This window comes from Pogoniulus pusillus, chromosome 24 (genome assembly GCF_015220805.1).
Source record: "Pogoniulus pusillus isolate bPogPus1 chromosome 24, bPogPus1.pri, whole genome shotgun sequence".
NCBI lineage: Eukaryota > Metazoa > Chordata > Aves > Piciformes > Lybiidae > Pogoniulus > Pogoniulus pusillus.
This window is the reverse complement of record NC_087287.1, coordinates 3744961-3882377: the sequence shown is the minus strand read 5'-3', so window position 1 is coordinate 3882377 and position 137417 is coordinate 3744961. Positions and strand designations below refer to the sequence as shown.

Sequence of the window (137417 nt, the reverse complement as noted above, 5' to 3'; positions counted from 1 at the left end):
GCAGGGGCTGGGTTTGTTCGCAGGGTGATCTTGATTCATTCAGCCTAGCAGATGCCAGCCTGCAAACTATGCAAAGAGCAAATCTCTTCCTCCCAGGGTAAATATTTACTGCTCAGATTCTCTGGTATTTATTGCTCTGCAAACATATTGTCACCACTTCCATCCAACTTGCCTAATTGCAAGCCTGAGAGCTGGCAGAGGGATGTCCTCTGTGGAAAGATGGTGAGGGAAAGAAAGCAGAGCAGGCTAGAGCTGGGCTTGGCTTCCTGAGCCTGGCGTCACACCAGAGGTGAGTCTGGATCACTCCACGTTCCAGGAGCTTGTCCCTGCCACACACAGAGCTGCAGGGATAATGCTTTGATGGGGACAGCTTAGCCAAGCAGGTTGGGAACCTCTCTTGGCTCTGGGTGAAAAACACAGAGTGCTCTGCATCAGAAGGGAGCTCCAAAGCTCACCCAGCCCAGCCCCCTGCACTCAGCAGGGACATCCTCCACTAGAGCAGGCTGCCCACAGCCCTCTCCAGCCTCACCTGGAGTATCTCCAGGCATGGAGCCTCAACCACCTCCCTGGGCAACCTGTTGCAGTGTTGCAGCAGCCTCCTGCTGCAGAACTTGTTCCTCACATCCAATCTCAATCTGCTCTGCTCTAGTTTGAAGCCTTTGCCCTCATCCTGTCCCTGCAGGGCACTGGGAACAGTCCCTCTGCAGCCTGCTTGTAGCCTCTTCAGCTACTGCCAGGCAGCTCAAAGGTCACCCTGGAGCCTTCTCCAGGCTGCACACCCCCAGCTCCCACAGCCTGGCCCCGTAGCAGAGCTGCTCCAATGCCCTGATCATCTTTGTGGCCTCCTCTGGACCCTCTCCATCAGGTCCAGGTCTCTCTTGCAGTGAGGGTCCCACAGCTGCCCCCAGCCCTGCAGGTGAGGCCTCCCCAGAGCAGAGCAGAGGGGCAGGGTCTCCTCTCTCCAGCTCTGCCCACACTGAACGAGGGCACATCCTTGGCACCCTGATCCCTTTGGCTTTTGTTCAGTGCTTGTGTTTTCCCCTTCCATGTCTGGGCTTTTCCATGCTTGTTTTTTGTCCCCTCCCAAGAGTGTTCTTCCCTAGTGGGGCCCCACAGGGATCAGCACTGGGATCAGTTCAGTTCAATAGATTCATCAATGACCTGGCTGAGGGCACAGAGGGCACTGGCACAAGCTGGGTGGAGTGGCTGCCACAGCAGGAGGCTGCTCTGCCATTCAGCCAGACCTGGACAGGCTGAGAGCTGGGCAGGGAGAAATGGAATGGATTCAACAAGGGCAGGGGGAGAGTCTGGCACCTGGGCAAGAGCTACCCCAGGGAGCAGCAGAGGTTGGGGACTGAGCTGCTGGAAGGCAGCCAAGGGGAAAGGCCCTGGGGGTCCTGGTGGGTGGGAGGGTGACCATGAGCCAGCAATGAGCTCTGGGCCAGGAGGGGCAGTGCCATTCTGGGCTGGATTAGAAGGGCTGTGGTTGGTAGGTTGAGAGAGGTTTTGCTGCCCCTCTGCTCTGCCCTGCTGAGGCCACATCTGCAGCACTGTGCCCAGTTCTGGGCCCCCAGTTCAAGAGGGACACAGAACTGCTTGAGAGAGTCCAGCACAGAGCCACAAAGATGCTGAAGGGAATGGAACAGCTCTGTTAGGAGCAGAGCCTGAGGGAGCTGGGGCTGGGAGCTTGGAGAGCAGGAGCTGAGAGGTGACCTCAGCAGTGGTTATCAAGATGTGCAGGTGAGTGCCAGGAGGCTGCAGCCAGGCTCTGCTGGGGGATGCCCAATGCCAGCACAAGGGGCAGTGGTGGAAGCTGAGGCATAGGAAGCTGCATGGAAACATGAGGAGGATTTTTTCCCTGTGAGGGTGCCAGAAGCCTGGCACAGGCTGCCCAGGGGGGTTGTGGAGTCTCCCTCTCTGGAGAGATTCAAGCCCTGCCTGGATGTGTTCCTGTGTGATCTGCTCTGGGTGCTCCTGCTCTGCAGGGGGTTGGACTGGAGGAGTTTTCAACCCTCTGACATTCTGTGATTCCACAGACCCTAAGGGCCATGTGCTTTGCTCAACAGCTTCACATCGTTTCCTCCTTTGTTCTGCTTGGTCCTGCAGGATAATCCGTGCACAGCAGACAGGCTCCCCCCCCCCTCGACTGTCTCTTCTAATTCTCTTAAATTGCAGAGCTCGCTCCTCTTGAGGAGGAGGGGAGGGAGCATTTCAGCAGCAGCCTCCCTGAGTGCTGGAATGATGTTACCTAGAGATGATTGGATGTTATCTAGACATCATGGAATGATGTCCAGCCTAGCCCCCAGCCCTGGCCAGTCAACCAGACCATGGCACTAAGTGCCCCAGCCAGGCTTGGCTTCAACACCTCCAGCCACGGCCACTCCACCACCTCCCTGGGCAGCCCATTCCAATGCCAATCACTCTCTCTGCCAGCAACTTCCTAACAACATCCAGCCTAGAGCTGCCCTGGCACAGCTTCAGGCTGTGTCCCCTTCTGCTGCTGCTGGCTGCCTGGCAGCAGAGCCCAACCCCACCTGGCTACAGCCTCCCTGCAGGCAGCTGCAGACAGCAATGAGCTCTGCCCTGAGCCTCCTCTGCTGCAGGCTGCACACCCCCAGCTCCCTCAGCCTCTCCTCACAGGGCTCTGCTCCAGGCCCCTCCCCAGCCTTGCTGCCCTTCTCCGGACACCTTCCAGCACCTCAGCAGCTCTCTTCTCCGGACTGACCAGCCCCAGCTCTGTCTGTCCCCAGCGCAGCGCTGGACACTGGAGCTCGCACCACGGGCGTTCAGGAGAGTGAAAATCAATCTGACCCTTGCTACTGCCCGGAGCATCCCAGGCCTAACTTTCCATCGGAGCTGCACACCTAAGGCAGCTGAACAGCGACCGGAGCCTTTGCCCCTCGGTGCAGAACCACAGCACGGGCAGCGCTGCCGCCCGCAGTCCCGCAGGGGGACGAGCAGAGCTCTCCCTCCCTGCCGAGCCGGGGCAGTTGGTGCCACGCAGGCCGGGGCGCCTGATGCTGAGCTCTCAGGCTCGCAGGGCGGAGGTCAGCGCAGCAGCACCGCCACCAGCACCGCCACCAGCACCAGCACCGCCACCAGCACCAGCACCGCCACCAGCACCAGCACCGCCGCAGCCGCCCCCCCGCCGCAGGCAGCCGCTTCCGCCTCCAGCCCCGCCCCCTAGCGTCACTTCCGCGGACAGGCAGCCACGCCCCCACCCTGCCCTCGCGCCACGGTGCTTCCGGGGTGACCGGCGCCGCCTGCGGGCGCGGAGGGGGCGGGGCGTGCGGGCAGGAGGAGGGGCCGGGGCGGGAGGGGGCGGGGCGAGGGGCGGGCGAACCAATGGGAGCAGGAGGGGTCGGACCAATAGGAGGAGGAGGGGGCGGGCCCAGGCCGTGGCATGTGGCGAGCTGCGGGCGGCCGTGCTCCGCTCGTTCCCGCGGGGGCTGCGCAGCGCCGGTGTGCGGCCGCCTCCGCCGGGACAGGCACCGCTGCCGCTTCCGCCCCGCCAACCGCCTCTGCCGCCACCGCCCTGCCGCCGGGGCCTCCGCGCCTGTCGCCACGTCGTAAGTACAGGCAGGCGGGCGGGCGAGTGAGTGGTGCCTCTTTCCGGGGCTGGCATACCGGGGCTGGCAGGGCGGGGGGGACGGCGTGGTGTGCCGTGCCGTGCCGGGCGAGCGGCGGTGCTGGGAATGCCTGGAGCGTGGAAGGATGCCGAGCGAGTGTCGATTTAAAACGCTGCGAGTCGTAAAGCGGGACGGGGACGAGCGGACGCGGCCTGGGGGGGAGCAAAGCCCGGCGGCTGTTCCCCTAAACTCCCCGGGAAGCCGCAGTTCCGTTTGCCGGTGAGTTAGTCCCCTCGGTCCCGCACGGCCTCTGGCAGCCATGGCGGTGAGCCCTCTCCGTCCTCCGCTACAGGGCCGCGGGGGTGTGCTCCTGGGGGATCGTTCCTGGGGAGGTGGCAGCGACGAAACTGGGTGTCGGTGGCGGGAGCGCAGCTGATTGCCTTAGCGAGCAGCTCCCTGCCGGAGCGGTAACGTTGTCAGGCCCTACGGAGAGCCTCAACAACGCAGTGTGTGTAGCAGGTCGCCCTTGTGCGTGGCATTGCAGATAGGTGCCAGAGGCTGGTGGCTGGGTAAATAACGTCGAGTACGGACAGTTGAGCTTCCCTCGGTGAACGGGAGCCCTCTTCCCCGTGTGCCGACGTCTTCGTCGTAGCTTCAGTAAGGGTTTTCGGTGGGTTTGGCTGTACCTGGGCAGTGTGAGCGAGGTGGCAGCTGGCATCCAGGCAGTGGTAGGAAGGATAACGGCTGCTCGTTGAGCAGGCTCTCCGACACAGCATCCTCCGTGGGCAGCCCCTCGTGGTGGATCACTGAATCCCTTAACTTTCCCCTCTGCTGTCTCCCAAACTTTGTCTGCTAGGATCTTGTCTGTGGATCCTGTCAGGTGAGGTGCCTCGATGTCCTAGCCGTTGGCTGGCTGAATCCCTGCCAGGCTGGCTCATGCCACGGCACACCTGTGTCCTGATCAGGTGAGTTAACCGACTGCTTACTGGAGCAACCCAACCCTGCCTGCCTCCAGCCAAGCTGCAGCCTTGCTCAGAGAGGTCAGCTGGCTGGTAGGGAGTGTTTGGTGCCCTTTAGAGTCATAAAATCAACCAGGTTGGAAGAGAGCTCCAACCTAGCACCCAGCCCAACCTAGCGCCCTGCCCAACCAACCAGACCATGGCACTAAGTGCCCCAGCCAGCCTTGGCTTCAACACCTCCAGGCATGGCCACTCCACCACCTCCCTGGGCAGCCCATTCCAATGCCAATCACTCTCTCTGACAACAACTTCCTCCTAACATCCAGCCTGAACCTGCCCTGGCACAACTTGAGGCTGTGTCCCCTTGTTCTGCTTATAAGTATCTGAGGGCTGCCAGGAGGAGGGGACAGGCTCTGCTCACTGCTCCCTGGGATTGGGCAAGGAGCAATGGGTGTAAGCTGCAGCAAAAGAGGTTCTGCCTCAACACAAGGGGGAACTTCTTTACTGTAAGGGTCCCAGAGCACTGGCACAGGCTGCTCAGAGAGGTTGTGGAGTCTCCTGCTCTGAAGCCTTTCAAGGCCTGTCTGGATGTGTTCCTGTGTGACCTGAGCTAGATTGTATGGTCCTGCTCTGGCAGGGGGGTTGGACTGGATGATCTCTTTGGGTCCCTTCCAACCTCTGACGTCCTGTGAGCCTGTGATCCTATGGCTGCCTGCACTTCTGCTGCTCACAGGGTCACAGAGTGGGAGGGGTGGGAAGGGACCCCTGGAGATGTTTTGTACAGCAGCAGTGTGATGTTAAGTTGGTGATTTTCTTCCCTTTTATTTCTTTTTGACAGGTCTATTGCAGTAGATCTGAAAGTGATGACAAAAAGGATTGCTCCTGGCCAGAGAATCCTCCCTACCAAGCCATCCCCGAAGATGTGGACTGCCATCGTGTTCTTGCCTCTGCTCTCCTTCTGCCTGTGTGAGCAGAGCTTTGCTGCCCTGAGAGGGAGAGGAGGAGTGCAGGTGGTGCATGTCAGCAGGCTGTCCTCTGAGCAGCAGTGCAGGCAGGCTTGCCAGAGCCCAGCTGCTTCAGGTGAGCCTCTTGGCCCTCAGCTGCAATCCCACCTGGCTTTCTGTGCCTTAAAGGTCTCTCCTGCTCCCCTGACATCTACCTTTATTAGCTCCACTTGTTCACAGCCACTCACAGCTGTGGCTTCTCTCTGCACTCCTCTGCTGCTAAATAACTTCTGACAGCTCTGGATTAATTGAATCCAGAGAGCAGCCTTTTCCCAGGGCCCTGCTGACTCTGTGAGGAGCAGCCTGCATGTGTGCTTGGTGTGCACTGGTGGCCTGCAGACGCTCTGCTGAGCTCACTTGGCTTGGAGGGTGATGGTTCCAAGCTGCCAGAGCTGCTGCAGACAGCTGCACTGGAGCGAGCAGGATTTGTGTCCAGCAGCCAAGCACAGGGTTAAACAGGGCTGGGGAGATGAGGACTTTTTGCTGTCTGCCTCTGAAATGTCTTTAAAAAGCACATAATGACCTCCAAAGCTCATCCAGCCCAACCCCCTGCACTCAGCACCTGCTCTAGTGGAGGATGTCTCTGCTCCACGTTCCAGGAGCTTGTCCCTGCCACACACAGAGCTGCAGGGATGATGCTTTGATGGGGACAGCTCAGCCAAGCAGGTTGGGAACCTCTCTTGGCACTGGGTGAAAAACACAGAGTGCTCTGCATCAGAAGGGAGCTCCAAAGCTCACCCAGCCCAACCCCCTGCACTCAGCAGAGACATCCTGCACTAGATCAGGTTGCCCACAGCCCTCTCCAACCTCACCTGCAATATCTCCAGGCATGGAGCCTCAACCACCTCCCTGGGCAACCTGTTGCAGTGTTCCAGCAGCCTCCTGCTGCAGAACTTGTTCCTCACATCCAATCTCAATCTGCTCTGCTCTGATTTGCAGCCATTGCCCTCATCCTGTCCTTGCAGGCTTTTGGGCACAGTCCCTCTGCAGCCTGCTTGTAGCCCCTTCAGCTACAGCTGCAGCTCCTGCAGCCTGCACACCCCCAGCTCCCTCAGCCCCTCCTCACCCCCAGCTGCTCCAGGCCCTTCTCCAGCCTCGCTGCCCTGCTCTGCACAGGCTGCAGCCCCTCAGTGTCCTCCTGCAGTGAGGGCCCAGAGCTGAGCACAGCACTCGAGCTGTGGCCTGCCCAGTGCTGAGCACAGGGGGATGGGCACCTCCTGGACCTGCTGCCCACCTGCTTCTCACCCAAGCCAGGCTGCCATTGGCTTTCTTGCCCTCATGGGCACTGACTGCCAACCAACCAACATCCCCAGCTCCCTCTCCAGGCTGCAGCTCTCCAACCACACACCCCAGGTCTGGAGCTCCCCATGGGCTTGTTGTGACCCAGGGGCAGGCTCTGGCCCTTGGCCTTGTTGAACTCCATCCAATGAGACTTGCCCATGGCTCTCACCTGTCCAGCCCCCACTGCAGAGCTCCCCTGCCCTCTAGCAGCTGGGCACAGCCACCCAGCTTGGTGCCACCTGCAGACTCACTGAGGGTGCCTCAATGCCCTCACCCTCATTGATGAGGACATTAAAGAGGACAGTGGAGACACCACTGGTGTCTGGGAGCCCTGGGGGGCACCAGTGATGACTGGGACCTCTGGGGTGCACCAGTGGTGGCTGAGCCCCAGCCAGATTCAGCTCCATTCCCACCACTGCCTGGGCCTGGCCATCAGGCAGGTTCTGCTCAGGGCAGAAGGCACTGAGCCATGCCCCAGCAGGGTGCACTCACCAATTCCTCTGCTGTGTCCAGGTACCCACCCCTGCAACTGGTCTGTGCCCTACCAGAATCACTGCATCCTCTTGCAGTGTCACCAGCTGAGTGTGTGCCAGAATGCTGGAGAAGAGGACCTCAAAGACCTGCTTGCAGGTAACACTGTCCCTCAGGCTCCTGCTCCTTGTGCTTCCAACGCCTGCCTTCAGCCCTCAGCTGCCTTCCAGCCACAGAGTGGGGAGTGGCTGGGTGGGGTGTGCCAGCACTGTGGGTCTGTAGGTCAGGCTTGCTGACTGGAAGACCTCTTTGAGTGGCCTTCTGAGGGTTGAGGTGGCTGTGAACGCTGGGGTGAGCCTGCTGCAGCTTCTCTCCACGTTGAGGACATCACTGACTGGAGCCATCTGCACTCTGGCACAGCTGGAAGCTTGTGGCTTGGACAGATCCACCCTGGTATGGGTCAAGAACTGGCTGCAGGGCTGGGCCCAGAGAGTGATGGTGAATGGTGCCACATCCAGCTGGCAGCTGGCACTGGTGCTGTGCCCCAGGGATCAGTGCTGGGCACAGTCCTGTTCAATGTCTTTATTGGTGATCTGGAGCAGGGGATTGAGTCCAGCAGCAGTGAGTTTGCAGATGGCACCAAGCTAGGAGCAGCTGTGGAGCTGTTGGAGGGTAGCAGAGCCCTGCAGAGGGACCTGGCCAGGCAGGTCCAAGGGGATGCGATTGAACAAGACCAAGTGCAGGGTTCTGCACTTTGGCCACAACAACCCCAAGCAGCACTGCAGGCTGGGGCCAGAGTGGCTGAGAGCAGGCAGGCAGAGAGGGAGCTGGGGGTGCTGGGAGAGAGGAGCTGCAGAGGAGGCAGCAGTGCCCAGGTGGGCAGCAGAGCCAATGGCATCCTGGGCTGGCTCAGGAGCAGTGTGGGCAGCAGGACAAGGGAGGTTCTTGTGCCCCTGTGCTCAGCACTGCTCAGGCCACCCCTGCAGTGCTGTGTCCAGTTCTGGGCTCCTCCATTCCAGTGCGGTGTTGCGATACTGGAGCGTGTCCACAGGAGGGCGCCAAAGCTGTGAGGGGCCTGGAGCAGAGCCCTGTGAGGAGAGGCTGAGGGAGCTGGGGGGGTGCAGCCTGCAGCAGAGGAGGCTCAGGGCAGAGCTCATTGCTGTCTGCAGCTGCCTGCAGGGAGGCTGTAGCCAGGTGGGGTTGGGCTCTGCTGCCAGGCAACCAGCAGCAGAAGAAGGGGACAGAGCCTCAAGCTGTGCCAGGGCAGGTCTAGGCTGGATGTTGTTAGGAAGTTGCTGGCAGAGAGAGTGATTGGCATTGGAATGGGCTGCCCAGGGAGGTGGTGGAGTGGCCGTGGCTGGAGGTGTTGCAGCCAAGCCTGGCTGGGGCACTTAGTGCCATGGTCTGGTTGGTTGGGCAGGGCTGGGTGCTAGGTTGGGCTGGCTGAGCTTGGAGCTCTCTTCCAGCCTGCTTGGTTCTCTGATTCTGTGCAGAGTGAAGGCAGAACAGAGGCTTTGAAGAGAAGGGGAAATATCCTGGCCTTGTTTTAGCTGAGATGGGCAGGATTTTTTGGTGCCAGAAGCAGCAGACTGCTTCTATAATCAGAGCAGCCTTAGAATCAGTTACTCCTGGTGACTTTCCAGAGTCTTCCCTTTGCATCCAGCAACACAGAATCATAGAAATCAGGCAGGTTGTAAGAGACCTCCAAGGTCATATCAGCAAACTGAAGCTTGCTGGTACCTGGGGAGCAGCCCTCTAAGGAGACTGCTTCAGGAGTTCACTGTACCCAGGTCTGTACATTTCTTCATGGCTTTTCCAGGTTGGCAAAGGTTCCTCTGCCATGCAGCAAGCAGCTGGGCTTTGTGCCACTATAAATCTAGGTCACTCAGAGGGAATTCTCTGGGAGTCTGAAGGTGAAAGTGGAGATTTCTACCCAGCTTTGAGGTGAACAAGCATCAGCTTCTGCACAAAGGCTTTGCTGGTGCTGCCTGCCTTGAGCTGTAGAATGGGTTAGGTTGGAAGGGACCTCAAGGAAGGGACACCTCTCACTGGAACAGGTTGCTCAAGGCTTCATCCAGCCTGCCCTTGAAGATCTCCAGTGAGGATGTGGAGCACAGAATCTTTGATCACATTGGGTGATTCTGTGCTCCACAACCTCCCTGGGCAACCTGTGCCAGGGTCTCACTGCCCTCCCTGCCAAGATCTTCTTCCTCACATCCAGTTTCAATCTCCCCCTCTGCCACTTCAAACCCATTCCTCCTCATCCTCTCATCACCAGACTTTGTAGATTTTAATGCCAGTCTGGATGTGGCTCTGAGCAACCCAAGCTAGTGTGAGGTGTCCCTGCCCATGGCAGAAGGCTTGGGACTGGATGATCTTTGAGGTCCTTTCCAACCCTGACAGTTAGTTCTGCCGTGGATCTCAGCAGCTGGCATTTGTAATGCTGCTTCTGTTGGCAGCAGGCTGCTGAGTGGAGCTTGGGACTTGGAATGGATTCCCCTGGTGGGCCAATGCCAGAGATGTGTGGCCAGGAGGAAAAGAAAGCCAAAGCAACCACCAAACAGAAGCCCCCAAAGGGACTCTGTGCAGCAAAGGCAGGAGGCTGAGCTCTCATCCTCCTGCTGTCCTCAGCTACCTCAGAGGTCCTGCTCTGCTTTGAATGCTGGGGGGGCTGAGGCTAGGTTTGAGCTTGGGGGTTTTGTTCTTAGCCAACCCATTGGTTTTGTCTTTGTTTTGAAGGAGTTGTCCGTGGCAGAAGGGACACAGCTTTGTTCCACCACCAGCACTGGGAAGGGGCAGGGGATGCAGAGGGAGACCCACGCCAGGTGTTCAGCCTGGCTGCCTCCCCTGCCTGGGCTCCCAAGGGCCACCTGAGGCATTTGCTGGAGACTGAGAGCAAAGATGGAACAACAAATGCAAGCAGAACGATTGCAACCACTGCTGCAGCCTCCTCCACCACTGCTGCAGCCTCCTCCACCACTGCTGCAGCCTCCTCCACCACTGCTGCAGCCTCCTCCACCACTGCTGCAGCCTCCTCCACCACTGCTGCAGCCTCCTCCACCACTGCTGCAGCCTCCTCCACCACTGCTGCAGCCTCCTCCACCACTGCTGCAGCCTCCTCCACCACCAGCACCACTGCAGCCAGCACCACTGCAGCCAGCACCACCACAGCCACGGTTACAAATGCATCTGTCTTCTCTACAACTTATGGAACAACTGCCAAAGCCCCCAGTACCTCTGGAGGGTCTCATCCTGCTGAAGCCACAACAGTTGCTGCCTCTTCTTCCACTTCTGCCAACAATTCCAACCAGTCTGCCTCCAGTTCCAGCCATGCCACCGAGCCTGGGCTCACTGTGGAAAACTCAGGACATACCAGCCCTGCCTCAGCATCATCCTCCAGTTCTGCTGCCCCCCCTGTGCCCTCTGAAGCACCAGCGGGCATCCTGCACCCCACTGCTGCTGCAGCTGCCCCCAGCACAATGGTGACCACCCTCAGCTCAGAGGGTGCAAGGATACCTCCCACTGCTCCCATGGCATTGGGCCCTCAGGGCAGGACACAGCCTGCAAATCCACTGCCTGGCACCACAGTGCTGAGTCCAGAGGCAGCTGCAGCCACCACGTCCTCAGGTAAGGCAGCAGCTCCTCTGGGCTGGACAGGGGTTGCTGAGTCTTCACCTCCTGCCTCTCCAGCAGGAGCAACGACTGCACATGGGCTGGAGTCAGCATCTCTGCCTGCTTCCCCAGCAGATGCATCCAAAACAACAGCTTCTGGCCTTGCAGACACTCAGGACACAGACAGTGATTACCTGCTGGTTGCTGCTGAGCCACTCACTCAGTACCTAGTGGACAGGAGCTCCCTCCTGGCAGTGCTTTTAGTTGGTACAGGCTTCTTCATCACTGTTCTGGGTCTCTTCCTCATGCAGGCCTACGAGAGCTACAAGAAGAAGGATTACACCCAGGTGGATTACCTGATCAATGGCATGTATGTGGACTCAGAGATGTGACAGGCTGGGGAGGAAAGAGTGGGCAGAGAGCTGGGCAGCAGCTGGCAAGCCTGCCGGACTCGGTCTGCTTCCCTCTTTGCCTGCAACCCAAACTGAAAGTGCTTCCAAACTTCCTTCTAGTGCAATTGTGAGGAGCAGTGCCATGGACTGGAGTAAGGGGTGGGAGTGGGGAGGAGAAGAGACTATTTTTTATCAGCCATGCAGCAGGTTGCTGTGAATAAACCAAGCCCCAAAGCAGGCAGCCAAACCCTGGCAGAGGCTTCCGTCGCGCACCGCAGCTTCGGCTTTGATTGCCAAGCGAGCCCAGCCAGGGGGGCAGCTTGGCAGCCGTGGGGGGCAGCAGCCTCAGGAAAGGCTGCCGTTGGCAGAGCAGGGCCCTGGCTTTTCCCTTGCCCTCCTGAGCACACAGCAGGGGCTGCTGAGCTCGGGGCTGGGGCTGGAGCAGTGCTGCAGCAGGCAGCTGCCAGCCCACCCAGCCCCGCTTCAGTGCGCTGCTGCCTTGTAAAGAGGGCTGGGTAGGAGGCATTGCAGACTGGTTGCTGCTAACCCCAGGAGCTAACCTCCTCACCCTGGAGCAGGTTCCTGTGCCTCTGCACTCAAATGATCTTATTTTTGTATTCACTCAATAAAGGGAGCCCTGCCAGGGCACATCTTGGTGCAGATGTTGGAGAGAGCCTTTGGCCTGGAAGAGGCTACTTTCAGCAAGACCTTACCTGGTGTCCAGTTCTGGGGGCCCCAGCATGAGAAGGACCTGGAGCTACTGTGGCAGGGCCAGGAGAGACCATGAAGATGATCAGAGGCTGCAGAAGCTCTGCTGTGGGGCCAGGCTGGCAGAGTTGAGGCTGGAGAAGAGAAGGCTGCAGGCAGAGCTCAGAGCTGCACTTGAGTACCTGCAGGGGAGCTGCAGGCAGGCTGGGGAGGGACTGTTCAGAAGGGGCTGTGGGGACAGGCTGAGGGCAATGGCGTGGAAGTGGAGCAGGGCAGAGTTAGGTTGGAGCTGAGGAGGAAGCTGTGCAGAGTGAGGGTGGGCAGAGGCTGGCCCAGGCTGCCCAGGGCTGTGCTTGAGGCCCCATCCCTGGAGCCATTGGAGCTGAGCCTTGCTGTGTGCCTGTGCAGCCTGCTCTGGCTGGAGGTGTCCCTGCTGCCTGCAGGGCAGTTGGGCAGGATGCCCTCGGGGGGGTCCCTTCCCAGCCATGCAAGCTGTGACTGTGATCATCTGACTGGAATTGCTCTGGGCAGAGCAGCAGTGCAGCAGCAGAGGCAAGCAGCAGTGTGCCAGCTGCATGTCTGGCTGGGAGATGATTTCCTGCATCCTACTCATTTTGAGGACAAGATTCAGGAAGCAGAGGCTGCTGAGGAAAGCTAAGTGCAGTGAGTTGGCTCTCAGCCTCAGGCTGCATTTTGCTCTGCCTTTGCATGGACCTCGTCTGTGTCTCAGGAGGGTAAAGCATCTCTTGGGCTAAAAGGATAATGTGGGCTTGGGAATCTTCCCTTCTGGGAAGGCTTGAATCATAGATTCTCATAATCGGGGCTGGAAGGGACCACAAGGACCATCCAGTTCCAACCCCCCTGCCATGGGCAGGGACACCCTACCCTAGAGCAGGCTGCACACAGCCTGAAGGAGAAGCCACAGAGTTCACATGAGATTTCCTGGAGGTGGGGGAAAGGTTTGAGAGTCAGAAGTGGATGTTAAGGTTCTTTTGAATTGATTTCTCCTCAGCAGAAGGGAACTGGACCCTGCTTTGTGACCTCTTCCAGGAGCACCCCAGATGCAGGATCCATCCCAAAGGGAACATCCTCCAGCACAGCTGGGGCGTTGGCCCTTGTTGAGATGCTTGGGACTGTTTGCCTCATGGCACAACTGCCCTGAGCTCTTAGCAGATGCTGCTCTACAACCACAAAGCTCAGAGACTTCTCTTTGAGTAAGGATCTCAGCTTTCACTGCAGGTGAGTCACCAACCACACAGCTGAGCATATTCTCTGCTTCCACATGCTGGGGTAAGAGCTGTCTGCTCAGCTCCCAGCTAGGGCATGGGAAGAGGGTAGGGATCTGTCTCCTCAGCTCCCTGCTGTCTCCAGCTAGGGAATGGGTAGGGGGTAGGGATCTGCCTCCTCAGCTCCCTGCTGCCTCCTCAGCTCCCTGCTGCCTCCTCAGCTCCCTGCTGCCAGGGGATGGGTGTGACCTCAGACCCACTCCCTTCATCTTCCCTTGTTTCAGCATCTTGCTTGCATTTCTCTAGGGTGAATCCAGGCAGGAGTGCTCTGCCTTGCCTCTGTGAGTTGAGTTGCTACCTGCAGGCAGTGCCTTGCCTGTGTAAGTGAAGGGTCCATGCTGCAGCTCTTCCCCCAGTGCTCTGTGGGAGCCATCTCACAGGAGTTGGCACAAGCTGCCCTTTCATAGAATCATGGGGTCAGGCAGGCTGGAAGAGAGCTCCAAGCTCAGCCAGCCCAACCTAGCACCCAGCCCTGCCCAACCAACCAGACCATGGCACTAAGTGCCCCAGCCAGCCTTGGCTTCAACACCTCCAGGCATGGCCACTCCACCACCTCCCTGGGCAGCCCATTCCAATGCCAATCACTCTCTCTGCCAGGAACTTCCTAACAACATCCAGCCTAGACCTGCCCTGGCACAGCTTCAGGCTGTGTCCCCTTCTGCTGCTGCTGGCTGCCTGGCAGCAGAGCCCAACCCCACCTGGCTACAGCCTCCCTGCAGGCAGCTGCAGGCAGCAATGAGCTCTGCCCTGAGCCTCCTCTGCTGCAGGCTGCACCCCCCCAGCTCCCTCAGCCTCTCCTCACAGGGCTCTGCTCCAGGCCCCTCCCCAGCCTTGCTGCCCTTCTCTCAACACCTTCCAGCACCTCAACATCTCTCTTCAATTCAGCAGCCCAGAACTGGACACAGCACTCAAGGTCCCTTTGGAGCCAGTGCAGTCTGGGACCCTCCACACAGGCAAAGCTGTGACCATCATACCTGCAACTGCTGAGCCTAGAAGTGAGGGCAGTTTGGGACCAACCTTCCACTAACTTTGCCTTTGTTTCTTTGGTTCCCCATGGATCCCTTTGCGGACCCCAAGGCAGATCCTGTGAAGTGGAAGCCTGTGATGATGTGCTGGGGTTTTTCTTTTGCTCTCTTCCTTGAAGAGATCAGAGGATCACAGGATGTTAGGGGTTGGAAGGGACCCAAAGAGATCATCCAGTCCAACCCCCTGCCAGAGCAGGACAATTCTATCTGACACAGATCACGGAGGAACACATCCAGACAGGCCTTGAAAGGCTCCAGAGAAGGAGGATCCACAACCTCCCTGGGGATCCTGTGCCAGTGCTCTGTGACCCTTGATTCCAGATTCCACTGCTGCTTGCTTGGAGGGAGCATTGCACAGAGCTCTGAAGGAGTCCTCTGCAAACAGACACTTTCTAAGAGTGGTTTATTACAAACAAATCAAACCCCCAAGGGATAACTTCAGTGGGAGAATGCCAGGAGCTGGAGCTGGCTTACAACTCTATTTACAAAGAGTTTCTCATGAAGGCAGTGAAACTATTAACAGCTACACCGTGTCTAAAGGAAACCTCCCCCCAGAGAAAGCTCTGTGGCCTCTGAACAGGTTCTTACAGGCAGCTGAGTGCTCATCAGGGGCTCCTCGCAGTTCCCACAGCCCTGCTCTGTTTCCAGCCAGCTCTCCTCCTCAGACACTGGCACAACCTGCCTGTGTTTCTCCCTGGGCTGCTGCCCTGCTCAGCAGAAGCAGCTTTTGAGGTGTGAGGCTGAGCCTTGGCTCGGTGCAGCTCTGCATGCCAGGTAGAGACCTTCATGCTTAGCATGATGTGGTTGGGGTTGGAAGGGACCTTTCAAGCTCCCCTACTGCAACCTCCTGCACTGGGTCTGCAGCCAGAGCAGGCTGCTCACAGCCCCAAACACCCTGACCTGCAGTGGTGCCAGCCATCACCATCCCTGGAGGTGTTCAAGCAAAGCCTGGATGAGGCACTTGGTGGCATGGTCTGGTTGACTGGATAGGGCTGGGTGCTAGGCTGGGCTGGATGAGCTTGGAGGTCTCTTCCAACCTGCCTGATTCTCTGATTCTCTGGGCAGTCTGGGCCAGACTCTCCCCAGCCTCAGGGTCAAACATTTCTCCCTTCTCTCCACTCTCAATCTCCCTCTTGCTGTTCAAACCGTCCCCCCTTGGCCTGGCACAGCAGGTTGGAAGAGAGCTCCAAGCTTGCCCAGCCTAGCACCCAGCCCTGGCCAGTCAATCAGACCATGGCACTAAGTGCCCCAGCCAGCCTTGGCTGCAACACCTCCAGCCACAGCCACTCCACCACCTCCCTGGGCAGCCCATTCCAATGCCAATCACTCTCTCTGCCAGCAACTTCCTTAACAACATCCAGCCTAGACCTGCCCTGGCACAGCTTCAGGCTGTGTCCCCTTGCTCTGATGCTGGCTGCCTGGCAGCAGAGCCCAACCCCACCTGGCTACAGCCTCCCTGCAGGCAGTTGTAGACTTCAGGCATTTTGCAGCCTCCTTTCCCAAAGCAGGGTCTGAAATGCCCCTGCAGCCTCGGCCACTGCCCTGAGAAGGGGGCTCTGGAGGGGCCGGGCAGGTGGAGGGCGGGTGGCAGTGCCAGCTGAGCGGGGCAGGTGTGAGCAGCTGCTGGTGGGGCAGAAGCTGAGCCCTGCCTGCAGTCGCTGCTGGCTGGAGCTGGAGGCTAGGGCAGGGCTTTCTGGAGCTTGTCCTGCTGAGTCCCGGAGCAAAGCAGATCAGGGCCGGGGCTCTGCTTTGCCTCTGCCTGTCCTGCTGAGCAGGGCATTGCTGCGGGCACAGCTGCTCTTTGCTCCGCAGCGTTCTGGGCTGCCTGCCTCGTAGCTTCCCGTCCCTGCAGCTTGTCTCGCTGCGCTCCTGCCGGGCTGGCTGCTGCTCAGAGCACTGCTGCCTTGGCCGAGGGATGCCAGCAGGCTGTGCTGCGAGCCAGCTCTTGTGCAGCATCCCTCTGCCAGGGGAACCCCAAAGCGCCTGAGCAAACGGAAGAGTCTCCACCTCAGCTGGAGCTTCCCTCTTAAACCCGGGCCGTGCTTGTGTCCTGCCAGGAGCTGTGCTTGCATCCCGGAGCCCGTTCGGAGGAGAGGACCTCTGCCAGCACCGAGAAGTTGGAATCACAGAGTCATAGAATCAAGCAGGTTGAAAGAGACCTCCAAGCTCATCCAGTCCAAGCTAGCACCCAGGCCCCACAGCTGCCCCCAGCCCTGCAGGTGAGGTGTGCCCAGAGCAGAGGGGCAGGATCCTCTCTCTCCAGCTCTGCCCACACTGCTTTGGATGCAGCCCAGGCTGCCCTTGGCCTTCTGGGCTGCCAGTGCCCACTGCTGCCTCCTGCCCAGCTCCTCCCCCACCAGCACCCCCAAGGCTTTCTCTGCAGGGCTGCTCTCCACCTCCTCACCCCCAGCCTGCACTGATACCCAGCCTTGCCCTGCCCTAGGTGCAGGACCTTGCACTTTGCCTTCTTGAGCCTCCTGAGCTTCTCCTCAGCCACCTCTGCAGCCTGCCCAGGTCCCTCTGGATGGCACTGAGAGCCTCATCTCTGCTTTCCTTTGTGGATCTGAAGCAGTGGGTTCCTGGTTGGCTCAGGAGGCACTGCTGGGATTCAGCTCATGTGAGATGTGTTTTCACTGGAAAACTGACAAGCTCCTGTCTGAGCCAACATTCCCAACTCTCTTGCCTTGGCAAAGTGTGGGATTGCTCCAGACAAAGTGACAGGATATTTATTTTCACTTCTTAATCATGGCACCAGTTGTATTTTTCCTTTGCCTACTCCCTGCCTTAAAACTAAAAAGCAGCTGCACCAAACTTGCCAAACCCATTGGGCAGGGAGCAGAAGGGCAAAATTCCATCTGAGAAGGGGGAAGCTTGATGGAGTTGCTTGCAGCTGGAAAAAGCCATCTGAGAATAGAATCATAGACTCATAGACTCGAGCACGTTGGAAGAGACCTCAAGGCATGGGGCAGCCCCTGCAGCCAGGGAGGTTTCATTCCCTTTGTCCCTTTACATGCTTTAGTATTCCCAGATTCATAGAATGAAGCAGGCTGGAAGAGAGCTCCAGGCTCAGCCAGCCCAACCTAGCACCCAGCCCTGCCCAACCAACCAGACCATGGCACTAAGTGCCCCAGCCAGGCTTGGCTGCAACACCTCCAGCCACAGCCACTCCACCACCTCCCTGGGCAGCCCATTCCAATGCCAATCACTCTCTCTGACAACAACTTCCTAACAACATCCAGCCTAGACCTGCCCTGGCACAGCTTCAGGCTGTGTCCCCTTGTCCTGTTGCTGGCTGCCTGGCAGCAGAGCCCAACCCCACCTGGCTACAGCCTCCCTGCAGGCAGCTGCAGGCAGCAATGAGCTCTGCCCTGAGCCTCCTCTGCTGCAGGCTGCACACCCCCAGCTCCCTCAGCCTCTCCTCACAGGGCTCTGCTCCAGGCCCATACCTGCTTCTCCTCTGCAGCAAGAGGAGTGCCAGACAGCCAAGGAAGGCTTTATGGCTTCTGCAGACACCTGGGAAGGTGCCAGAAGTCTGTCACCTCAACAGGTCCTGGCAGCAGTGCACAGCAGCCCCGCACAGGCAGAGAAAAGGAGTTCCAGGTGAAAAGTGAAGCCCAGGGAACTGCAACCACCTCAGCAGGAGCGTGGCCTGGCCAGAGAGACCTCTGACCTCATTGGCCAGCTGAGAGCTGTGTCCAGAGCTGGGCCTGGCAGGAGAAGCAGGCAGTGAGATTCCAGTGGCACTGCTGGCAGCAGGAGCTGCTTCTTGGCAGCTCTTCATTCAGGGGTTGACTCAGCCTGGCATTGGAGACCTGTCAAGACTGGGAGCCCTGGAGGGCTATGGCCAAGGGCATTCATAAAGCAATCTCGTTAAGAGGTAATTAAGTCCCATTTATTAAATTCCTAATTAAGAAGTCGACTGTAAGGCTGTTAGGTAAGGAATGCTCCCTGGGATTGTTCCCTTTCCACACCCTGGCAAGAAGTGAAGGTGGAGGGGAGCAAACTCCCCAGCCTGCTGCAATATGGTTCCTGTTTCAGGTGTGGTGCCTGTGGAGGAAGCAAGAGTTGAAGGCTGTGCCCTGCTGAGGTGGAGGGAGAGCTCTCCCAGGGGGTCAGCTTCCCTCTCCTGGCAGTGGCTGCAGGCTGGGGATGGGTAGTGCTATAGCAGGCCCCTAGCAGAGGGGCTGCTCCTTGGCAGCAAGAGAAATCATAGAGTCATAGAATGAAGCAGGTTGGAAGAGAGCTCCAAGCTCATCCAGATGTGTACAACATCTGTGTACCACAGCCATAGGTAAGGGCACAGCTCCTGAGGAGTAGTCTGAAGTTATCTCAGCAAGGGATGGTTTTCATGGAGTCATAGAATCAGAGAATGAAGCAGGTTGGAAGAGAGCTCCAAGCTCAGCCAGCCCAACCTAGCACCCAGCCCTGCCCAACCAACCAGACCATGGCACTAAGTGCCCCAGCCAGGCTTGGCTGCAACACCTCCAGCCACGGCCACTCCACCACCTCCCTGGGCAGCCCATTCCAATGCCAATCACTCTCTCTGCCAGCAACTTCCTAACAACATCCAGCCTAGACCTGCCCTGCCACAGCTTCAGGCTGTGTCCCCTTCTGCTGCTGGCTGCCTGGCAGCAGAGCCCAACCCCACCTGGCCACAGCCTCCCTGCAGGCAGCTGCAGGCAGCAATGAGCTCTGCCCTGAGCCTCCTCTGCTGCAGGCTGCACACCCCCAGCTCCCTCAGCCTCTCCTCACAGGGCTCTGCTCCAGGCCCCTCCCCAGCCTTGCTGCCCTTCTCCAAGCACCTTCCAGCACCTCAACATCACTCTTGAATTGAGGGGCCCAGAACTGGACACAGCACTCCAGGGGTGGCCTGAGCAGGGCTGAGCACAGGGGCACAAGAACCTCCCTTGTCCTGCTGCCCACACTGCTCCTGAGCCAGCCCAGGATGCCATTGGCTCTGCTGCCCACCTGGGCACTGCTGCCTCCTCTGCAGCTCCTCTCTCCCAGCACCCCCAGCTCCCTCTCTGCCTGCCTGCTCTCAGCCACTCTGGCCCCAGCCTGCAGTGCTGCTTGGGGTTGCTGTGGCCAAAGTGTAGAACCCTGCACTTAGGTCTGCTCACCTCCCTTGCTGTCTGAAGCAGCTCTGCTGTGGACCCAGAGCCTGAGGTCTTCACCAGGAGCATGGGAAGAGCTGAACTGCAGGCTGGAGGGTGTGGGCAGGCAAAAGGCACACGGAGAGGTGAGCTCTTGTGCCAGCCTTGTTCCACGGGTGGGAAGGCAGCTCAGAGGAGCTGGAGGCATAGCTAAGGGAGAGCATCACTGGAAACTGAACTGGAGGCTTCTGAGCAGCCCCTCTGAAACAGCCCAGCCTCCCCCTGTGCTTTCAAGGCTGGCTCAGCCTCTCTGTGGGGCACTTCGGGCTCCTCAAAACAGTTTTCTGCCCTCACTTCTTTCAGGTCTTCCTTGCAGAATCCCAGACAGGTCCTGGTTTCTCCACCTGAAATCACCAGAGGCATCAGCCCTCAGAAGTGAGTTTTGCTGGCTCGGGGAGGGGAGAATCCAGAGGGAAAATGTGCCAGTGCTAATCCTGGGGCTTGAGTGGAGCTCTTGGAGGATGCAGAGAGGAGAAGAAGGATGGGAGAGGGCTCCACCAGTGCCCATGACCCTTGCACAGAGCTGGCGAGGCTGTGACAGGAGGGGAGGGTTTGGCCACACCTTGGGGAGTGGATGGCAGGCAGCAGCCTTTGGCCTGGGGCTGTGGGGCAGGCTTGGAGGTGGAGCACAAACCAACCTTCCCCACTGCAGCCCTGGCAGTGTGCTAGGGCTGCCTGCTCCTTCCCTGAGAGCTCTTGTGGAGCCTGCCTCCAGCACCAGTGTTCTCCTTCCCTCTCTGCCGCGGAGGGGACATTGTCCCAGCTGCTGGCACTCAGCTCCTCTTGCTGCTCAGCCTGCCCCAAGCTCCTCTGCTGCTGCTGGAGTCGGTGCAAGAGTTAAGAGTTTGGGGCACTGGCTGAAGCCCAGGGCTGTGGCTCAGGGCAGTGAATCCCAGGCCAAGCTATTTAAACACCTGGCCTGGCTAGGAGAGGTTGCTCCTCTGAGCAGCCCCAGAGCAGCAGCTCCAAGATGAACTTTCCAGACCAGAGGAGGATTGTTTCCCTTTCACATCCCCCACCCCTGGCTGGAGACAGATCAAAAGTGTGACCAAGGGATCCAAGTGCCAGGCACGGATGTGCAGGGCAAGCAGCAGTTTGTTAGCTCTGTGTTCTCCTGGGCTGTGCCCTCAGCCTTTCCTGGAGCCTCTCGCTCTGCCCCCGGACCCGAGGCGTTGATGACATTCTCAGCTGCAGCCCTGGCTGCTCCTTGCTGTCCTGAGTCCAGGAGCAGCTCTCTCCTCAGATTTCAGGCTTTCCCTGGGCTCTGCAAGTTTGAGAGGCCCCTTGCTGCTCCCAGGCTGGGGTTAAGGCTGGCAGTGAGCTTGAGGTGCTGCAGGGCTCCCCAAAGGAGCTGGGGGGGGTATATGTGTGTGTGCATGGGCGTGCATAGAGCAGGTGAGAGGCCAGCAGTGAGGAGCAGGTCTGCTCGGGTGGGCTGGGGGAGGAGGAGGATGGGAGAGGGATGGGATTCGAGGAGGAGACTCTGCACTACTCTTTCTGAGAGGCTTTGGTCGGGAGTGGCTGCAGCTGGAGCCAGGTGGTGCCAGATGCCACCTCCTTACGTTGGCAGAGCTTGCAAGAGCTGGGCTGGTCCTTAAGGCTGTTTCCTACAGGTCAAGTCAGTGCTACCAACACTGCAGGGGGGTCAAAGAGTCACAGAGTCATAGAATCAAGCAGGTTGGAAGAGATCTCCAAGCTCATCCAGGCCAACCTAGCACCCAGCCCTAGCCAATCAACCAGACCATGGCACTAAGTTCCATGTTTCCTTTCTCCCTCTTTCCCATTCAAGAGACATCACTCAGAGAACATTGCCTCAGCTGTACTGTCCCTGGGTCACAGCAGCAGCCCTAGGACCTGTTTTCATTTCAGCCAGGCAGGAAAGCAGCTGATGCAGAGGTGACCTCTCAGGTAGCATTGGTCTCTTGTCTGACAGCTGCTCAGGGCCAGCAGCTATTGTGAGGAGTGCCTGCAAAACTGATCAGCACTGCTCAGGCCACCCCTGGAGTGCTGTGTCCAGGTCTGGGCTGCTCAAGTCGAGAGAGATGTTGAGGAGCTGGAAGGTGTTTGGAGAAGGGCAGCAAGGCTGGGGAGGGGCCTGGAGCACAGCCCTGTGAGGAGAGGCTGAGGGAGCTGGGGGTGTGCAGCCTGCAGCAGAGGAGGCTCAGGGCAGAGCTCATTGCTGCCTGCAGCTGCCTGCAGGGAGGCTGTAGCCAGGTGGGGTTGGGCTCTGCTGCCAGGCAGCCAGCAGCAGAAGAAGGGGACACAGTCTCAAGCTGTGCCAGGGCAGGTTCAGGCTGGATGTGAGTAGGAAGTTGTTGTCAGAGAGAGTGATTGGCACTGGAATGGGCTGCCCAGGGAGGTGGTGGAGTGGCTGTGCCTGGAGGTGTTGCAGCCAAGCCTGGCTGGGGCACTTAGTGCCATGGTGTGGTTGGTTGGGCAGGGCTGGGTGCTAGGTTGGGCTGGCTGAGCTTGGAGCTCTCTGCCAACCTGCCTGAATCTGTGATTCTATGATACTAATGGACACAGGGGCTTTGGATAAGGGTTGGGAGAGACAGGATGAGGGAGAAGGGCTTTGAGCTGGGAGAGGGCAGAGTGAGAGTGGTGATGAGGAAGAAATTGTTGGCAGTGAGGGTGGGGAGAGACTGGCACAAGTTGCCACATTCTGTGCTTCTGTGCTCCACAATCACTGGAAGTGTTCTAGGCCAGGCTGGATGAGGCTTTGAGCAACTTGTGCTGGTGGGAGGAGTCCCTAACCCAAGGCAGGAGGTCGGAGCTGGATGGTAGCATCACAGAAGGGGAAGGGATCTGCAGAGCTCATCCAGGGCAACCCACTGACAGAGCAGGGGCACCCAGGGCAGGGCACCCAGGAACACATCCAAGGGGGCTTGTTTCTGGCACAGGTTTCTGCACCCTGTTTGGTAGCCATGGTGCTTGTAGCTGACAATAAGTTAGCCTTGGGAAGCAGACTGGAACCTGCTGGACTAAGAGGATGAAAACCTCATCTGAGTCAGACAATGCAGAGACCAAGGGTTACAGGACAGCAGCTGACATTATGGGATGGTCTCCAGTAGGTGCAATAACACAACTGGCTTCAGTTCCAGGGCTTGGTCCAGGGTGCAAAACACTGAATTCAATCTAAATTACCTTCAGCAGCACTGACCTAAACCAAAGGCATTTGCTGGCCTCACCAAAATCAGGGTTGGCACTGCCTGAGCCATGGCAGGTGGCAGAGGTTAGCTGAAGGGTGGGTGGCAAGCAGCAGGGGCCAGGCTCTGCTCAGTGCTGTCCTGGGACAGGACAAGAGGCAATGGACACAAAGTGGAGCCCAGGAGGTTGCAGCTGAGCATGAGGAGAAGCTTGTTTGGTGTGAGGGTGCTGGAGGCTGGAGCAGGCTGCCCAGAGAGGCTGTGGAGCCTCCTGCTCTGGAGCCTTTCCAAACCAGCTGGATGTGCTCTGTGTGCCCTGCCCTGGGTGCCCCTGCTCTGGCAGGGGGTTGGCCTGGATGATCTCTGGAGGTCCCTTCCAGCCCTCTACCATTCCATGCTTCAGCAGATGGATGAAGTCCCTCCAAACTGCAGACAGGACAGGCAAAGCACTGGGGTAAACCAGGCAAACCAGCAAGGAGGAAACCTTGCTGTGGCCCTTCTACAGTCTGCCTGCTCCTCTGGAGATCCTTCTCACTCAGGAGAGAAGGTCTCAAAAGCTGCCAACATGCAGCTTAGGCAGTGCTGCTCCAAGCCCCCAGAACAAAGGGCAGCTGCAGGCAGCAGCAGCAGCTGTGAGCAGAGCTCCTCTCCCCAGGGCTGTGCTCGCCTCTCAGCACTGTCACCCTCTGCCTCCTCCCCGAGCAGGGGAAGGATGTGGTTCACCAAGAACCATTTCCCAAATTGATCCCAATTGCCCAATTAATTACCCTGCAGCTTCAGCATGAGGAACCAGTTTCTACCTTCTGCAGCAGGTCTATTTTTAGTCACACATCAGTTTCCTGTGTGTTGCTATCCCTCCCTCGCTGCCACTCCTGCCCACACAACAAATCTGGCACTGATCACTTGTGGCAGACAAATACTTTTGGCTATGAAAGAGGCAAGAGGAAGGGTGCAGGGAATAGGATTCTTCAGAACCAGAAAGAGCATCACTGCCACTCAGAACACACATAGAGAAGGCAAGCTTGGCAGAAAGAAGCAGAAGGGGAAATGTCTTAGCAGTGTGGGTTTGTTTAGAGGCATCCCTCAGCTTCTGCTCCAGGTCCCTCTGAAGGGAGGCTTCAGTTTTGGCTGCCATTGCTGCTGGGCCAAGCCCATCCCTTGCTGCCAGTCCTGCTGCATAACCCTGGGGGAGCCAACACTGAGAGAGCATTTTCATAGAACCATAGAACCAGGCAGGCTGGAAGAGAGCTCCAAGCTCAGCCAGCCCTGCCCAACCAACCAGACCATGGCACTAAGTGCCCCAGCCAGGCTTGGCTTCAACACCTCCAGCCACGGCCACTCCACCACCTCCCTGGGCAGCCCATTCCAATGCCAATCACTCTCTCTGACAGGAACTTCCTAACAACATCCAGCCTAGACCTGCCCTGCCACAGCTTCAGGCTGGGTCCCCTTCTTCTGCTGCTGTCTGCCTGGCAGCAGAGCCCAACCCCACCTGGCTACAGCCTCCCTGCAGGCAGCTGCAGGCAGCAATGAGCTCTGCCCTGAGCCTCCTCTGCTGCAGGCTGCACACCCCCAGCTCCCTCAGCCTCTCCTCACAGGGCTGTGCTCCAGGACCCTCCCCAGCCTTGCTGCCCTTCTCTCAACACCTTCCAGCACCTCAACATCTCTCTTCAGTTCAGCAGCCCAGACCTGGACACAGCACTCCAGGGGTGGCCTGAGCAGTGCTGAGCACAGGGGCACAAGAACCTCCCTTGTCCTGCTGCCCACACTGCTCCTGAGCCAGCCCAGGATGCCATTGGCTCTGCTGCCCACCTGGGCACTGCTGCCTCCTCTGCAGCTCCTCTCTCCCAGCACTCCCAGCTCCCTCTCTGCCTGCCTGCTCTCAGACACTCAGTCCCCAGCCTGTAGTGCTGCTTGGGGTTGTTGTGACCAAAGTGCAGAACCCTGCACTTGGTCTTGTTAAAGCAGGGAAGCACCAAAGGTGGCTGTGCTCATTCTCCCAGGCACTCTCAGCTTTCAGCAATCAGTGGTCTAGAGACTTCCTGAGCTGAAGCTTGCATCTCCCTCACCACATTGAATGCAGCCTGATGGGCTCAGCTGATTGGCTGGAAAAGATGTTGGTGAATCTTCAAAGCCTCTGGGGACACTGAGCCCCTCCAGTCTCTGCTACCCACACCACCAACACACTCCTCACAGCTTGCCTCAGAAGGGTCTGCCTGGAGCTTAACCCCTGCTCCCCCAAAGCTTTGCACTGGGAGGAACCTCAGGTGCTCTCCAGACAATGATGGTCAGGACCACAAAGGTGCTGAGAGGGCTGCAGCAGCTCTGCTGTGAGCACAGGCTGGGAGAGTTGGGGCTGTGCAGCCTGGAGAAGAGAAGGCTTGGAGGAGACCTTGGAGTGGCCCTGCAGGATCTGAAAGGGGCTGCAGGAGGGCTGGGGAGGGACTATTGAGAAGGTCTGGTGATGAGAGGAGGAGGAGGAATGGGTTTGAAGTGGCAGAGGGGAGATTGAAACTGAATGTTAGGAAGAGGGTAGTGAGAGACTGGCACAGGTTGCCCAGGGAGGTTGTGGAGCACAGAATCAAAGATCAAAGATCACATTGGGTGATTCTGTGCTCCACAACCTCCCTGGAGGTGTTCAGGACCAGGCTGGATGATGCTTTGAGCAGCCTGTTCTAGTGGGAGGTGTCCCTGCCTATGGGAGGAGGTTGGAACTGGCTGATCCTTGAGGTCCCTTCCAACCTGAACCATTCTATGAGTCTATGAGGAGGATTTTTTTCCCTGTGAAGGCTGCCCAGGGGGATCGTTGAGTCTCCCTTTCAGGAGATATCCCAAACCTGCCCGGATATGTTCCTGAGTGATCTGGTCCAGGTGATCCTGCTCTGGCAGGGCAGGATGGACTGGATGAGCTTTGGAGGTCCCTTCTAACCCCTGTGAACTGGCCAAGCACCCCAGGAGGAGATGAAGGCTGAGGTGCTTGTGGCTGAGCCTGTGACTGCCTTACTTAAAAACAGAGAATCACAGAAAGGATTGGAAAGGACCTGAAAGATCATCCAGTGCCAACCTCCTGCTAGACCCAGCTTGTTCAAGGCCTCAGCCAAGCTGCCTTGGAGCCTCCACAACTTCACTGGACAACCTGCTCCAGTGCCTCAGCACCCCTGAGGTGAAGAATTGCTTCCTGGTGGGGCTGCCTCCTCCCACCTTCCATGGAGAGCAGGGTAACATTCCTATCTCTACTCCAGGCCAGGCTCTGTGGTCTCTTCCAGAGGAGGAAGAATGTTCTGCTCTGCCCCACAGCAGCTCCTTCCAGCAGTGCCTCTGGTGCTGCCAGCTCTGCTGCTCGGTGGGGCAGAGGATTGCAGATAAGAATAGCAAGTGGAAGCTGACACTGGCCCAGGGTTTGCCAGGCAGCAAATTACAGCTTGGAGGAGGAAAAGTGGTTGTGCTGTGACTTTTCTGCAGTAAATATAAAGTCTGGGGGTTTTGGCAGTGAGGAGGCAGCCCCACCAGGAATGTGCAAGGCTTTGTTTGGGACCTTGCCTGCCGCAGCTGGTTTGCATTACAAGAGAGCAAGAGGAGGACTCGGTGACAAGGCAGCCTTGTGTGCTGCTGGGGAAGATGTAGGGAAGGCAGGCAGGGGTGAGTGTGGAGGGAGAGGGATAGAGGCTGGGGGACACCACAGATCACTGCGACAGCCCAGGTGGGACCTGCAGGGATCCTTTGCTCTCCAGGCAGCTGCTTGCTGACCTCACCTGGCAGTGGGGGCAGTACTGCTGCCAGCTGTGGCAGGGGCTGGGAGCTTGGCTCTCCAGCTCTGTGTCTAAGGAGATGTTGCTTTTCATAGAACCAAGCAAGTTGGAAGGAGCCTCCAGGCTCATCCAGATGTGTACAACATCTTTGTACCACAGCCATAGGTAAGGGCACAGCTCCTGGGGAGAAATCCAAAGTTACCACAGCAAGGGATGGTGTTCATGGAATCAGAGAATTACAGAACCAAGCAGGTTGGAAGAGAGCTCCAAGCTCAGCCAGCCCAACCTAGCACCCAGCTCTGCCCAACCAACCAGACCATGGCACTAAGTGCCCCAGCCAGGCTTGGCTGCAACACCTCCAGCCACGGCCACTCCACCACCTCCCTGGGCAGCCCATTCCAATGCCAATCACTCTCTCTGACAACAACTTCCTAACAACATCCAGCCTAGACCTGCCCTGCCACAGCTTGAGACTGTGTCCCCTTCTTCTGCTGCTGTCTGCCTGGCAGCAGAGCCCAACCCCACCTGGCTACAGCCTCCCTGCAGGAGGGTGCAGAGGGATTGTTCCCAAAGGCCTGCAGGGACAGGGTGAGGGCAGTGGTTGCAAACTGGAGGAAAGCAGATTGAGATTGGATGTGAGGAACAAGTTCTGCAGCAGGAGGCTGCTGCAACACTGCAACAGGTTGCCCAGGGAGGTGGTTGAGGCTCCATGCCTGGAGATATTGCAGGTGAGGCTGGAGAGGGCTGTGGGCAGCCTGCTCTAGTGGAGGATGTCCCTGCTGAGTGCAGGGGGTTGGGCTGGGAGGGCTTTGGAGCTCCCTTCCAAGCAGACCCATTCAGTGAGTGACGAAGCGCTGCCGAGCGCCGGCGCTGCCCGGGCGGAGCTGCCGCAGCGGTGCGGGGCGCTGCGTGTGCCGCTGTGCCGCCGTGCTGCTGTGCTGCCCTGCTGCCGTGCCGCCGTGCCGCCGTGCTGCTGTGCTGCCCTGCTGCCGTGCCGCCGTGCCGCCGTGCTGCCGTGCTGCTCTGCCGCCGTGCCGCCGTGCCGCCGTGCCGCCGTGCCGCCGTGCCGCCGTGCCGCCGTGCCGCCGTGCTGCTGTGCTGCTCTGCCGCTGTGCCGCTGTGCCGCGGTGCTGCCCTGCTGCCGTGCCGCCGTGCCGCCGTGCCGCCGTGCCGCCGTGCTGCTGTGCTGCTCTGCCGCTGTGCCGCAGCCAGCGCCGCGCTCCCGGCGCCGCTCCCCAGTGCTGCCACCTGCAGGCTCCGGGCCCTGCTCCGCACCTTCGGCCACCACCGCAGCAGCCACCTCTGCTGCCTGCACCTGACTGCTCCTAGCAAAGCTGCCCCCATCTGCCACCCAGCCCCGAGCAAGCACCGCTCCAGAGGCTGCCCAGCAGCTGGGTGCTGCTGCCTTGGCATCCAGGCACCTCCAGCCAGAGTGCAGGGGTGGGAAGGGACCCCCCCGAGGGCATCCTGCCCAAGCCCCTGCAGGCAGCAGGGACACCTCCAGCCAGAGCAGGCTGCACAGGCACACAGCAAGGCTCAGCTTCAATGGCTCCAGGGATGAGGCCTCAAGCACAGCCCTGGGCAGCCTGGGCCAGCCTCTGCCCACCCTCACTCTGCACAGCTTCCTCCTGCTGTCCAACCTAACTCTGCCCTGCTCCACTTCCAAACCATTGCCCTCAGCCTGTGCCCACAGCCCCTTCTGAACAGTCCCTCCCCAGCCTGCCTGCAGCTCCCCTGCAGGTACTGAAGTGCAGCTCTGAGCTCTGCCTGCAGCCTTCTCTTCTCCAGGCTGCACAGCCCCAACTCTGCCAGCCTGGCCCCACAGCAGAGCTTCTGCAGCCTCTGAGCATCTTCATGGTCTCTCCTGGCCCTGCCACAGTAGCTCCAGGTCCCTCTTGTGCTGGGGGCCCATAGCTGGCCCCAGCCCTGTGGGTGAGATCTCCCCAGAGCAGTTTCTTGTAGAAGGCTTTTTCAGGGCTGGGCTTTTTCCTCATTTTTCTTGCCCTCACTTACGGCTCTCTGCAGCTTTGCCCCACAGGTCACCTTCCTTTCTTGCTCCCTGGGCTTCCTTCTCCTGCCTCTGGCAGCCAGCAGCTGCCTGCTGTGCAGTCCCAGCAGGACCCAGGGCCAGGCTGCCAGCCAGCAGATGGCAGGTAGGGTTCACAGCCTGCACCTAGGGCCAGTCTCAGCGTTTTCCACTTCCCTGTCTGCATGGTTGTGGCCCCGAGCCACCTCAGCAGGCCCTTCCCACTGGTGCTGGGATGGAGCAAGTCCTGCCTGGCATCTTACCCACCCACAACACTTAGTCAGCTGGTAAGGAGCCCAGCATGGCTGCAGCCCTGCTGACATCATTCACATCTTGGGCACCTTCCAGAGGCAAAGAAACTTCTGCAGTGCTGCAAATGTCCAAGGATGAATGACCTCAGCCTGTGACTGTGCATGCTGAGGGAGCTCCTTACCACCAGCTCCTTCTGATGGCATTTCTGCAGCTTCACAGGAACATCACAGACTGGTTTGGGCTGAAAGGGCCTTCAAGGTCATCCAGTTCTAACCTCTGCCAACCTGGCCTTGAACACATCATTCTTGTGCTGGGGGCTCACAAGAGCAGAGCAGAGGGTCAGAATCACCTCCCGTGACCTGCTTCCCACACATCTGATGCAGCCCAGGATCCAGCTGGCTTGGTGGCATCACTGTGACCTTCCTAGGCTCTTCCTCAGTTCTTACCTCACTCCTCAAGTACACTCAGTGCTGTTGCTACCTTGCAGGGATTGAGAGAAGAGGGGTTTGTTATCCAGAACCTGATGCTCCCTCACATAGAGCAGCTCTTGTAAGAGGCCAGCAGAAAGCTGGGGGAGGTCAGATCTGGGTGACTGATGTGTTTTGGGCTCTAATGAAAGGTGCAGGAAGGTGACAGTAATGAGAGCTCTGCTCTTCCCTGCACACTGCACTTCAAGATGGGTTCCCTTGGGGTGCCTCTGAGCACTGTGAGTTATGCCAAGGTGATTCTGTGCTCCACAGCCTCCCTGGGCAACTTGTGCCAGTGTCTCACCACCCTCACTCTAAAGAACTTCTTCCTAACATCCAGTTTCAGTCTCCCCTCTGCCACTTCAAACCCATTCCTCCTCCTCCTCCTCTCATCACCAGACCTTCTCAATAGTCCCTCCCCAGCCTTCCTGCAGCCCCTTTCAGATCCTGCAAGGCCACTCCAAGGTCTCCTCCAAGCCTTCTCTTCTCCAGCCTGCACAGCCCCAACTCTCTCAGCTTGTCCTCAGAGCAGAGCTGCTGCAGCCCTCTCAGCATCTTGGTGGCATCCTCTGCACTGGCTCCAACACTTCCATGTCCTGCTTGTGCTGGGGGCTCCAGAACTGCAGCCAGGACTGCAGGTGGGGTGTGAGGAGAGCAGAGCCAAGGGGCACAATCCCCTCCCTTGCCCTGCTGCCCACACTGCTCTTGCTGCAGCCCAGCACAGGGTTTCAGAGTCTAAGAGCCACCACCAACCCCCCAGGGCAATACTGCTATGCTCGCAGAGCTTTCCCTGGTGCTGTTCCTCAAGCAGTGTCAGCTCCTCTGTTTGAAAGCTGCTGGCCAGCAGGAGGCTGGGGAATAGGCTCCTGACCCCCTCTCTGCCACAGAAACCCCTCCAGTGGCGTTTCAGATGACAGCAGTGGGACATCTGCCACGCTTCTTGCAGCATCAGCTTCCTCTCACAAAGCTTTGTGAGCCTTCAACTCCCTCCTGCCAGGAAGTTCCTGTCCTGTAGCACTCTGACCCCTTTGGCTTGCAGCATCCACAGATTTCCCTGGGCTGGAGTTCCTGGCACATGTGTCCTGTTTGTCCCTGCTGGAGCAGAAACTCTTGGCAGAGGGAGCCTGGGAATTGTGGATAAAGTCAAGCCCTGGCAAAAGCTGCAGGGTTGCTGATCCCTGCCTTAACCCAGCTGCAGCCCACCGAGCTCACTTGCAGCACCTCCAGCCTGCACAGGTTTGACACGAGTGGGGCTGCTTGTGACTGCCACAGCCAGGCTGGCTGAGCCCTGCAGATGGCTGCATGCTGGCACTGCAGCTCCAGATGTGGCACTGCAGCTCATATAGAATAGGCTGCAGCAAATGAATGTACTGCCAGAGCATCACAGCATGCCTTGGGTTGGGACCCACCTTAAAGATCATTTAGTTTCAGGGACAACTCCTGGGTGTAGGCTGCTCAAGGCCTTGTCCAGCCTGGCCTCTGGGCACCCTGAGCTGTCCTCTAGGATGACCCAGCCAGTCCAGCTGCCTCTGGGCACCCTGAGCTGTCCTCCAGCATAACCCAGACAGCTCAGCTGCCTCTGGGCACCCTGAGCTGTCCTCCAGCATAACCCAGCCAGTCCAGCCTGGCCTCTGGGCACCCTGAGCTGTCCTCCAGGATGACCCAGCCAGTCCAGCTGCCTCTGGGCACCCTGAGCTGTCCTCCAGCATAACCCAGCCAGTCCAGCTGCCTCTGGGCACCCTGAGCTGTCCTCCAGGATGACCCAGCCAGTCCAGCTGCCTCTGGGCACCCTGAGCTGTCCTCCAGCATAACCCAGCCAGTCCAGCTGCCTCTGGGCACCCTGAGCTGTCCTCCAGGATGACCCAGCCAGTCCAGCTGCCTCTGGGCACCCTGAGCTGTCCTCCAGCATAACCCAGCCAGTCCAGCCTGGCCTCTGGGCACCCTGAGCTGTCCTCCAGCATAACCCAGCCAGTCCAGCCTGGCCTCTGGGCACCCTGAGCTGTCCTCCAGCATAACCCAGCCAGCTCAGCAGGGCTGTGACCCTGGGCATGACTGAACTGCTCCAAATGCTTCCTGTATGTTTACTCCTGCTGGATTTCTCCCCACTACAGCATCCTCTGCCAGCTGCCAGAGCTGTCTGAGCTGCTGTGGAGCTGACATTTAATGACAACTGCAGAAGCCCCTGAGGTGAATTTACTGCCTAGAAATGACACTGAAAGAATCATAGAACGATAGGGGTCAGGAGGGACCTCTGGAGATCATCTTCTCCAAACCCCCCACCAGAGCAGGATCACCTGGAGCAGGTTGCACAGGACGGTGCCCAGGTGGATTTGAATGACTCCAGAGACTTCACCACCTCTCTGGGCAGCCTGTTCCAGTGGTGCACCACCCTCAAGGTGAAGTTGTTCCTCCTCATGTTTAGATGGAACTTCCTATGGCCAAGTTTGTGCCCTTTATCCATTGTTCTGGCACTGGGCACCACTGGACAAAGCCTGGTGCCATCCTCCTGACACCACCCTTAGATCAGCACTGATGAGATCCCCCTCAGGCTGCTCTTCCCCAGGCTATAAAGCCCCAAGCCCCTCAGCCTTTCTTCATCACAGAGGGGTTCCAGTGCCCTGCTCATCTTTGCAGCCCTTTGTTGTCTCCTCTCCAGCAGTTCCCTGTCCCTCATGAACCGGGGAGCCCAGAACTGGGCACAATGCCCCAGATGTGGCCTTACCAGGGCAGAGTGGAAGGGAAGGAGAACAAAGCTTCTCTCCAGCAGCTCAGCCTCAACTTGTTGTGATCCATGGGGTTGGTTGCTCCTGCCCAGGTGCAGTGCCCTACACTTACCCTCCTTGAGCTTTCTGAGGTTCCTGTGTGCCCAGCTCTCCCCGGATGGCAGCACAGCCTGAGGGGGGGCAGCCACTCCTCCCACTTTGGTACCATCAGTGAACTTGCTGAGGGCACACTCTGTGCCTTCACCCAGGTCCTCCATAAGTGCTGAGGAGGTTGCTTTGCTGAGATGAGGTCTCTAGAGGTGGATGGGCTGAGGGTGTGCCTTGGTGGCTTTCAGAGGGAAGGGAAAGCAAACAGGGGGAAAGAAAACCAGCAGCAAAACATTTTTCTTCTCTAGTTAACCATTTTCCTCTCCCCACATCCCATACATGCTTCTTCACCCTTCCTCCTCCAGCTTGGAGCTAGGAAGCAGCCTCAAACGAAACACGCTTAGGGACCCCTCTTCTTCATCACCTTGCATCACAAGAGCTGATCTAACTACAGCTAATCCAGAACAAGACACAAGTTACAGAGGAAGGCATCATCTGGATACAGGTTCCCTCATCACCTCCAAAGATGCACAGGGTAAGGAAAACATCTGTGTGCAACATCTGTGTACAGCAGCCATAGGTGAGGGCACAGCTCCTGAGGAGAAGTCCAAAGTTACATCAGCAAGGGATGGTTTTCATGGAATCATAGAATCAGGCAGGTTGGAGGAGAGCTCCAAGCTCGAGCACACTTCAGATCCTGGAAGGCCACAAGAAGGTCACCTGGGAACCTCCTCCAGCCCCAACTCTTTCAGTCTGTGCTCACAGCAGAGCTGTTGCAGCCCTCTGAGCATCCTCCTGGCCCTGCTCTGGACACTCTCCAGCATCTCCACAGCCCTCTTGTCCCAGAGGCTCCAGAACTGGATGCAGTGCTCCAGATGGGGTCTCAGCAGAGCACAGCAGAGGGGGAGAAGTCAACTAAACCATGGCACCAAGTGCCCCATCCAGCCTTTTCCTGAACACCTCCAGGGACATGCAGCTGGCAGACCTGGATCTTGCTCATCTCTGAAACGGAACCAAACTCCCACACTTGACAGCTCTCTGCTAAGTGCTTGCTGTGATTCAGAGCTCCTGCTCTGCAAGCTGCAGGAAGGGCTGCAGGTGCTGCCAGCCAGACCTCTGTCCCATCTGTGCCCACTGAGCACCTCTGCTGTGAGCACAGCCTGAAAGAGTTGGGGCTGTGCAGGATGGAGCAGAGGAGGCTCCCAGGTGACCCTCTTGTGGCCTGCCAGGATCTGAAGGGGGCTCCAAAAAAGCTAGGGAGGGACTTTTGAGACTGTGAGGGAGTGCCAGGACTGGGGGGAATGGAGCAAAGCTGGAGGTGGGGAGAGTGAGGCTGGAGGTGAGGAGGAAGTTGTTGAGCATGAGAGTGGTGAGAGGCTGGAATGGGTTGCCCAGGGAGGTGGTTGAGGCCCCATGGCTGGAGGTGTTTGAGGCCAGGCTGGCTGAGGCTGTGTGCAGCCTGCTCTAGGGTAGGGTGTCCCTGGGCATGGCAGGGGGGTTGGAACTGCCTGCTCCTTGTGCTCCCTTCCAGCCCTGACTGATTCTATGATCTCTGTACGGGGCCACCCAGCAACTTTTCCTTCGCCTGTTGTCGAGGGTCAGCAGAAGGGAAATGAAAACTCGGGGGGGAACTCCTGTTGTGTGCTGCTCCTTTCCCCCCTTGCCGGCGAGGCGTGCACGGTACCCGCGGTGTGAAGGGCGCGGGGTGGGAGCTGCTCCGCTCCATCCAGCCTGCCCCCAGCACGGCGCAGGCCTCGCGTCCCGGGGCGCAGCTCCTGCCCCTTCCCCGCGCCGATGCTTTCGGGCGAGCAGGAGGAGGGCACGGCGCGGAAAGCCGGCGGCCGAACGCGTCCCCTCGGCAAGCTGAGGGTGCTGTGCCAGAGCTTCGCTTTGGTGGGCGCAGGAAGGCAGAAGCCCCCTCTGGGGAAGCACGCAGCCACCCTTTTTTCCCGGGAGCCTTGGGAAGGGGCGGGCGTCCCTGCCAGCAACTTCGGCAGCGGCCGAAGGAAGGCTGCTTTGTGAGCTTCCTGCCTGCTTTCGGGAGAGTCGCTCCAGAGGGAACGAGGGGAAAACAAAACCCAAAACATAACGAAGAACTCCCTGAAATGTCCCCCCCGGGCCAGGTGTACCCACGCGTGGGGCTGGCTGCGGCGCGACGAGGCGCTGCGGGCTCCTCCCCGGCTGCGGGGGCGAGCGGGCTCCCAGCCCCCTCCCCGGCGGCGGGAGAGGAGAAGGAGGAGGCCGGGGGGGGAGGGTCGGCTCCAGCGCCTGCCCCGTCCCCGCCTCCTCCCTGCTCGCCGAGCGCAGCGCCCCGAGCATGGAGCCCGCCTGAGACGCTCGGTGCGCTCCGGCAGCTGCGGCGGCGGCACAACATGGAGGCGGCGGCGGCCCCGCCGTTCCCGCTGCTGCTGCTGCTGCGGCTTCTGGCCGCCTCGGTGCTGCGTTGCGAGCCGGGCTCGGCCGCGGGTAAGCTGGCCGGGACTTGGCGGGGCCCGGGGCGGCGGGCGGGCGAGAGACGTTCGCCCTTTTGTTGTCGGACTTGGGCAAACTTTCCCCCGCGCTCTGCCGTGAGGCGGCGGCGGCGAGACGGGCGCCGGCGGGGACGGGGGGCAAAGACGCGCACATGGACGGGACGGGACGGGGTGGAAGGAGGACGGGAGGCTGGATCCGTGTCCCTGTTCCATTCCCCCCCCCCCCCCCCCCCGCCAAACTATTCCTCTTCGCCTCCCTTGGCCGCAGAGGGGGCGCGCAGGAAGCGGAGGCCTCTGCTCGCTCTTCCCTCGGGACGCTTGGCCGGGGCGGGCTGCGTGCGCGGTCCCCCCGCGCTGGCTCAGGTGGGCGCCTGCAGCTACCGAAGGTGAGACAAAAGTCGCGTCCCCGTCCCCCCGTCTTCGCTCCCATCCTCCCGCAGTAGTCCCGGGCAGGGATTTCTCGGGGGCTTGGAGCGGTGGGTGTCGGGTGTCGCTCATCAAACTCTTGGCGGAGCTGCGGAGGGGGTGGGGGGAACACGAACGGTTCCCCCCCACACACTCCCCCGTGTTAAGGCTGTGGGCGGGCGACGGGGAGCGAGGAGGAGCCGGGCGGCCCGGCCCGGGTCCAGTCCCGCGGGCGCTCCCATCCCGGGGCACGGAGCCTCCTTCTTGCCTGGCTCTCCGTAGCGCCGTTCGTGAGCGGACGTGCGGGTCCCGCACAAGCCGAAAGCGGCCGTGGCGGAGCCTTGCTGGCGGCACCCCTGAGAAGAGCGCCGGGATCCGTTCGCCCTCCCTCCCTCCCTCGCTGCGCTGCTTCGGGCTCCACTTGGTCCCCCCGAGGCTGAGGGGGGGTCCGAGCCGCGTCTGTGAGTTGTGCTTTGCTGCAGCCGGGAGCAGCCCGGGCCCCGCTCCGCCGCTCCGGCGAGCCCAGACGGGTTGTTGCCGTGTCTCGGTGTTTGGGAAACTTGGAGCTTGGAAAACTCGGAGCGCGGCCGAGGCTGTCAGAGCATCACCTTAGGGCCTCTTTTACTCGGCCACCCACCTTCCGAACCTCCCGTGGGTGCTGGAACTGGCATTTGGGGCAGAACGGACCAGTTTTCTGCTGGCATCGTGGCTCGGTGTTTTGGCACCCGGTGCAGGAGTGACTTCTGCGTTGCTTGTTCCGAGTCCCAGCGGGGTCGCAGCTCCCACCCCTTAGCCCAGGCATCCCCAACCCCATCGTCTCCCCACTGGCATCCCCTGGGCAAGAGAGAAGGAGCAAACCCACCGGGACGCGTTCCTGTGTGACTCACGTAGCAGTCCTAAGACAAGAACGAGCTGAGGGTTCTCTGACACTTATTTAACAGCCTCTTGATGTAAAAGACTATTTAAAAAGAGATCAATAACTTCACGCTGGGAACTCTGAGGAGGGGATCCCAACCAAACCGAGCGAGTGACGTTGTGCTGGGTGTTGGCTCACCTGGGTTTGCAGAGAGGCTCTTTGCTGGTCCTGGATGGTGCCTGTCGAGAGTCGCCTTCCTTAACAAGCGTGGAAAAAGCTCTTCCCCAAATGTACTGGGTTTTAGTAATTAGCTAAAGAGCCCTGGTTGTAAATCCCAGCGCTGCTGCTTTTGTTCTGCCTCCTTAGCAGGCTGTGACTCTTTTGTCAGCTTGCTCTGGGCGCCTCGGCTGGCCCTTTTAGAAGGGGCATGGGGGTGCTGTGAGAGGCTCTCCACGGGTTTAGTTCTGCTCCTGAGAATCCCCCCCCCATCCCCACGCCCCTGACTTTTACCTCTTCTAAAGTGTTTTTGGTGTGCTTGCCTTACAGATGCATACACACACAGCTCGGCGAGGTTAGGGGTGTGCTGGGACCTGTGCTGGGAAGTTTGGCTTGTTGGGAAGATGCTGAATGCTTTGGCTGTGGAAAGAGTTTTGCTGTGCAGCTGAATCCTTGCTCTCTGCGTGGTGCTGGTGGTGGTGTCAAGAGTGGGTTTATTTCTGTGGCTTGAAAATGTGGTGGTTTGAGCCTGTATGTGCCTTTCAGAAAGAAAGGGGTAGGGGTTTCACTGCACTCTGCTTTCACTGATCATTGGCTCAGGTGCTTCCTGGAGGGGAGGAATCTCCTGCTTGTGGAGAGTGTAAAGGAACAAAGTGGTTATGGTTGGACTGGATGAGCTTGGAGGTCTCTTCCAAGCAGGTTGATTCTATGAACAGTGTCACAGTGGTGTGTGTATGAGCTCAGAACCTTCAGTACTGCACAGTAAGTGGCTTATGTGGGGCTCTGAAAGCCTGAGAGAGGTTGAGGTAGTTCCTGTTTAAGTACTTGGAATAGAATAGAATCAGGCAGGTTGGCAGAGAACTGTGCTCCAGGCCACTCCCCAGCCTTGCTGCCCTTCTCTCAACAACCTTCAAGCACCTCAACATCTCTCTGCAATTCAGTCGCCCAGACCTGGACACAGCACTCCAGGGGTGGCCTGAGCAGGGCTGAGCACAGGGGCACAAGAACCTCCCTTGTCCTGCTGCCCACACTGCTCCTGAGCCAGCCCAGGATGCCATTGGCTCTGCTGCCCACCTGGGCACTGCTGCCTCCTCTGCAGCTCCTCTCTCCCAGCACCCCCAGCTCCCTCTCTGCCTGCCTGCTCTCAGCCACCCTGTCCCCAGCCTGTAGTGCTGCTTGGGGTTGTTGTGGCCAAAGTGCATTTATTTAAGGATTGTCTCAGGCCAGAATGATTTTTAAACTCCCCAAATGTTGCTTGTCCTATACTAGAACTCTTCCTAAACTCGAGAGGCTGTGTCTCAATTTTCTCTGCTGGAAGGACTTGGGGCTTGATGCTAGGGAGCAGAAAAGGTGAAGGGAGAAGTGTGGCAGGAGGGTTACAGATGTTTGGAAGTAGAGATGTAGTGTGAAGTAAAACCTGCTTTTTGAGCACAGGTGTGAGATGGCTTTTAGTTCCTCCTGGCTTGCGTGAGAGAACCTAGAGCTAAGGACACTTATGATGATGTTTAAATGTGGAAGGGGGTAGGGAGGAGCATGTGCTGCTTTTAGCAGGGGGAGATGTGCTGTGGAGCAGCCCTCACCTGCACTTCAGGGCCATTTCACTCAGCCTGGCACTGATTCAGGGGTTACTTTCATAGTGCCTGATGCTGGCATAATGTGAGGGGCTGCCAGGAGTTGGGCTCCTAAATCCTATTGGAATAGTGAGGGACTGCTGGAGGCCCAGACTGAGGTTTAAGTTTAGGTTAATACTTCCAGAGCATCAAGTCCTCTCTCTCCAAAAGGTGGCTGCTCCCTCCCTGGAGGTGTTCAAGGCCAGGTTGGATGAGACCTTGAGTGACCTGTTTCAGTGGGAGGTGTCTCTGCCTGTGGTGGGGGGTTGGAACTGGCTGAGCTTTGAGGTCCCTTCCAACCTAACCCATTCTGTGACTCTATGAGCTGTCTTTTGGGTGTGCTGTGTATTAATTGGTTGTTAATTCACTTTAAGTTAAATTAATTTCATTTTAAAGCGTTCAGAGATGCTTGAAAATTACTCATACTCTACATCAGCAGGCTGAATGTGAGCCAGCAGTGTGCCCAGGTGGGCAGCAGAGCCAATGGCATCCTGGGCTGCATCAGGAGCAGTGTGGGCAGCAGGACAGGGGAGGTTCTTGTGCCCCTGTGCTCAGCACTGCTCAGGGGAGCCCTGGAGTGCTGTGTCCAGTTCTGGGCTACTGAATTGCAGAGATGTTGAGGTGCTGGAAGGTGTTGAGAGAAGGGCAGCAAGGCTGGGGAGGGTCCTGGAGCAGAGCCCTGTGAGGAGAGGCTGAGGGAGCTGGGGGTGTGCAGCCTGCAGCAGAGGAGGCTCAGGGCAGAGCTCGTTGCTGCCTGCAGCTGCCTGCAGGGAGGCTGTAGCCAGGTGGGGTTGGGCTCTGCTGCCAGGCAGCCAGCAGCAGCAGAAGGGGACACAGCCTGAAGCTGTGCCAGGGCAGGTCTAGGCTGGATGTTGTTAGGAAGTTGCTGGCAGAGAGAGTGATTGGCATTGGAATGGGCTGCCCAGGGAGGTGGTGGAGTGGCTGTGGCTGGAGGTGTTGCAGCCAAGCCTGGCTGGGGCACTTAGTGCCATGGTCTGGTTGGTTGGGCAGGGCTGGGTGCTAGGTTGGGCTGGGTGAGCTTGGAGCTCTCTTCCAGCCTGTTTGGCTCTATGAGTCTATCATAGAACCGTAGAATGGCTCAATTTGGAAGGAACCTCTGAGATCATCTACTCCAGCCTCCCTGCCATTGCCAGGGACACCTCTCAGCTAGAATCAGCTTCTTATGGCCTCATCCAGCCTGGCCTTGAACACCTCCAGGCAGGAGGCAGCCACAGCCTCCCTGAGCAGCCTGTGCCAGGCTCTCACCACTTCACACTCAACAACTTCTGCCTCAGCTGCACTCTAACCCTGCTCTGCCTCAGCTCCAAACCATTCCCCCTTGGCCTAGCTCTAGAGCCCCTCAGCAGCAGTCTCTCTGCAGCCTTCCTGCAGGATCCCTTCAGGCTCTGGTGCACAGGGATCAGAGTGACCCAGTCCCTCTCTTAGAAGAGTGTGAACATCTCTCAGCAGCAGCCTGGTGTGAATTCCTCCATTGCCTCTTGCTGCTTTTGGTCTCTCTCTTTATTTTTTTGTTTTCTCAGCTGCTTTTATCTTAAGGAACTTTTTTTACTTGTTTGTAATGTAGTGGTCAGCAAAGTATAGGCCTTGTCTTCTGTTCCAGCTGCAAGTTTTCTCAGCCCTGTGCCTGTGTTAGGACTAAGAGAAGCCAAGGGGACTTTTTAGCAAGCCCTTAGGATCATAGATTGCCAGAATGGGTTGGGTTGGAAGGGACCTGAAAGCTCATCCAGCTCTAGCCCCCTGCCATGGGCAGGGACACCTCTCACCAGCACAGATTGGTGAAGGCACTCATAGAATGAGTTGGGTTGGAAGGGACCTTAAAGACCATTCAGCTCCAACCCCCTGCCATGGGCAGGGACATCTCTCACCAGCACAGATTGGTCAAGGCTCTCATAGAATGAGTTGGGTTGGAAGGGACCTTAAAGACCATTCAGCTCCAACCCCCTGCCATGGGCAAGGTGTTGGAACTGGGTGATCTTCAATCTTCCACTAGAACAGGTTGCTCAAGACCTCATCCAGCCTGGCCTTGAACACCTCCAGGGAGGTTGTGGAGCACAGAAGCACAGAATGGGAGCACTTATTCTGTGCTTCTGTGTTCCACAACCTCCCTGGGCAGCCTGTGCCTGTGTCTCCCCACCCTTGCTGCTACCAATCTCTTCCTCCTCTCCCCTCTCCCACCTCAAAGCCATTATCCCTCATCCTGGCACTCCCATCCCTTGTCCAAAGTCCCTTCCCCAGCTCTCCTGGAGCCCCTTCAGGCTACTGGAAGGCTGCTCTGAGCTCTCCTTGAAGCCTTCTCTCTCCAGGCTGATTGTTTCTGTTATCCTTTATTGTTATGGTGAGGGTTGGCAGCAGAACAACAAACAAAGATTACAAAACCTCTCCTCAACTGTACACATGTGACCTGCAAAGAATGTCCAGTGCAGATTTGCTGCTGGTTAAAGTTTAGCCAGCAGGGCAGAGTTAAAAGGAGTTGGTTCTCTTTTTGCCAAAGGAGGAACCAACATCACTCTTGGTGATGCTCAGGGGGACCTTTGTGGAACACTGTGGCCAGTTCTGGAGCCCCTGCTACAGGAAAGGTCTGGAAGTGCTGGAATTGTCCAGAGCACAGCCAAGAGGCTCAAGCTGTGCCAGGGCAGGTCTAGGCTGGATGTTGTTAGGAAGTTGTTGTCAGAGAGAGTGATTGGCATTGGAATGGGCTGCCCAGGGAGGTGGTGGAGTGGCCGTGGCTGGAGGTGTTGCAGCCAAGGCTGGCTGGGGCACTTAGTGCCATGGTCTGGTTGGTTGGGCAGGGCTGGGTGCTAGGTTGGGCTGGCTGAGCTTGGAGCTCTCTGCCAACCTGCTTCATTCTGTGATAGTTCACACAAGTGCTGAGCTAGGCAGAAATTGTGTCTGGGAAGGTGCTGGCTAAAGTATGTCCATGTAGAAGGATGTGAGGGCTTTGAGGCCAAGGTATAGCACAGAGGCATCAAATGCTGAGGTTGGAAGGGGCCCTCCATTGTCACCTTGTCCAGCCCCCCTGCAGTCAGCAGGCTCTTGTGCATGCAGTGTGTGCTCTGGCCTGCTTCACCACCTGGCTAACCAGTTTCTCCTGCTGCTTCCTCTTCCCTCTGCCTGGTTGAATAGCTTTGTTTCTGAAGAGCTGCCCCTGCTTTCTGTACAGATTTCAACTCCTGAGGCTTCTCCTTAGGTTATTTGAAGGAGGGAAGTGTCACAGGTGCTGGACGTGGGACTGAAGTTCAGTGTGGTACTGAAAAGCATCATCACAGAACCACTGAATGGCTCAGGTTGGAAGGGACCTCTGAGATCATCCAACCCAACTCCACTGCCAGGGGCAGGGACACCTCTCAACTAGCTCAGGTTGCTAACAACCTCATCCAACCTGGCCTTGAACACCTCCAGGCAGGAGGCAGCCACGGCCTCCCTGGGCAGCCTGTGCCAGGCTCTCACCACCCTCACACTCAACTTCTGCCTCAGCTCCACTCTAACCCTGCTCTGCCTCAGCTCCAAACCATTGCCCCTTGGCCTGGCTCCAGACAGCCTCAGCAGAAGTCTCTCTGCAGCCTTCCTGCAGGATCCCTTCAGGCTCTGGCAGCAGCTCTCAGGTGCCCCTGGAGCCTTCTCCTCTGCAGGCTGCACACCCCCAGCTGCCTCAGCCTGTGCTCACAGCAGAGCTGCTCCAGCCCTTGCAGCATCTCTGTGGCCTGCTCTGGCCTCACTCCAGCAGCTCTGTGCCCTCTCTGCTGGAAGAGATTGAAACTGGATGTTAGGAAGAAGTTGTTGACAATGAGGGTGGTGAGACACTGGCACAGGTTGCTCAGGGAGACTGTGGAGCACAGAAGCACATGCTGCTTCTGTGCTCCACAGCCTCCCTGGAGGTGTTCAGGACCAGGTTGGAAGAGACCCTGAGCAACCTGTTCTAGCCCACTAGCCTATGGCAGTGGTTTGGAACTGGCTGATCCTTGAGGTCCCTTCCAACCTAAACCATCCTGTGGTGCTCTAAAGCTGCTTGCTGTGACTCCGCCGCAGTGCTCCCAGGGCTCCTGGGTGCTGTATGAGAGAGGAAGGAGCTGCAGCCCAGCAGAGGGATGGGTGAAGTGTCCCTGGGAAGGGCACAGGGCAAAGCTCCCAGAGGTGTATCCTGATCCCTGTATGCACCTAGATGTGTGATCTTACATAAGCACTTCTGCAGGCTGTTCTTCCCAAGTTCTGCCTGCTGCATCCCTCTGCTATCCTGGCAGCAGCTCTCTCCTGGAAAGCTCTTCCAGGCAGGGCCCTTGTGTGCATTCTATCTCCCTTCACCTGCCTACTCTGGTGTGGTTTCTTCCCTTGGATTTGTTTTGCCCTGCTGTCTGAAGAGCCATGATTGCTCAAGGCTGGAATGTCTGTAGGTGGCTAATTAAAAACAGTGGTCAAGGGAGCTCCTGGGAACTTGTTGGATTACTTCTCTAAGCAGGCTGATGAAGGCAGCATCACTGAAGAGAAGGAAAGGAAAACCTGTCCCAAAGCCAAGGAACCCATCCCTGAAGCGACCTGCTAGGTCTGGCAGTGTGAGCAGGCTACCTGCTGTGCCCTCTGCATGTGGCTCTGCTGGCAGTGGCTGCTGGTGACAATCATAGAGTGGTTCAGCTGGGAAGGGACCTCAAGGATCAGCCAGTTCTAGCCCTCCTGTCATAGGCCAGTGGGCTAGAACAGGTTGCTCAGGGTCTCATCCAGCCTGGTCCTGAACACCTCTAGGGAGGTTGTGGAGCACAGGAGCACAGAATGGGATCTTTGATCACATTGGGTGCTTCTGTGCTCCACAACCTCCCTGGGCAACCTGTGCCAGTGTCTCACCACCCTCACTGCAAGCAACTTCTTCCTAACATCCACTTTCAATCTCCCCTCTGCCACTTCAAACCCATTCCTCCTCTTCCTCCTCTCATTACCAGACCTTGTTAGTAATCCCTCCCCAGCCCTCCAGCCCCCTTCAGATCCTGCAAGGCCACTCCAAGGTCTCCTCCAAGCTTTCTCTTCTCCAGGCTGCACAGCCCCAACTCTCTCAGCCTGTGCTCACAGCAGAGCTGCTGCAGCCCTCTCAGCATCTTGGTGGCCTCCTCTGCACTGGCTCCAACACTTCCATGTCCTGCTTGTGCTGGGGGCTCCAGAACTGCACCCAGGACTGCAGGTGGGGTCTGAGGAGAGCAGAGCCAAAGGGCAGAATCCCCTCCCTTGCCCTGCTGCCCACACTGCTCTTGCTGCAGCCCAGCACAGGGTTGTGTCTGGGCTGCACTCACCCTGCAGGCTCCTGTGGAGCTTTGCATCAGCCCAGATCCCCCAGGGCCTGTTCCTCAGAGCTGCTCTCAGCCGTTCCCCAGCCAGCCTGGAGCTGTGCAGGGCCACCCAGGTGCAGGACCTTGTCATATGCCCTGAGGTTGGCCTGGGCACAGCTCTGCAGCCTGCCCAGCTCCCTCTGGCTGGATCCCTGCCCTCTAGCAAGTCTACTGTGCCACATAGCTTGGTGCCATCTGCAGACTTGCTGAGGATGCACTGATTGCTCTGTCCATGTCACTGACAAAGATGTTAACCAGCACTGGGAGCAGCACTGAGCCCTGAGGGACACCAGTTGGTGGAACAGGACAAGCTGCAGCTTAGCCTGGGCTTGAGGACTGCTGCTTGGCATTTGACCTGGAGCACAGTGGAGAGAGCAAGCAGAAGTTCTTCAGGCTTGTGCCCTCTGTTCCATGTTCTGTCTCAGCCTTATGAGGAGAGGCTGAGAGCCCTGGGGCTGAGAGTGTGGAGAGGAGAAGGCTGAGAGGGATCTGAGCCATGCCTGTAAATAGCTGAGGGCTGGGGGGCAGGAAGGAAGGGACAGCCTCTGCTCACCTGTGCCCTGGGACAGGACAAGAGGCAATGGGTGGGAACTGCAGCACAGGAGGTTCCAGCTCAACATGAGGAAGAGCTTCTTGACTGTAAGAATCCCAGAGCCCTGGCACAGGCTGCCCAGAGAGGTTGTGGAGCCTCCTTCTCTGGAGCCTCTCCAGCCCTGCCTGGATGCGTTCCTGTGTGACCTGCACTAGATTCTGTGGCCCTGCTCTGGCAGGCAGGTTGGACCTGAAGCTCTCCAGAGGTCCCTTCCAACCCCTAATATCCTTTGAGCCTGTGAACTGGCGTGGGCCAGGTTAAGTTGTTCACTGTTACCTGCCAAAGACTGCAGTGATCTAGGATTCATTTTCCTGGGGGATTACCACCTCTGTGCACCCAGCCCTTCTCCAGCCTCCTGCAGTAATTACAGCTGATGGAAAATAACTCTGCCTGCTGATCCCCAGGGTGTGGAACTGCTGGCATCTGGAGATGGAGCACATCTGGCACCCGTCCTGGGAGGCAGAATTCAGCCAGCCCAGAGCTTGTTGCGTGTGGGAGAATGATGCAAGGGCCCATGTTTGCTCTGAGCAGTGGCTGTGGCAGCTTTGCAAGCCTTGGCCTCTGGCCTGCTTGGGAGGGGTTTTTTTGGGTGGTGGTGAGGGTTTTTTTTTGTGTGTGTGGGTTTGTTTTTGTTGGTTGTTTGTTTTGTTTTGTTTCTTTTCCCTGAGGAAGTCTGTGTGCAGGGAGGGAGGATGTGCAGTGCTGTGAGTCCTTGCTGCAGCTGCCTCTGTTCCCCAAGCCATCCTTGCTCCTTGGCACTGGTGCCCTTATGAGTGCACAGTGCAGGAGTGCTGTGCCCTAGAATCATAGAGTCAACCAGGTTGGAAGAGACCTCCAAGATCATCCAGTCCAACCTAGCACCCAGACCTATCACCCTGACCCTGTGCAGCTGGCACTTGGTAGCTCCAGCTGAGGATTCTGGTGCACCTCTTTTTTGTGCCTTTTTGATTCTCTGGGCCCAGTGTTGCAGGGAGGCAGAAGAGAGCTGTCTTTTTAAAGGAGGGGTCAGGGCAGTGTCCAGCTTTGAGGACTGTTTAAGGACCTTGTCACCTTCCTGGTGCAGATTCTGAAGCCATTTCTAGGTCTAGGTGCAGAGCTCACCTGGTTTGCCAGACAAGATGAATGCAGGCTCTGACAGCTGTTTCCACAATTACTTCTCCCCCAGGGGTGCTTATACTTTGGAATGTTTTCCCCACAGGGATGTGTACTGGAATACTTTATTATAGTCCTTGCTCAGTCTTCTCCTTGGAGCTTGTTTTGTGCTGTAGGGACTGCAGCAGGCTTGAGTTGAGTGTACCTGATGTGCTGCTCACATCTCCATATAGATTCCTAGAGCCATGGAATGGATTGGGTTGGAAAGGACCTTGAAGACCATCCAGTTCCAACCCCCTGCCATGGGCAGGGATAGCTCTCACCAGCACAGGTTGCTCAAGACACTCATAGAATGAGTTGGGTTGGAAGGGACCTTGAAGATCATCTAGTGCCAAGTCCTGTGCCATGGGCAAAGCCTTGGAACTAGAGGATCTTCAGTCTTCCACCTGCACAGGTTGCTGAAGGCCTCATCCAGTCTGGCCTTGAACACCTCCAGGGAGGCTGTGGAGCACAGAATGTGATCTATGATCACATTCTGTGATTCTGTGATCCACAGCCTCCCTGGGCAACCTGTGCCAGTGTCTACCCGGTCTCACTGCCAACAATTTCTTCCTCATCTCCACTCTCACTCTCCAATCTCAAAACCATTGTCCCTCATTCTGGCACTCCCAACCATTTATCAAGAGTCTCTCCCCAGCTCTTCTGGAGCCTTTCAGCTACTGGAAGGCTGCTCTAAGGTCTGCCTGGAGCCTTCTCTTCTCCAGGCTGCACAGCCCCAACTCTCCCAGCCTGTCCCACAGCAGAGGTTCTCCAGCAGGTCATAGACTCACACAAGCAGGTTGGAAGAGAGCTCCAAGCTCAGCCAGCCCAACCTAGCTCCCAGCCCTGCCCAACCAACCAGACCATGGCACTGAGTGCCCCAGCCAGGCTTGGCTGCAACACCTCCAGCCACAGCCACTCCACCACCTCCCTGGGCAGCCCATTCCAATGCCAATCACTCTCTCTGCCAACAACTTCCTCCTCTTGACTTGAGCAGCCCAGAACTGGACACAGCACTCCAGGGGTGGCCTGAGCAGTGCTGAGCACAGGAGCACAAGAACCTCCCTTGTCCTGCTGCCCACACTGCTGCTGAGCCAGCCCAGGATGCCATTGTCTCTGCTGCCCACCTGGGCACTGCTGCCTCCTCTGCAGCTCCTCTCTCCCAGCACTCCCAGCTCCCTCTCTGCCTGCCTGCTCTCAGCCACTCTGGCCCCAGTCTATAGTGCTGCTTGGGGTTGTTGTGGCCACAAGTGACAACTTCTGTTTCAATGAGAGCTTAACTTTGAAGCTCTCCATGTTCAACTTGGAACCTTTGGCTTTGATGTGGAAGGTAAAGATGCCTGGAAAAAATCAGTCTCTCTTTTTTGTTGGTGTGGTTCCTGATATGTCTGATGTCAGCTCAGATGGTTCTTACCTGTGTGTCCAGAAGTGAGTGTGCTTTATGGTCTGTGTTTAGCAGGACCTTGAAACCTACAGAGGTCACTTATACCAAATCCTGTCTTCAATATTGCTTCTTCCTAAGAGGATAAACTGCTGGGATGATCCCAAAGAGTCCAGTCCCCAGCAGGCAGAGCAGCCTGTGCCTTTCTCCCACGTTCAGCTGAGCATCTGCCAAGTGCAGGATGTATCTCTCTGCTGGATGCTGCACATCCTCCAGCTCCACCTGTTGCCCTGGCTTCAGCAGTGTGCCAGCAGAGCAGGCACCACCAGCCTGGAATTCTTCCCACCACTGTCTGATAGGGTAGGAAGCCTTCTCCTTCTCACAGCTGTCAGTGCATGCTCAGACCCAAGAATTCCTGAAGCCTGTCCTGGTGGATAACAGTTAACCATGGCACAGCAATGTGCCCTTGTGGCTAAGAAGGCCAATGGGATCCTGGGGTGTATTAGGAGGAGTGTGTCCAGCAGATCCAGGGAGGTTCTTCTCCCCTTCTACTCTGCTCTGGGGAGATCTCATCTTGAATCCTGTGTTCAGTTTTGGTCTCCCCAGTTTCAGAGGAACAGGGATCTGCTGGGGAGGGTCCAGTGGAGGGCTGTGAGGATGATGAGGGGACAGGAGGGCATGGCTGATGAAGAGAGGCTGAGAGACCTGGGGCTGCTTAGTCTGGAGATGACTGAGAGGGGATCTTATAAATGGTCCTAAATATCTGATGCTGGGGGTCAGGGGGGGGAGGACAGGCTCTGCTCACTGCTCCCTGGGATAGGACAAGGAGCAGTGGATGGAAGCTGCAGCACAGGAGGCTCCAGCTCAGCACAAGGGGGAACTTCTTGACTGTAAGGGTCCCAGAGCACTGGCACAGGCTGCCCAGAGAGGCTGTGGAGTCTCCTTCTCTGGAGCCTTTCCAGCCCTGACTGGATGTGTTCTTGTGTGACCTGTGTTAGATTGTATGGTCCTGCTCTAGCAGGGGGGTTGGACTTGATCTCCTTGGGTCCCTTCCAGCTCCTATCATCCTGTGATCCATTGGCAGGCTCAGAGCACATCCTGCTGTCCAGTTGTGAAGTTGGCACTGCCAGAAAGGGCTTTCTTTGAAGAGTGCACAGGAGGGCACATGCAGCCCCCTGGGCTTGGCTTAGCTGCAGCTCACTGTTTACATCTTAATTTGATTCCTTCCCTAGAGACTTGATTTGATGTTTAAATTGAATCCCACAAGTGGTTCTTCTCCTTGCTTCCTAAGTCCTGGAGGAGATGTTCCTGGTCACTGTAGAGGAGGTTGCCATGCAGTGGCTTGCTCAGGTCTCAGTGTTCTAGGGTCTGCTGGGGACCTTTTCATCCCTGAACACAGAGGGATTGGTTTGTAACACCTGGCATGGACTAGAAAGAGATCTGGTGCAAAATCACAGCATCACAGAGTGGGAAGGGCTGGAAGGGTCCTCCACAGACCAAGTCCAAAGCACCTGCCAGAGCAGGGGCAGCCAGGGCAGGGCACACAGCAACACATCCAGGGGGAGCTTTGGGATGCCTCCAAAGCAGGAGGCTCCACAGCCTCTCTGGGCAGCCTGCTCCAGCCTCCAGCACCTTCACACCAAACAAGCTTCTCCTCATGCTCAGCTGCAACCTCCTGGGCTCCACTTTGTGCCCATTGCCTCTTGTCCTGTCCCAGGACAGCACTGAGCAGAGCCTGGCCCCTTCCTGACCCCCACCCCTCAGATATTCACAGGCACTGCTCAGATCCCTCTCAGCCCCAGGGCTCTCAGCCTCTCCTCCACACACAGCTGTTCCAGGCCCTTCTAGTCTTACCCTCACAGCCTTTGTTGGATGACCTCCAGTAGATTCGTGTCCCTCTTGAACCAGGGGAGCCCAGGTCTGACCACAGGACTCCAGGTGTAGCCTCAGAAGGGCAGGGGTTGTTTGGTCAGAGGTTTCAGCTTGTTTCAGCAGCATCCAGCTTCCAGCCATGCCCTAGGCAGTGCCAGCACAAAGGTGGGGCTGTGTGCCAGAATGGATTGGAGGAGTGGGCTGCAAGTGCCCTCCTTACTCATCCTTGCTTTGTGCAGTGTATTTCTTTTGCTTGGTTATTTGCTTTCATTTTATGCTTTTCTCCTCTCTCTCCTCCTTCCCTCCCTCTCTCTTCTCTGTCATCAAACATGTCACTAATAAATAGTTGTATCAGTGAGAGGAGAGGGGCCAAGAGGAGTGAAATCACATTTGCTTTGGGCTAGGCACTGGTACTGCAAGCAGAAGGCTTTGATGGGGCCAAGGTGCTCAGCTCTGAGAGCAGAGGGGCCAAGAGGAGTGAAATCACATTTGCTTTGGGCTAGGCACTGGTACTGCGAGCAGAAGGCATGGATGGGCCCAGGATGCTCAGCTCTGAGAGCAGAGGGGGCAAGAGGAGTGAAATCACATTTGCTTTGGGCTAGGCACTGGTACTGCAAGCACAAGGCATGGATGGGGCCAGGATGCTCAGCTCTGAGAGCAGAGGGGGCAAGAGGAGTGCAATCACATTCGCTTCGGGCTAGGCACTGATACTGCAAGCACAAGGCATGGATGGGGCCAGGATGCTCAGCTCTGAGAGCAGAGGGGGCAAGAGGAGTGAAATCACATTTGCTTTGGGCTAGGCACTGATACTGCAAGTACAAGGCATGGATGAGGCCAGGATGCTCAGCTCTGAGAGCAGAGGGGGCAAGAGGAGTGAAATCACATTTGCTTTGGGCTAGGCACTGATACTGCAAGCACAAGGCATGGATGAGGCCAGGATGCTCAGCTCTGAGAGCAGAGGGGGCAAGAGGAGTGAAATCACATTTGCTTTGGGCTAGGCACTGGTACTGCAAGCACAAGGCATGGATGGGGCCAGGATGCTCAGCTCTGAGAGCAGAGGGGGCAAGAGGAGTGAAATCACATTTGCTTTGGGCTAGGCACTGGTACTGCAAGCACAAGGCATGGATGGGGCCAGGATGCTCAGCTCTGAGGGCAGGGAGAGGCCACCTGTGTCCCTGCAGCTCATCTGGTGCACAGCCTGTGTCTTGCTGGCTTGGGTTTTGTTTGTAAAAGAAGAAAGCAAACCCAGATCCAAACTTGTTCCTTTGTAGGTGTTTGTCCCTAGTGCCAAGGACAGCATCTAGCAGCGGCAGGGCAGTGGAGCCTGTGTGCCTTTGGAGCCTGGGGTGGGGAGGGTTAACTCCCTGTTCTGCAGGGTTCTCCCCTTTGGTGTTTGGCTCTTCTGTGGTGTCTTTGGACAATGCCTGCATGAGAGGAATGAAGAGCTTCAACTGAATCAGCCTTCTCAATATTTGCTGTCATTTGCTGTCAGATCTTGTTACCTTATTAAGTATATATGTGTGTAAAGGTGAAGAAGAGTGTGGCCAGCAGATCAAGGGATGTTCTCCTGGCACTCTGCTCTGCCCTGCTGAGGCCACAGCTGGAATGTTCTGTCTTGTTCTGGGCTCCCCAGGTCAAGATGAACAGGGAACTGCTTGAGAGTCCAACAGAGGCTGTGAGGATGCTGAAGGGCCTGGAGCAGCTGTGTGAGGAGGAGAGGCTGAGAGTCTGCAGAGGAGAAGGCTGAGAGGGATCTGAGCAGTGCCTGTGAATATCTGAGGGGTGGGGGTCAGGAGGGGGCCAGGCTCTGCTCAGTGCTGTCCTGGGACAGGACAAGAGGCAATGGGCACAAAGTGGAGCCCAGGAGGTTGCAGCTGAGCATGAGGAGAAGCTTGTTTGGTGTGAGGGTGGTGGAGGCTGGAGCAGGCTGCCCAGAGAGGCTGTGGAGTCTCCTGCTCTGGAGGCTTTCCAGCCCCCCTGGATGTGTTGCTGTGTGCCCTGCCCTGGCTGCCCCTGCTCTGGCAGGGGGTTGGACTGGATGAGCTCTGCAGGTCCCTTCCAGCCCCATGTATGTCTCTGTAAACACCCTCTGTGTCCTAGGAGCCATAAAGGATAGCAGATAATGCTGTAATCAGTGGGGCACATTCTTGAGAGGTTTTCCATGCCCTGACTCCCAGGGCAAACAGGAGGATGTTGCTGTGCTTTCATGTGCTGGCACTGAGGGGCTAAAACAGATCTGCTGGCTTCAGGGTGCAGGCTCCCTGCAGGGGAGGCTGTGCTGAGGGAGGACTGAGGCTTCCTGCTTGGTTCTTGGGGGATGTTCCCAGGTGAGGTGGTGGTTTGGAACCTTCTTCCTGCTGAGTGCAAGGTCCTGCACCTGGGTGGGTGCAATCCCAAGCACAGCTCCAGCTGGGCGGGGAATGGCTGAGAGTAGCTCTGAGGAACAGGCCCTGGGGGTCTGGGCTGATGCAAAGCTCCACAGGAGCCTGCAGGGTGAGTGCTGCCCAGACACAACCCTGTGCTGGCTGCAGCAAGAGCAGTGTGGGCACAGGGCAAGGGAGGGGATTGTGCCCCTTGGCTCTGCTCTCCTCACACCCCACCTGCAGTCCTAGGGGCAGTTCTGGAGCCCCCAGCACAAGCAGGACATGGAAGTGTTGGAGCCAGTGCAGAGGAGGCCACCAAGATGCTGAGAGGGCTGCAGCAGCTCTGCTCTGAGGACAGGCTGAGAGAGTTGGGGCTGTGCAGGCTGGAGAAGAGAAGGCTTGGAGGAGACCTTGGAGTGGCCTTGCAGGATCTGAAAGGGGCTACAGGAGGGCTGGGGAGGGACTATTGAGAAGGTCTGGTGATGAGAGGAGGAGGAGGAATGGGTTTGAAGTGGCAGAGGGGAGATTGAAAGTGGATGTTAGGAAAGATTCCGTGCAGTGAGAGTGGGGAGACCCTGGCACAGGTTGCCCAGGGAGGCTGTGGAGCCCAGCAGCACAGAATGGGATCAAAGATGTGCTGCTCCTGTTTGTGGCCCTCTTACGCTGGAGATGAGCTCTCTGTCTTTTGTCCCCCTCCAACGTCAGCAAGGATTGCCTGTGCTCCCTTTGGATTGTCACAGAGCTTGTCACAAAATCTGACTGGGCCTGGAGTGGGAGAAGGTGGAAAAACATTCAGCCACTCTGCTCTGGAGGTGTGGCAGGAGTCCAGTTTATTATGTGGAAGCCCAAACAAGGTTTAAAGGAGTGGGAGAGTTGGGGTGGCTGAGATTGTGCCTGAAACACAGCATCACAGAATGCTCTGGGCTGGAAGGGAGCTCCAAAGCTCACCCAGCCCAGCCCCCTGCACTCAGCAGGGACATCCTCCACTAGAGCAGCCTGCCCACAGCCCTCTCCAGCCTCACCTGCAATATCTCCAGGCATGGAGCCTCAACCACCTCCCTGGGCAACCTGTTGCAGTGTTGCAGCAGCCTCCTGCTGCAGAACTTGTTCCTCACATCCAATCTCAATCTGCTCTGCTCTGGTTTGCAGCTATTGCCCTCAGCCTAATCTAGTTGAAGATGTGCTGTCTCCAGGGGGGTTGGAGTAGATGATCTCCAGAGGTCTCAGTGCAGCCAGGGATTGCAGTCAGCTGCAGAAGCAGGGTGCAGGCATGCCCCAAAGAGCAGCAGATTCGTTGTGCCTATAAAAGTCACAGCACAGCCCCATGGAATCCTTTGATCCACACAGCTGCAGTCAGTGGCATTGTGGCACCTCTTTAAAGGCTTCCCTTCAGCCCTTGCAGGAGTGGAATCTGCAGTGTGCCATGTTCACCTCACCCCAAAATAAAGCAAGACAGAGGACTTGTTTGATTTGTTTTCCTGACCCTTGGCTGACTTCTGCCAGATGGTGGAAGAGGAGTGAGTGAGTGAGCTGCTGGCTGTGCTCTGAGGAGAATCAGAGTCGTAGCATGGGTTAGGTTGGAAGGGACCTCAAAGCTCAGCCAGTTCCAACCTCCTGCCACAGACAGGGACACCTCCCACTAGAACAGGTTGCTGAAGGCCTCATCCAGCCTGGCCTTGAACACTTCCAGGGAGGTTGTGGAGCACAGAAGCACAGAATGTGATCTTTGATCTATTGAGAAGGTCTGGTGATGAGAGGAGGAGGAGGAGGAGAAATGGGTTTGAAGTGGCAGAGGGGAGATTGCAAGTGGATGTTAGGAAAGGTTTCTTGCAGTGAGGGTGGTGAGAGACTGGCACAGGCTGCCCAGGGTGGGTGTGGAGTCTACCTCTCTGGAGATACTCAGGAACCATCTGGATGCATTCCTGTGTGATCTGCTCTAGGTGCTCCTGCTCTGCCAGGGAGGCTGGACCAGATGAGCTTTGGAGGTCCTTTCCAGCCCCTGCTCTTTGTCCCTCAAGGATCGGTGCTGGGCCCCACCCTCCTGAACATCTTCATAGATGATCTGGATGAGGGCATGGAGTCAGTCATCAGCAAGTTTGCAGATGACACCAAGCTGGGGGCAGATGTGGCTGGGTTGGAGGGCAGAAGGGCTCTGCAGCAGGACCTTGACTGCCTGCACAGATGGGCAGAGGCCAATGGGATGGGGTTCAATAGCTCCAAGTGCAGGGTGCTGCACTTTGGTCACAGCAACCCCATGCAGAGATACAGGCTGGGGTCGGAGTGGCTGGAGAGCAGCCAGACAGAGAGGGATCTGGGGGTGCTGATTGATACCTGCCTGAGCATGAGCCAGCAGTGTGCCCAGGTGGCCAAGAGAGCCAGTGGCATCCTGGCCTGCATCAGGAATGGTGTGGTCAGCAGGAGCAGGGAGGTCATTCTGCCCCTGTACTCTGCACTGGTTAGACCACACCTTGAGTGCTGTGTTCAGTTCTGGGCCCCCCAGTTTAGGAGGGACATTGAGATGCTTGAGTGTGTCCAGAGAAGGGCGACGAGGCTGGGGAGAGGCCTTGAGCACAGCCCTACGAGGAGAGGCTGAGGGAGCTGGGATTGGTTAGCCTGGAGAAGAGGAGGCTCAGGGGTGACCTTATTGCTGTCTACAGCTACCTGAGGGGTGGTTGTGGCCAGGAGGAGGTTGCTCTCTTCTCTCAGGTGGCCAGCACCAGAACAAGAGGACACAGCCTCAGGCTGCACCAGGGGAAATTTAGGCTCGAGGTGAGGAGAAAGTTCTTCCCTGAGAGAGTCATTGGACACTGGAATGGGCTGCCCGGGGAGGTGGTGGAGTCGCCGTCCCTGGGGCAGTTCAAGGCAGGATTGGACGTGGCACTTGGTGCCATGGTCTGGCCTTGAGCTCTGTGGTAAAGGGTTGGACTTGATGATCTGTGAGGTCTCTTCCAACCTTGGTGATGCTGTGACACTGTGATGCTGTGACACTGTGATACTGTGTGATACTGTGGTACTGTGAATCTCTGACTCCATCAGTGCCACTTGCCAGCAGCTGGCTGCAGCCCTGCGCAGCCCTTACCTTCCCAAGGGTGCTCGCTGTGCCTGTGCTGGGGAGGGGACCAGAATGTCTCCTCCCAGCTTGCCTCAGACTGTGCATCTTTTGGAGTTAACCTAACATCTGGAGCTGGGAATTGGAAGCACTTAGCTCAGGAACAAGCATACCTTTGTTCAACCTCTCTCTGGCCGAGCCCTGTGCGGGGTCTGCAGGCCAAGTTTCCCCAGCGCCCTGGAACTGCTGCTGGGTCCATTAAAGAGGTTGGAGCCATCCTCTCTGCACAAGCTGCTTGCTATTCTTGGCCAGACAGCTGTCTGCCAAACCACAGAGGAACAAAATAAACAGGGCACAGAAAAAAGCCCAGAAAAGCCCTTTGCTCCCCTTGGCATCCAGCATCTCCAGAGGGGCACTGCAAGGCTTGTTTCCAGCTGTGGATGGCTCCCAACCCTTTCTGAAGCTGTGCTTAGGTGTCCAATGAACTCATCTGCTTTGTCTGCATTCTTCTAAACCAGCTTGTGCAGAGGGAGGGGAAAAAGAATCTGCAGCTTTGAAACATCTCTGAGCATAAGATGGGGGTGTGGGGAAAGTTCCTGCCTGCTGCCTTTGGAATAACAGCAAGCTGCTTGCCCATGGTCCCTGCATCACGGAATGGGAAGCAGCCCAGTGTGGGTTTTTGTGCTGCCACATGCCCCAACCCTATTTTTAAGCACTGCCTTTTGGCAGAGCCCAGCAGCAGCACTATGTAAGAGGCTGCTTCAGTGCCACTTCTGCTTGTTCCAGAATCAGAAGATAGCAGAAATCTTCTGTAGCCCAGGAGGCCATTTCTGGCCTGACTCACATGTTCTCACCTGGAGGAGCTCGTAGAAGTGTAGAATGAAGCAGGCTGGAAGAGAGCTCCAAGCTCAGCCAGCCCAACCTAGCACCCAGCCCTGCCCAGCCAACCAGACCATGGCACTAAGTGCCCCAGCCAGGCTTGGCTGCAACACCTCCAGCCACGGCCACTCCACCACCTCCCTGGGCAGCCCATTCCAATGCCAATCACTCTCTGCCAGGAACTTCCTCCTCACATCCAACCTGAACCTGCCCTGGCACAGCTTCAGGCTGTGTCCCCTTCTTCTGCTGCTGGCTGCCTGCAGCAGAGTCCAACCCCTCACAGAGCTGTGTGCCAGGCTGAGGAGAGGTGAGGGCTGTGCTCTGCAGCTCAGCAAGGGCAGGACCTACTTGAGAGAGCCCAGCAGAGGTGGTTAGGATGCTGAAGGGCCTGGAGCAGCTGTGTGAGGAGGAGAGGCTGAGAGGGATCTGAGCAGTGCCTGTGAATACCTGAGGGGTGGGGGTCAGGAGGGGGCCAGGCTCTGCTCAGTGCTGTCCTGGGACAGGACAAGAGGCAATGGACACAAAGTGGAGCCCAGGAGGTTGCATCTGAGCATGAGGAGAAGCTTGTTTGGTGTGAGGGTGCTAGAGGCTGGAGCAGGCTGCCCTGAGAGGCTGTGGAGTCTCCTGCTCTGGAGGCTTCCCCAAGCCCTGTGTTCTGCCCTGGCTGCCCCTGCTCTGGCAGGGGGTTGGCCTGGATGATCTCTGCAGGTTTCTTCCAGCCCTTGCTGATCACTGATCCGTACAGCTATGGTAACCCAGGACTGGGTTGTTCAGTGTCAGCCCAGCAGGGCCATGGCCCTGCCCCTGCTGGAAATGTGCCTGCCATCAGCAGCTGTCTTTTTCTGATGGTATCTTCTCCCAGTGGGGGCCTCGGAGACTTGTGTTCAACTCTGGCCCCTTCACTGCCAGAAGGACACTGAGGGGCTGGAGCAGGTCCAGAGAAGGGCACCAAAGGTTGGGAGGGGTCTGGAGAAGAAGGCTGGGGAGGAGCAGCTGAGGGAGCTGGGGGTGTGCAGTGTGGAGAAGAGGAGGCTGAGGGCAGAGCTCATTGCTCTCTGCAGCTCCCTGAGCTGGGGTTGGGCTCTGCTGCCTGGTCTCAGGTGATGGAAGGAGAGGACCTGGCCTGAAATTGTGCCAGGGGAGGTTCAGACTGGAGCGAGGAGGGAGCAGCCTCTGCTGCTTGGTGCCAAGGGACAGGAGCAGAGGAAGTGGTTCCAAGGTGTGGCAGGGGAGGCTCAGGCTGGACAGAGAAAACATTTTTGCCCTGGAAGGCTTCACAAAGCTTGGCCCAGGCTGCCCAGGGCAGTGCTGCAGTGCCCATCCCTGGGGGGTTGTTCCAGCAGCCTGTGGAGCTGGTGCTGAGGGCTGTGGTTTGGTGCTGAGCCTCTGATCATCTTGGTGGCCTCCTCTGGATGTCTCCAGCAGCTCCAGGTGCTGCTTGTGCTGGGTTCCCAGAGCTGGAGGCAGTGCTGCAGGTGAGGTGTGAGCAGAGCAGATTGGAGGGGCAGAATCCCCTCCCTGTGCTGCTGCTCTGCCTGCTCTGGCTGCAGCCAGCACACAGCTGGCTCTGGGCTGCCAGACACCAGTGAATCTGCCTCATCTCTCCAGTTCCTCCTTTGGATTGCAGCCTCCTGGAGCAGAGCTGCGAGGTGCTGCTCCCTGTGTGTTCTTAGAGGTGGGAAAGCTGCCCCTTCCTGTGGGGTTTGGTGGCTGCTTCAGGCTGGGGGTTTCTGTGGACCTTGTAAGCCTTGGCCACCACAACCAAAAATTCCTCAGTTTATCCTCCACTGGAGTTCAGTGCAGGTTCTGCTTCCCAGCCAGCTCAAGAGTTGACCTTTAAGGCTGGAGGATGCTGGGCTTAAGAGCCCTTTCCAAAGTGCTGTTTTTCCAGTCTTCTTGCTGGTGTCTGTCTGTCTGGAGCCAAAATGCCTCAATCCCCAGCAGACAGCTGGTTGTGCTCAGGCTGCTGTGTGCAGTGTGCTTCTGCACTCACAGTGTCCTCAGCGTGAGGTGAGCTGCTGTGGGCAGCAGGCCTCTGCTCTGGGGAGCATCCTGGGGCTGTCTGGACCTCTGTAAAACACTTGGGTGAGAGCCTGAGGTGGGGAGGAGCTGGGGGCTGGGGCTGCAGAGATGGTGTCTGTTCAGCATTAGCTGGTTGGGCTGGCCTGGGCTGGAGGCCTCACAAGTGTTTGGCTGAGCACCAGTTGTGCATTGCACAGGGAGAGCTTGCCAAGAGCCAGTTTTGCAACAGCCTTCAGAGCTGGCTTCTGAGAGAGCAGCCTGGGCTGAGAAGTGCTTCGTGCCCTGCTGGAGCTGTGCTCTCCTCCAGGGACATGGGCTAGGAGCTGCCCTGGATTGTCCCATGAGGGTCTCAGCAGCCTCACAGAATCACAGGTTGGAAGAGACCTCAAAGATCATCCATGTCCAGCCTGTGACCCAGCTTAGGGTCAATCAAAGAGTGGCTGTCAAGGGCTCCATGGCCAGGTGGAGGCCAGGGACAAGTGGAGTCCCTCAGGAATCAGTCCTGGACCAGTCTTGTTCAGCATCTTTGTGGGTGCCATGGACAGAGGCACTGAGTGCAGCCTCAGCAAGTTTGCTGCCCACACCAAGCTGTGTGGTACTGCAGCCAGGCTGGAGGGCAGGGATGCATCCAGAGGGACCTGGCCAGGCTGCAGAGGTGGGCACAAGCCAAGCTCAGGAGGTTCAACAAGACCAAGTGCAAGGTCCTGCAGCTGGGTCGGGACAATGCCAAGCACAACTCCAGGCTGGGCAGTGAGTGGCTGGAGAGCAGCCCTGAGGAGAGGGACTTGGGGGTGCTGCTGGAGGAGAAGCTCAGCAGCAGCCAGCAGTGTGCACTTGCAGCCCAGAGAGCAACCAGAGCCTGGGCTGCAGCAGCAGAAGTGTGGCCAGCAGGGCCAGGGAGGGGATTCTGCCCCTCTGCTGTGCTCTGCTGAGACCCCACCTGGAGTGCTGCATCCAGCTCTGGAGCCCCTGGGACAAGAGGGCTGTGGAGATGCTGGAGAGTGTCCAGAGCAGGGCCAGGAGGATGCTGAGAGGCTGCAGCAGCTCTGCTGTGAGCACAGCCTGAAAGAGTTGGGGCTGTGCAGGCTGGAGCAGAGGAGGCTCCCAGGTGACCTTCTTGTGGCCTGCCAGGATCTGAAGGGGGCTACAAAGAAGCTGGGGAGGGACTTTTGAGGCTGTGAGGGAGTGCCAGGAGTGGGGGGAATGGAGCAAAGCTGGAGGTGAGGAGAGTGAGGCTGGAGGTGAGGAGGAAGTTGTTGAGCATGAGAGTGGTGAGAGGCTGGAATGGGTTGCCCAGGGAGGTGGTTGAGGCCCCATGGCTGGAGGTGTTTGAGGCCAGGCTGGCTGAGGCTGTGTGCAGCCTGCTCTAGGGTAGGGTGTCCCTGGGCATGGCAGGGGGGTTGGAACTGGCTGCTCCTTGTGCTCCCTTCCAACCCTGACTGATTCTATTCTATGATTCTTTAAGCCATGTCCCTGAGCACCAGCTCCACACACTGCTTTCAACACCTCCAGGGATGGTGACTCCACCAGTGCCCTGGGCAGACCATTCCAGTGTTTGAGAACCCTCTCTGGGAAGAAACATTTCCTAACATCCAGCCTAAACTTCCCCTGGCACAGCTTGAAACTCTTTCATCTAGTCCTGTTGCTTGCCACCAAGGAGAAATGACTGCACAAAGCCTGTTGAGGCTCTTACCACTGTCTTAGTTCTGTCTTGCAAGGAGAGTTTCTTAATGCTTGTAATGCTTTGATCGTGGACAAACAAAGGCTGTGATTGTAATAGCATCATCAGGGCTGGAAGGGACCACTCTTCAGATACTGGAAGGCCACCATAAGGTCACCTTGGAGCCTTCTCCTCTGCAGACTGAACTGTCCCAACTCAACTCCCTCAGTTTTGGTTACAAAGGTTGTGTCAAAGCCTCTGACATGGTCGTTAGTTATACAGGGACAGCAAGTTTCTTCTGGCCATGTTTCATGGCATCAGTAGTACCTGTTTCTGCTCCAGATGACTTAGGGACATGGCAGCTGTGGACACAGTTTCAGTTAAGTCCCAGATCACAGGATCACAGGCTGCTGAGGGAGATGCTCCTCTCTGTCCCTTCACCTGCTGCAGAGGACCTGCATCTGCAGGCACTTAGCAGCCAAAATCCTGAGCCTGTCTCACAGGATCACAGCCCACAGGATGCTAGGGGTTGGAAGGGCCCCAAGGGGATCATCGAGTCCAAACCCCCCTGCCAGAGCAGGACCATACAATCTAGCTGAGGGCACACAGGAACACATCCAGGCAGGGCTGGAAAGGCTCCAGAGAAGGAGACTCCACAACCTCTCTGGGCAGCCTGTGCCAGGGCTCTGGGACCCTTACAGTCAAGAAGTTCCCCCTTGTGTTGAGCTGGAACCTCCTGTGCTGCAGCTTCCACCCACTGCTGCTTGTCCTGTGCCAGGGAGCAGTGAGCAGAGCCTGTCCCCCCCTCCTGCCCCCCAGCTCTGCGACCTTTACAAACACGCACTGAATCCCCTCTCAGCCTTCTCTTCTCCAGACTAAATGTCCCATCACAGCTGACACTCTGGGCTTTGTTCTGCTTTTCAGCAGCTCTTCTGAGCATGTTCTGCCTGCTGCTCGGTGGTCTGTGTGAAGCTGGCCTTGGCTGTCCTGCTCTGCAGCTGCCGGGAGGAGATGGAATCTGCTGTGCCGTGTAACCCAGTTAAGGATCTGCTGCGGGGCTGCTAAGGGCAGGCTGAGAGAGCCATTGGCTGCTGCAGCAGGAGGGGATTTCACAGGGCCTGCTTCATGGGTGGTCTGTGGGAAAAGGCAGAAAGGTTTGAGGAACACTCCTTTAGAAGAATGTGCCCAGAGAAAAGTCCTCTCCAACACAAACAGCCTGCTCCCAGCCTCTGCAGAGATGGATTGCACTCAGCTAGCCACACCGAATCCAAGCCTCTGGGGCTCCTGCTATGGGAAGGCTGGAGGGAGGTGATCTAACTGGAGACAGCACAAAACAACCATGAGTGAGTTCAGAGCCTGCTCTTGGAGAGTCTGACAACATTTTGTTGCCATCCCAGGCAGCCTGAGCCCATCCTAAGCTTCACACTTGGTGTGTGTGATTGAGTTGGGGCAATTAACGAGGCAGCAATTATAACAGATGGAGTTAATGTTGCTTCTGGAGAGCCCTGCCCATGGCCCTATACAAATGGGTTCTAATTCAGTGGGGGGAAAGTCTTCCCAAGGCTGCTCCTGGGCAATTCATTCATTTAGGAGAATCAGGACATTGGATAAGTTTAGCCACAGAAAGGCTTTGCCTCACTTACAAAGAGGCAGCCTGGAGCCCCAGGGCAAGTCTCTGCTACTCACTGCCATGGAGTAGAACTTTCCAGCTAGTCCCTGGCTCCTTTGTGGCAGTGTTGGAACTGCTTGGCCCTTGAGAGGCTTCCAGATCTTGCCAGGGTGCTGGGAAAGAGGCAGAGGATCTCTGACCTGATCCTGGTTCCTCTTGGCACGGAGGTTTGCAGAGGTGCAGGCAGCATCTCTTGAAGATGTGCAGAGTGGATGAGCTCTGAGGTCCCTTCCAGCCTGGGCTGTGCCCTGTGATTCTCAGTGCAATGGTCTGGGGAGTCCAGGCCACTGCTCTTTGTGTTCAGTTTCCAGACAGGGATGAAACTCCTTGACTGAGGCAGGAGTTAGCTGGACAGAAGCCATACCTGGGGACTGTTCAGCTTAGCCAACAGCTATTTCAGCCCCACTCTCACAAGGAGCTCTGCAGCTTCTCAGAACAGCCTGACCTCGTCCTAGAGTGAGGAAGGCAGAATGAAATTGTGGCAGATTTACACCTTTGGGAGGCTGTTCCATCCAGCACAGGTCAGTTTTGGCCCACTCATTCCAAGAGGGACATTGAGGAGCTCGTTGAGGGCACCAAAACTGAGGAAGGGTCTGGAGAAGAGGGCTGGGGAGCAGCAGCTGAGGGAGCTGGGGGTGTGCAGTGTGGAGAAGAGGAGGCTGAGGGCAGAGCTCATTGCTCTCTGCAGCTCCCTGAGAGGAGGCTGCAGTGAGCTGGGGTTGGGCTCTGCTGCCTGGTCTCAGGTGATGGAAGGAGAGGAACTGGCCTGAAATTGTGCCAGGGGAAGGTTAGGACAATGCCCAAGGGGGTGACAACATGTGGCAGTATTTCCTTCCCTAAAGGCTTGGAAGGAGCCTTGTGCCACATGTCAAAGGTCCAAGGCACTTAGAGCTGCAGGAGAGGAGCACTGTGCTGGGGAGCTGGATCCTCTAGTTGATTGATCACAATCACAGCATGGGAGGGCTTGAAGTGACCTCTGGAGATCATCCAGTCCAACCCACCTGCCAGATCAGAGCCACCCAGGGCAGGGCACACAGCAACATATCCAGGGTTTGGAAAGTCTTCAGAGCAGGAGACTCCACAACCTCTCTGGGCAGCCCATTCCAGGGCTCCAGCACCCTTAGAGCCAGCAAGGTCCCCCTCATGGTGAGGGGGAGCTGCCTGTGATGGAGTTGCCATCCATTGCTCCTTGTCCTGTCATTGAGTGTCACTGGTAGAGCCTTGCTGCATCCTCCTGGCAGGCACCCTGCAGGTACCTGTAGACACTGAGCAGATCCCCTCTGAGCCTTCTCTGAGCTAACCAGCCCCAGGTACTTGCTCCAGTCCCTTCATCAGAGAATCACAGAACCAGGCAGGCTGGAAGAGGGCTCCAAGCTCAGCCAGCCCAACCTAGCACCCAGCCCTGCCCAACCAACCAGACCATGGCACTAAGTGCCCCAGCCAGGCTTGGCTGCAACACCTCCAGCCACAGCCACTCCACCACCTCCCTGGGCAGCCCATTCCAATGCCAATCACTCTCTCTGCCAGGAACTTCCTAACAACATCCAGCCTAGACCTGCCCTGGCACAGCTTGAGACTGTGTCCCCTTCTTCTGCTGCTGGCTGCCTGGCAGCAGAGCCCAACCCCACCTGGCTACAGCCTCCCTGCAGGCAGCTGCAGACAGCAATGAGCTCTGCCCTGAGCCTCCTCTGCTGCAGGCTGCACACCCCCAGCTCCCTCAGCCTCTCCTCACAGGGCTCTGCTCCAGGCCCCTCCCCAGCCTTGCTGCCCTTCTCTCAACACCTTCCAGCACCTCAACATCTCTCTTGAACTGAGCAGCCCATCCTGATAGCCTCCATTACGCTCTCCAGTGAGTACCGGGGAGCCAGACCTGGAGTCAGTGTTCCAGACGAGGTGTAACTCAGGCTGAACAGAGGGGCAGCAGAACCTCCCTTGCCCTGCTGGCCATACTCTTCCTCGTGCACCCCAGGCTGCAAGCCCCTGCCTCTGTGCAGGCTGCTTGTAGGTACAGGTAGCTGATCCCTGCTGCCTGCAAACCCTCTCTTGGAGCCTGCAGAGGGCTGCACAGCCTTGGGTGCAGGAGTTGTGCTGTGTTTGCTTCCTGCCATCCTGCGTGCCCGGGGCAGGGCTTGGGGGAGAGGTTGTTTTTGCTCCTTGGTAATGAATGTTTTCGTGGTCTGGGGCATTGGCTGCTGCAGGGCTGATGTCTCTCTGTCCAGCAGGGCAGATGGCTTAACCACAGAGGGCTCCTGTGCCTTTCTGCTGTTGAGAACTGAGATAATATTTAAAACACAAGTTGTTGCCCAGACTGTAATTTGGGAGGGCTATTTTAGTTTGGATGCTTATTAAAGTGAGCTCTTCATTTCACGTTGTGCAGCAGGCTCCCAAGACCTTAACAGCACACTTCAACCCTTCCATGACCTCTAGCCCACTTGACTGTCTTCAGAACTGTCAGAGAAGGCTTTGCTGCTCTGCTGACCCTGGGCTTTGTGCAGATGGGGCTGCTTGGAGCTGTTTGGGTTGCTCTGTGTAAGCACTTCATGAATCACAGAACTCTTTGGGTTGGAAAAGGCCTCCAAGATCATCCAGTCCTAGCATCAACCCAGCCCCACCATGGGCATCAAACCATGCCCCCAAGTGCCATGGCCACAGCTTGCTGCAGCACCTCCAGCCATGGGGACTCTGCCACCTCCCTGGGCAGCCTTTTGCCAAGCCCTCACCACTCTTGCACCACAGACATTTGTCCTCCTCTCTAACCTAACTCTCCCCTGGCACAATTTCAGGCCAGTTCCTCTCCTTGTGTCCAGTTTTGGGCTCCTCAGTTCCAGAAGGACCTCAGGGAAGTGCTGCAGAGAGCTCAGCCCAGAGGCCCCAAGGTGCTGCAGGCAGTGCCCATCTCCTGTGAGGCCAGGCTGAGGGAGCCTTAACAGCACAGTTAAACCCTTCCATGATTCTATGGTCTAGTTGATTGCACAGGGCTGGGTGCTAGGCTGGACTGGATGAGTTTGGAGGTCTCTTCCAACCTGGTTGATTTTATGATTCTATGATCTCTTTGGGTCTCTTCCAAGCCCTGGCATCCTGTGAGCCTGTGGATGTGCCTCTGCACTGTGTGTGTGTCTGTGCTGGTGTATGTAGCCATGAGTTGGCTGGAGTTGTGAGGGCTGCAGCAGCTCTGCTGTGAGCACAGCCTGAAAGAGTTGGGGCTGTGCAGGCTGGAGCAGAGGAGGCTCCCAGGTGACCTTCTTGTGGCCTGCCAGGATCTGAAGGGGGCTACAAAAAGGCTGGGAAGGGAATTTTTAGGATATCAGGGAGTGCCAGGAGTGGGGGGAATGGAGCAAAGCTGGAAGTGAGGAGAGTGAGGCTGGAGGTGAGGAGGAAGCTGTTGAGCAGGAGAGTGGTGAGAGGCTGGACTGGGTTGCCCAGGGAGGTGGTTGAGGCCCATGGCTGGAGGTGTTCAGGGTCAGGCTGGCTGAGGCTCATTTCCCTTTTGCTGAGGGGAAATCAATTCAAAAGAACCTTAAAATCCAATCCTGACTCTCCAACCTTTCCCCCTCTCCAGGAAACATCATGTGAATTCTGTGGCTTCTCCTTCAGGCTGTGTGCAGCCTGCTCTAGGGTAGGGTGTCCCTGGGCATGGCAGGGGGTTGGAACCGGCTGCTCCTCCTGGTCCCTTCCAGCCCTGCCTGTTTGCATCAGCTCTACCTGCGCTCCCAGTTCCGATTCTTTCCAGTGCCGCCTGGAGCCTTCTCTTCGCACTGCGCTGGGGAGGGGTGAGGAGCATCTGTCTGGCCCCCCAGCCCCCCATCCAAGCACTGACTCAGCTCTGTGTTTTTCCCCCCCTTTGCAGCATCCCCCTTCCTGCTCTTCGCCAACCGGAGGGACGTGCGGCTGGTGGACGCCGGCGGCAGCAAGCTGGAGTCCACGGTGGTGGTGAGCGGGCTGGAGGACGCCGCCGCCGTCGACTTCCAGTACGCCCAGGGCATCGTGTTCTGGACAGATGTGAGTGAAGAAGCCATCAAGCAAACACACATTAACCAAACTGGGAACGTGGTGCAGAATGTCATCATTTCTGGGCTGGTTTCCCCGGATGGCCTGGCTTGTGATTGGATTGGGAAAAAGCTTTACTGGACCGATTCTGAAACCAATAGGATAGAAGTAGCTAATCTGAATGGAACATCTAGAAAAGTCCTCTTCTGGCAAGACCTTGATCAGCCCAGGGCAATAGCTTTGGATCCTGCTCATGGGTAAATATTGATTTGACTTCAATGCTTCAATGGGTATGCTGTCGGGTGTGTGCTGAGTGTGGTGGTGCTTCTCCTTCTGCTTGGCCCGAGGGGGTTCTCTCAGGATTTCTCTCAAGCTGAACTGTGTTTGGGCTTAAATGTTTCGTGGCAAGAAGTGGCAGCCCAGAGACAGAGCCTGAAAGGAAGATGCAGCTCTTCTTGGGTGCCAACAGCCAACCTGTGGGATTGCCTCACTTGCTCCGCTGCAAAGTGATGAACTTTCCCAGCCTGTGGTGGTGGTGGTGGTGTTATTTGCTGTTATCCTGCCTGGATGTGTGGTGCCTGGCTCACAGATGCAGAAAGCAAGGTGTGCAGTGGGCAGGATGGGAATTCTTACCTGCTTTGCTCTGTAAGCTGTATCAGGGTGTTTGTAAGCTGAGTGCTGGGAGGTGAGAGAGTCCAGGTGCTGCTGTGTGATCAGGTTAGGAAGCAATGATGGAGCAGGCTGGACCACAGAACCTTAGTGTGGCTTAGACTGAAAGAGACCTCAGAGATCATCTACTGCAACCCCTGCCAGGGACGTCTTTCAACTAGACTTGGTTGCTAAAGGCCTCATCCAACCTGGCTTTGAACACTTCCAGGCAGGAGGCATCTACAGCCTCCCTGGGTAACCTGTTCCAGAGTCTCACTACCATCATACCAAAGAACTGCTTCCTCAGCCCTTCTCAAAGGCTGCTCTGCCTCAGCTCCAAAGTGTTCCCCCTTAGCCTGTCTCTGGACCCCCTCAGCAAAAGTCTCTGTGCAGCCTCCCTGCAGGATCCCTACAGGTGCTGGAAGGCAGAGTGCTCTTGGACCTCTGCATGATTCCTCCTTCCCTCCTCAGTGCTCCCCAACGTCTCACAAGTGCCATTTGCTGTCCCTGTGCACAAACAGGGCTGATGCTGTGCACTTTGGGTCCCATATTCATTGTGGTGGTGATTGAAGGTCTGCTCTTCAGCACTGACCCCCAGGATGAGGGGAAAAGAGAAGTGGGGTGCAGGCCTCTTGTGTGCATGAACCCGCAGCAGTGAGGGGGTTTGCCGCTAGTCTGTCACCATTGTCACAGCTCTTCTCTCAGGGGACTCTTCACCTTCCTCCTCTCTGCAGGCTGGTTAGGTAGGTTTTGCATTTCAGCACATCTGGTAGCAGCTGAGAGGGTCACAGAGTCAGCAAAGTGCTGCTGAGTCCATGCCAGGGCTTAGGAGAAGCCACAGATCTGAAAGGAGTTTGTGGTTGATCCTGCACTGGGAGACAGTCAGGTCAAGCTGAAGGTGCCAGGCTCTGCTCAGTGGTGCCCAGAGATAGGACAAGGCACAAGCTACAACCCAAGAAGTTCCACTTCAACGTGTGGAGACAGTTCCTTGGTGTGAGGGTGCAGGAGCATGGAGCAGGCTACCCAGAGAGGTTGTGGAATCTCCTCTGGAGACTTTCAAGACCCATCTGGATGTGTTCTTATGTGCCCTGCCTTGAGTGACCCTGCTCTGGCAGGGGGCTGGTCTGGATGATCCCTGGAGATCCCTTCCAAACCCTCCCATTCTGTGGTTTCCTCAGCATCCCAGAAAGCCCAAGCACATCCCTGCTCCCACAGAGCTCGGAGCTGTGGTTACAGCAGTGCTCAGACAAAGCTGCAGTGCAGTTTGCTGCTGGTTCCCTGGCACGCTGCTCCCACACAGCAGCACCTGCTGTGCTGGAGGCTGAGCCTGGTGGCTTTCTGTGCTGAAGCCCTTGGGGTCTGTGTGCTGGAGCCTGGTCTGTGTGAGCTGCACTGCAGTGGGGTTTGGAATGTCTTGGTGTAAGTGGCTGTGATGGTGCTTTTAGCAGGCTGCCATCTGATCTGAACTGCTTTGGAAGAGTTGAGAGGCAGGGGGACACCAAATAAAAAACTCTGCCTGTTGCAAGTCCTGGGTAAGGAAAACATCAAACATGGCATAGGTGAAGGTGATGCTTTTTAGCAGCCCTTACTGTCACTGGAGGCTGTGCAGAGAAATGCAGAGGGTGCTACAGTTGTGAGACAGAGGTGAACATGAGCCTCAGAAACTACTCCCAGGCACAAATCCAGGCTGTGTGCAGAGTGGGTTGGGAGCAGCCCTGAAGGAAAAGCCTTGGGGGTGTTGGGTGCTGAGCAGCTGCCCAGGAGCCAGCAGTGCCCTCCTGCAGCCCAGCAGGCAGCTGTGTGCTGGGCTGCAGCCAGAGCAATGTGGGCAGCAGGGCAGGAGAGGGCATCCTGCCCCTTGGCTCTGCTCTGCTCAGACCTCACCTCCAATCCTGCCTCCAGCTCTGCTGTCCACAGCAGAAGGAGGGCACAGAGCTGCTGGAGTGAGGCCAGAGCAGGCCACAGAGGTGATCCCAGGGCTGGAGCAGCTCTGCTGTGAGCACAGGCTGAGGCAGCTGGGGGTGTGCAGCCTGCAGAGGAGAAGGCTTCAGGGGCACCTGAGAGCTGCTGCCAGAGCCTGAAGGGATCCTGCAGGAAGGCTGCAGAGAGACTTCTGCTGAGGCTGTCTGGAGCCAGGCCAAGGGGCAATGGTTTGGAGCTGAGGCAGAGCAGGGTTAGAGTGGAGCTGAGGCAGAAGTTGTTGAGTGTGAGGGTGGTGAGAGCCTGGCACAGGCTGCCCAGGGAGGCTGTGGCTGCCTCCTGCCTGGAGGTGTTCAAGGCCAGGCTGGATGAGGCCTTGAGCAAGCTGTGCTGGTGGGAGGTGTCCCTGCCCATGGCAGGGGCTGGAGCAGATGATCTCCAAGGTCCCTTCCAACCTGAGCCATTCTGTGGTTCTGTGCTTGCTGCCTTGGAAGCTAGAGGTCAGTTTATATCCTGTGTGTCTAGGCACAGGTATAAAATGGTCTGGCAGCTTCTGGTTATGTATTTGAGACACTCAGAATCAGTGGCACAGCTGTTCTCTTGGCATGTGAGAGAGGTACTCAGCCCTGATGCTGCTCACAAGTCATGTCCAGTGCCTCAGGCTGTCTGGGAGCTGGGAAGCTGTTGAGATACTGTGCAGTCAGTAGCCTGATGCAGGAGAAACTTGGAGTGCTCTTCAGTTTTCAGATAGTGACAGGCTTTCCATAAGCATTTCACAGAGTCACAGAATGAAGCAGGTTGGAAGAGAGCTCCAAGCTCAGCCAGCCCAACCTAGCACCCAGCCCTGCCCAATCAGCCAGATCCCATTCTGTGCTTCTATGCTCCACAACCTCCCTGAGCAACCAGTGCCAGTGTCTCACCACCCTCACTGCAAACAACTTCTTCTTAACATCCAGTTTCAATGTCCCTCTGCCACTTTAAACCCATTCCTCCTCCTCCTCTCATTACCAGATCTTGTCATTAGTCCCTCCCAGCCCTCCTGTAGCCCCCTTCAGATGCTGGAAGGCCACTCCAAGGTCTCCTGGAGGCCTTCTCTTCTCCAGGCTGCAGAGAAATGTAGGTGCTGCTCTTTGGTGGCTTCTGAACTGAGTCTGTAAGGTGGTGATGAGATTTGGAGCTGTGCTCAACACATCAACTTGTGGGTGAGGAAGGGGGAAAATAACAACTTGGACACACATCAAACTGGGAAAGCTTCTTCCCCATGAAGGTGCTGAGGTCCTGGAGCAGGTTGCCCAGAGCAGTTGTGGAGGCTCCTAGCCTGGCAGTGTTTAAAGCCAGGTTGGATGAGACCTTGAGCACGCTGGGCTAGTGGAAGGTCCTGGATGATCTTGAAGGTCCCTTCCAAGCCAAAGCAGTTTGGGGTAGTGTGTTTGGTAGTTTGAGGTTCAGCTGTGCAAGAAGTGGCTGAGTGAGGGCAATGAAGAGCAGCTGAAGTGTTCTGGCCCAGGCTGGTCATGGATATTTAGTCTCCAAGGTCTCCTCCAAGCCTTCTCTTCTCCAGGCTGCAGAGCCCCAACTCTTGTAGCCTGTTCTCAGAGCAGAGCTGCTGCAGCTCTCTGAGCATCTTGGTGGCCTCCTCTGGACTGGCTCCAACAGCATGCAGGCCTAAAGCTGAGTGCTTGGGAAGGGAAAAGGAGGTGGTTTGGATAAGCAGTGTACTGCTCTCATCCCTGCTGCAAGCAGCTGGGGCTGGTGCATTTGGCAGATGAGCTGCTCTGACTCCATAGCTTGGCTGAGGGAAGTGAGCTGCAAATGTGCAGGAATCTAAACTTGAGAGCAATTTCCTGTAAGCTCCTGGTTTGTGCCCTGGGCTTGTAGAAACTGAGAGCATTGCTGGAGCTGGAGCAGTTTGTGCTGGTGTCCACCAGCTGTGCAACTGCCCCCTTTTGCCTGAGCAGCTTATGTAAGTTTGGCAACCCTGCTGCGTTTCAGGAGGGGGGGAAAAAGGTGTTTGGGTAGTGCTAGCTGCTGCTTCTTGTGTCTCTGCTGCCTTCCTGCTTGGCTGCCCTGGGAGGCCATGGCCAGCACTGAGCTTTGCACAGATGAGGAGCAGGAAAGAAGAAATGACCTGCAGCTTCAAATCTGAGGGTAAGTGTGCTCTTCATCTTGCTTCTGCTTTCAGATGGGTTCAGCAGGCAGAAATGAGAATGAAAAACAAGCAGCCCACTGGGGTGATGTTTACCAGCTTCTAAAACCTGTTTATTTGTCAAGGTGGCTTCTTCTGACAGCACTGAGGCACCATTTAAGCTCTAATTCAAAGTGTTAATTAAGTGTGTGCCAAAGCCCAGGAACTGGCTGCTTGCAGTTGAATTGCAGTTCTTTAATTGCCTTCTGCCTGGGAGAGAAGCTGAGAGCCACTATGCCTACTGGTAGAGCAGGAGCTGAGTGCTGCCAGCTCCCAGCCTGGTATCTCTGGGTGCTGGCTGAAGGGCTCAGCATGAGCAAAGAAGGCCAACAGGGTGCTGGGTTGCATCCCCAAGGGCAACCCCAACAGAGATAAAGAAGTCCTTGTCCCACTCTGCTCGGTGCTGGTCAGCCCACACCTGGGGCTCTGCCTGCAGATTTGGTCCCTGCTGTACAAGAGAGATGTGGACAGGCTGGAGAGTGTCCAGAGAATGAGCAGAGGGCTGGAAGGGCTCTGCCCTGTGAGGAGAGGCTGAGAGCTGAGTCTGTGCAGCCTGGAGGAGAGACAACCAGGGTGAGGGAGATGCATCAGTGCAGCTAGGTTGGGGGAGGCTCTCCTCAGAGAGCTGCTTCTGCTCAGCTCTGAAAAAGGAAATATGAGGCTGAGAGCTGAGTCTGTTCAGCCTGGAGGAGAGAAGACAACCAGGGTGAGGGAGATGCAGTCAGTGGAGGGGAGGCTCTCCTCAGAGAGCTGCTTCTGCTCAGCTCTGAGAAAGGAAATAGAGGCTGAGAGCTGAGTTTGTGCAGCCTGGAGGAGAGAAGGCTCAGGGCAGACCTTATCACCGTGGAGCAGGACACAAAGGGAGGCTGCCAGGAGGATGTAGACTCCCTTGTGCCAAGGAGTCCCATGGAGCAGACAAGGGGGGATGGGGACAAGTCAGTGCTGGGGACGTTGCCATTGGGCTCCAGAAGGAAATGTTGCCCATGAGCACAGCTGGACACTGGAATTATCTGCCAAGGGCAGCAGTGCAGTGCCCTGCACTGGGCAGTTTGGAGGCCCAGCCTGGCAGGCTGCAGCTGCAGCATCAGCCAGAGAGGTTGCAGCAGATGGTCCTTGGGGTCCCTCCCGACCTGGCACTGTGTGAGTGTGTGGCTGGCTGGGCTGTTGGTGGCTGTGTGCTCAGAAGGCAGCACACATTTACATCTGTTCCCTAATGAGGCTTTGGCTCTTGCTCTGCTTTGTTGCTGCTGGTTGTTTTGGTGCAGCACAGTGCAGAGTTTAGGGCCAGAATCGGTGCAGCTGTTGCAAAAGGATGGTTAGAAGTTGATCTGCACCCTGCCCCCCTTCCTTTCTGCCTGCAAAGTCTGGAGTTAAAGGTTAAAAGCCAGTGAGGGACAGGACACTGAATACCTCTGAAGAACACAATCAAGTAGCCCAAGAGGTTGCTCTTTCTTCTGTGCTGTCTGCTTGGCTTCCCAAAGGGGCTTGATTTGTGAGAGCTGTCTGGCAGTGAGGTCTGCTCCCAGGGGGGTTGTTTCTAGGTTGTTGCAATACCTCTTTAGGAGCCAACTAAGTAATTTTCTTCTGTAGAGTGTCCTTACTGATCTGGGTGAGGGCATTGAGGCACCCTCAGCGAGTCTGCAGGTGGCACCAAGCTGGGTGGCTGTGCCCAGCTGCTAGAGGGCAGGGGAGCTCTACAGTGGGGGCTGGATAGGTGAGAGCTATGGCCAAGGCTCATTGGATGGAGTTCAACAAGGCCAAGGGCCAGAGCCTGCCCCTGGGTCACAGCAGGCCCATGGGGAGCTCCAGACCTGGGGTGTGTGGTTGGAAAGCTGCAGCCTGGAGAGGCAGCTGGGGGTGTTGGTTGGCAGTCAGTGCCCATGAGGCAGCAGTGCCCAGGTGGGCAAGAAAGCCAATGGCAGCCTGGCTTGGGTGAGAAGCAGGTGGGCAGCAGGTCCAGGAGGTGCCCATCCCCCTGTGCTCAGCTCTGAGCCCCTCACTGCAGGAGGACACTGAGGGGCTGCAGCCTGTGCAGAGCAGGGCAGCGAGGCTGGAGAAGGGCCTGGAGCAGAGCCCTGTGAGGAGAGGCTGAGGGAGCTGGGGGTGTGCAGCCTGCAGCAGAGGAGGCTCAGGGCAGAGCTCATTGCTGTCTGCAGCTGCCTGCAGGGAGGTTGGAGTGAGGAGGGGGCAGCCTCTGCTGCATGGTGCCAAGGGACAGGAGCAGAGGAAGTGGTTCCAAGCTGCAGCAGGGGAGGCTCAGGCTGGACAGAAGGAAACATTTCTGCCCTGGAAGGCTTCTCAAAACTTGGCCCAGGCTGCCCAGGGCAGTGCAGCAGTGCCCATCCCTGGAGGTGTTCCAGCAGCCTCTGGAGGTGGAGAGCTGATGTTGAAGGACATGGTTTGGTGCTGGGTGCAGGGCTGGGCTGGAGGAGCTTGGGGTGCTGAGGGCCATGGTTTGGTGTTGAGCCTGCAGTGCTGGGTGCAGGGCTGGGCTGGAGGAGCTTGGGGTGCTGAGGGCCATGGTTTGGTGCTGAGCCTGCAGTGCTGGGTGCAGGGCTGGGCTGGAGGAGCTTGGGGTGCTGAGGGCCATGGTTTGGTGCTGAGCCTGCAGTGCTGGGCTGGAGGAGCTTGCAGTGCTCTGCCAAGTGGCTGGCTTCTGTGAGTCTGTGCTTCATGCTGCTACCCTGTAGGACGCTGTTGCAGTGCTGCTGGCATGGGAGCATGCAGCATCTCCTGAGCACTGCACCGAGCCCTAGGGCTGGTAATTTTAGCCCCTAGCAGTTGCTCTCCTGTCCCATGGCCCAGGGCTATTTAAAACCGAGTGATTTACGTTGACAGGCACCACCCGGATCAGCCCAACACAGAGCTCCCCAGGCAGGGGCTGAGGCTCTCTGCTGCTGTGTTTTAGAGTCTGTCTTTCCAGCAGGGAGCTTGCTAGCACAGGCAGTGCTGGGCTCACATTCTCTGCATGCTGCCCTGAGTTTTGCTGGGCCAAGTATTCCCCAGTGCTCAGTTGGGAATCATCTGTCAGTTCCCCCTGAGCTGGGCAATCTTCACAGCTTTCACCCTGTTAATTAAGGTTAATTGGAATCAGTCCCTCACAATACAAAGTGGGTGCACAGGAGGATTTCTTTTCCTCTGAGAAGCTGCTCTGAGCTTTGTGCTGTGCCCATGAAGCCCCAACCACAGGCATCTGCTGTTTGCATGGGGACTGATCAGGTGTGCTGGAGGCATTGGGTAGGTGCAGACTGTGAGGCAGGACAGCTGCCTCTGGGCATTCATGGATACATGGAATGGGTTGGGCTGGAATGGAACATTCTGTGTGTCCTGTGGCTCCTTCAGGTTAGTGCAGGTGAGCTGCTCTGGCCTGACCAAAGAGCAATCCTTGTGCTGCTCACTTTCCAGGTGTGGGGCAGCAGCTGGTACAGCAGAGCAGCATCTTTTATGTCTGCCCTTCTCTGGCTTCTCCTGTTTGTCAATAGCTGCTTCCCCTCTGCCACAAATTACAGCCTGACTTGCTAGGGGAAACCAAAATGGGTGGCAATTGACATTGAGGGGTTTGCTGTGAGCTGGGGTAGCTCAGTTCTGCCTGCTGCTGTCAGTCTGTCCTGCTTGCTGCAGCTCAGCTGCTCTGGGGGAGGCAGCTGGGGACGTGGCTCCACTGCAGCCACTCTGAGGTCAGCTGCCTCAGCATCCTGAGGAGTTCTGCCTGGAAGCTTCACCTCTGCAGGTAGAAAACTCCCTGTTCTCACCTGGCAAACTGCAGTGTGTGTATGGTGGTAGAAGCCAGTCCTGTCTGTGTGTCTGTGTTTTGAATCCAGCATTCCCCTCTTCAGTGGCACAAAGAAGCCGGTGCTGTCTCTGGTGCTGCCATCAGAACGGGCTGGACAGGTCCTGGGAATGCCCTGGAAGTGCAGTGTGTCCATGGAGATCAGAGCAGTTTCAGGGCTTAGGGAGCTGAGAGTGTCATGTGCAGGGCATAGCTGCACAGCTGCCTGCTCCCCTTGGCCGCAGTCACGGCCTCAGCAGCAGCAGAGGCAGCTTCCAGCAGCACCTTCTGCTGCACAGGAAAGAGCATCCTGCTGGAGAACGTGGCAGCAGGTACAGATATGGTCCCCTCTATGCTCCCAAAGTGGGCAACTTTCTTTCACTGAAGCCACAGAGCTGTGCTGCCCTCCACAGTGCTCACCATGCATGTTGGGTTCCTTCCTGTGTGGTTAGTGCCAGGGTTGCACAGCTCCTGCTGACTGCTCGAGGGGGTCTGAGCACCTGGGATAATGCAGGCTGAGAGCTGTGGCTAAGCAAGAGCCCTGCAGGGCTGCACAGAACCAAACAATGAGGGAGCTGGGGGTGTGCAGCCTGCAGCAGAGGAGGCTTAGGGCAGAGCTCATTGCTGCCTGCAGCTGCCTGCAGGGAGGCTGTAGCCAGGTGGGGTTGGGCTCTGCTGCCAGGCAGCCAGCAGCAGCAGAAGGGGACACAGCCTGAAGCTGTGGCAGGGCAGGTCTAGGCTGGATGTTGTTAGGAAGTTGTTGTCAGAGAGAGTGATTGGCATTGGAATGGGCTGCCCAGGGAGGTGGTGGAGTGGCCGTGGCAGGAGGTGTTGCAGCCAAGCCTGGCTGGGGCACTTAGTGCCATGGTGTGGTTGGTTGGGCAGGGCTGGGTGCTAGGCTGGGCTGGCTGAGCTTGGAGCTCTCTTCCCACCTGCTTGAGTCTATGCTTCTGTGACTCTATGCCAGCTCTGGTCTCTCCCAGGTACATGTACTGGACGGACTGGGGCGAGACCCCCCGCATCGAGCGCGCTGGCATGGACAGCAGTGCGCGCAAGATCATCGTCGACTCCGACATCTACTGGCCCAATGGCCTCACCATCGACCTGGACGAGCAGAAGCTTTACTGGGCTGATGCCAAGCTCAGCTTCATCCACAGGGCAAACCTGGATGGTTCCTTCAGGTATGTCTCCTGCTGTCCTGATGGTGGTGTCAGGGATTGCTTCTCTCTGGAGGTGTTTTCAGCAATCCAAAGCTGTGCCCAGAGTTCCTTGGGGTTTAAACTGCAGTTGTTAACAGCCTGGAAGGGTGAAGCAGCTTCCCTCCCAGAAAACTGCTCTTAAAAGGGAGGTAAAGATGATGAGGGGCCTGGAGCACAGCCCTGTGAGGAGAGACTGAGGGCGCTGGAGAACAGGAGGCTCAGGGGTGACCTCACTGCTGCCTACAACTACCTGCAGGGAGGCTGTAGCCAGGTGGGGTTGGGCTCTGCTGCCAGGAAGCCAGGAACAGAACAAGGGGACACAGCCTCAGGCTGTGCCAGGGCAGGTCCAGGCTGGATGCTAGGAGGAAGCTGTTGTCAGAGAGAGTGATTGGCATTGGAATGGGCTGCCCAGGGAGGTGGTGGACAGGCTGTGGCTGGAGGTGTTGAAGCCAAGCCTGGATGGGGCACTTAGTGCCATGGTCTGGTTGACTGGGCAGGGCTGGGTGCTAGGTTGGGCTGGATGAGCTTGGAGGGCTGGGTGCTAGGTTGGGCTGGCTGAGCTTGGAGCTCTCTATACCACCCTGGTTGATCCATGAACCACTCACAGAACCTGTCTGTCAAAGCTGATCAGGCAAAGGAGGTGTAGCAGCAGAGTGCCAGCACTCGAAGCCCCTCTCCATGATGCTGGGGAAGTCCTGGCAGCCAGGTGAAGTCCCTGGAGACTGGAAGAGGGGAAATATCCAAGCCATTGTTAAAAAGGCTGAGGTTTTCAAGACAAGCCTGGATGAGACACTTAGTGCCATGGTCTGATTGATTGGATAGGGTTGGGTGCTGGGTTGGACTGGATGAGCTTGGAGCTTTCTTCCAACCTGCTTGATGCTATGACTCAGTGATCCCTTGGGCCCCTTCCAACCCCTGACATCCTGTGAACTTGTGAACCAGATTGCTCAAGGCTCCATCCAAGCTGACCTTGAGCACCTGCTGCTGCTGTAAAGCCCAGAGTGTTTGTGTCCTCACTGCTCTGGGTGGGGGCAAAGTCTGGTTTGTCATTCAGCACTTCAATCCTTTGCTCCACTGAATTCCTCAGGAGGCCTCAGTTCCACTATGTAAGCTCTGCAGGGTAACCAGAAGCAGCAACACATTCCTAATCCTTCTGCTTTCTCTCTTGCAGGCAAAAGGTGGTGGAGGGCAGCCTGACCCACCCCTTTGCTCTGACCTTGGCTGGGGACACGCTGTACTGGACCGACTGGCAGACGCGCTCCATCCACGCCTGTAACAAGAGGACAGGAGAGAAGAGGAGGGAAATTTTGTCTGCCCTCTACTCCCCCATGGACATCCAGGTCCTCAGCCCGGACAGACAACCATACTGTATGTGTCACTGCCCTGAAGCTCTCTGCAGAGCTTTTACTGACCTACCTGAAACACATTGATCATAAATTGGTGACTCTGATGCAGAAAGGCTTTGGGTGTTTGCCCAGGGGTTGGTTGCAAGAGCTGAAAGTGTCCAACTGCTAACCCTTCCTCTGAAAGTTGCAGCCTGAACTGGGCTGAGCTCACTGAGCACTCAGCTGGTTGAAAAATCCACTCTGGAATTTGAAGCTGAGAGTGAAGTGAGGATGGGGAGCCACTGGCACAGGCTGCCCAGGGAGGTTGTGGAGCACAGAGTCACAGAATGTGATCTTTGATCACATTCTGTGACTCTATGCTCCACAACCTCCCTGGAGGTGTTCAGGGCTGGGCTGGATGAGGCCTTGAGTAACCTGTGCTGGTGGGAGGTGTCCCTGCTCGTGGCAGGAGGTTGGAACTGGCTGAACTTTGAGGTCCCTTCCAACCCAACCCATTCTATGAAGCTATAAACTGCAGCAGGGCAGAGTTAGGTTGGAGCTGAGGAGGAAGCTGTGCAGAGTGAGGGTGGGCAGAGGTGCTTTGGCCCCCATCCCTGGAGCCATTCAAGCTGAGCCTTGCTGTGTGCCTGTGCAGCCTGCTCTGGCTGGAGGTGTCCCTGCTGCCTGCAGGGGGGTTGAGCAGGATGCCCTTGGGGGGGGTCCCTTCCAACCCCATGCAGTGCATGAAGCTGTGAATGTTCTCCCCTAACAGACACAATTTTGTCCCTTCCAACTCAGTGCAATCTCTGAAACTTCAGTGACATTTTCTGATGTGGATTCTTTGATTGGGGATACAAAAAAAAAGCCTAAAGCCTCACCTGGCATCTTTTTGACTTCATTGATGTGAAGCCAACTGAAGGAACAAGTGCTGAGCATTCACACAATCTGTCACCTCATCAAATCCTGAGGTGATTTTTGCACCCCAGACATTCTCATGCTTCTCTTTACTGTGTACAAGGTTCCTGATGGATGTTTCACTGTGGAAGTGACTTAATTCTGAGCTTCTTTATGACAGACAGAAGTGCTTCTGGTTGCTCTTTGTCTCCTCCTCCTTCAAAGGAGGGAGGTGTAGAGAAGTGAGAGCTGAATGAGGCTGGCTCCATGCAGGTGATTCCCTGTGCCAGCTGGTTAAGGGGGGTTCTGTGGTTTCTCAAGGCACAAATCCAGGTTGGGTGCAGAGTGGGTTGGGAGCAGCTCTGAAGGAAAAGCCTTGGGGGTGTTGGGTGCTGAGCAGCTCCCCAGGAGCCAGCAGTGCCCTCCTGCAGCCCAGCAGGCAGCTGTGTGCTGGGCTGCAGCCAGAGCAGTGTGGGCAGCAGGGCAGGAGAGGGCATCCTGCTCCTTGGCTCTGCTCTGACCTCACCTCCAATCCTGCCTTCTCCTCTGTAGGCTGCACACCCCCAGCTGCCTCAGCCTGTGCTCACAGCAGAGCTGCTTCAGCCCTTGCAGCATCTCTGTGGCCTGCTCTGGCCTCACTCCAGCAGCTCTGTGCCCTCCTTCTGCTGGGGACAGCAGAGCTGGAGGCAGGATTGGAGGTGAAGTCTGAGCAGAGCAGAGCCAAGGGGCAGGATGCCCTCTCCTGCCCTGCTGCCCACATGGCACAAGTTGTTCTTTTCCCCTTCCTCTCATGGAAGTGATTGCTCTCCCATCAGCATCCTCCAAGCCTTGTTTCCCATTCCATGTTCCTTAGCACATCTGGCACCCCCCCAGCAGCTGCTATGGCAAGCTCCTGGCTGTGCCCAGCTTTGGAGTCAGTGGCAGAGCTGTGCAGTGAGGATGAGCTGAGCTGTCAGCTCTTCCTGAACCAGATTCTACATGGATCTCCATTGAGGTGCCCCTGGAAGGCAACAAAGACTTAATTTTGTGGTCCCCTTGTCCCCTGGCAGTCCTCTGGCATTTGCTATTTCTTGGGGAGCAAAGGGAGCTTTAGAGGTTCTAGAGGAATGTAAATCTGCATCTCTGGTCTCTTGAAGTTCACACTCCCTGTGAGGACAACAATGGAGGCTGCTCCCATCTGTGCCTGCTGTCTCCCAGGGACCCCTTCTACAGCTGTGCCTGTCCCACTGGTGTGCAGCTGGAGGCTGATGGCAGAACGTGCAAAGCAGGTAGGAGCTTGGCTTTTCTGCTCTGGGAGTGCTTGCTGGGGCTGGGGCTGCCACTGCCAGGGTGAACCTTGAAGAAGGGAGTTGAGAAGAGCTGCCTGGCACACTGCAGTGGCACTGGTGATGCAGGTGGCAGGCATTCTGCACCCAAGGACTCTGCCAAGCTACCCAGGATGGGGATTTTTAGGAACTGAAGTAATCTCTCTCTTGAGGCATCTGGGAATTGTGGCTCTATCTGATGTGCTTTGACTGTGGCTCTTGTAGCCAGGTCTCTGGAGGGATGAAGCTATGTCTGAAGACCACTGCAGAATCATTGTTAGGAGCTGTTGTAGGACATCTTTCTGTTGTGACAATGGACCATGGGCAGACTTCTGCTCCCTCCTCTTCATAGGCCAGCAGTGGTCACTGACCACAGAATCACTGAGCTGTTTTGTTTGGAAAAGCCCTTTAGGAACATCCAATCCAACCATTCCCTGACTGTCAAGGCTGGTGCTGAACCATGGCCCTCAGCACCACATCTCTTCCTCTTTCAATCACTTGCAGGGATGGAGATTCAGCCACCTGCCTGGGCAGCCTGTGCCAGTGATTGAGAGAGGAGCATGGGCAGCAAGGGAAGAAAGGGCATCCTGCCCCTTGGCTCTGCTCAGAGCTCACCTCCAGTCCTGCCCCTTGGCTCTGCTCAGAGCTCACCTCCAATCCTGCCTCCAGCTCTGCTGTCCCCAGCAGAAGGAAGGCACAGAGCTGCTGGAGTGAGGCCAGAGCAGGCCACAGAGATGCTGCAAGGGCTGGAGCAGCTCTGCTGTGAGCACAGGCTGAGGCAGCTGGGGGTGTGCAGCCTGCAGAGGAGAAGGCTCCAGGGGCACCTGAGAGCTGCTGCCAGTGCCTGAAGGGATCCTGCAGGAAGGCTGCCACAGCACAACTCCAAATGAAGATGTGAACACAAGTATCACTTTTTCAGCTCTGAAGATGAGCCCCTCCCACTGTTACCCTTGGGGCTGCTTTGTGGAAGGAGCTCTGAGAAAATTGCAATGGATTTTTTTTTTTGCCACAACAACCCCAAGCAGCACTGCAGGCTGGGGCCAGAGTGGCAGAGAGCAGGCAGGCAGAGAGGGAGCTGAGGGTGCTGGGAGAGAGGAGCTGAAGAGGAGACAGCAGTGCCCAGGTGGGCAGCAGAGCCAATGGCATCCTGGGCTGGCTCAGGAGCAGTGTGGGCAGCAGGACAAGGGAGGTTCTTGTGCCCACCCCTGTGCTCAGCACTGCTCAGGCCACCCCTTGGGCTGCTGAACTGAAGAGAGATGTTGAGGTACTGGAAGGTGTTGAGAGAAGGGCAGCAAGGCTGGTGAGGGGCCTGGAGCAGAGCCCTGTGAGGAGAGGCTGAGGGAGCTGGGGGTGTGCAGCCTGCAGCAGAGGAGGCTCAAGGCAGAGCTCATTGCTGCCTGCAGGGAGGCTGTAGCCAGGTGGGGTTGGGCTCTGCTGCCAGGCAAGCAGCAACAGAATAAGGGGACACAGCCTGAAGCTGTGCTAGGGCAGGTCTAGGCTGGATGTTGTTAGGAAGTTGTTGTCAGAGTGATTGGCATTGGAATGGGCTGCCCAGGGAGGTGGTGGAGTGGCTGTGGCTGGAGGTGTTGCAGCCAAGCCTGGCTGGGGCACTTAGTGCCATGGGCTGGTTGGTTGGGCAGGGCTGGGTGCTAGGTTGGACTGGCTGAGCCTGGAGCTCTCTTCCAGCCTGCCTGATTCTCTGATTCTCTTGGGTCTGGTTTGTGTTTTCTGGACATGAATTTTAAAAAGAGGGGCAAGGCTTTGCAGGAGGAGGCTGAGGAAGTTGCCTGCTTGAGATAACTGAGCCAGAAGAGGAACGCTTTAGGTGGCTGCTCCGTGTCACCGGGAGCTGGGAGGAGCAGCTGGAGTGCCAGCAGCAGAGAGCTGTGTGATGCCTCTGGTCTGTGCTTCCAGTGAGAAGCAGAGCCAGGTGTGGAGGGCTTGGGTTTGTGCTTGGGCAAAAACCTCTGTGCAAGGAGCAGTCAGTACTGAGACACAGACAGGACACCAGAGACAAGGGCTGAGAGAGTTCTGTGAAAGCAGAGGTCTGGCAGAAACCTGGAGCAGAGCAGCTCCCTGCCAGCACCTGGGTTCTGTCACCTTGAGCTCAGGGGACATCAGAGCAGCTCCCTGCCAGCACCTGGCTCCTGTCACCTTGAGCTCAGGGGACATCAGAGCAGCTCCCTGCCAGCACCTGGCTCCTGTCACCTTGAGCTCAGGGGACGGCAGAGCAGCTCCCTGCCAGCACCTGGCTCCTGTCGCCTTGAGCTCAGGGGACAGCAGAGCAAACCTCATGTCCTCCTGTCCCTGCTGCCCACCCTGCTTCTGTCCCAAGCCAGGCTGCCGTTGCACACTGTTTCTTCTCACCCAGTGTAACTGACTGCTGGTTGCCAGTCCCTCTGCTGAGACATCTGCCTGGCTAATGAAGAGAGCCAGAGACTGGCCACTGCCAGGTTTGATGCCCATGGGTGGATTGTTGGACTTGATGCTCTTAGAGGACTTTCCCAACCTAAACAACTCTGTGATTCTCTGATGGAGTAGCTCACCTGCTAATGAGGGATGAGCAGCCTCTTTGTGACAGGGAAGGGTCAGGGAGGTGTCTGTCCTTTGGGATAATTGCTGTAAATCAGCTCTTTCAAGTACTTGAGACAGCTGCTGCTGCATCCTCTGAAGGACTGCAAACAGCTGCAAGGAGTCTTCTAGCTCTTGAAAGGTGCTGGAAGAGAAATCTTGCACTTCAGTAAGCAGGCTCTGATTACATCCTAGCATGGATTTGGAAGGAGCACTCCTATCTAATGGCTTTGCCAGGAGAAAAATGAACAAAGCAAAGCTCTTTGCCCTGCTTTCCTAGGGCCCTGCCTGCTGCCTGCACACCTGTCTCACCCCCTTGCCCACGGTCAGGTCAAAAAGCAGCTGTGGAAAGCCACAGTCTTATGGTTGCAAGGTGCTTTGACTTCATAGAAGTCTTTTGTCCCTGTGCCTGCTGTATGGATAGCACAGGGAGATGTTACCCAAACCTTCTGGAGGACTTTGTTGCCATCCTCCCACTCCCAAAGGTGTCTCTCACTTCCTTTACTTAGCAAGGAATTGCCAGACCCATGTTACTCCTTTCTTAGGCTGAGGTGGAGGTTCTTAGGGGACTTGATAGGAGGAGGGACAATGCCCTTGAGCTGGGAGAGGGGAGAGTGAGAGTGGAGAGCAGGAAGAAATTGTTGGCAGTGAGGGTGGGGAGAGACTGGCACAGGTTGCTCGGGGAGGTTGTGGCTGCCTCCTGCCTGGAGGTGTTCAAGGCGAGGCCGGATGAGGCCTTGAGCAACTTGGGCTAGTGGAAGCTTTGCCCATGGCAGGGGGCTTGGCACTAGATGATCTTCAAGGTCCCTTGCAGCCCAACTCATTCTATGAGTGCCTTCAGCAGCCTGGGCTGGTGGGAGGTGTCCTTGACCATGGCAGGGGGCTGGCAATGCCTGAGCTTTGAGGTTCTTTCCACCCCTAGCCAGTCTGTGTTCCACGTTGGTTTAAGAGGCCAGAAGAAGGCTGCTGCCATTGTGAAACGGCTGTCAGCACAGGCAGCTAGCTGAGAAGAGCTGGGCAGGAGTGAGCCCTGCTCAGCCAAGTCTGCATTTCATAGAATCAACCAGGTTGGAAGACATCTCCAAGCTCATCCAGTCCAACCTAGCACCCAGCCCTATTGGAATGGGCTGCCCAGGGAGGTGGTGGAGTGGTCGTGGCTGGAAGTGTTGAAGCCAAGCCTGGCTGGGGCACTTAGTGCCATGGTCTGGTTGATTGGGCAGGGCTGGGTGCTAGGCTGGGCAGGGTGAGCTTGGAGCTGCTTGGTTCTGTGTTTCTATCCAATCAACTAGACCCTGGCACTAGTCATAGAATCATAGAATCACTCTTTGTCCTCACCCCAGCACTGCTGCCCTTCGCTTTGGCCAGCCAAGGGGTCTGCCAGTGCAGCAACTCAGCACAGTGAGGCCGGAAGGGACGAGGGGTGCCAAGCACGCAGGGTTTTTCTTGATCTCTACCAAGCACAAGGTGCAGGCAGCGCCCAGGCTGAGCAGCTCTTCCCTGAGCTGCCAGCAGCTTCTGCAGACGCAGTCCCCCGCTGCCCGTCGCCAGCGCCGAGGGAAGGTGCCCGCGGCGGCGGCAGCTGTGCGGAGCGGCGGCACAGGAGCTGGCAGGGCGCACGTTGTCCCCGCAGGCGCGGAGGAGGTGCTGCTGCTGGCCAGGAGGACAGACCTGCGGCGGATCTCGCTGGACACGCCGGACTTCACCGACATCATCCTGCAGATCGACAGCATCCGCCACGCCATCGCCATCGACTACGACCCGCTGGAGGGCTACGTCTACTGGACCGACGACGACGTCCGCGCCATCCGCCGCGCCTACCTGGACGGCTCCGGGGCGCAGACCCTGGTGACCACCGAGATCAACCACCCCGACGGCATCGCCGTGGACTGGGTGGCCAGGAACCTCTACTGGACGGACACCGGCACGGACCGCATCGAGGTGACGCGGCTCAACGGCACCGCCAGGAAGGTCCTCATCGCCGACAACCTGGACGAGCCTCGGGCCATCGTGCTCAACCCTGTCATGGGGTGAGTCTGGGCTGGCAGGGCTTTGGTGCCAGGCTGCCATGGTGCTCAACCCTGTCATGGGGTGAGTCTGGGCTGGCAGGGCTTTGGTGCCAGGCTGCCATGGTGCTCAACCCTGTCATGGGGTGAGTCTGGGCTGGCAGGGTTTGGTGCCAGGCTGCCATGGTGCTCAACCCTGTCATGGGGTGAGTCTGGGCTGGCAGGGGTTGGTGCCAGGCTGCCATGGTGCTCAACCCTGTCATGGGGTGAGTCTGGGCTGGCAGGGCTTTGGTGCCAGGCTGCCATGGTGCTCAACCCTGTCATGGGGTGAGTCTGGGCTGGCAGGGCTTTGGTGCCAGGCTGCCATGGTGCTCAACCCTGTCATGGGGTGAGTCTGGGCTGGCAGGCTTTGGTGCCAGGCTGCCATTGCGCTCAACCCTGTCATGGGGTGAGTCTGGGCTGGCAGGCTTTGGTGCCAGGCTGCCATGGTGCTCAACCCTGTCATGGGGTGAGTCTGGGCTGGCAGGGTTTGGTGCCAGGCTGCCATGGTGCTCAACCCTGTCATGGGGTGAGTCTGGGCTGGCAGGGTTTGGTGCCAGGCTGCCATGGTGCTCAACCCTGTCATGGGGTGAGTCTGGGCTGGCAGGGCTTTGGTGCCAGGCTGCCATGGTGCTCAACCCTGTCATGGGGTGAGTCTGGGCTGGCAGGGTTTGGTGCCAGGCTGCCATGGTGCTCAACCCTGTCATGGGGTGAGTCTGGGCTGGCAGGCTTTGGTGCCAGGCTGCCATAGTGCTCAACCCTGTCATGGGGTGAGTCTGGGCTGGCAGGCTTTGGTGCCAGGCTGCCATGGTGCTCAACCCTGTCATGGGGTGAGTCTGGGCTGGCAGGCTTTGGTGCCAGGCTGCCATGGTGCTCAGCCCTGTCATGGGGTGAGTCTGGGCTGGCAGGGTTTGGTGCCAGGCTGCCATGGTGCTCAACCCTGTCATGGGGTGAGTCTGGGCTGGCAGGCTTTGGTGCCAGGCTGCCATGGTGCTCAACCCTGTCATGGGGTGAGTCTGGGCTGGCAGGGCTTTGGTGCCAGGCTGCCATGGTGCTCAACCCTGTCATGGGGTGAGTCTGGGCTGGCAGGCTTTGGTGCCAGGCTGCCATGGTGCTCAACCCTGTCATGGGGTGAGTCTGGGCTGGCAGGCTTTGGTGCCAGGCTGCCATGGTGCTCAGCCCTGTCATGGGGTGAGTCTGGGCTGGCAGGGTTTGGTGCCAGGCTGCCATGGTGCTCAACCCTGTCATGGGGTGAGTCTGGGCTGGCAGGGCTTTGGTGCCAGGCTGCCATGGTGCTCAACCCTGTCATGGGGTGAGTCTGGGCTGGCAGGGCTTTGGTGCCAGGCTGCCATGGTGCTCAACCCTGTCATGGGGTGAGTCTGGGCTGGCAGGCTTTGGTGCCAGGCTGCCATGGTGCTCAACCCTGTCATGGGGTGAGTCTGGGCTGGCAGGGCTTTGGTGCCAGGCTGCCATGGTGCTCAACCCTGTCATGGGGTGAGTCTGGGCTGGCAGGGTTTGGTGCCAGCCTGCCATGGTGCTCAACCCTGTCATGGGGTGAGTCTGGGCTGGCAGGGCTTTGGTGCCAGGCTGCCATGGTGCTCAACCCTGTCATGGGGTGAGTCTGGGCTGGCAGGGTTTGGTGCCAGGCTGCCATGGTGCTCAACCCTGTCATGGGGTGAGTCTGGGCTGGCAGGGCTTTGGTGCCAGGCTGCCATTGCGCTCAACCCTGTCATGGGGTGAGTCTGGGCTGGCAGGGCTTTGGTGCCAGGCTGCCATGGTGCTCAACCCTGTCATGGGGTGAGTCTGGGCTGGCAGGGCTTTGGTGCCAGGCTGCCATGGTGCTCAACCCTGTCATGTAGGTGCACCCTGGCGATGTTCAAGGCCAGGTTGGATGAGGTCTTGAGCATCCTGGGCTAGTGGGAGGTGTCTCTGCCCATGGCAGGGAGTTGGAACTGGATGAACTTTAAGGTCATAGAACCATAGAGCAGAATAGGTTCATTTGGAGAAGCCCTCTGAGAGCATCCAGTCCAACCACCAACCCAGCACCACCATGGCCACTATACCCTGTCCCCAAGTGCCATGGCCACAGCAACACCTCCAGGCATGGGGACTCCACCACCTCCCTGGGCAGCCTGTGCCAGGCCCTGACCACTCTTGCACCAAAGACATTTTTTTCTCCTCTCCAACCTATCCTTCCCCTTTCAACCCAACCCATTCTGCAAACCTCTGCATTCTTTTCTCTCTCCACCTTCAGTGTTACCCTGCCTGTGACACCCTTGGGCCACTGCACATTTTCAGTGCTTTGAGGGGCTTCCAGCAGCTGAAGGGGCTACAGGAAGGCTGCAGGGGGCCTGTTCCTGCAAGGACAGGATGAGGGCAATGCAAACCAGAGCAGAGCAGATTGAGATTGGATGTGAGGAACAAGTTCTGCAGCAGGAGGCTGCTGCAACACTGCAACAGGTTGCCCAGGGAGGTGGTTGAGGCTCCATGCCTGGAGATATTGCAGGTGAGGCTGGAGAGGGCTGTGGGCAGGCTGCTCTAGTGGAGGATGTCCCTGCTGAGTGCAGGGGGCTGGGCTGGATGAGCTTTGGAGCTCCCTTCCAGCCCAGCCTATGCTGTGATTTATGGTCCTCTGATTCTCTTTAATGCTCAGACTTTCTGTTGCCATCTCTGGTCACAGTTCAGGTGGGGCTGTTGGTGCAGCTGGGGAAGGATCCAGGAAGCTCTTCCTGAGGCAGGAGGGCTGCTGACTCTGGTTTTTGCCTTCTCTCTGCTCACAGCTACATGTACTGGACAGACTGGGGCGAGAGCCCCAAGATAGAGTGTGCTTACCTGGATGGCTCCGAGAGGAGGGTGCTGGTCAACACCTCCCTGGGCTGGCCCAACGGCTTGGCACTGGATCTGGAGAAGGAGAAGCTGTACTGGGGAGATGCAAAAACAGACAAAATTGAGGTGAGTCACTGTGACATGTTTAGGGGCATCCCTGGGAAGCAAGTGCTGCTGCCATGGGGGCTGTGCCTTCGGTGAAGCATGTGCTGAGGGTCAGGAGTTTCATCAATGTGACCTGTAGAGGGTACTGGAGAAGGAAGGGCAAATGGGCATTGGTTTGGAAAAGTTGGGCATGGTCCTGTTCGGTATCTTCATCATGGTCTGGAGCAGGGGATTGAGTCCAGCAGCAGTAAGTTTGCAGATGACACCAAGCTAGGAGCAGCTGTGGAGCTGCTGGAGGGTAGCAGAGCCCTGCAGAGGGACCTGGCCAGGCTGCATGGGTGGGCAGAGGCCAATGGGATGAGATTGAACAAGGCCAAGTGCAGGGTGCTGCACTTTGACCACAGCAACCCCAAGCAGCACTACAGGCTGGGGCCAGAGTGGCTGAGAGCAGGCAGGCAGAGAGGGAGCTGGGGGTGCTGGGAGAGAGGAGCTGCAGAGGAGGCAGCAGAGTGCCCAGGTGGGCAGCAGAGCCAATGGCATCCTGGGCTGGCTCAGGAGCTTGGAGCTCTCTTCCAACCTGCTTGATTCTATGATTCTGTGGTCTCCAGAGGTCCCTTCCAGCCCCTCCCATTCTTTGACTCTGTTGTCTGAAGGTTTTGCCCTCGGGAACAGGGTCAGCAAGACTGTTTGCTAGCCCCAGAAACCAAACTGCAGTATTTGGCTGCAGCCAGGAGCTGGGCTTGATCACAGAATCACAGCATGTCAGGGGCTGGAAGGGACCTCCAAATCTCCTCCATTTCAACACCCCTGCAGAGCAGGAGCACCCAGAGCAGATCACACAGGAACACATCCAGGCAGGGCTTGAATCTCTCCAGAGAGGGAGACTCCACAACCCCCCTGGGCAGCCTGTGCCAGGCTTCTGGCACCCTCACAGGGAAAAAGTCCAACTTGTATTTCCATGCAGCTTCCTATGCCTCAGCATCCACCCTTGCCCCTTGTGCTGGCATTGGGCATCCCCCAGCAGAGCCTGGCTGCAGCCTCCTGGCATTCACCTGCACATCTTGATAACCACTGCTGAGGTCACCTCTCAGCTCCTGCTCTCCAAGCTCCCAGCCCCAGCTCCCTCGGGCTCTGCTCCTAACAGAGCTGTTCCACTCCCTTAATCATCTTTGTGGCTCTGCACTGGACTCTCTCAAACAGTTCTGTGTCCCTCTTGAACCGGGGGGGCCTGAGCTGGACCCTGCCCTGGGTGCCCCTGCTCCAGGACTGGATGATCTCTGGAAGTCCCTTCCCACCCCTGCCATACAGTGGGGGAAAACTGCTGTGCTTGCCTGCAGTTCTGGGCTGTGCTGTGCAGGGCTCTGCTCTGCTGCCTTAGGGACTGGCAGGAGCTCAAACTTGCCATGGGGGTCAGAACCTGTGGCCTGGTGCCTGGTGTCCAGTAGTGAACACATTATCAGTGTCCAGTTTGGAGGACATCCCAGACATGTTTGGCTGCAACACCTCTGCTATGGGGACAGGCTGAGGGAGCTGAGCTTGTTCCAGGGGCACCTTAGAGCTCCTTCCAGTACTTGAAGGCATCCTGCAGGAAGGCTGCAGAGGGACTTTTGCTGAGGGTATCTAGAGACAGGCCAAGGAGGAAAGGTTTGTAGCTGAGGCAGAGTTGTCAAGGATTGGAGCAGGCTGCCCCAGGGAGGTGTTGGGTGTCCCCATCCCTAAAGGTGTTCAAGAAGCTGTAGCTGTGGTGCTTCAGTGCTCGTGGCAGTTGGGCTCAGTGATCTTAGAGGTCTTTTCCAACCTAAGTAGTGTCAAGACTGATCCCCAGCCCAGTCAGAAGTGACTGCTCCTGTCCATACAGAAGACCCAACGGTGACCACAGCTTCTGCATCTCTGTTTGCTGCTCTGCTCTCTGGCACTGTAGGTCCATAGGCAGTGCCCTGGCTCTGCCTGGGCAGGTCTGCTCACAGAGGAAGCTCTCCAGCAGGCACTGAACTTTGTACAGCTTGGAAATCTGCTAAACTAAAGACATTTGTCCTGCTTTTACTGGAGCTGGGCTTTGAAATGTCCTCTAAATGCCTCTGGTTTGGGGTTTTTGGCTGGCTGGTTTAGGAGTGGGTTTGTTTCTTTTTGGTCACACATTTTGAGATGACTTTGAGTGCTCTCTTCTGTAACTGGAAATGCTGCAGAGCAGCTGATGGTGCTGAGAAGAGTCCTTAAACAGGAGGTTCTTGGATGGCTGTAGAACTTCCCAGACTGAGAACAGCAGTTCCTGCCCAGCCCCTTCCACCTCCAGCAGTTACCCCTTGCTGTCCATCCCCTTCCAGCTGCAGCAGTTACCCTTTGCTGCCCATCCCCTTCCACCTCCAGCAGTTACCCTTTGCTGCCCATCCCCTTCCAGCTGCAGCAGTCACCCATTGCTGCCCATTCCCTTCCAGCTGCAGCAGTTACCCTTTGCTGCCCATCCCCTTCCAGCTGCAGCAGTTACCCTTTGCTGCCCATCCCCTTCCAGCTGCAGCAGTTACCCTTTGCTGCCCAGCCCCTTCCAGCTGCAGCAGTTACCCTTTGCTGCCCATCCCCTTCCAGCTGCAGCAGTTACCCTTTGCTGCCCATCCCCTTCCAGCTGCAGCAGTCACCCATTGCTGCCCATTCCCTTCCAGCTGCAGCAGTTACCCTTTGCTGCCCATCCCCTTCCAGCTGCAGCAGTTACCCTTTGCTGCCCATCCCCTTCCAGCTGCAGCAGTTACCCTTTGCTGCCCAGCCCCTTCCAGCTGCAGCAGTTACCCTTTGCTGCCCATCCCCTTCCAGCTGCAGCAGTTACCCTTTGCTGCCCAGCCCCTTCCAGCTGCAGCAGTTACCCCTTGCTGCCCATCCCCTTCCAGCTGCAGCAGTTACCCTTTGCTGCCCATCCCCTTCCAGCTGCAGCAGTTACCCTTTGCTGCCCATCCCCTTCCAGCTGCAGCAGTTACCCTTTGCTGCCCAACCCCTTCCAGCTGCAGCAGTCACCCTTTGCTGCCCAGCCCCTTCCAGCTGCAGCAGTTACCCTTTGCTGCCCAGCCCCTTCCAGCTGCAGCAGTTACCCTTTGCTGCCCATCCCCTTCCAGCTGCAGCAGTTACCCTTTGCTGCCCATCCCCTTCCAGCTGCAGCAGTTACCCTTTGCTGCCCAGCCCCTTCCAGCTGCAGCAGTTACCCTTTGCTGCCCATCCCCTTCCAGCTGCAGCAGTTACCCTTTGCTGCCCATCCCCTTCCAGCTGCAGCAGTTACCCTTTGCTGCCCATCCCCTTCCAGCAGCAGCAGTTACCCTTTGCTGCCCATCCCCTTCCAGCTGCAGCAGTTATCCCTTGCTGCCCATCCCCTTCCAGCTGCAGCAGTTACCCTTTCCAGCTGCAGCACAGAGGGCCTAGTCACTCCTCCAGCACTTTACATCCTGAGGAAGCCCTTTGGCAAGGCTTGTCAGGATTTGGTGTGACAGGATCCTGTGGGGCTTTTGGCTGCAGATCTGGCACCCTGTGGGAACATTGTTCCTAGCTTTTAAATGGTTCTTTCTTTACATTAGCTTGGCCAAGGAAGACTCCAGAGCAGATCTGCAGGCATGCCTGCTGATGTCCTGTGCTTGTCCTGAGAGTGAGGGGCAGGGATTAATGCAGCTGAGCTCGGGGCTCTGCTGGCAGAGAAAAGGTACTTTCCAGGAACAAACAGGAGATTAATAAGGATTACAGGGTTCCAGCAGAGAGAGAAGCAAAGAGCCCAATGGTACCCACGTGTAGAATTTCCTAACTCCCCTTCAGAGCTCTTTTGTGGTTAGCCAGGTTTTCCTGCCCCAGCCTTTGCTCCCAGCGCCTGAGGTGTGCTTGCATAATGAGCAATTAGTGCATTCTCAGGTGCCTGCTCCCTGTGCACTCCACTGGAGGTTGTGCAACACTCCTGCAGTAAATGTTCTGGCAGCTTCCACGCCTCCCTCACCCCCTTCCCTTCTGCTGACAAATGACCTTCCTTCGGCTCGGGGAAGCATTCTGTGGGGTGACTCTTGGCAGGTCTGCAGGGTGTTTAAGCCTGGAGTGTAACCAGCAGCAGGTGACAATCCTGGGCCTCACTGAGATCATAGAATCACAGAATCAGTCAGGGCTGGAAGGGAGCACAAGGAGCAGCCACTTCCAACCCCCTGCCATGCCCAGGGACACCCTACCCTAGAGCAGGCTGCACACAGCCTCAGCCAGCCTGGCCTCAAACACCTCCAGCCATGGGGCCTCAACCACCTCTCTGGGAAACCCAGTCCAGCCTCTCACCACTCTCCTGCTCAACAACTTCCTCCTCACCTCCAGCCTCACTCTCCTCACCTCCAGCTTTGCTCCATTCCCCCACTCCTGGCACTCCCTCACGGCCCGAAAAGTCCCTCCCCAGCTTTTTTGTAGCCCCCTTCAGATCCTGGCAGGCCACAAGAAGGTCCCCTGGGAGCCTCCTCTGCTCCAGCCTGCACAGCCCCAACTCTTCCAGGCTGTGCTCACAGCAGAGCTGCTGCAGCCTCTCAGCATCCTCCTGGCCCTGCTCTGGACACTCTCCAGCATCTCCACAGTCCTCTTGTCCCAGGGGCTCCAGAGCTGGATGCAGGACTCCAGGTGGGGTCTCAGCCAAGCACAGCAGAGGGGGAGAATCCCCTCCCTGGCCCTGCTGGCCACACTTCTGCTGCTGCAGCCCAGGCTCTGCCTGGCCCTCCTGGCTGCAAGATGCTTTTCCAACATGCAGTCCTGTGGGTTGTTCTTGGAATTTAAGGAAAGACTTCCTTAACATGAGTTGGTTGTTGTCTGCATGCAGCAGTGAGTGAGGATGCTTGGAGCAGCTGGCTGCTGTCCTGTGGGCAGGGATTGCAGAGGTCAGCTGGGCTGGGGGAATTTAGGGCTGCTTTTCCTAAAAGAGTGCCAGTGTGCTCCACAGCTTGCCCTTGGATTCACCTGTGCACAGCAGTCAATGTACACACCTGGGAAGACCTCACCTGCAGTGCTGTGTCCAGCTCTGTGTCAACACAAGAAGGACATGGACCTGGTGGAGTAGGTCCAGAGGAGGCCACCAAGATGCCTTTCAGCCAGGAGGTGACCCAGACAAGACTGACTGAGGCTGGGGCATTGCCCAGCTCTGGGGGTACCTCCCAGCCCAGGTAGAGGGTCTGGCCTGGCTGGGTTGTGCCACTTCATGCTTCAGCAGAAGACTCTGAGCTGGTGCTTTGTTGAGTGACCCTCCACAGGGTGCTTTTGAGCAGGGATTCTCCCTAACTGTTGTGTGCTCCCAGCTTGATGCTGGAGCCTTTAGCTTCCAAGTGCAGAGCCCACAGGTACTGGCAGCTGCTGGTTTCAGCTCCTCTTTGATCTGTACCCCTATGAACTGAGGTTCATCTCCAGCCCTTTCTGCTTTAGTAAGGTGGTTGTACAGTCATAAAGGCTCCCAGATTTTGTCCATTTCCCAGTCCAGCTTTGTGCTGCTTTTGTTTAAAGGGACAACTTACACAGCAAGCAGTTGACAGTTTCTATATTTGCTCTTTGTGGAGTGCTCAGGAATGACTCCTGGAGGTGCAGCTCTTGCTGTATTTGTCAGGAGGAAATCCTGAGGATGTATTAAACAACAAAGCTGAAGAATTATTTGAGTTTAACATGCCTGAGGCTCTGCTTTCTCCCTAAACAATTATTTGAGGCTATCTGATACTAAGTCACCCTTTTCCTCTGCCCAGGGAGGGAGTTCTGCCTGACTTCCCTTGCTGGGATCAGCTTCCTGCATGGAGAGCAGTGGGGCTTGTGCTCAGTGCTGCAAAGCCTTCTGCACCCATGGCTGTGGGAGGGAGCAGCCTTTGCTGGGAGCCTGAGATCTGCTCAGCTGCACAGTGAGGCACTGCTTGTGCACTTGCTGGGCACCAGCTGGCTGCCATGGATGGTCCTGCAGCTGGGGCAGGGCAATCCCAGGCACCAATCCAGGCTGGGGGAGGAGTGGCTGAGAGCAGCCTGCAGGAGAAGGCCTTGGGGGTGTCAGTTGGTGCCAGAGTGCCCAGCAGCCAGCACTGGTGGCTGGCAGCCCAGAGCCAGCTGTGTGCTGGCTGCAGCCAGAGCAGGGAGAGCAGCAGCACAGGGAGGGGATTCTGCCCCTCCAATCTGCTCACACCTCTCCTGCAGCACTGCCTCCAGCTCTGGGAACCCAGCACAAGCAGCACCTGGAGCTGCTGGAGAGGCTCCAGAGGAGGCCATAAAGGAGATCAGAGAACCTCTGGTGTGGGACCAGGCTAGGAGAGTTTGGGCTGTGCAGCCTGGAGAAGAGAAGGCTCTAGAGAGACCTCTGAGCAGCCTTGCAGTAGCTGAAGGGGCTCCAGGAGAGCTGGAGAAGGCCAGGAGTGCCAGGATGAGGGACAATGGCTTTGAGCTGTGAGAGGGGAGATGAGGAAGAGATTGTTGGCAGTAAGGGTGGTGAGACACTGGCACAGGTTGCCCAGGGAGGCTGTGGATGGCCTCTCCCTGAAGATGTTCTAGGCCAGGCTGTTAGGGAGGATTTGAGTCTGGCTCAGAAGTGAGTTGCAGTGAGGCCAATATAAAACTATTAAATATTTAATGAAATCTGTAATGACAGTTTCCCCAAATTCATTTACAGTGAGCACAGACAGATTCTATTATGGGGTTGCCAAAACTAATTCCTGCAGAACTTAATATCTACAGATTAAATTTAAAGGAATTAGGGAAGGTTTTAGAACATTTCAACAACTGGAGAGTCTTGCAGCCCAAACTGCTGCTTAAAGGTGGAAAGATAAACTTGCACAAACCTCAGCAAAGAGAATTAGTTTGCTCTCTGGTTAGAGTCTCAATATTTGTAATCCAAAAAGGAGATGTAGAAGCATAAACCAGGAAAAATATAGCCCCAGCCACGAGGTGGCCTTCCATGTGGTGATGATGCAGGAAGATTTTGCTGCTTGCCTAGCTCAAATCAGGATGTCTGAGCAGCTCAGTGTGAGCCAGCAGTGTGCACTTGCAGCCCAGAGAGCAACCAGAGCCTGGGCTGCAGCAGCAGAAGTGTGGCCAGCAGGGCCAGGGAGGGGATTCTCCCTCTCTGCTGTGCTCTGCTGAGACCCCACCTGGAGTCCTGCATCCAGCTCTGGAGCCCCTGGGACAAGAGGGCTGTGGAGATGCTGGAGAGTGTCCAGAGCAGGGCCAGGAGGATGCTGAGAGGCTGCAGCAGCTCTGCTGTGAGCACAGCCTGAAAGAGTTGGGGCTGTGCAGGCTGGAGCAGAGGAGGCTCCCAGGTGACCTTCTTGTGGCCTTTCAGTATCTGAAGGGGGCTACAAAAAGGCTGGGGAGGGACTTTTGAGGCTGTGAGGGAGTGCCAGGAGTGGGGGGAATGGAGCAAAGCTGGAGGTGGGGAGAGTGAGGCTGGAGGTGAGGAGGAGGTTGTTGAGCAGGAGAGTGGTGAGAGGCTGGAATGGGTTGCCCAGGGAGGTGGCTGAGGCCCCATGGCTGGAGGTGTTTGAGGCCAGGCTGGCTGAGGCTGTGTGCAGCCTGCTCTAGGGTAGGGTGTCCCTGGGCATGGCAGGGAGGTTGGAACTGGCTGCTCCTTGTGCTCCCTTCCAACCCTGACTGATTCTGTGATTCTATGATTCTGTGATTAGGGCATAGAGGCTGTGCAGAGGGACATTTGCTCCATGGCCAATATCAATGGCATGAACTTCAACAGGGCTAAATGCCAGGTCCTGCCCTTGGGGCACTGTGACTGGAAAGCTGTCAGGGGAGGCTCAGACTGGACAGGAGGAAACATTTCTGCCCTGGAAGACTTCTCAAAGCTTGGCCCAGGCTGCCCAGGGCAGTGCAGCAGTGCCCATCCCTGGGGGTGTTCCAGCAGCCTGTGGAGCTGGTGCTGAGGGCCATGGTTTGGTGCTGAGCCTGCAGGGCTGGGCTGGAGGAGCTTGGGGTGCTGAGGGCCATGGTTTGGTGCTGAGCCTGCAGTGCTGGGTGTAGGGCTGGGCTGGAGGAGCTTGGGGTGCTGAGGGCTGTGGTTTGGTGCTGAGCCTGCAGTTTTGGGTGTAGGGCTGGGCTGGGCTGGAGGAGCTTGGGGTGCTGAGGGCCATGGTTTGGTGCTGAGCCTGCAGTGCTGGGTGCAGGGCTGGGCTGGAGGAGCTTGCAGTGCTGAGGGCTGTGGTTTGGTGCTGAGCCTGCAGTGCTGGGAGGAGCCTTGGGTGATCTCCTCCAACCAGCGAGGTTCTGAGGTTCTGTACCTGCTGGCAGACCCCTCTGCCCAGCTTAGGTTGTGAAGGCTGAGCCGAATGCTGCTGGCTACAGAAGGCCTGACCCAGTGGTGCAGCTGTTGCGTCTGCGAGGAGCACAGGCTGAGGGCAGGGGTTCAGAGCTTGCTCTTTGTGCCACAGCCCATTACTGACATCCTGAGTGCTGTCTGGGGGCTACGGCCCGGGCCCTAAGGAGGAAGGAATCTAGGAGAGGTAGCTGACAGCCAGCAGCCTCCCTGCTTCTCCCAGCGCTGCCTGCAACGGTGGGAAACTTCCCTGCTAAATGCGGGTAGGGTGGATGAGACCAAAGGGGTTTGTGGCTCTTCAGCCTTTCTAAAAGTCCTTCAGCGCTGTGAGCAGTCACTCAAAAGCAGCTTCCTTTGCTTGGCTTGCTGGAGCAGAGTCATTCTGTGGGAAAGGAGGGGAGCTTATTCTCCGCCGGAGCTGACCCTTGGCTTCCTGGCAGCGATAAAGACATAAAGGAGGCGCGGCGAGGGCTGCGCTGAGCCCCCGCAGCCATCTGCGCACTTCATTGGCAGGAGAGGCTTTCACTTGAACTTGCAGCTGACAAGTGTTCGCTGGCTCTTTCTCTTTCAGAAGGGCCCTTCAAAGCCAAGGCATTGAAATGCTCTCACCCCTCAGCCCCTGTTCCTCCTTCCCCCCCCCCCCCAAGCCTGGCTTCAGTGGCAGGCAACTGCTATTCATTGTTCGGGAGGAAGAATGCAGCTGCTTCCAGGGCTCACACTTGGGGTTTTTTTGCTTCCCAGAGGGAAGTTTCTGAAAGAAACCCAACCAAACAAGCCTTCTTTTCCACACTTTCCACTTTGTTTTTTTTTGGGGGGGGATGTTCCTGTTGCGTTGCTGCTTTTCCCTCTCCCTCTTTCAGGTGGTTTTTTGGTCGCTGTTGTTGAGTTGTTGGTTTGTTTTTTTTCCCCTCGGGCTGGACTTTTTGCGAGGGAACAAATCAGGTCTGTGGAAGGAAGAAAAGGTTGTGAGCATGCCTTGTGGCATTTGGAATGAGACCATTCACTGCCTGATTGGTTATAAATAGCCAGCGAGGAGCTGCCTGCTTCTGCCTCCAGGCTCCCTGCAAAGAGAGCCCTGCCCAGCCCCGGGCTGGCTGTGTGCAAGCAGCCTTCTTCCTCCTGCTCAGCCCAGCTCCAGCCACTTGCCCTTCCTGCAGCTTCACCTCTGCTTTACTCCTCCTTTCACGCACTAAGAGCTGGGCACAGAGGAACCAAGTGAGGTTCAGCAAGGACAAGTGCAGAGTTCTGCACCTGGGGTGCAATAATAAACTGCAGCAGTAGAGGCTGGGAGGTGACTGCTGGAGAGCAGCCCTGTGGAGAGGGACCTGGCAGTGCTGGGGGAGAGCATCCATGGCACAGCAATGTGCCCTGGTGGCCAAGAAGGCCAATGGAGGTCCTGGGGTGTATTAAAAGTGTCCAGCAGATCAAGGGAGGTTCTCCTCCCCCTCTGCTTCGTCCTGCTGAGACCTCATCTGGAGCACTGCCTTCAGTTCTGGGCTCCCCAGTTTCAGAGGGACAGGGATCTGCTGGAGAGAGTCCAGTGGAGGGCTGTGAGGATGATGAGGGGACTGGAGCAGTGCCTGCTGAGGAAAGGCTGAGGGCCCTGGAGCTGTTTAGTCTGGAGAAGAGAAGACTTAGAGGGGATTTAATCAATGTCTGTAACTTTCTGAGGGCTGGGGGTGAGGAAGGAGCGGGGGCGATGGACAGGCTCTACTCACTTGCTGCCTGGGACAGGACAAGGAGCAGTGGATGGAAGCTGCAGCACAGGAGGTTCCAGCTCAGCACAAGGGGGAACTTCTTGACTGGAAGGGTCCCAGAGCCCTGGCACAGGTTGTTGGCAGCGTTCCCCTGCGGGGCAGTGCTCCCTGCGGGGCAGTGTTCCCCTGGGGGCAATGTTCCCCTGCGGGGCTGTGCTCCCTGCGGGCAGTGCTCCCTGCGGCCGCGCTGTGCCCTAAGCCTCCTGCGGTACCCGGGGCCAGCCCCTCGGCTCCCTCCGCGGCTGCGCCTCCTGCCGCGGGGAGTCCTCCATCAGCAGCGCTCAGCGGGGCAGGGCTGGGCTGGTTTTCTGGGGCTGTTTCTCGTTGGTGTTGCTGCTGTTGGGACTCGGGGATCAGAGTGGGGATGGTGTTCAGAAGCCAAGGTTGGGCTCTGCCAGCACAGCCTAGCGAAGCCCCTGGCTTGCTGCTGCAGCTCTGCTGTGGCTGCTCAGAGAGCTCCTTTGCTGTGGCTGCTTTGGTGCAGTCCTGTTCCCTCTGCCTCCGCTGAGCAGGACTCCAGTCCTGAGCAAAGCAGCATGGCATTAGCACTGCATTCGAGCACTCAACCTGCTGGATAGGCTTTTTTGTCCTTCATTTTCCCTCTCTCTGTATTTTACTTCTCACCTTTTTTGTCTATTTTTCTCTCTTTTTTCCCTCTCTGCTTTTTTCTTACCTCTTTTTTCCTCCTTTTTCCCTTTCCCTTTTTCTTTCCCCACGTTTTCCCCTCCCCCTTTTTCTTCCCTAACACAGTGGTGTTTTGAAAGCTGCTTCTCATTTACTCCTCAGACCTTTTGTTTCACTTGTTTTTCTGCCTTCAGAAAGCCAGGGGCAGCTCCTTCACACAGTCTCCTTTTCCCTCTTCTGGGCTGGTAAAGAATGGATCTCTACAGTGTTTGCATTGCTCTTTCCATTGCTTGGTGGATTCCTGGCTGGGGGGGTTGTTGGTGTGCAAATCAGAGCACCTGAAAACAGGAAAGAAAGGGAGGGAGATTCACAGAGTCACAGCTTGCACTGGGTTGGAAGGGATCCTCCAAGGGCATCTTGCAGGCAGCAGGGACACCTCCAGCCAGAGCAGGCTGCACAGGCACACAGCAAGGCTCAGCTCCAATGGCTCCAGGGATGGGGCCTCAAGCACAGCCCTGGGCAGCCTGGGCCAGCCTCTGCCCACCCTCACTCTGCACAGCTTCCTCCTCAGCTCCAACCTACCTCTGCCCTGCTCCACTTCCAAACCATTGCCCTCAGCCTGTCCCCACAGCCCCTTCTGAGCAGTCCCTCCCCAGCCTGCCTGCAGCTCCCCTGCAGGTACTGAAGTGCAGCTCTGAGCTCTGCCTGCAGCCTTCTCTTCTGCAGGCTGCACAGCCCCAACTCTGCCAGCCTGGCCCCACAGCAGAGCTTCTGCAGCCTCTGAGCATCTTCATGGCCCCCTCTGGACCCTCTCCAGCAGTTCCAGGTCTGTCTTGTGTTGGGGAGAAAAAGAAAAGTGTTCTTCAGCAAGCCCAGGAAAGCTGATGTTGAGGTGTTGCCAGGCAGGCTAAGGAGAGCATAGATTTCCCTCTCTTCAGTTTAGTAGTTTCCCAACCTGTCCTTAGGAAACCCTTGCTGGCAGCCAGTACTGAGAGCTGATGGGCAGTGCCACTCTTCAGAGGACTGTCAGAACTGGGCATGTAGTTATAACCAACTCTAAAGACATCAGGGCAAGATAGGAGTTTCCTTCTCTTGACCCTGACTGTAGAGATAGCTTGGTTGTCCCTGGCCTTTTACACCTTCTCTGTGTGCTGCCATCTGCTCCTCCTGTCCCCACGACTGTGACACTGACCCCACCTGGGGTGGCCCCTGCTACCCCTTGGCACATGCAGCCAGCATAGGTGTTTCTGTCACCTCTTCCCTTGCCCCCATGCACCTCTTGGCAGCCACTGTACAAGTGCTGGGCTGGTTCTTGTCCTGCCACTCAGTGTGAAGTGACTTAGGTACTTGGGATATTTTACCTTGGAAAACCTCCCTGAGCAGAGGGAGGCTGAGGGAGCTGAGGCTGTGCAGCTTGGAGAAGAGAAGGCTGCAGGCAGACCTCAGAGCAGCCTTCCAGTGCCTGAAGGGGCTCCAGGAGAGCTGGAGAGGGACTTTGGACAAGGGCTAGGAGTGCCAGGACAAGGGACAATCTTGGCAGTGAGGGTGGGGAGTGACTGGCACAGGTTGCCCAGGGAGGTTGTGGAGCACAGAATGTGATCTGTGAATACCCTGGAGGTATTCAAGGCCAGGGAGCTGAAAGTGGATCATCTTTAATGTCCCTTCCAACCCAAACCATTCTGTTGGGAATGGGTTGAAACCAAAGGCCAGCTGCAGAGTGGGGTGGGACAGCTGCCAGGAGGGATGCTGGTGCAGTCGAGATGATTTCTTTCCCTCTGACCACCCTTTGCTTTGCACTTCTCCCAGGCTGAAAGAAGCATTTGGAGGAGAGGCAAAGATACAGCAGGGAAGGAGACCCATCTGGATGTGGTCCTGGGTGACCTGCCCTGGGTGACCCTGCTCTGGCAGGGGGGTTGGACTCAGTGATCTCTGGGGGTCCCACTCTGTGCCTCGGTGACACTCAGACATGTGCAGTAGGACAGGGCAAGGGAAGGTCGTGGGAATTCTCCCTTTCCTGCTCAAACCAGCTTCAGCTTCCTCTTGGAGAGGAACTTCCTCCAAGGATCTGCTGGGTTGCTGTGGAGCAGCTGCACAGTCCCTGCACTGTGGGGCCAGGCATCTCCAAAATGTGAAACCCTTCAGTGTGTGGAAATCAGCAAGTACTGAAGAGAGGGCCTGGGGCTGGCTGTGCTCAACAGCCTCTCCTGGCTCAGGAGCAGTGTGGGCAGCAGGACAAGGGAGGTTCTTCTGCCTCTGTGCTCCTCAGCACTGCTCAGGCCACCCCTTGAGTGCTGTGTCCAGTTGTGGGCTCCTCAAGTCAAGAGATGTTGAGGTAGTGGAAGGTGTTTGGAGAAGGGCAGCAAGGCTGGGGAGGGGCCTGGAGCACAGCCCTGAGAGGGGAGCCCCTAGATGTGAGCTGACCTAATGCTGGGGGCTTGTCACCCCATTTTGGGTGCAAATGCCTGGCCTTGGACACCAGCAGTGATGTTATGGTTTAACCCCAGCTAGCAGCTCAGCCACAGGCACCTGCTTGCTGATTCCCTCCTTGTGGGATGGGGAGAGAATGAGAGGGGAGAAGTGAGAAAAAGACACTCCAGCAGGTACAGCCAAAGCCACTCAGCCAAGCAAAGCCAAGGAATTCCCTCTCCACTTCCCAGGGCAGCAGGTTTTGGGCATCCCCTGCAGGGCTGGGTTCTACCACACCTGACGGTGACCTGGGCAGACCAAGGCCATCACTCTGAGCCTCCTCCCATCCCTCTCCTTCCCCCAGCTCTCTGTGCTGAGCAGGGTGTCCCATGGCCTCTATGGGCTCAGCTGTCCCAGCTGTGTGCTCTCCCCCAGCCTGCTCGCTGTGTGAGGAGCAGAAGAGGCCTTGGCTGTGTGTGAGCTGCTCAGCACCAAAGCAGAGATCCCTGAGATGCCAGCACCGTGCCCAGCAGCAGGGCAGGCACAGCCCCATGACAGCCACTGGGCAGAACAGCAGCTCCACCTGGGCCAGAAGCAGCACAAGGCATTGGTGTCCACAGGCTTGGAGCTTCTGGAGGGAGCTGGGGTAGGTGCCTCAGCCCTGTGTTCTCTTTACAAACATCTCCAGCCAAAAACCTCCTCTCCAATTTGCTCTCTCTGCCTTCTCCTCTGGTGCCTGTCAGGGAGGTGTGGGTCAGGGCTCCTTATTCCTGGCAGCTGTGTGTGTTTTCTCCAGCTGTGTGGGTGGCAGTGGCAGTCTGGAAGCTGCAGAGTGTCCTGTGGCTCTGCTGATGCTGCCTGCCCCATCCCTGTGACCCACAGCAGCACAGGGCAGTGTCCTGACACCGTTTCCTTGCAGGGTCTGGATGGAAAGAAGAGTGACAGAGGCTGAGCACTGCAGTTTGTGAGTGGAAAAATGACTCCTAGTTAGCCTCCTAAGCTCCCCTGGGTTGGGTAGTGGAAATCTGACCCTTCAGGAAGCACAGAGAGCAGCTCAGAGAGGTATGAAGAGGAGCACACTCCAGTTACAAACGACATCAAAGCAGTGGCAGCCTGGGTTCAGATCCACAGCCCTGATCTGCAGCACTCTGAGTTCAAATGAAGCCATTAGCAGCATCTCCAAGTATTTGGCAGAGGCAGCCACACTTGTGTAGCTACAGGCACTGAAAGAGTGGATCTCCCCAGGCAGCCAGCACAAGGTATGTGAGAGCTCCTGGTGTGTCCCAGGAAGAGCTGAGTGGGGAAGTAAAGAATGGCTTCTGTGGCCATGGGAGGGTTGCTGTGTCTCTGCGTGCTGCAGCAGGAAGCAGCAGGCTGGCTGCAGCCACCTCCCAGCTCACACAGGCTCTGGCAGGCAGGGACATGCTTGCCACTGCCTCAGCCCTGCCTGCAGGCCTGCTTCCAGCAGAAGGTTCCTGCCAGGCTCACAGTGCAACTTAGTTTTTGGATTCCTGGTGCAGCCTGGGTCTCAGCAGTGCCAGTTACAGCCTGGAAGCTGCCTGTGCCTGAGGCAGTATTCCTGAACCCAAGGGATGGCTTTGTCCTGTTGCCCCATGTAGCACAGCTCATGCCTGAAGCTCATGAAATGGTAGAACTGAACTGAGGAGAGCCCTGCAGAGGTTGTTAACCTCTGCTGGTTGCTCAAGGCACTCATAGAATGTGTTGGGTTGGAAGGCACCTTGAATGTCACCTCAGGGATCAGTGCTGGCCAGAGTCATGCTCAATATCTTTATTGATGATCTGGATCTGGAGCAGGGGATTGAGTCCAGCAGCAGGGAGTTTGCAGATGACACCAAGCTAGGAGCAGCTGTGGAGCTGCTGGAGGGTAGCAGAGCTCTGCAGAGGGACCTGGCCAGGCTGCATGGGTGGGCAGAGGCCAATGGGAGGAGACTGAACAAGGCCAAGTGCAGGGTTCTGCACTTTGACCACAGCAGCCCCAAGCAGCACTGCAGGCTGGGGCCAGAGTGGCTGAGAGCAGGCAGGCAGAGAGGGAGCTGGGGGTGCTGGGAGAGAGGAGCTGCAGAGGAGGCAGCAGAGTGCCCAGGTGGGCAGCAGAGCCAATGGCATCCTGGGCTGGCTCAGGAGCAGTGTGGGCAGCAGGACAAGGGAGGTTCTTGTGCCCCTGTGCTCAGCACTGCTCAGGCCACCCCTGGAGTGCTGTGTCCAGCTCTGGGCTGCTCAAGTCAAGAGAGCTGTTGAAGTGCTGGAAGGTGTTTGGAGAAGGGCAGCAAGGCTGGGGAGGGGCCTGGAGCAGAGCCCTGTGAGGAGAGGCTGAGGGAGCTGGGGGTGTGCAGCCTGCAGCAGAGGAGGCTCAGGGCAGAGCTCATTGCTGCCTGCAGGGAGGCTGTAGCCAGGTGGGGTTGGGCTCTGCTGCCAGGCAGCCAGCAGCAGCAGAAGTGGACACAGCCTGAAGCTGTGCCAGGGCAGGTCTAGGCTGGATGTTGTTAGGAAGCTCCTGGCAGAGAGAGTGATTGGCATTGGAATGGGCTGCCCAGGGAGGTGGTGGAGTGGCTGTGCCTGGAGGTGTTGCAGCCAAGCCTGGCTGGGGCACTTAGTGCCATGGTCTGGTTGGTTGGGCAGGGCTGGGTGCTAGGTTGGACTGGCTGAGCCTGGAGCTCTCTTCCAACCTGCTTCATTCTATGATTCTGTGTTTCTAGTTCCAGGGCCCCTACCATGATGATCTTCAATCTTCCACCAGCACAGGGTGCTCAAGGCCTCATCCAACCTGGCCTTGAACACCTGCAGGCAGAAGGCATCTACATCCTCCCTGGGCAGTCTGTGCCAGCACCTGGTAGAGCAGCCTTGGAGCAGCAATACTGTGTGAGATGAGAAGGATGGAGGTGGAGCAGGAGTGCTGAGCCCATTTTGGAACCTAGGGGAGAGTGCTTCACGAGTGCTGGGGGCCCTGCACTTAGAGCCAGAGTTTAAATCTAACCAGGCAAAAAGAGGAGTATTTGTGTCCAGGAAAAGTGAATCCAGGTGGAGATTCTCATGGAAACAAAACCAACCCCCCTGGCAGTTACTGAGGCTGCCAGAGGAGTGATTGCTGCCATGTGGGCTTGGCAGAGAGCTCTGCTAGAGAGCAGAGGGTGCTCCACAGCCCTGTCATGGGGTTTGAGCAGTGCCTGTGAATACCTGAGGGGTGGGGGTCAGGAGGGGGCCAGGCTCTGCTCAGTGCTGTCCTGGGACAGGACAAGAGGCAATGGGCACAAAGCAGAGCCCAGGAGGTTGCAGCTGAGCATGAGGAGAAACTTGTTTGGTGTGAGGGTGCTGGAGGCTGGAGCAGGCTGCCCTGAGAGGCTGTGGAGTCTCCTTCCTTGGGAACATTCCAACAGCCCCTGGATGTGTTGCTGTGTGTCCTGCCCTGGCTGCCCCTGCTCTGGCAGGAGGGGTTGGACTGGATGAGCTCTGCAGGTCCCTTCCAACCCTCAGCTCCATGTCCTTCCTGTGCTGGGGACCCACAGCTGACCCCAGCCCTGCGGGTGAGGTCTCTCCAGAGCAGAGGGGCAGGATCCTCTCTCTCCAGCTCTGCCCACACTGCTCTGGATGCAGCCCAGGCTGCCCTTGGCCTTCTGGGCTGCCAGTGTCCACTGCTGGCTCTTGGCCAGTTTCTCCCCCACCAGCACCCCCGAGGCCTTCTCTGCAGGGCTGCTCTCCACCTCCTCACCCCCAGCCTGCATTGACAGTGAAGATTGTTCTGACCCAGGTGCAGAACCCTGCACTTGCTCTTGTTGAGCCTCATGAGGTTCACCTGGGCCCAGCTCTTCAGCCTGACCAGGTCCCTCTGGATGCCCTCCTGTTCCTCTGGCAGGCACAGCTGTTGCCTGCTCATCCCCTCCTTGTTTGATCCATGACTTCTGTAACTGTTTAAGGTCCTTCTTGTTCCACTTGCCAGTGGCTGCCAGCACATGCCTGGCATTCATCCCCCTGAGAGCAGACAAAAAGGGCTCTGGCTCTGCTCCCACAGCACTGCTGCTGCTGCTTCAGCTGTTGGAAATGCTGATGAGTGGCTTGCACTCAGATGAATATAACCCCTGCCACAGCCTGCTCACAGCTGCTCCTCTCTTCTCCTGGGACAGGCCTCTTTACCCTCTGCAGTTTTCCACCTTTCTCCCCTTTGTCTGTTGCTTTCCCTGTTGACTGCCACCCCTAGGATGTGTCCCACGAGTTCCTCCTTAGCCAGAGGGCACTGAGCGTTGCCCACCTCTGATGGGCTCCTTAAAAGCCATTCACAGAGTCACAGAATCACTCAGGGCTGGAAGGGAGCACAAGGAGCAGGCAGTTCCAACTCCCTGCCATGCCCAGGGACACCCTACCCTAGAGCAGGCTGCACACAGCCTCAGCCAGCCTGGCCTCAAACACCTCCAGCCATGGGGCCTCAACCACCTCCCTGGGCAACCCATTCCAGCCTCTCACCACTCTCCTGCTCAACAACTTCCTCCTCACCTCCAGCCTCACTCTCCCCACCTCCAGCTTTGCTCCATTCCCCTCACTCCTGGCACTCCCTCACGGCCTCAAAAGTCCCTCCCCAGATTTTTTGGAGCCCCCTTCAGATCCTGGCAGGCCACAAGAAGGTCACCTGGGAGCCTCCTCTGCTCCAGCCTGCACAGCCCCAACTCTTTCAGTCTGTGCTCACAGCAGAGCTGCTGCAGCCTCTCAGCATCCTCCTGGCCCTGCTCTGGACACTCTCCAGCATCTCCACAGCCCTCTTGTCCCAGGGGCTCCAGAACTGGATGCAGGACTCCAGGTGGGGTCTCAGCAGAGCAGAGCAGAGGGGCAGAATCCCCTCCCTGGCCCTGCTGGCCACACTGCTGCTGCTGCAGCCCACGCTCTGGTTGGCCCTCCAGGGATTCGCAGGATCTCAGTGCTTGAGGGATCTCTGGAGCTCAATCTGGTCTGACTGCTGTGCTCCAGCAGGGCTGCCTCGAGGCAGTTGCCCAGATGATGGCTTTTGAATGCCTCCAAGGAGAGAGGTTCCACAACTCCCTCGGGCAGCCTGCTCCAGTTCTCAGTCACCTTCACTCCAAAACAAAGTGTAGCTCCTCTCTTCAGGACAAGAGGAATCAGAGCTGGAGAAAGGTATGATGAGGAGCAGCTGAGGGAGCTGGGGGTGTGCAGTGTGGAGAAGAGGATGCTGAGGGCAGAGCTCATTGCTCTCTGCAGCTCCCTGAGAGGAGGCTGCAGTGAGCTGGGGGTTGAGCTCTACTCCTTGCTCTCAGGTGATGGAGGGAGAGGAACTGGCCTGAAATTGTGCCAGGGGAGGGTTAGGTTGGAGAGGATGAGAAATGTCTTTGGTACCTGAGTGGTGAGGGCTTGGCACAGGCTGTCCAGGGAGGTGGTGGAGTGCCCATGGCAGGAGATGTCACAGCAAGGTGTGGCCAAGACACTGGGGCCATGGTTTGGTGGCCATGGTGGGGCTGGGTTGGTGTTGGACTGGCTGAGCTTGGAGGCCTTTCCCAGGCCAGACAGTTCTGTGTTTCCATGACAGAGCCACCAGGCCACCACATGGCTCTCACACTCCTGTGGCTTTACCACTGCCATCCTGCTCTCTGCTCGCTGCTGCCTCGGGGCTTGCTCAGCCCAGGGCTTGGTCTCCACTTGCCTGCAGCTATGTGTGCAGCAACTGAGGAGGTTTTGCCTCATCTTCATGAATGAAGTATAGGAGCAAGATGTCTGAGCTGCTCTCCCAGAAGACATCCCAGGTGCATGCTGAAGAGCTGTTTGCTTTCACAGCTGCAGCAGAGCTCTGGCCTGCCTGCTGGCATCGTGCTGTTGCCTGCACTTTGATTGCATTGTTTGGCTTTCATCTTCTTCAAAGAGCTTTGGAGTGTTGGATTTGGGCAGATTTGTTCAGTCACTTTGCATAGGCAGAATGCAGCAGCAGCTGGAAAGATGTCACCTCGGTCCCTGCCTGTGCTCCTGGCTTCATCTGCTTCATAAAGGCCTTTGATGGTTTCATCCTGACAGCAGCTTACAGCTGAGCCTGGCTGTGCCTCCGTAGGCATTGGTCACACAAGGCTAACCAGAGCCTTTTGGTGTCTGCCCTGGCCAAGGGAGGCTTCCCTGTTCAGAGTGGGAAGCACAGCAGGTCTGGGGTTGCCTTTGACCCAAGCTGAGATCCAGTCACCAGCTGCCAAAGAGGGCAGAAATCCTCTTCTGATCTCCTGGTGCTGCTCTGGGGCTGCTGCCCGTGTGAGGTGGTGAAGGGTGAGCCTGGCTGGTGCCTGAGGAGCTGTGGCAGGGGGGGTGCTGTTGGACCTGCTGTCAGGCCTCTGTGCACTTCGTCTCTGCATCCTGCTGGGTTTGGTTGCTGTGCTGGAGAGGGGAGGTGCTGGATGGCAGCGGCTCTGGGCACCTGTACTGACCCTGGAGCACTGGTGGCAGCAAGCTCTGCCTCCTTTGGCCCCTCTCCAGCTGTTCCCTGTCCCTGCTGTGTCATCCCAGGACCTCTGTCTCCTGACAGAGCCAGAGGAGCCTTCCTTTCCCAGAAGGATGCTGTGAATTGCAGAGGGCAGAGCTGTCCCAGGGGTCCAGCTCTGCCATCTGGATTGGAGCCACAGCAGAGCTGATGATTTTCCCCTTTTCTTTCCTCTTGTGTCCCACAGGTCATAAACGTTGATGGAACAATGAGGAGAACCCTCCTGGAGGATAAACTTCCACATATATTTGGATTCACCCTGCTGGGAGATTACATCTACTGGACTGACTGGCAGAGGAGAAGCATTGAAAGGGTTCACAAGATAAAGGCCAGCAGAGACATCATCATTGATCAGCTTCCAGATCTGATGGGCCTGAAGGCAACCAGTGTGTCCAGAGTGTTTGGTAAGCAGGCACAGCCTGGACCTGGAGCAGCTTCTGCAGCTTAAATTTGCTTTCATTAAGCACCTCCTGATGGCTGGAATGAGAACAGCTCTGGTCTCATGGCAAGGAAAACACAACACTGGAGGCTCCCAGTTCAGTCCCCTTGGGCACAGAGCTTCCATAGCTTCCAAAAGTCAGTAGGAGTCATTGCTCCTTGCTGCTCCTCTGTCTGCTGGCCTTTGCTTCCTGCACAAAGGCCCCATGAAGTTCACTTAGCAGAGTGCTTTCCTCTCTCTCAGGTTGCTGCAGGCAGAGTTGGTGGCTGGGACAACTTTGCCTTCAAGCATCTGGCACTCAGATATGAACCTGGGGACTTTGATTGCCCTGAAATCGTAGCAGTTCCATCCCATCCTGAGCTTGAGCTCAGCAGCTGGAGCTGTGCTGAAAGGTGCAGCCCTCTGCTAGCATCCTGCAGAGGTGTCAGAGGACCTGCTGGCTGCACTCAGGGGAGCTGCATGTTCTCCCTGCAGCACTGGAGCTTGGGGGCAGCAGTGCATGGCTTAGGCAGCTGTGAAAATGGCTGGGAGTAGCTGCAAGAAGATCACAGCAAGCAGGCTCTCAGCTTGCACCCTGCCAGCACAGGCAGTTCCAGCCCTTCAGGAAGCTTGCCTTGGAGGACAATCAAGTCCTCAAGCTGCAAGTTATGGCATGAGCCTGAAATCTTCATGCCCTAAAAAGGGAAAATTGGAAGAAACCTGCTGGAGACTGATCTTGGAGAGGGCTTTTTTTCGTGGTGACATCTTCAAGTCTTTGGTTCCAGCAGATGGAGAAATGCACTCATTTGTCTTTTTTTGTCCTTATGGAATCAGTCAGGCTTGGAAGGGAGCACAAGGAGCAGCCAGTTCCAGCTCCCTGCCATGCCCAGGGACACCCTACCCTAGAGCAGGCTGCACACAGCCTCAGCCAGCCTGGCCTCAAACACCTCCAGCCATGGGGCCTCAACCACCTCCCTGGGCAACCCATTCCAGCCTCTCACCACTCTCATGGTGCAGAACTTCCTCCTCACCTCCAGCCTGAACTTACCCACCTCCAGCTTTGCTCCATTCCCCCCAGTCCTGTCACTCCCTCACAGCCTCAAAAGTCCCTCCCCAGCTTCTTTGTAAGCCCCCTTCAGATCCTGGCAGGCCACAGGAAGGTCACCTGGGAGCCTCCTCTGCTCCACATCCCCTCCCCAGCTGCTCATGGCTGCTCACACACACAAAAAAATCAGTGTGAGATTGTGGTGATGTTGCTGGAAGTGCTCCTTGTTACCAAAGCTGCTCAGCTTGAAAGGAAACAGCTGGTGAGGACTGCAGGCAGACAGCTCCTGGCTCACCATTGCAGCACTGAGCCTTTGCAGAACTGATGGTTCCAGTGAGAAACAAAGGACGTGGCCAAAGAGAGCCAAGCTGACCTCTGCCTTCAGCAAAGGGCTGGAGCCACTGGGGAATGTTTGGGAGTTCTCCCCCACTCCAGGCTAACTCAGACTAATTCACCAGGCTGTCAGCCAGCTGGAAGTTAAGGAATGAAGCTTTCTTTTCAGCAAGGCTCAGTTTCCAAGCACATATCCACAATACATATACAGATATTTACAGCTATGTGCAAGTTGGAAGTAACACAGAAGTACAAAACCCCTCCCAGAGAGCAGAACCGCCCAGGAGGGGCTTTCTGACCAACTCCCCTCCTTCTTTCCACCCCCACTCTTATATCAGACCTCCCTCAGCCTCTCCTCTGCATGGGTGAGATTGCCAGATAAGGAGTTAGAAGCAGGATGAGGAGTTGGGGTTACACAGGTTCAGGCAGAGATTGTTAATGCAGCAGCCAGAGCCACTGACTTGACTTTATGTGTCTTGGTTTTACATCTCTCCTAGAATCATAGATTCAAGCAGGTGGGAAGAGAGCTCCAAGCTCAGCCAGCCTAACCTAGCACTCAGCCCTGCCCAACCAACCACACCATGGCACTAAGTGCCCCAGCCAGGCTTGGCTGCAACACCTCCAGCCACGGCCACTCCACCACCTCCCTGGGCAGAAGCTATGAGTGATGCATGATTAGTGTTGTCACAGCCAGTCACCTAATTTCTCTCCTTAGAATACCCCACTCAGCCTCAAACCAGCACAGGAAGCCAGAAGGATAACTGTAGCTGTGGTTTGTGCTGCAGGAGGGACAGGATAGAGGGAAAGAAGCAGTTCGAGATGGCCTTTCTAGAAGTCCCAGCTGACAGCCCATCCTCCCACGGTGTTAAGCTGCCTGCTCAGCCTCTCCTCACTCATCACCCCCCTCTTTGTGTCCACAGGGCACCAACATCTCTTGCTTTGTGTTTTGTTCCCTTAAGGCACTAACTCCTGTGCAGAGAACAATGGAGGCTGCAGCCACCTGTGCTTCTTTACGCCCCAGGAGGCCAAGTGTGCCTGTCCCATTGGCCTGGAGCTGCTGAGTGACATGAGGACCTGCATCGTCCCCGAGGCCTTCCTGGTGTTCACCAGCAGAGCAGCAATCCACCGGATTTCCCTGGAGACCAACAACAACGATGTGGCCATTCCCCTCACCGGGGTCAAGGAAGCCTCTGCCCTGGATTTCGATGTCTCCGATAACAGAATCTATTGGACTGATGTCAGCCTGAAGGTACTGCTGGCCCTCAGCTTCCTGCAGCTCACAGAGCTCCCTGTGACATGCTCTGGCCTGCAGCTGCTCGGCTTGTCCCTGCACTGCATCCGAGGAGGCCCTTGGAGATGAGGACAGATGAGTTGTTGGGTGCCAGGCATCCTCCTGCTCACACACACAGCTGCCCGCAGGTGCCACACGCCCGGCCCGGGTGCTGCATGTGGCTCATCCCTCTCTGGCTCTGTGGCTGAAAAGCTGCTTTCATGCCACAGAAGTTAGTGTGCTTGGCACACACCCACCCCCCCCCCAGCTGTCTGCCTCCTTCCACGTGTGACCTGAGGGACAGGCTTCCTCGGTGGCCACATGTGGCAGGTCAGCTTGGGACTGGGTGCTGTTAGTCTGTGGCTCCAGCTTGGCACAGAAGAGGCCAGGGGGCTTGTTCAGTCCCCTCAAGACTGTGTTAAGCCCCTGCCTGCCCTCTTTTCCATCTCACTGTGCTACCCAGGAGCCTGACACCTCCTGCCCTGCTTGCTTCAGGCCCAGGTGCACACTGCAGCAAGTGCTGTACTGCTGCTTGGTGGGACTGTGAGTTAGAGAACGGGAGAAGGGTACAGGTTCACTTCCCTGGAGCTGAAATCTCTGCTCAGCCTCTCAAGAGGTTTCCCAAGAGCCATCAAAGTTTCCTTGTCCACAGGCTGGATGGGTGGGCAGAGGCCAATGGGAGAAGACTGAACAAGGCCAAGTGCAGGGTTCTGCACTTTGACCCAAACAACCCCAAGCAGCACTGCAGGCTGGGGCCAGAGTGGCTGAGAGCAGGCAGGCAGAGAAGGAGCTGGGGGTACTGGGAGAGAGGAGCTGCAGAGGAGGCAGCAGTGCCCAGGTGGGCAGCAGAGCCAATGGCATCCTGGGCTGGCTCAGGAGCAGTGTGGGCAGCAGGACAAGGGAGGTTCTTGTGCCCCTGTGCTCAGCACTGCTCAGGCCACCCCTTGAATGCTGTGTCCAGTTCTGGGCTGCTGAATTGCAGAGAGCTGCTGAGGTGCTGGAAGGTGTTTGGAGAAGGGCAGCAAGGCTGGGGAGGGGCCTGGAGCAGAGCCCTGTGAGGAGAGGCTGAGGGAGCTGGGGGTGTGCAGCCTGCAGCAGAGGAGGCTCAGGGCAGAGCTCATTGCTGCCTGCATCTGCCTGCAGGGAGGCTGTAGCCAGGTGGGGTTGGGCTCTGCTGCCAGGCAGCCAGCAGCAGAAGTGGACACAGCCTGAAGCTGTGCCAGGGCAGGTCTGGGCTGGATGTTGTTAGGAAGTTGCTGGCAGAGAGAGTGATTGGCATTGGAATGGGCTGCCCAGGGAGGTGGTGGAGTGGCTGTGGCTGGAGGTGTTGCAGCCAAGCCTGGCTGGGGCACTTAGTGCCATGGTCTGGTTGGTTGGGCAGGGCTGGGTGCTAGGTTGTGCTGGCTGAGCTTGGAGCTCTCTGCCAACCTGCTTGCAGCTCTGTGTTCTGAGGTAGAAAACACTGCAGCAAATCAGCTCTTTTGTGGAAAACCCACACAGCTGCTTGTGTGCAAACAGAAGAGGGGCAAGGGAGGCTCTGCAGGTGCACTGAAAACCATCCCCTGTGGAGGTGGCTGCGGAGGGCACCAGGAGCTGCTGGCTTGCTGCAAACGAAGCTCTTCTGCCCCTTTGAGTTGCTTTTATCTCTGCAGGCAGCAGACATTTCTGGGGGAATTGCAAGCCTGGTTGAGGTTATTTTCCCTGATCCCATTTTGTGCACTCACCTTCCTCACCACCCCAGCCCCTTCTGGCTGCTGTCACAGCTCTGCTCCCTTGCCTTGCAGACCATCAGCCGAGCCTTCATGAATGGCAGCTCCGTGGAGCACGTCATTGAGTTTGGGCTGGATTATCCTGAGGGAATGGCTGTAGACTGGATGGGAAAGAACCTCTACTGGGCAGACACTGGAACCAACCGCATCGAGGTGGCTCGCCTGGATGGGCAGTACAGGCAGGTCCTCGTGTGGAAGGACTTGGACAACCCCAGGTCGTTGGCTCTCGATCCCACCAAAGGGTAAGGAGTGGTTCTGGCTGTAGCCAGGTGGGGTTGGGCTCTGCTGCCAGGCAAACAGCAACAGAAGAAGGGGACAGAGCCTGAAGCTGTGCCAGGGCAGGTCTAGGCTGGATGTTGTTAGGAAGTTCCTGGCAGAGAGAGTGATTGGCATTGGAATGGGCTGCCCAGGGAGGTGGTGGAGTGGCTGTGGCTGGAGGTGTTGAAGCCAATCCTGGCTGGGTCACTTAGTGCCATGGTCTGGTTGGTTGGGCAGGGCTGGGTGCTAGGTTGGGCTGGCTGAGCTTGGAGCTCTCTTGCAGCCTGCTTGATTCTATGAAGGCTTCGTTTTTCACTCTTGAAGGTGGCCAAGTGAGCTGGCAGTGGCTGCAGCTCCACTTCAGGGGCTTGGAGGAGCTCCCGGGGTTGCTGTGAGGGCTGCAGTGATCAGTTCAGAGCTGGCAGTCATAGAATCATAAAATCAGGGTTGGAAGAGACCACAAGCATCATCCAGTTCAGAGGGCTGGAGCTGCTCTGCTATGGGGACAGACAGAGAATTGGGGTTGTTCAATCTGGAGAAGAGCAGGCTCTGATGAAACCTTGTTGTGGCCTTTCAGTATCTGAAGTGGGCTACAAGAAAGCTGAGGAAGGACTTTTTAAGCTGTCAGGTAGTGACAGGACTGGGGGGAATGGAACAAAGCTGGAGGTGGGGAGTTGCAGATTGGAAGTGAGTAGGAAGTTCTTCAGCATGAGAGTGGAGAGAGGCTGGCACAGGTTAGAATCATAGAATCAGTCAGGGTTGGAAGGGACCTCAAGGATCAGCCAACTCCAACCCCTCTGCCATGCCCAGGGACACCTCACACTACATCAGGCTGGCCAGAGCCTCATCCAGCCTGGCCTTAAACACCTCCAGGGATGAGGCTTCCACCACCTCCCTGGGCAACCCATTCCAGCCTCTCACCACCCTCATGCTGAAGAACTTCTTCCTAACATCCAGTCTGAATCTCCCCATTTCCAGCTTTGTTCCATTCCCCCCAGTGCTATCACTCCCTGACAGCCTAAAGAAGTCCCTGCCAAGCTTTCTTGTAGGCTGCCTTAAGATTCTGAAAGGCCACAAGAAGGTCACCTCAGAGCCTTATCCTCTCCACACTGCACAGCCCCAACTCCCTCAGTCTCCTCACAGGAGAGGTGCTGCAGAGATGAGAGTCCTGAGGTAGCTTCACTCAGAGCAGAAGGGGATAAATAGCTGCAAGAGGTGGAGTGAGGGTTTGGGGCAGGGTTTGTTGGGGCTGTGCTCCTGTTGATGACCCAGTGAGGCTCCTGGGACCTCCTTTCTTGTGAGCCACTGTCATCATATTTTGCTGCCTCTGCCTGAAGCAGGAGCACAGTCACACTGCACAGCCCCTCCTGATGCCTTCCTTTCTTCTGTTGTGGGTTTTGCCTGCTTAAGAACCGAGAAAGAGCTTAGAAGGTGCAGTCGTGGTGCTAACCCTGAGCTGCCTGCTGGCCATCTCCTTGCAGGTACATGTACTGGACTGAGTGGGGAGGGAAGCCCAGGATCGTGCGGGCCTACATGGATGGCACCAACAGCATCACCCTGGTGGATAAAGTGGGACGTGCCAACGACCTCACCATTGATTATGTGGACCAGAGGCTGTACTGGACTGACTTGGACACCAGCATGATTGAGTCATCAAATATGCTGGGTAATGGATGGTGCTCTGCTGAGCTGCCTGCAGGCTGCCTTTTTAGTCTTTCAGGGAGAGACAGGACTGGGGGGATGGAGCAAAGCTGGAGGTGGGGAGAGTCAGCCTGGATGAGAGGAGGAAGTTCTGCACCATGAGAGTGGTGAGAGGCTGGAATGGGTTGCCCAGGGAGGTGGTTGGGGCCCCATGGCTGGAGATGTTTCAGGCCAGGCTGGCTGAGGCTGTGGGCAGCCTGCTCTAGGGTAGGGTGTCCCTGGGCATGGCAGGGGGGTTGGAACTGGCTGCTCCTTGTGCTCCCTTCCAGCCCTGACTGATTCTGTGATTCTACCCAGATTGATGGCAGTGTTTTTGTCTGCCTCGTGGACTGATGGCCATGTGGTAACACAAAGAGCAGCAGGAACAGGAGGGTGGTGCTGGCTGGCAGGGAGGCAGGGCAAGAGAGAATGAAACAGGCAGCTCCTCTGTTTTCCTAGGGGGCGAGACAGGAAGCAGGAGTGGGCTAAGGAGGACCCGGGGCAGGATGGGGGAGAGCCAGGAGGACGTGGGGTCAGAGTCAAGGTGAAGACCACTCCCCCAGGAGGATTAACCCTTTACAAACACAATTTCATTTCCCTGACTTTGCAGAAGTCCACTGGGAGTTGTAGTGAGGTTACCTGGGGAGGGATCTGCCCTAACCCGGGACAGAGGGCAGGTGTTGGTGCTGAGCAGATACTGCCTGCTATGGCCCCTGTGATGCTGACAGGGCAAAGGAGGGCTTGTTTGCAAAACCTGCCAGGCACAATTCCTGATTCCAGTGCTTGGGAATCTCCCTGGAGCTAAGAGCACTTCCTCTTGCAGGACAAGAACGGGAGATCATAGCGGATGATCTGCCTCACCCCTTCGGCTTGACCCAGTACAGTGACTACATCTACTGGACGGACTGGAACCTTCACAGCATAGAGAGGGCAGACAAGACCAGTGGGAAGAACAGGACACTGATCCAGGGCCACCTGGATTTCGTGATGGACATCCTGGTCTTCCACTCGTCACGCCAGGACGGCCTGAACGACTGTGTGCAGAGCAATGGCCACTGCGGCCACCTCTGCCTCGCCATCCCCAGCGGCTTCCGCTGCGCCTGCGCTGCTCACTACACCTTGGATCCCAACAGCAGGAACTGCAGCTGTAAGTCTTCTTCTTTGCTCTTCCCTCCTTCAGTGCTCCTGGCTCCCAGCTGCTTCTGGGCCTTGTCAGTGTAGAAAGGGAAGGGGAAGCACCAACCCATTTAGAATCATAGAGTCAGGCAGGGTTAGAAGGGACCACAAGGATCAGGCAGTTCCATCCCCCCCTGCCATGGCCAGGGACACTCTACCCTAGAGCAGGCTGCTCACAGCCCCATCCAGCCTGGCCTTAAACACCTCCAGGGATGGATGTTCCCTGCCCCCCCACACTTTAGAAATCACCCAGACTAGACTCAGCAGGCTCTGGAAATCTGAATGAAGCTCATATTTACAGCTAGCACAATATACAAGCAGATAGTTGCAGTATATACAGTTACAGACAGAAATAGACAAGGTAAAAGGTAATACAGAAACACAACTCCCCTCCCAGAAACCTGAGTTCCAAGAATCATAGAATCATAGAATCAACCAGGTTGGAAGAGACCTCCAAGACCATCCAGTCCAACCCAGCCCTATCCAGTCAACCAGACCATGGCACTAAGTGCCTCATCCCAGCTTTTCCTGAACACCTCCAGGGACAGTGCCTCCACCACCTCCCTGGGCAGCCCATTCCAATGCCAATCACTCTGTCTCTGAAGAGCTTCCTCCTAACATCCAGCCTAGACTTCCCCCAGCATAACTTTAGACTGTGTCCCCTTGTTCTATTGCTGGTTGTCTGGCAGAAGAGGCCAACCCCACCTGGCTACAGCCTCCCTTCAGGTAGTTGTAGACAGCAATGAGGTCCCCCCTGAGCCTCCTCTTCTCCAGGTTAAACAACCCCAGCTCCCTCAGCCTCTCCTCATAGGGTTTGTGTTCCAGGCCCCTCCCCAGCCTTGCTGCCCTTCTCCAAACACCTTCCAGCACCTCAACATCTCTCTGCAATTCAGCAGCTCAGAACTGGACACAGCACTCCAGGGGTGGCCTGAGCAGTGCTGAGCACAGGGGCACAAGAACCTCCCTTGTCCTGCTGCCCACACTGCTCCTGAGCCAGCCCAGGATGCCATTGGCTCTGCTGCCCACCTGGGCTCTCATCTGCCCCTACACCTTCCCCCTACCCCTCTCAACCGTACCCCAGTCCCAGGGAAGAATGGAGGTTCAGCCAGAGGTTGGGAAGCAAAGTGGGTTAGGCCAAAATGCAGGGTGAGGTTAGAGAGATGCAGCTCAGCCAGCAGCCCCAGCGAGAAAGGTGCTGAGTGATTATCTAATGCTTTTGTTTCTTGTTCCTGTACATCTCAGCAAGCCTGTGAGTGAAGTAGCCATCACCATTGTTTCCCTTTCACAGCCTGTAATCCAGTTCTTCTCACCAGCACATTCTAGCCTGCTTCAAAGTAGCACACAGGAGAACGTGCTTGGGCAAGCCAGGACATGGCTAAGCCTACCACAACAGCAGGTTACGTTTCCTCACCCATCCTCTTCTGGCCTCTTGCAGCCCCTGCCAGCTTCCTGCTGTTCAGCCAGAAGGCTGCCATCAGCCGCATGATCCCTGACGACCAGCAGAGCCCAGACATCATCCTGCCCCTGCACGGGCTGAGGAATGTCAAGGCCATCGACTACGACCCTCTGGACAAACTCATCTACTGGGTGGATGGGCGGCAGAACATCATCAAACGAGCCAGAGATGATGGCACTCAGGCAAGTGCCCCCAGGGGCCTGTGGCTGTGTGTTGGGCTTTGTGCCTGCTTTGTGCTTGCCTTGCCCCTTCTGGCACCTGCACCCAGGAGCTGTTGCCTTAAACTTGCCTCCTGCCAGCAGCTCTGGGATGCTGCAATCCAGTACTGTGTCCAAAGGGAGGAGAGGCTGAGGGACCTGGGGCTGTTGAATCTGGAGAAGACTGAGAGGGAATCTAATCGATGTTTCTAACTCTCTGAGGGCTGGGGGTCAGGATGGGGGGGGACAGGCTCTGCTCACTTGCTGCCTGGGATAGGGCAAAGAGCAATGGATGGAAGCTGCAGCACAGGAGGCTCCAGCTCAACACAAGGGGGAACTTCTTGACTGTGAGGGTCATGGAGCCCTGGCACAGGCTGCCCAGAGAGGTTGTGGAGTCTCCTTCTCTGGAGCCTTTCAAGACCTGTCTGGATGTGTTCCTGTGTGACCTGAGCTAGATTGTGTGGTCCTGCTCTGGCAGAGGGGTTGGACTTGGTGATCTCTTTGGGTGTCTTCCAACCTCTAACATCCTGTGAGCCTGTGAACTGGATAGAAGAGGGAGACCCAGCACTGGTGTCTGGCAGCCCAGAGCCAGCTGTGTGCTGGCTGCAGCCAGAGCAGGGCAGGAAGAGCACCAGCACAGGGAGAGGATTCTGCCCCTCCAGTCTGCTCTGCTCACACCTCACCTGCAGCACTGCCTCCAGCTCTGGGAACCCAGCACAAGGAGCACCTGGAGCTGCTGGAGAGGCTCCAGAGGAGGCCACGAAGATTCTCAGAGGGCTGCAGAGCCTCTGCTGTGGGGCCAGGCTGGGAGAGTTTAGGCTGTGCAGCCTGGAGAAGAGAAGGCTCCAGGCAAATCTCAGAGCAGCTTTCCAGTAGCTGAAGGGGCTCCAGGAGAGCTGGGGAGGGACTTTGGAGAAGGGCTGAGAGTGCCAGGATGAGGGACAATGGCTGTGAGCTGGGAGAGGGAAAAGTGAGAGTGGAGAGGAGGAAGAAAGTGTTGGCAGTGAGGGTGGTGAGACACTGGCACAGGCTGCCCAGGGAGGCTGTGGCTCTTCCTGCTTCCTGCCTGCAGGTGTGGAAGGCCAGGCTGGATGAGGCTTTGAATGACCTGTGCTGGTGGGAGGTGTCCCTGCCTATGGCAGGAGCTTGGAGCTGGATGATCTTTAAGATCAGTGAAATGGAGAGGTGTCCTCACCCATCTAGGACTCAGAAGTTATGCTGCTTTGCTGAGACCTCCCTTGTGTCCAGGTCTGGAGCCCTTCACACAGGAATGACATGGATCTGATGGAGAGGGTCCAGAGGAGACCACAAAGATGATCAGGAAGTTGGAGCAGCTCTGCTACAAGGACAGGCTGAGGGAGCTGAGGGTGTGCAGCCTGGAGAAGAGAAGGCTCCAGGGAGACCTAGTAGAGACCTGCCTGTAGCTGAATGGGCTACAAGCAGGCTGCAGAGGGACTGTTCCCAAAGGCCTGCAGGGACAGGACGAGGGCAATGGCTGCAAACCAGAGCAGAGCAGATTGAGGTTGGATGTGAGGAACAAGTTCTGCAGCAGGAGGCTGCTGGAACACTGCAACAGGTTGCCCAGGGAGGTGGTTGAGGCTCCATGCCTGGAGACATTCCAGGTGAGGCTGGAGAGGGCTGTGGGCAGCCTGCTCTAGTGGAGGATGTCCCTGCTGAGTGCAGGGGGCTGGGCTGGATGAACTTTGGAGGTCCCTTCCAGCCCAGGCCATTCTATGATCCTGTGACCTGAGGGTGACTGCAGGTGGTGTTGTGAGCATGGGTGTGAGGCAGAGCTGGAGCCCTCTGCCATGGCAGCAGACAGAACCAAGCTTCCTGAAGTAGTCTGACGAGAAGACTGGTCTGCCTTACTGACACCATAAATAATGGAGTGAGGAGGCTTTGGCAAGAGGCAGAGGTGTGTTCAGGTGGCTGTGTGACAGGGCAGGTCTGCCCAGAAGCTGCCTTGTTTCTTGCATTGCTCCCTTCAAGCCTGTTCCATGCACAAACATCCAACAGCATTTTCTTCCCGGCTCCTGCTAATCAGTTCTGCTCACAGCAAGCCCCAGGACTGCTTTCTGCTGGCCATAGGTTTCTCCTCTAATCTACAGTGGGAATTCAGTCCTTTCCTGCTCAGCTTTCTTGCATTTCTTCTGCTGTTCTCTTGTCAGAGGCTCTGTGCCCAGGGGCAGGTGTCCCTTGCGGCGTCCTCCAGTCAACGCTCAGCCTAATCACTGGGAATTGTTCCTTCTGTGTTGTCCTGCAGCCTTTCACTGTCATGAGCACTCCAAACCCGAGCCAGAACCCCGAGAGGCAGCCTCATGACCTCAGCATTGACATCTACAGCCACACCTTGTACTGGACCTGCGAGGCCACCAACTCTGTCAACGTGCACCGGCTGAGCGGCGAGGCCATCGGCATGGTGCTGCGAGGGGACCACGACCGGCCCCGGGCCATCGTGGTGAATGCCGAGCGGGGGTGAGCTGCCCCCCTGCCTCCTGCAGGCCTCTCCTGGCCTGCCTGCCAGGCTCTCTGTGAAACGGGCTGAAAAGGGCTGAGGAATGGCTTCCTCAGGCCAGGAGGGGCTGAGAGGTCCCCGGGGCAGAGGCCACTGTTATGCAGTGCTGGGGGGGTTGGGAGCGATGACTGCAGAACCTTGGCAGTAAGATCAAGCTTTGAAAGGTCACAGAATCAGGGAATGGGAGGGTCAGAAGGGACCTCTGGAGAATATAGGAAGGACATGGACCTGATGGAATGGGTCCAGGAGGGACGAGGGCCATGAAAGTGATGAGGAGGTTGGAGCACCTCTACTATGAAGACAGGCTGAGGGAGCTGGGGTTAGGCACAAGGCCTTACTTTACATGTTCATGGGGAGGGCAGACACTGTCTGTTTGCAGCTGAGCTGCCCAGGGCAGGGGCACAGAGCTGGTGGAACATGAGGAAGGTGCCAGCCTCAGCACTGCTTCCTCCTGCCCCCGCTGCTTCTCCGTCTTTGGTAGCAACTTCAGCTGACTGAGAAGGAAGGCAGCCCAGAAGGGGAGGAGAGGACAGGAGGTGGGTTTTTGTCAGGGGACAGCTTTTGCCACGGGGCCAGCTAAGAGTCATGGAATCAAACAGGTTGGAAGAGGCTTCCAAGCTCGTCCAGTCCAGCCTAGCACCCAGCCCTACCCAGTCAACTAGACCACGGCACTAAGTGCTGCCCTTGGCCATCCCTGAGCAGATCCTGGCTGTGTCCTCCCTACACTGCCCTGCAGATCTTTAGCCCAGCAGTGAGGGCAGCACTCAAGCTGCTCTGTCCCATGCAGCCCCAGCTCCAAAAAGCCCAGGGCCAGCAGAGCAGAAAAGCCTGCCCTGGCAGTTCTGAAGGCAATCAAGTGGGCTAGAGATCATGGAAGGGTTTAACTGTGCTGTTAAGGCTCCCTCAGCCTGGCCTCACAGGAGATGGTCACTGCCTGCAGCTCCTTGTGGCCTCTGGGCTGCAGCACTTCCCCAAGGTCCTTCTGGAACTGAGGAGCAGGCAGTCAGGGTTCTGCAGCCGCCAGCTCTGCGTCTTGCCAGCTGGGAGCAAGTCACCAGAGTTCCCTGCGTGAACCATTTGCCTTCCAAGGCAGGAGTGGCGTGGGAGATGCTTCCCCTCCCCTCTGGAGCCGTGGGTAAAGCAGCTGTGTCCCTGCCCAGGTACATGTACTTCACCAACATGCAGGAGCGAGCGCCCAAGCTCGAGCGGGCAGCGCTGGACGGCACCGAGAGGGAAGTGCTGTTCACCACGGGGCTGGTGCGCCCGGTGGCGCTGGTGGTGGACAACAAGCTGGGCAAGCTCTTCTGGGTGGATGCCGACCTGAAGCGCATCGAGAGCTGCGACCTGACAGGTGCGTGGCTGCAGTCAGAGCCTGGGGGGACAGGGCACCCCTCCCTCTTTGGTGCTGGCCCCGGGAGCCCCTGTCCCCACTGCTGCCCGTTGTGTGCAGGCAGGCAGAGAGGAGAGGTGAGAGTGCAGTGAAGGGGTCCGCAGTGATTGCCACTCGGAGAGCATTCAGCTGTTGGTGTGTTTGGGTGTTACCTACCCCCCACACTTAAGAAAATCATAGAAGCAACCAGGTTGGAAGAGAGCTCCAAGCTCAGCCAGCCCAACCTAGCACCCAGCCCTGCCCAACCAACCAGACCATGGCACTAAGTGCCCCAGCCAGGCTTGGCTGCAGCACCTCCAGCCACGGCCACTCCACCACCTCCCTGGGCAGCCCATTCCAATGCCAATCACTCTTTCTGCCAGGAACTTCCTCCTAACATCCAGCCTAGACCTGCCCTGGCACAGCTTGAGGCTGTGTCCCCTTCTTCTGCTGCTGGCTGCCTGGCAGCAGAGCCCAACCCCACCTGGCTACAGCCTCCCTGCAGGCAGCTGCAGGCAGCAATGAGCTCTGCCCTGAGCCTCCTCTTCTGCAGGCTGCACACCCCCAGCTCCCTCAGCCTCTCCTCACAGGGCTGTGCTCCAGGCCCCTCCCCAGCCTTGCTGCCCTTCTCCGGGCTCCTTCCAGCACCTCAACAGCTCTCTGAAATTCAGCAGCCCAGAACTGGACACAGCACTCAAGGGGTGGTCTGAGCAGTGCTGAGCACAGGGGCACAAGAACCTCTCTTGTCCTGCTGGCCACAGCAGACAGGAGCAGTGCGCAGCAGACATCAGCAGTGCGCAGCAGACATCAGCAGTGCGCAGCAGACATCAGCAGTGCGCAGCAGACATCAGCAGCGTGCAGCAGACATCAGCAGCGTGCAGCAGACATCAGCAGTGCGCAGCAGACATCAGCATTGTTGCCTTTTCACAGCCTAGAATCTAATTTTCCTCACTAAAATATTCCAGTTGGCCTCCAACTAGCACAGAAGGGGAATGGCTTTCTCCCAAACCATGGAAGATGAGGAGGTCTCTGGGAATCCCAGTGGAGAGATGGCAGCTCCCTGTAGTTGTCCCAGGGCCATAGCAGTGGCACTTCCTGGACCTCAGAGAGTGCTGCTTACTTTGAGAAGCTCTTGATAGTGCTGAGGAAGTGGTGCCATGGGCTGACTCCTCTGGTGAGCAGCACAGCACAGAGGATCCCACCCAGTGGTGAGGTCCCCCTGATTTGGGATTTGTTCTTTCTTTGCCATCTCTGTACCAGGAAAGGAGGCTCCTAAAGGAGGTGCAGAGAGGCGTGCATGAGTGTGAGGGAGCAGAGGCTGGGCTGCTTCTCTGGTTCTTGGTGCCTCTTCTCTTCCTGTCATGCAGTCACATCCTTCCCTTGTGTTGTGGTGAGGCAATGAGCTGAAACAGGAGAGCAGTGCTCACTCTTGCACAGGGACAGTTCACCTTTGAGCACCTAACACTGACTCAAGGTCACAGAGTCCTGAATACAGAGCTGGGAGTGTGGAGCAGCCCATGTCTGTCACCACAGAATCACAGGTTTGGGTTGGAAGGGACCTCCAAAGCTCATCCAGCCCAACTCCATGCACTCAGCAGGGAGATCCTCCACTAGAGCAGGTTGCCTACAGCCCTCTCCAGCCTCACCTTGGATATCTCCAGGCATGGAGCCTCAACAACTTCCTTGGGCAACCTTCTGCAGTGTTCTGTCTCTGACTGTGACACAGCAGGTGCCAGCGTTGGTGTCCCTGCCTCTTGCTTCACAAGACAGATGAGTTTGCTCTGAGCACCGGCACTGAAGCTGATCTGTTGCGTTCCACTCTTGATTGTAGACTCCAGCATAGATGCTGCTGGGGGAGCAAATTTCCTGTGACCTAAGCCCAAAAGCTGAGCAGTGGCACAGGCTTGAGGGACTGCACACAGTGCCTTGGAACAGATGGTTCCTGCTGGTGCCTGCTGACCAGGGGTGGGTTGCAGGTCACATCTGCCTGCCCTTATGACGTGGCACCTGGTGGCATTTAGCTGAGATGAGGCTGAGCAAAGCAGAGCCTTCATCTGCTTAGACAAATGAAGTCTCATTTTGGTTGTGTCTCAATTCTGCCATCTCTTTTTCCCTGAAAGCTGAGATTTCTGGGGTTTAACATGAGAGCTTTAGTGCAGAGTGAAGCAGGGGAGCAGGAGGAGCATCAGCTTACAACTGGGGGTCAATTCCTTGTTTTTCAAGTCTAATATATCCTGCTCCTGAACAAATCCATCCTGCTCATGGAGGCAACTGAGCCCACCTGAGGCTGCTGCCAGGGCTGGGCTTGGTTGGGCTGGTGTTGATCTCCTTGCTGCTTGTGTTGCTCTAGGTGCTAACCGTGTGACCCTGGAGGACTCCAACATCCTTCAGCCCATGGGCCTCACGGTGCTGGGGAACCACTTGTACTGGATTGATCGTCAGCAGCAGATGATTGAGAGAGTGGAGAAGGTCAATGGCTACAAAAGGACCAGGATCCAGGGCCGGATCGCTCACCTAACAGGCATCCATGCCGTGGAGGAGCTGGACATGGAGGAGTTCTGTGAGTTCACTTCAGAGCCTGGTGTCTCTCATCCTTGGGCACTGCCTCTCTGAGTCCTCACCCAGCCAAATAGTGCAGTAATGCTGCTCAGGGGGCTCCAAATAAGGCACGGATCCGTTCAGACTGGCTGGTTGGTGGTCACAGAACCATAGAATCAAGCAGGTTGGAAGAGAGCTCCAAGCTCAGCCAGCCCAACCTAGCACCCAGCCCTGCCCAACCAACCAGACCATGGCACTAAGTGCCCCAGCCAGGCTTGGCTTCAACACCTCCAGGCACGGCCACTCCACCACCTCCCTGGGCAGCCCATTCCGATGCCAATCACTCTCTCTGCCAACAACTTCCTAACAACATCCAGCCTAGACCTGCCCTGGCACAGCTTCAGGCTGTGTCCCCTTCTTCTGTTGCCGGCGGCCTGGAAGAAGAGACCAACCCCACCTGGCTACAACCTCCCTGCAGGTAGTTGTAGACTGGACTGGATGAGCTTGGAGGTCTCTTCCAACTTGGTTGATTCTATGGTTCCTGAGGGTTTGGAAGCTGCCATTCTGCAGTGCCACATGTTGACTCCTGATGCCCACCCTAGGAATGCAGGTGGGCTGTCTAGCTGTACTTCAAGTGCCACCTTCCAACACCTGCATTCACATTCCTCTTCACATCAACTCCCACATTCACCTTAGGAACCCTTTAAAGGTCTCCATATCCATGTGGCTGGGAGAAGTGCAGGAAGCAAACCAGCCAAAGAGCACCAAACTGGAATCTTCTCTCCCTGATGAACTGCAGGACACTTTGGCTGCTCAGACAGTCTGTGAGGGGCTTAGTGCTTTGCCCTAGGCAGGAGCAGTTGCTTGCTCTGGTGGTGATATCTCTCTCTGTGTTCCTGCAGCTGTGCATCCCTGCTCCCGAGACAACGGTGGCTGCTCACACATCTGCATTGCCAAGGGGGATGGCACTCCAAGGTGCTCCTGCCCTGAGCACCTGGTGCTGCTGCAGAACCTGCTGACCTGTGGAGGTGAGTTCAGTGCTGCAGCACTGTAAGCACTGCAGTGTGTGGGGGTGAGCTGTGTTCAGCAGCACTGTGAGCACTGCAGTGTGTGGGGGTGAGCTGTGTTCAGCAGCACTGTGAGCACTGCAGTGTGTGGGGGTGAGCTGTGTTCAGCAGCACTGTAAGCACTGCAGTGTGTGGGGGTGAGCTGTGTTCAGCAGCACTGTGAGCACTGCAGCGTGTGGGGGTGAGCTGTGTTCAGCAGCACTGTGAGCACTGCAGTGTGGGGGTGAGCTGTGTTCAGCAGCACTGTGAGCACTGCAGTGTGTGGGGGTGAGCTGTGTTCAGAAGGAAGGAAGGGTGAGGAGGGAGGGAGGAAGGGAGGAGGGAAGGAGGAAGGAAGGAAAGAAAGAAGGGAAGGAGGGAGAAAAGGGAGGGAGGAAAGAAGTTCTTGCCAAAGAGAGTGATTGGCACTGGAATGGGCTGCCCAGGGAGGTGGTGGAGTGGCCGTGGCTGGAGGTGTTGCAGCCAAGCCTGGCTGGGGCACTTAGTGCCATGGTCTGGTTGGTTGGGCAGGGCTGGGTGCTAGGTTGGGCTGGCTGAGCTTGGAGCTCTCTTCCAGCCTGCTTGATTCTATGATTCTCTGTGTTTGCTCTTTCTCCAGAGCCCCCAACCTGCTCCCCAGACCAGTTCACCTGTGCCACGGGGGAGATCGACTGCATCCCCATGGCCTGGCGCTGCGACGGCTTCCCCGAGTGCGACGACCAGAGCGACGAGGACAGCTGCCCCCTCTGCTCTGCTGCCCAGTTCCAGTGCGAGAAGGGGCAGTGCATCGAGGCACACCTGCGCTGCAACGGCGAGATCGACTGCCAGGACAAGTCGGACGAGGCAGACTGCGACAGTAAGAGCAGGAGTCCTGCGCTCAGTGCCCTCCTGGCTCGCCTCAGGGCAGGGCTGCCGCTTTTGGGTAGGGCAAAGCAGCCTGAGGCCATAGGGGATAGAGTCACAGCAGTGTTCTGCTTGGACAGGATCTCTAAGTCTGAGGCAGACTGCAACAGTAAGAGCAGGAGTCCTGTACTCAGGGCTCGGGCAGTGCCCAGCTGCCCTCCTGGCTCGCCTCAGGGCAGGGCTGCTGCTTTTGGGTAGGGCAAAGCAGCCTGAGGCCATAGGGGATAGAGTCACAGTGGTGTTTTGTTTGGACAGGACCTCTAAGTCTGAGGCAGACTGCAACAGTAAGAGCAGGAGTCCTGTACTCAGGGCTCGGGCAGTGCCCAGCTGCCCTCCTGGCTCGCCTCAGGGCAGGGCTGCTGCTTTTGGGTAGAGCAAAGCAGCCTCAGGCCATAGGGGATGGAGTCACAGAGGTGTTCTGCTTGGACAGGACCTCTAAGGTCAGTGAGTCTGACCATCAGCCTAAGCTTAGCTAAGCCACTCTTGGTTCTGGTTTGCTTTCCCTCTTTCTTCTTCTGTTGCTCACATTAAACTCTGTAGCTACAAAAGCTGCTGACCACATAACTGTGGACTTGGGGCAGGCTGGGCAGAGTCTCATGCCCAGGCCAGTGCATTGCTTCTCACTGGTGCAGCTGGCTGGGGACATCCTCTGCTCCCATCACCTTCTTGTTAGAGCAGATGGTTAGGGCAGACCTTGTCACCGTGGAGCAGGACACAAAGGGAGGCTGCCAGGAGGGTGTAGACTCCCTTGTGCCAAGGAGTTCCATGGAGAAGACAAAAGGGGATGGGGACAAGTCAGTGCTGGGGGCGTTGCCATTGTGCTCCAGAAGGAAATGTTCCCCAGGAGCACAGCTGGACACTGGAATCATCTGCCAAGGGCAGCAGTGCAGTGCCCTGCACTGGGCCATTTGGAGACTCAGCTTGGTAGGCTGCAGCTGCAGCATCAGCCATAGAGGTTGGAGCAGATGGTCCTTGGGGTCCCTCCCAAGCTGGCATTCAGTGATGCTGTGATCCCGTGATCTTTAATCCATGCTCAGGATGAACACAGCAGAGAAACCAGCAGAACTTATGCTGTGCTTTTTTCCTGCATCAGTTTGGGTTTGCACTCTTTCCACAAAGAGGAGATGGACCTCATCCTGTGGTTCCATCAAGGGCCAGAGCTGGGCTGGCCACCAGACGAGTGCTAGAGCTCTCCATGAGCCCTTCTGCTTCCCAAAGGGAAAAAAGGGAGAGAGCTTACTGGGGTGGGAAAGAAACTGGACCAGCTGGGGTGGAAGTGAGAACAATCCAATGAAACAGGGACAGAGAGACACAAACCAACATGGAACCCAGCCCCTGGTAGCACTGTTGGCACCACTGCAGCAGGGATGAGAAATGTGGTGGTGATTTGGCAAGATGATGTCACACAGAGCTGTGCCAGCCGCTGTGACCTGGAGCAGGCTCTCCAGCACACAGAGTGCCTGCCTTCTGCTCACCTGTCAGCTGGTCAGACAGACTTGTGAGGAACCAGCAGAACTCAGGCTCTGCTTTTTTTCCTGCCTCAGTTTGGGTTTGCACTGTTTCCTAGGGTCCACCTTACCTTGCAAAGTGCCACAGAGAGGAGATGGACTTCATCCTGTGGTTCTGTTAGCTCTTCTCTGTGTCCTGTTAGCTCTTGTGAGAGATCCTGGCTGCTCTGAGCCCAGCTTTGCTCCAGCAGGGCTCAGCTGGCAGAGGATCAGGGGTTCATTGTAGCCCCACTGAGCGGGGTGGGTAGCAGCAAGAAGGAGGAGTCAGAGAAGTGTGGAAGGAGCAGCAAAGCAGCTGTACTGGTGCAGGTGTAAGGGGCTGCAGCGGGTGGGAGAAGACCAGGCTGGGTGAGACCTTGAGCAGCCTGGGCTGGTAGGAGGTGTCCTGTCCATGTCACAGAGTTGGAGCTGGATCATCTTCAAGGTCCATTCCAAGCCAACTTGTTCTGTGAATCTGTGCTCAAGACACAGAATGCTGTGTGGCTTCAGGCTTGTGGCTTGCTGAAGGTGCTCAGGTGCCCCCTGCCAGTAGCACTTCAGCTTCTGTCTCTGTCTCTTTGCAGCCATTTGCCTGCCCAACCAGTTCCGCTGCGCCAGCGGGCAGTGCATCCTCCTGAAGCAGCAGTGCGACTCCTTCCCCGACTGCATCGACGGCTCCGATGAGCTGCTGTGTGGTGAGATGGCTTCCTCACATTGCACTGCACAGGCCTTGCAGGATCAAAGAGTCACACAGTTGTCTGGATTGGAAAAGCCCTCCAGGGTCAGCCATCAACACAACCCCACCACGGCCCCAAGTGCCATGGCCATATCTTGCTGCAACACTTCCAGCCATGGGGACTCAACTCCATCACCTCCCTGGGCAGCCTATGCCAAGCCCTGACCACTCCTGCAGCAAATAACTTTGTCCTCCTCTCCAACTTAACCCTCTCCTGGCACAATTTGAGGTCAGTTGCTCTCCTTCTGTCACCTGAGACTGAGGAGAGGAGCCCAACTCCTACCTCCTCTTGCGGAGCTGTAGAGAGCACTGAGGTCTCCCTCACCCTCTTCTTCTCCAGACTGAACACTTAGAATCATAGAATCATAGAATCAACCAGATTGGAAGAGACCTCCAAGATCATCGAGTCCAACCTATCACCCAGCCCTAGCCAGTCAACTAGACCAGCTCCCTCATAAGACTGTCTCAAGTAATGCTGTCAGAGTGAATTGGTAGGGGAGAAGAGTCCCTTGCTGCCACTGCCTGGTGTGGCCTGAGGGGGAGAGGAGGCACAAAGAAGGCACAGGAACTGGAGCTGGAGGTGCTGAGTTTGCAGCAGCTCCCTTCAGAGCCACTCTGTGAAGGGCTGCGAAGTGCCCCCGGGTGCAGGACACCCCCAGGTGCAGGACACCCCCAAGCACTGCCCCACCTTTAATCACCTCCTCCCTTTTGTTTTCTGCTCTCTTTCCAGAAAAGACCAAGCCAGCCTCAGATGTGTCCCAACCCCACAGCAGTGCCATCGGTCCTGTCATTGGCATCATCCTGTCCCTCTTTGTCATGGGGGGGATGTACTTCGTGTGCCAGCGCGTGGTGTGCCAGCGCTACGCTGGCCCCAACAGCCCTTTCCCGCATGAGTACGTCAGTGGCACCCCACATGTCCCACTCAACTTCATTGCTCCAGGGAGTTCCCAGCATGGCACTTTCACTGGTAAGGATGGGAAGGGCCTTGCAGCTGGTGGGTGCCAGTGCAGTGTCTGACTGGCAGCGTGAGAGGTGATTGCGAGAGCGCCAGAGGTGCAGTTTGCAGTGGGATGTTGGTGATGTGCTCAGGGGGTTGGTGTCAATCTGCCTCTTGCGTCAGGCAGGCAAAAGCTGAGGCACATTTCAGCAGGCATCTTGGTAGCTTGCCAGCTCCTAGGGCTGCAGCTGCAGAAGGGCCTCTCTTGGATAGGAAATGGGCAGTGGAGGCATCTCCTCTGGACAGCTCACTGGTGGCTGTGACAGAGATGGGCTCTGAGCAGGGCCTGCAGAGCAGGGACCCACTGTAGCACTGCAGTGCCTCTGCCAGGCAGCCTTCAGCCTCCTCCTCTTCCTTCTAGCTTGTGCTCAGATGTCTCTGTATCTGTCCTGTCCATCAGAGATCCTGACACGCTTTTGTCCTGTCTGTTCAGGATGGTTAAAGTCACAGAATCACAGGATGGCAGAGGTTGGAAGGGACCTCTGGAGATAGCCAGTCCAACCCCCCCTGCCAGAGCAGAGGCACCCAGGGCAGGGCACACAGCAACACATCCAGCTGGGGTTGGAATGTCCCCAAGGCAGGAAACTCCACAACATCTCTGGGCAGCCTGCTCCAGCCTCCAGCACCCTCACACCAAACAGGTTTCTCCTCCTGCTCAGTTGCAACCTCCTGGGCTCCACTTTGTGTCCATTGCCTCTTGTCCTGTCCCAGGACAGCACTGAGCAGAGCCTGGCCCCTTCCTGACCCCCACCCCTCAGATATTCACAGGCACTGCTCAGATCCCTCTCAGCCTTCTCCTCTGCAGGCTCTCAGGCCCAGGGCTCTCAGCCTCTCCTCCTCACACAGCTGCCCCAGGCCCTTCAGCATCCTCACAGCCTCCCCTGGGCTCTCTCCAGCAGTTCCCTGTCCCTCTTGACCTGAGGAGCCCAGAACTGGACACAGTACTCAGCTATGTTCTCACCACAGTCATTCCACAGTGGAAAGATGCAGAGGGAAATAGCAAGCAGCTCATTGTGCTATGACTGAAAGAACCTCTAAGGGATAAAGATCCCTGCCCAAGACTGAGGCAGTAACTGCAGAACCCAAGCAGCTAGGCTGTGACTGCTCTTTGCCTGAAAGCAACACCCTTGGTGGAGCCCACCCCTGAGACAGTTTTGCTGTCTGCCTTTGGACAGCAGAGCTGCTCTGCATCACCGAGGGCTCAGATGAGCTTTTTGGAGAGGGGCTGTCAGCTGCTCTGTGGAGGCTGAAGGGGTCTGCAAGTATGCAAAGAAGCTCAGAGTATTCAGCTAGTAGGTAGGAACCCAGAAAGCTCACACAGACATCAAAGTGAGCACTTAATGATGTACCTCAAATTATCTTACACATGGGCAGTGTAGAGGAAATAGCAAATCCTTAGCTACAAAGCCCTGAGAACAAAGAGTATCTCTCCATGTGGAGCAGGCAGCTGGAAAGTTCCCCTGGCAAGCTGCCAGACAGAGTCAGGACACAAGAAATGCATACTTTGGAGTGCTCCCAGTCTGCTTTTCTTGTCAGCTGAAAAGCAGGTAGATGATGAAGAGACATCAAAAGCTGAGGCACCTGCTATTAAATGCTGGAGAGGTGCTAATTGTTGTCTTCTAGCCAGGCACAGCTCAGGGGCAGCCTCTCTCACACTGTAGTGCCTGTGGGCAGCTTTTCCTGCTGGATGGTTCTGCAGAGGTTGTGGTGGTAGGAGATGCAGCTGGAGGATGGAATCGTTGCAGGTGGAAGCTTTGCAGGAGAGTTTTAAAGTGAGCTTCACACTGAAGCTTGTTTGATCAAAGCGAGCATTGGTGGGGGGGGTTCACCCCTCTGTAGCTGTTGTCTGCAAGTGTTAGGTGGATGTGAGCTCCAGAGGAGAGGCAGAGCCTTCTAGTACCAGGCTGCCAACAGAGGTGGGCAGGAGTGGTGCTCACAGCTACCTCTGTTAAGCATTCCCTGCACCTGAAAGGCTCCTGCAAGCTTGCAGAGCTAAACTGCTGCGGTAGCAGCACAGCCTGCCAGGGAGGGGCTGCAGAGGTGCACTCTGAGCAGAACAGACTGGAGAAGGCTTTCCTGTCACTCCACTTTCCCTTCCTTTTGCCTCTGCTGAGTTTCAGTTTAAGCAAGGATATTTCTGGATGTTGTGTTGGGTCTTTTTTTCAATACCAACAATTACTTTTGGCTGCTGTTGATGTGGAAACACAGAACTGTTTGGGATGGAAAAGGCCTCCAAGCTCATCCAGTCCAACCTTCAACCCAACCCCACCATGGTCATCAAACCATGGCCTCAAGTGCCATGGCCACACCTTGCTTCAACACCTCCAGCCATGGGCACTCCACCACCTCCCTGGCCAGCCTCTGTCAAGCCCTCACCACTTGGCAGCAAAGGAATTTTTCCTAACCCTCCCCTGACACAATTTCAGGCCAGTTCCTCTCCTTCCATCACCTGAGACCAGGGAGCAGAGCCCAACCCCCAGCTCACTGCAGCCTCCTCTCAGGGAGCTGCAGAGAGCAATGAGCTCTGCCCTCAGCCTCCTCTTCTCCAGGCTGAACACTCCCAGCTCCCTCAGCTGCTCCTCAAGGAGTTGGAATTGAATTTCTTCAGCTGGAAATGAAGACTTTGGAGGTCTCCAGCTTGCTTTGCTTGGACACTGTACAATGCTTTGCTGCTGCAAGCACCTGAGCTGCCCTGAGTTTAATTAGTCACCAGCTGGAGTGAAAAGTTTGGGTTGGGTGTTCTGCAGGCTCCATGCTCAGCAGAGAGTGAGCAGGTCGTGAGGAGCTGAGTGCTGCAGTGAGAGGGTCACAGAGCAGGTTGTGAGGAGCTGAGTGCTGCAGTGAGAGGGTCACAGAGCAGGTCATGAGGAGCTGAGGGCTGCAGTGAGAGGCTCACAGAGCAGGTCATGAGCTGAATGCTGCAGTGAGAGGGTCACAGAGGACGTCATGAGAAGCTGAGGGCTGCAGTGAGAGGGTCACAGAGCAGGTCATGAGGATCCGAGGGCTGCAGTGAGAGGCTCACAGAGCAGGTCATGAGGAGCTGACTGCTGCAGTGAGAGGCTCACAGAGCAGGTCATGAGGAGCTGAGGGCTGCAGTGGGAGGCTCACAGAGCAGGTCATGAGGAGCTGAGAGCTGCAGTGGGAGGCTCACAGAGCAGGTCATGAGGAGCTGAGAGCTGCAGTGGGAGGCTCACAGGTTGTTCCTTGTCATTCTGCAGGTTTTACAGAGCACACAAAGTGCCAGCAGCTGTGCCAGCCTGTGCAGTTGTTTGGTCTGCACTGGTAGATCTAATTGTGGTTCACCTAACCTTGATTCCTTCTCTATCTGACTGCAGGCATCTCTTGTGGAAAGTCCATGATCAGCTCCATGAGTCTCATGGGAGGAAGCAGTGGAGCCCCTTTGTATGACAGAAACCATGTCACTGGAGCCTCTTCAAGCAGCTCATCCAGCACTAAAGCCACTTTCTACCCTCAGGTGGGTCTTGGCACCACGTCTGTGAGTTAGGTGTCTAGCACCTGTGGAGAAAAAGAAGATCAACATGTGTGCTGCCAGCTGGGATGGTCACAGCAGTTTGTCCTTGGCTGTCACACAGGCTGCTGAGCTTCCCACAATGCCTTGGTTGTGGTCCCTCAGGATTACACAGTGCTGTGTGGTACCTAAAGGGTCCTGATGGAGTGATGCTGAGCTAGGCTGTTCCTGGGCTCTGCTCTTCTGCACTGACTCCTTTGCTCTTGGTAAGCTCTGGTGCCAGTGGCCCATGTGGAGCACGGACAGGACAGGACACAACAGGGCTGGGGTGCAGGCAGAGTGCTTGGCTGGCTCAGGGAGCCCAGTGTGTGCTGTGGGAGAGCAGAGCTCCCTGTGCCTGGGCTGCTCAACTGGGGCTTAGCTCCAGTCCTGCCTTTTGACAGTTGCAAGTGACAGAATTTTAGCCTCTGTGTAGGAGTGTCATGAGCTAAGAGATGGGTGCTAGGAGTGGGAACCACTCAGAGAGCTGCAGAGGTCACTGCTGCCAGCACCTGGGCACAGGATGGGGTCTGTCCCTCCTGACCACTGCACAGGATGACTGCAGCATGCAGCCTCACAGGGCACTGCCAGCTCTGCAGCTGAGCTCTGCTGCTCACAGCCTTGCAGGGGTACTGCCAGCTCTGGAGGTGATCTGGGGATGGAACAGATTTTATTTGCCATTAGCAGCTGCTGAGGGTGGTGTCACCCTTCTGTGCAAGGAGAGTCAGCAAGCCCAGGGCTGATGCCAGCTGCACCCCAGCCTGTGGCACAGTGATGCTGCAGCAGGGAGAGAAACATCTCTGCTCTGAGAGCTTCCAAGGCCTGAAGTGTGCCCAAGCCCAGGGCCAAGTCTCACTGTGAACTCCCCTGATCTTTCAAAACAGGTTATTGCACGCAGGCAGCAAGGGCAGGAGACTGAACCAGGGCTGGGTGAAGCCATGCAGAATGCTTTCAGAGCAGGCTGAGCTGTGTCACTAACCCAACTCCTCCCTGCTTCTGCCTTATCCCCCCAGATCCTGAACCCACCTCCGTCCCCAGCCACTGACCGCTCCCTCTACAACGCAGAGATGTTCTACTCCTCCAACATTCCTTCAACCACCAGATCCTACAGGTACAGCTCACAGATAGCTGCTGGGAAGTCCTTACTGCTCTGCCCTTTACCTTGGCATCTGAAGCAAAATGTTGGTGTTTAGACTTTACCTCATTTAAAAACCTTTGCCTCGCTTAGTACATGACCATTTGAAGGAGGGGAGCTCAGAGCTGGTGTTGAGCATCAGCTTTGCCATCCTCTTTGGACACAGAGGGTTTGGTGCCTTGCAATACAGCTTTGCAGAGTAGTAAGGTAAGGCATGAGATCACAGGCTCACAGAATATTAGGGGTTGAAAGGGACCCAAGGAGATCATTGAGTCCAACCCCCCTGCCAGAGCAGGACCATACAGTCTAGCACAGATCACAGAGGAATGCATCCAGACAGCTCTCTTCCAACCTGCCTGATTCTATGAGTCTATGAAATTTGAGTTTCACCTGAGTTTTGTGCCAATGACTCCACTGATTCTTGAGTTTCATAGAATCACAGAATCAGTCAGGGTTGGAAGGGAGCACAAGGAGCAGCCAGTTCCAACCCCTCTGCCATGCCCAGGGACACCCTACCCTAGAGCAGGCTGCACACAGCCTCAGCCAGCCTGGCCTCAAACACCTCCCTGGGCAACCCATTCCAGCCTCTCACCACTCTCCTGCTCAACAACTTCCTCCTCACTCCCAATTTCACTTTCCACTGGGCAGAGAGGGGAAACTCAGGCAGCCTCTCACGGGAGAATCTGCAGGAAAAGATCCTGCACTTCTGGGGTGCAAGCTGCTGAGAAATTTGCTTTGCAGGCCCTACCTGATCCGCGGCATCGCTCCCCCTACCACCCCCTGCAGCACGGACGTGTGCGACAGCGACTACACCCCCGGCAGGTGGAAAGCCAACAAGTACTACATGGATCTCAACTCGGACTCAGACCCTTACCCCCCTCCACCCACACCACGCAGCCAGTACCTGTCGGCGGAGGAGAGCTGCCCCCCGTCCCCCGCCACCGAGAGGAGCTACTTCCACCTCTACCCACCACCACCCTCTCCTTGTACAGACTCCTCCTGACCCTCCAGAGAAGGAACTCGACCCTGTAAATACTTTAAAATATGAACAGATTTTTTTTTAAATATATATATATATAAATATATATATTTTATGATTTTAAAGAAGAAATTGGGGAGGGAGTTATAAAAGGAAAAAAAGGGAATGGGAGAAAAAAAGGAAATGTGAATAAAAAATGGGAGGGAGGGGCTGGGGCTGTGAGAAATTGTACAGAGGAAGAATATTTATAAAAGTGATTTTTTTTTTAACTTAATTGCCATTCTTTTGTGCCATGTCTGCCTTCCAGGGGCCATGGGCAGCATGAGGGAGAGGACACGTGGAGCCTTTCTGCACTCTGAAGTCACCTTGTGCCATGCCAATGTGAACGTGAATGTGTATGTGTCTGTGAACGTGAACATGTATGTGTATGTGAACGTGAGTGTGAATGTGTATGTGAAAGTGAGTGTGAATGTGAGTGTGAACGTGAGTGTGAACAGGAATATGAACGTGAGTGTGAACATGAGCATGAGTGTGAATGTGTATGTGAAAGTGAGTGTGAATGTGAGTGTGAACAGGAATGTGAACGTGAGTGTGAACATGAGCATGAGTGTGAATGTGTATGTGAAAGTGAGTGTGAATGTGAGTGTGAACAGGAATGTGAACGTGAGTGTGAACATGAGCATGAGTGTGAATGTGTATGTGAAAGTGAGTGTGAATACGAATGTGAACGTGAGTGTGAACATGAGCATGAGTGTGAATGTGTATGTGAACGTGAGTGTGAACATGAACATGAGTGTGAATGTGTATGTGAACGTGAGTGTGAACAGGAATATGAACGTGAGTGTGAACATGAGCATGAGTGAATGTGTATGTGAAAGTGAGTGTGAATAGGAATGTGAACGTGAGTGTGAACATGAGCATGAGTGTGAATGTGTATGTGAACGTGAGTGTGAACATGAACATGAGTGTGAATGTGTATGTGAACGTGAGTGTGAACAGGAATATGAACGTGAGTGTGAACATGAGCATGAGTGAATGTGTATGTGAAAGTGAGTGTGAATAGGAATGTGAACGTGAGTGTGAACATGAGCATGAGTGAATGTATATGTGAAAGTGAGTGTGATCAGGAATGTGAACGTGAGTGTGAACATGAACATGAGTGTGAATGTGTATGTGAAAGTGAGTGTGAACAGGAACGTGAACATGACTGTGAACATGAACATGAGTGTGAATGTGTATGTGAACGTGAGTGTGAACAGGAACATGAACATGACTGTGAACATGAACATGAGTGTGAATGTGTATGTGAATGTGAGTGTGATCAGGAACGTGAACGTGAGTGTGAACATGAACATGAGTGTGAATGTGTATGTGAACGTGAGTGTGAACAGGAACATGAATGTTACTGTGAACATGAACATGAGTGTGAATGTGTATGTGAATGTGAGTGTGATCAGGAATGTGAACGTGAGTGTGAACAGGAACATGAACATGACTGTGAACATGAACATGAGTGTGAATGTGTATGTGAACGTGAGTGTGAACAGGAACATGAATGTTACTGTGAACATGAACATGAGTGTGAATGTGTATGTGAATGTGAGTGTGAGTGTGAACAGGAACATGAACATGACTGAACATGAACATGAGTGTGAATGTGTATGTGAAAGTGAGTGTGAACAGGAACGTGAACATGAACATGAGTGTGAATGTGTATGTGAAAGTGAGTGTGAACAGGAACGTGAACATGAACATGAGTGTGAACAGGAACATGAATGTGTATGTGAATGTGAGTGAATGTGTATGTGAGCGTGAGTGTGAACGTGAACATGAATGTGAACGTGAATGTATGTGTGAACGTGAATGTGAACAGGTATGTGACTGTGCCTGTGAACGTGTACATGAATGTGTGTATGAGTGTGCATGTAAATGTGTACATGAAGGTGAGCGTGTGCATGTGAGCGTGTACGTGAGTGTACATGTGAATGTGAAGCTGTACATGAATGTACATGTGAACGTGTATGTGAATGTACATGTGAATGTGAGCGAGGGCAGGCAGGCTGTGAGAGGAGGGGGCTGGAGAAGGAGCAGGTCTGCTCACAGAGGAGCCAGCAGGTGTAAATGAAGTGCCAGACCCTGCCCCTTCCCCAGCACTGGCAGCACGCAGGCAGAGCTGAGTGCTTCCTGCTGCCTCCCCAACGGTGCTAAGGTCAGGGCCTTCAGGTGACTGAATGCTCCTCAGCAGCACTCCCTGCTGAGACTTGCACTTCAGACCTGCTCCTGCTCAGCACTGAGCTGAGCTGGCCGCACCTTGCAGCCTCAGCAGGCACACAGGCTGTTCACCTGTGCTGCCTTGCCCTGGAGGTTGCCTCCTCTCTCATGCTTTTCCCAATGGAATGCCGTGGGGGGCTCACTTCTGGGCATTTAGAGGAGGTTTCCAGGTGACCACGTTTGAGGGAGGATGGATCAAGATGATACTTCTCTGTATCGCTTCAGGGGAACACTTGGGCACTGCAGCAGTTGGTCACCCAGTTCCGTGCCTCTGTGTGCACCATGGCTGGAATGCTGCAGATGTTTTCTCTGAGGAAAGCTGGCTGAGGTGTGGTGAGACCCCACCTAAGGACCTGCAAGGGCAGGGAGGGCTGTGGGGGGTGTGGGTGGACTAACCCCTGTGAGGTTGGGATTGCCTCAGAGTTTTCAGCGGCAGATTTCCAAGCCCGTTCTGGCTCTGTGTGTGGTCAGGGCATAGCAAAGAACTGTGCCAGGAGAGGAGCTCCTGATGGCATTGTTGGTTCTGTGTTAGCAGAGACAACCTCCCTGCCTGTGCTGCAGCTGCTGGAGTCACCTTCTCCTTGCAGCATCTGTCCCATCTGCAGGGAAGATGAGGCAGCAGTGTGAAGCTGTGATGGACAAGTGATGATCTCCAGCAGTGAAGTATTCTCCAACAGTAAACCAAAGTTCTCTGTAAGTTGTGGTTTGACTTCCCTTCAGCCAGCAGGACAAGGGAGGTTCTTGTGCCCCTGTGCTCAGCACTGCTCAGGCCACGCCTTGAGTGCTGTGTCCAGGTCTGGGCTTCTCCAGTCAAGAGAGATGTTGAGGTGCTGGAACGTGTCCAAGTGTGACACAGCTTGTGTCTGACATCCATCAGAGTGCTGGGAGCTGGTGAGAGAGCACAGCCAGGCAGAGAGCTGCTGTGGCTGCAGGCAGTGGCAGAGGACCTCTGCTGTGATTAGGGCTGGGGGCAAAGCTAGCGTTTGGAAAACCATGGCACTAAGTGCCCCAGCCAGGCTTGGCTTCAACACCTCCAGGCACGGCCACTCCACCACCTCCCTGGGCAGCCCATTCCAATGCCAATCACTCTCTCTGCCAGCAACTTCCTAACAACATCCAGCCTAGACCTGCCCTGGCACAGCTTCAGGCTGGGTCCCCTTCTTCTGCTGCTGGCTGCCTGGCAGCAGAGCCCAACCCCACCTGGCTCCCTTCAGGCAGCTGCAGGCAGCAATGAGCTCTGCCCTGAGCCTCCTCTGCTGCAGGCTGCACCCCCCCAGCTCCCTCAGCCTCTTCTCACAGGGCTCTGCTCCAGGACCCTCCCCAGCTTTGGCGCCCTCCTGTGGACACGCTCCAGTATCGCAACATCGCACTTGAATGGAGGAGCCCAGAACTGGACACAGCACTGCAGGGGTGGCCTGAGCAGTGCTGAGCACAGGGGCACAAGAACCTCCCTTGTCCTGCTGCCCACACTGCTCCTGAGCCAGGCCAGAAGCAAAAGCAGCTGCTCCTTATGCCGCACAGCTGAGCGAGGACTGCTCCTGTGGTCCCAGGTCTGCCTGGCTGCTTCTGTCACCTCTCCCAGCCCTGTGCTGCCGCAGAGATGTGCTCTCAGCAGTTGCTGGGCAGCTGTGCCTCGGCTGGTTGGGCAGTGCCACGTGGTGCATGCACTTTGCACCTTGCAAAGCAGCTTGCTTTTCCTAGGAGAAGTGCCAGGAGGGGCACTTCTCTGTCTTATTTTCCCCTGGGTTGGTTTAATCAGCTTAGCTATTAAAAGATAACATGGCCTTAGGGCTATCATTAGCTCAGGGTGGTCATGTGGCTGTGCTGGCAATTAGCACTGCTGCCGTACTCACTGCTGCTTTGTTGGTTTGGTTTTTAGCAGATAACTACAGAACATCCCAGTACCAACCACTCCTGAATTCAAGCACTTTCAGCAGCTTTCTCTGTGATATCAGCATCTCCAGCCAAAGCAGTTAGCTGCTTGGAGTGAATCACAGAATCATAGAACCAAGCAGGTTAGAAGAGAGCTCCAAGCTCAGCCAGCCCAACCTAGCACCCAGCCCTGCCCAATCAACCAGACCATGGCACTAAGTGCCCCAGCCAGGCTTGGCTGCAACACCTCCAGCCACGGCCACTCCACCACCTCCCTGGGCAGCCCATTCCAATGCCAATCACTCTCTCTGACAAAAATTTCCTCCTAGCATCCAGCCTAGACCTGCCCTGGCACAGCTTCAGGCTGTGTCCCCTTGTTCTGCTGCTGGCTGCCTGGCAGCAGAGCCCAACCCCACCTGGCTACAGCCTCCCTGCAGGCAGCAATGAGCTCTGCCCTGAGCCTCCTCTGCTGCAGGCTGCACCCCCCCAGCTCCCTCAGCCTCTCCTCACAGGGCTCTGCTCCAGGCCCCTCCCCAGCCTTGCTGCCCTTCTCTCAACACCTTCCAGCACCTCAGCATCTCTCTTGAATTGAGCAGCCCAGACCTGGACACAGCACTCCAGGGGTGGCCTGAGCAGTGCTGAGCACAGGGGCACAAGAACCTCCCTTGTCCTGCTGCCCACACTGCTCCTGAGCCAGCCCAGGATGCCATTGGCTCTGCTGCCCACCTGGGCACTGCTGCCTCCTCTGCAGCTCCTCTCTACCAGCATCCCCAGCTCCCTCTCTGCCTGCCTGCTCTCAGCCACTCTGTCCCCAGCCTGTAGTGCTGCTTGGGGTTGTTGTGGTCAAAGTATAGAGCCCTGCACTTGGCCCTGTTTTTGGAGTATCATTGGGTTCAGATGTCAGTCATTCATGTGCCCAGACCTTTCCCTGCTCCAAGTGATTTCTGGCCAATGGTGGTGTTTGGGTGGGAGATAAACTGTAACAATCCATCCCTTTTATTTGGACAGAAGTCCCCAGGACATTCCTCAAGGGAAACCAGGCTGACACAGACACGAGGTCAGTGGTAGCACCAGGGAGCAGTGTTCACGACCATCAGGCTTCCATTTCTGCACCCCTTTTACCATGTGGTAAGGTACAAAGAGCTTCCAGCAAACTATGGCAAGCTGCCTTGTGCTGCACGAGCAGCTTCTGACCATGCTCTCCCTAGCAGAGCACTGCTTCCTCTGCTCCTCCAGAGAATGGATGGGAAGAAATTGTAAGTGGTACTCAGGTGAGTAACCACAAAAACACAGAATGAACTGGTTTGGAAGGGACCTCCAAAGGTCATCTCCAACCCCACTGCAGTAAGCAGGACAGTCCTTGCTAGATCAAATTGTTTGGAGTCCTATCAAGCCTGACCTTGAATGTCTGCAGGGCTGGAGCCTCCACCACCCCTCTGGGCAACTTGGTCCATTGTTCCACCACCTTCACATCAAAGAACTTGGTGCTGGTCTCTTCTCACAGGTCATTAACCAGGGAGGTGGTGGAGTGGCTGTGGCTGGAGGTGTTGAAGCCAAGCCTGGCTGGGGCACTTAGTGCCATGGTCTGGTTGGTTGGGCAGGGCTGGGTGCTAGGTTGGGCTGGATGAGCTTGGAGCTCTCTTCCAACCTGCTTGATTCTGTGATTCTATGGATGATCCCAGGGGGCTTTCCCAACCTGAAAGGCTCTGTGATTCTCCCAAGCAGTGAGCAGGTGCTCCTAGGAAACAGAGGGAGAAAGAGTTGCTCAGCAGGGTGCTTTGCACCAGAGTGTCCCCATCTCTGCCAGCAGCAGGGGCAGCGAGACATAAACAGCTCTGCTGTGACCAAGGCCCTCACAAAATCCTTCATAGCCCTCAGAGGTCAGGAAGAAAATAAAGCCCTTCAAAGAATTTTAATGGCAATGTTTAGCCCAACATCTTATTAAAACTGTGAAAACTAAGCAGGTTTAAGGGGAGGGAAAGAGCATTTCTGAACAATGACTTCATGGTTAGAGGCCTGAGAGGGACTCTGGACGCTTGGCTGTACCAAACCCACGACTTAATCCCTTTGCCTGAAACAAAATGTTCAAGTTCAGTTTTCTAATCTCCTTCCCAGCACTGATCCTATTAGCAATTCTGAAACAAATCTTCTGGGGAGTAGGATGGGACCTCCACATCATCCTTGTGGCCCTGCTGGAAAGAGTGTAGGCATAAAGGGAAGGTTCATAGAATCATAGAGTCAACCAGAGAAAGGTAAGCACACAACTTCATCTCTTACCACTACCCTTTGTCCACAAAACACCTTGAAGATATTTCATGCAGGTGTGTTATGCTCCTCTAGTAGCCCAGGTGGAGCCCATTTCTACCCTGACTCACCAGTTCTCACCTGGAGCTCTCCCTGGCGGTTCACTGTCTCACTGTAGTCGCTGTTCTACACCCAGACTAATCATCACCTCTCCCCATAATGCTTCTGATGCCTGCTAAAAAGGTTTTAATCTCATCATCCTTTTAACAACCTAACTGCTTGCCCTGAGAATGCCATTTAACGTTCTGCTCTCGTTTATCTGTTATTTTAAACCCTATTATCTCCCTGCTCACAGCTTCCAGTGCAAAGCCCTTCCCGTGGCCCGTCACTGACAAGTGATAACCCAGCCAGAGCTGCACTTCACGTCGTGCCCTCACCTTTTGCTGTAGTCAGTGCAGGCACTCAACTGCTAGAACATGCAAGTGGCACG

General features: G+C 56.7%; 2 protein-coding genes across 5 annotated transcripts; both read left to right on the top strand.

Moving 5' to 3' along the window:
• The first annotated feature begins 3439 nt into the window (after positions 1 to 3439).
• On the top strand, positions 3440 to 11948 carry C24H11orf24 (chromosome 24 C11orf24 homolog). 3 transcript variants are annotated; one of them, XM_064163099.1, is made up of 6 exons: positions 3441 to 3569; positions 4426 to 4534; positions 5367 to 5608; positions 7327 to 7443; positions 10024 to 10252; positions 10400 to 11948. In XM_064163099.1, exons 2-6 carry the CDS (start codon positions 4506 to 4508, stop codon positions 11286 to 11288), a joined length of 1506 nt encoding a protein of 501 aa, XP_064019169.1. In that variant the 5' UTR covers positions 3441 to 3569; positions 4426 to 4505; the 3' UTR covers positions 11289 to 11948. The 3 variants fall into 3 exon arrangements, with proteins under 3 accessions (XP_064019167.1, XP_064019169.1, XP_064019168.1); XM_064163097.1 differs by having other exon boundaries at positions 3440 to 3569; positions 10024 to 11948; XM_064163098.1 differs by lacking the exon at positions 3441 to 3569 and adding an exon at positions 3830 to 3848 and having other exon boundaries at positions 10024 to 11948.
• A 22272-nt stretch (positions 11949 to 34220) lies between these two features.
• LRP5 (LDL receptor related protein 5) lies at positions 34221 to 130646 on the top strand. 2 transcript variants are annotated; one of them, XM_064163094.1, is made up of 23 exons: positions 34221 to 34376; positions 63264 to 63660; positions 72909 to 73106; positions 74296 to 74492; positions 76480 to 76611; positions 80849 to 81245; positions 84041 to 84212; positions 103913 to 104129; positions 106481 to 106770; positions 108576 to 108802; positions 110300 to 110484; positions 111322 to 111645; positions 113110 to 113312; positions 115591 to 115802; positions 117003 to 117193; positions 119562 to 119771; positions 120652 to 120777; positions 121415 to 121651; positions 123770 to 123880; positions 124652 to 124888; positions 128254 to 128393; positions 129440 to 129537; positions 130303 to 130646. In XM_064163094.1, the coding sequence occupies exons 1-23, from the start codon at positions 34283 to 34285 to the stop codon at positions 130562 to 130564; spliced, it is 4857 nt and encodes a 1618-aa protein (XP_064019164.1). In that variant the 5' UTR covers positions 34221 to 34282; the 3' UTR covers positions 130565 to 130646. The 2 variants fall into 2 exon arrangements, with proteins under 2 accessions (XP_064019164.1, XP_064019166.1); XM_064163096.1 differs by lacking the exons at positions 34221 to 34376; positions 63264 to 63660 and adding an exon at positions 68030 to 68119.
• Positions 130647 to 137417: the final 6771 nt, after the last annotated feature.

Bases quoted from the DNA above. Each gene is read 5' to 3' on its own strand.
- C24H11orf24 (XM_064163097.1), top strand. From the start codon at position 4,506: ATGCCACGGCACACCTGTGTCCTGATCAG. The intron at 5,609-7,326 runs GTGAGCCTCTTG...TGCTGTGTCCAG, and splicing joins CCAGAGCCCAGCTGCTTCAG to GTACCCACCCCTGCAACTGG. The intron at 7,444-10,023 runs GTAACACTGTCC...TTTGTTTTGAAG, and splicing joins CCTCAAAGACCTGCTTGCAG to GAGTTGTCCGTGGCAGAAGG.
- LRP5 (XM_064163094.1), top strand. From the start codon at position 34,283: ATGGAGGCGGCGGCGGCCCCGCCGTTCCCGCTGCTGCTGCTGCTGCGG. The intron at 84,213-103,912 runs GTGAGTCACTGT...TGTGTCCCACAG, and splicing joins CAAAAACAGACAAAATTGAG to GTCATAAACGTTGATGGAAC. The intron at 119,772-120,651 runs GTGAGTTCACTT...GTGTTCCTGCAG, and splicing joins GCTGGACATGGAGGAGTTCT to CTGTGCATCCCTGCTCCCGA.